We start from the raw sequence: 144,179 nt of genomic DNA, 5'->3' as shown, positions 1-144,179 counted from the left end.
TAAGATGGCCAAATATAAGGAACTATAAAGGCTTCAAGTATTGCAATTTATGATAAAACACAATTAACAAAGGGGTGATTATTCCCATTGCTTTCCCATGCAGCCCAATTTTGCCTTGTTCTTAAAACTGGAAAGAATAAAGACCCAAATATTTGTTTTTCCCAAAGAAACATTTTATTCAATGAATAAAAATTTCATAAGTACATTAGGAATATAGTGATTCTTCCCACCATACTCGCCCTCCCACCCCTATTCCACATCACCTCCTCCTCCCTCTTCTATTGCCAGTCCCATTCTCCATTAAGATTTATTTTCAATTAACTTTATACACAGAATATCAACTCTGTACTAAGTAAAGATTTCAACAATTTGCACACACACACACACACACACACAACTGTTTGAGAAAAAGTTTTTTTTTTGACAGGCAGAGTGGACAGTGAGAGAGAGAGAGACAGGGAGAAAGGTCTTCCTTTGCCTTTGGTTCACCCTCCAATGGCCACCATGGCCAGCACACCACACTGATCTGGCAGGAGCCAGGTGCTTATCCTGATCTCCCATGGGGTTCAGGGTCCAAGCACTTGGACCATCCTCCATTGCACTCCCAGGCCATAGCAGAGAGCTGGCCTGGAAGAGGGGCAACTGGGACAGAATCCAGTGCCCCGACCAGGACTAGAACCTGGAGTGCCAGTGCCACAGGCAGAGGATTAGCCTATTGAGCCATGGTGCCAGCTGAGAACAAGTTTTTTTTTTTTAACTTTTATTTAATGAATATAAATTTCCAAAGTACGATTTATGGATTACAATGGCTTCCCCCACATACCGTCCCTCCCACCCACTACCCTCCCCTTTCCCACTCCCTCTCCCCTTCCATTCACATCAAGATTCATTTTCAATTATCTTAATATACAGAAGATCAGCTTAGTATACATTAAGTAAGGATTTCAACAGTTTGCTCCCACACAGAAACATAAAGTGAAAAATAATAGATGATTTTTTTTAAATGATGGTGAAATCAGATCAGACCTATTGTCATGTTTAATCCCAGTGAGAGTCAAGTCAAGTTGGGAGATGATAATTTCTTTTTTTTTTTTTTTTTTTTTTTTTTTTTTTTTTTTTACAGAGGATCAGTTTAGTATACATTAAGTAAAGATTTCAACAGTTTGCACCCCCATAGAAACACAAAGTGAAATATATTGTTTGAGTACTCGTTATAGCATTAAATCTCAATACACAGCACATTAAGGACAGAGATCCTAAATGAGGAGTACACCGACAGAATGGGAAAAAATATTTGCAAACTATGCAACAGATAAAGGGTTAATAACCAGAATCTACAAAGAGATCAAGAAACTCCACAAAAACAAAACCAACAACCCACTTAAGAGATGGGCCAAGGACCTCAATAGACATTTTTCAAAAGAGGAAATCCAAATGGCCAACAGGCACATGAAAAAATGTTCAAGGTCATTAGCAATCAGGGAAATGCAAATCAAAACCACAATTAGGTTTCACCTCACCCCATTTAGAATGGCTCACATGCAGAAATCTACCAACAACAGATGCTGGCGAGGATGTGGGGAAAAAGGGACACTAGCCCACTGTTGGTGGGAATGCAAACTGGTTAAGCCACTATGGAAGTCAGTCTGGAGATTCCTCAGAAACCTGAAGATAACCCTATCGTTCGACCCAGCCATCCCACTCCTTGGAATTTACCCAAAGGAGTTTAAATTGGCAAACAAAAAAGCGGTCTGCAGCCTAATGTTTATTGCAGCTCAATTCACAATAGCTAAGACCTGGAACTGACCTAAATGCCCATCAACGGTAGACTGGATAAAGAAATTATGGGATATGTACTCTTTAGAATACTATACCGCAGTAAGAAACAATGAAATCCAGTCATTTGCAACAAAATGGAGGAATCTGGAACACATCATGCTGAGTGAAATAAGCCAGTCCCAAAGGGACAAATACCATATGTTCTCCCTGATCGGTGACAACTGACTGAACACCAAAAAGGAAACCTCCTGAAGTGAAATGGACACTATGGGAAACGGTGACTTGATCAGCATAGCCCTGACTGTTAATGAACAACTTAATACATTATCCCTCTTAGTAGTTTTTTTGTCTGTTCTACTTAATATGACTGGTTTAATTCTGTAATTAATACACAGTTATTCTTAAGTGTTAAAAATTAACTGAAATGTGATCCCTGTTAAACATAAGAGTGGGAATAAGAGAGGGAAGAGATGTATAATTTGGGAAATGCTGAAGCTGACTTGCCCCAAATGGTAGAGTTAGAAACATACCAGGGGATTCCAATTCAATCCCATCAAGGTGGCATGTACCAATGCCATCTCACTATTCCAAGTGATCAATTTCAGTTCACAATTGATCATAATGAAAGGACTAAGAGTCAAAGGGAGCACATAAACAAGTCTAGTACCTGCTAACACTAACCGATAGAATAAATAAAGGGGAGAGTGATCCAACATGGGAAGTGAGATACTCAGCAGACTCATAGAATGGCAGATGTCCTAAATAGCACTCTGGCCTCAGAATCAGCCCTAAAGGCATTCGGATCTGGCCGAAAAGCCCATGAGAGTATTTCAGGCATGGAAAGCCAAGACACTCTGGCAAAAGATCTCTGCGAGTGAGATCCCAGTGGAAAGAACAGGTCTTCAAAGAAGGAGGTACCTTTCTCTGAAGGGAGGAGAGAACCTCCACTTTGACTATGACCTTGTCTAAACAAGATAAGAGTCGGAGAACTCAGAGGGCTTCCATAGCCTTGGAAACTCATGACTGGAGCATAGGGAGACTACTGATGCCATAGACAGGAGTGTCAATTGGTAAAGTCAACAACAGGAGTCACTGTGCACTTACTCCTCATGAGAACAAGTTTTACAATTTAATTCTCATAATACAACTCATTGAGGACAGAAGTCCTGCATGGGAAGTTAGTGCACAGTGACTCCTGTTGTTAATTTAACAATTAACACTCATGTATGATATCAGTGATCACCCAAGGCTCTTGGCATGAGCTACCAAGGTTATGGAAGCTTTTGGAATCCAAAATCTCTGTCAGCAGAGACCCAAACTTTAAAAGGAAGCTCTTCTATGAACCAAAGGTGACAAATGCTGTGGCTCACATAACACCAGTTTTGGTTAATGCAGTCATCATCATCCATAGATTTTGTGACAAAATATAATAACTGTGGCAAAGAGACATAATGATTGACCTAATTGTCAGATCAACCTAAAAGCTAATGCTGGAGATCAAATGTCACACACAGATACTTTCATTGACAAAAAATTGGTCACTCTATTAATGAATGCTCAAATTGGCAATATGTTTTAAAGCCTATTTACAACAGAACTCCTCTCATCACACCTCTGGACCAAAATTGTGCGAGATGATTTCTAGAGCCTTGAGCTGCATTGACAGTACCACAAACACCAACACACTTTTCCTGTCCTTGCATGCTCCTAATCACAGGGCTTAACATAAACTGCAAATCAATCTCCCAGTTCCTATGGTGTGATCATTTTAAAATAGCTGCTAAGGCTTTTGGGATAGTCCTTGAACTCTCCCAAAATACACACACTATGCTTCCAGGCCTAAAAAGGAAATCTGGTGGAAGTTGCTACTATCTGTGCCATTTTAACAATTTCTATCATGAGAAGTCAGCTGTCACATGTATGTAAATTGCTGCATTCTCTGAGAATATAAAACTTTCATTGGTTTCTCTCCTCCTTTCTTGGTCTAGCTTTCCATAATGAACACCCAGCCTTAGCCTCTGACCATGATCACCACAAATACACCTTTCTGATATATTATGGACTTAATGTTTATGTCTTGCACACTTCAACACATTTGTGGAGAATTAAACAAAGGATATGTTTACTATGCTGCATAATTTTTAAAAATCTATTCATATTAGGAGGTTTTGATAAGTCTATGGAAATCTATATTATATAAAACTGTAGTTTTAAATTTGCTTGCACCAAAATGGACCTATATTTTATTTTTCTACCATTTTGTATGCTGTTATCATATGTATGTTGAAAAATTTCCCTTATAGTGTTGACATTTTGAGATAAGGTATTTAGAACATACTATTATATGTGGCAATAAGGATGTGGCCATCCTCTTATGATTAATGGAATCTTAGGTATAGGAAAAGAGAACACTGCCCTCTCCCACAGCATGCACATACTGAAGGAAAAATAACTCAGGCAATGGTGAGATGAAATCAATCCACAAAAGAGAGAGAGATAAACAAAACCAAAATCAGCCAACACCATGATTTTATGTTGTTTGACCAACATAGGCTGTAGTATTTTGCTAGGGCAGCCAAAGAAGATAAAGATAGACGGTGGGACTAATATTTGGATACTTTTCTAACAAATACTTATACATGTAAAAGCAGATTTTATGCTTGATAAGAGGGGTGCAGTCTGCAATAGTTTTAATGTACATACAGCAACCATGGATGAAAGTGGGTGATTCTGGTGTGGTTTCAAAGGGAAATGAAGAAAATGCTATAAGAACCTGGAGGAAATGCAATTCAATGTATAAAGAGACTTGGTTCTGGACTTTTGTTAAAGGTCAAACTTGTTAGAAATAAAATTATATATTTAACAGAGGAGATGTCGTATTTTAAAAAAATGAGTTTTATTTATTTGAAATATGGAGTGACAGGGAGGAGAGACAAAGAGTGAAACATATTCTAACTTATGGTTTATTAGCCAAATGGATGCAATGGTTAGGATTGGGCCAGACCAAAGCCAGAAGATTGTCACTCCAACCGAGGTTTCCTGCATGGTAGCAGGGTCTCAAGAACTGGACTATGTTCTTCTTTAGAAGGGACATTAGTAGGGAATTGGATCAGCAGAAGAGCTACCAGGATTTGAATCAGTGTTCCAATAAAATAAGTTGGCATTGCAGGTGGTGGCTCAATCTGATGTGCCATGTCACCAGTTCTGAGATTCCTAAATAAATATTTAAATAATGGTTTGGTTCCTCCTGAATGCTTATAGAAACATGCAAAAATCAATGTATTCATGGAGTTACTGATAGGAAAGCAGAATAAAAACATAAAGCTTTGGGAAACTTTCAGCCTGTCTGTATTCTAAAACATGAAAATGCATGTACATAACAGAACATCATATATATATATATATATATATATGTATTTATGTATATATACAGTTTATTTCTGTTCTGTTGCTCACAGAACTGAACTAGAGACATACATTAGGTGGGGGAAGCATGCACACTGCATCCTGCAACTGTAGGAGTTTGGGTCATAAACCCAGAGCTATGCTCACTCACTTTATAAGATCCAAGAAGGTTCCCCTTATCTTATTGGGAGTAACACAAGTAGCAGACCATAAAAATCCCAGGCTGTCCTGAGGAATTTGCCTCTGCATGCCTTATCTCATGGTGCTGCAGTCCCAGGCATCAACCCCAGCAAAACCCTTGTATACCTTGTGAGAACTGGGTCCAATTTCATCTGTGCCTTGTGAACTGAGATTGTAACTGTTGAGTATTATAATCCTTGGAGTAATTTCCACTCACTTATGGTATTTGGAGTGCTCTATTTCTATCGCTGTGTTTCAGACAGACACCACTATCCCCAGTACTTACCTCACACCATAGGAAATCTAGCTAATGACCCCACTGTACCCTGCAATACCAGGGCTGTAATGATCAGTACTAATTTCTTTAAGCTAATTGGAATCTACCTAGTGGTACTTCTGAAAGAACTGAAATGCATTCTACCTCTCTAGACCCATATCTACCCATACAAAATCCTCATTATACCTTGTAGTCACCCTGCAGGACTGGGGCAGGGTTTAGTTCACATCACCCAGTCCTGGGGTGAGGGGTTTTGGTGATATAAGCCTCTAGTTGCACTCTCCTAGAAAGACCTGGGAAAGGGACTATTCACATCACACAGTCTTAGAGCCAGAGTTATTGGTGCCAAGAACCCCAGAATCGGGCTTGCTAGTGTAACAAGGAAAGTCTCCTTTGTGTCCATCAACAACAAGAACAAGGCTCTGGTGGTCACATTTCCCACAAGAAACTGAAAAAAACTGAAAACAAACTCTCTGGAAACTGAAGAAACACACCCTGGGAAGTCTAAATTCACCTCAAAGTCACACCTCTACCTCTATGAATTGCAACATATACCCCATAAAAAAGGAAATTAAAAACTTTTTTAAAGCATTGATGAAATAAATCATCAAGGACACAAAGGTGGAAAGATATTTCTTGCTCATGGACTGGAGGAATCAAATCATTAAAATATCTAAGCCATCTAAAGCAATCTACAGATTCAATGCTATTCCTATCAAAACACCAATGACATTCTTTATAAAATTAGTGAAAAAACCATAAAATTCATATGGAATCACAAAAAAACAGAATAGCCAGTGATTCTGAGACAAATAAACCAAGTGGGGGTATCACAATACTAGACTTCAATGCTTACTACAAAGTTTTAGTAATTGAAATAGAATAATAATAGCATAAAAACCAACACATGAATAAACAGAACAGAGAGCCCATAGGTTAATCTGCATACATACAGTTAATTGATTTTTGATAAAAGTGCCCAGACTAGACAATAGATTAAAGATAATTTCTTCAATAAATGGTGCTGGATGGGCCTGGCACTGTGGCATAATGGGTGAAGTCACTCCCTGTAGTGCCAGTATCTCATATTGTGCCACTTCGGTATCTCAGCTGCTCCACTTCTGATCTAGCTCTGTACTATGGCCTAGGAAAGCCGTAGAAGATGGCCCAGGTCCTTGGGCCCCTGCACCCATGTGGGAGACTTGGAATAAACTCCTGGATCCTGGCTTTGGATCAGCCAAGCTCCAGCTGTTGCAGCTATTTAGGAAGTGAATGAGTGGATAGAAGACCTCTCTATTTCTCTCTCACTATGCCTCTCTATAACTCTGACTTTCAAATACATAAATAAACATTTTTAAAATGGTGCTGGAAAAACTGGTACATATATGTAGGAGAGTGAAATTAGATCCATAACTTCCACTATATAAAAAATTACCTCACTGTGTAACAAAGACCTAAATTTAAGTTCTGAGATTCTGAAGTCACTGGAAGAAAATGTATAGGAAACACTGCAAAGCCATTGTAGGTGTAGGTGATGAATTCTTAGATGAGACTCACAAAACAAAGAGAACAAATGCAAAACTAAACAAATGGGGTTGCATCAAATTTAGAAGCTTATGTGAGATCTGTACTGTGGTGCAGTGGGCTAAGCCTCCACCTGTGGTGCTGGAATCCCATATGGGTGCTGGTTCAAGTTCCAGCTGCTCCTCTTCTGATCCAGCTCTCTGCTATGGCCTGGGAAAGCACTAGGAGATGCCCCAAGTGTTGGGCCCTTGCACCCTCATGGGAGGCCTGGAAGAAGCTCCTGGCTCCTGGCTTCAGATCAGCTCAGCTCCCATCATTGTGGCCATTTGGTGAGTCAACCAGGGGATGGAAGAACTTTCTCTCTGTCTCTCTTCTTTGTGTATAATTCTACCTCTCAAATAAATAAATACAATTTTTAAAAAAAGCTTCTGTACTTCTTCCAATACCCACAGGAATGCAGGAAAGAGAATTCTGATAAGTGTAGCTACAGTTTGGTTGAAATCATTCAAATACACCATAGTACTGGTTCTTAATATTTTAGAAAACATTTTTGGAACGCTTTCAGGATGGAAGAGACAACTGAATTACTTTTATTGTTAGGATATGAAAGTGGAATGAAAAGAACTGGTGACTTGGCCTGGTTTTGGAATGAGAGCAGGCTTAGGTATAAGACAAACTAAGATAAACTTGAATGGAGGACAGCTCTATGATCCTGGCCTCTTATTAGATCAGGGTATTCAGTCAACATATACATGGCTAGGCTGTTCTGGAAGGGAAATGTAAAAATAAAATAAAGTTGATCATATTAATATCAACTTAATAGAACATTCATCTAGGGAATACCACAAGGAAATAAAAGTTTATGCAACAAGACAAAAAGAAGTTTCAATGAAACAAAAGAAACAACCAATAGAGTGAAAAGACATTCAACAGAATAGTAAAAATAGTTGCAAACCACCTACCCCACAAAGGATTAATATCCACGATGTAAGAGCAACTCACAAACTTCAATGAATCAGTTAAGAAATGGGCAAAATAACTCAGTAGACAGTTCTCAAAAGAAGAAATACAAATGGCCAACAAATATACAAAAAATGTTCAGCATTATGAGCTATCAGGAAAATGCAAATCAAAACCAGAACATGTCACCTCACCCTTTACAGAATGGTTGAATTCCAAAAGACAAAGTTGTAAATGCTAGTGAGGATGTGGATAAAAATGAACTCATATACACTGTTGGGAATGTGAATTACTGTACTCACTATGGAAAAGGATATGGAGATTTCTTTTTAAAAAACTAGAAATAGACTTGCATTGTGATCTCACTGTTATGCACATATCCAAAAGATATGAACACATTCTACCAAGGAAATACCCATAGCATCATTTTTATAGCAGTCTTTTTTTCAGTAACTAAAATATGGCATCAACCATGTGTCTATAATCATATTAATGAATAAAAACATGGACTATTTATAGAAAAGAATATTACTCAGCTACAAAAAGAATGAATTTTAACATTTGCATCAAAATGGGTGCAGCTGGAGAACATACTGGTGAGTGAATTAAGCCTGAAACAGAAAAACATATATCACATATTGTCCCTTGTGTGTGGGGAATAAAATTTAAAAAGAAAACAATAAAGAAATACCTGTATCAATATTGCTGCAAATATGATTTTGTCAAACATTATATCTTTGACAAACCAATGGTTAAAAAGGATATACTACAGTTTCAATGACATGTGATTATTTTAATTTTAATCTATATAATTGAAATGGACATAATTTTCTTTGATTATTGTTAAATACTTTGTTTATATTCCTGATGAACTATAGTGGTTTTATTTTTTATTTGTTATACTCCTTATTTTGTGGAGCATTAAGTCTTTGATTATAATGTAAATTTAAATGTAATATCAATAATTAAAAAGAAAGAAAAAGAAATGGAGGAGGAAGGCAGTGAAGTATTACATTCTTTGAGTTGCATCTGCAAGCTACACTGAATAGTAATCACCATGCATTTGCCACAACTTGAGAATCTAATGTATAAATAAATTCTGCATAAGAAAAACAAAACAACAATTAAAAAATCACACTTTGAGTGCAGACCAATTTGTTCACTGGGCGAGCATTACTTCTTTGCTCGTGAACTACAGATCTTCCCTGGGAAGCAGAATTGGTGCAAGAATTGGAGAAGCAACCTCAAACTTCAGTTTTAGGTCAAAGAAAATAGCCCAAACTAAGCGAAGTGCACATAAGCTTCTGTAGGGAAAACCCTTTCCCCTACAAACAGCTGGCCACTAAAGATGCCAGGAAAAGTGCTCCCTCTTTGGTAGAGCAAATAAGCCTCATTACATACAGGCCCAGATCCTGTCACTTGTGGAGATTTATTATTAACAGAAATCAACCAAGCCTTTCATCTGGAAGCTGACTATCAAAGGTTGATGAGGGAGATCACCCAGATCTCAAGACCAATTTGAAGTTTCAGAATGCAGTCATTGGTGCACTTCAGCAGGCTAGTGAGTCACACTTAGTGGATTTCTTGGAAGATGCTAATTTCTATGCCACTCACACTGACAGTCTTCATCACATTCAGAATCATCCAGTTGGTTCACTGTATGTGGGGAGAGAAAGCTTTAGTGGAGGCAGTTTTTGCAGCATTTTATAGTGGATTCTGTAAAATACTTTTGTTGAACTTGTGACATTTTTGTAAGAAATTTCTCATCACATATTGCATTTTCACTGTAAAGTGTCATTACATCTTTCAGTATGAATATGAAAAATGTTCACAGATCTCAATGATGTGAACCCTGTTGCTCAGGAGTTACATTCCTAATATGCAAAAGAGATGGATGATATTTCTCACTTTCCTGATGCATGTTACTGTGTATTAAAGACTTGTAGTGTAGCTATTAATGTTCTAGAATTGATTAAAAATGTATTCATGGCCTTTGCAATAAAACTGGTTATGGCTTGATCCAAATGTTTAGAAACAAGGGCTATTAAGTCTCACCATACATCATGGTGATAGAACATGGACTTTTACAAGAGTGAAGATCCAACTCACAACTACAGTGTATCTTACAGTTCCCTTCAAGAAAAAAAAGTGAACCTGGCAGCCATAGAATACACTATGTGCATTCATATATTGTAGTGTCAACATTCTAAATTAATCTTCTACATTCACAAGTGGTGGAGAGTCTTGTCATAGGCATGTACCATTTACATCTGGTTTTCTAACTAGACTGCACTTGTCTTCATTGTAGTAAAATGCCTCCTGCAATATATCTTGCATAACTCCTCATTCTACCAAAAGTTAACTAATCATCCAGCTGGTAATGAAAACAGTAACTGGAGGATTCAATTTGTAAGTGTTCTAGAATAAAATAAACGTATTCACACCTAGTTAGTGCAGCTTTTATTGTGTTGTGGTTGATCTCAAAACTGAGATTAATTTCTCTTCTACCAAGAGGAAACAATGCAGATGTTCTTTTCTTCTTGTGGAGTTTATAGTGCAACTCTTAGCATAATCCTGATGTAGAGCAGCAGCAAGCAACACACATCTCCAGTTTATGGAACCTTTGCCAATTGAGATGTTGGCTGGTTAGGTTATATCTGGTTATTGTCCTAGGAAAATCACTTTCCTAGAGATAGTCTTCCAAGTGATTTAAAGACTTACCTTTCTATTGAAGTTTTTAGGTCAATTATGTATGATGACTAAACTTACAAATAATCTTGTTCATCAAAAAATAATGTACTTAACCACAAATATATGTAACAATTTGTCAGTTACACTAAAACATTTAAAAAAACACAAAGATTGGGGTGAGAATTTTGGTACAGGGGTTAAGCCACTGCTTGTGATGCATGTATCTCCAATAGAGCCTCGTTTGAGTTTCTACTTCTCTACACTTTCAATTCATCTTCCTGCTAATGTGCCTGGGAGGCAATGTATAATGGCCAATATGGTTTGATATCACCCTTTAGGATACCTGAAAGGGCTTTCTATATTCTGGATTTAGCATGGCCTAACCTTAAATTTTGTGGGTATTTGAGAACTAAACAGTTGATGAAAGGTATCTCTCTCTGCCCTTCCTTCTTTTTTCTGTCACTATGCCTTTAAAATAAAGAAATATTCTGAAGTCAATGGTTTTAATATGAGCTTCAAATAAATATGATCAAATAATATATTGTATACAGAAGAAGAAAACTTTAACATATAAAGAGCTGAAAATTTAAACGATGAAACAAAGATATACCAAAATGTAACACAGAGAGAGTTATAGTGGCTGGCCACCTCAATAATGAAAAGAAAAATGTCAAAATAAATGGTGTTACTAAAGATAAAGAGGGACATCTTATAGTACTAGAAATATCAAAAAACTTCGATAAGATAGCAAATATAGATATATGTTTCTCCTACAGAAATGCTCAACATTATAGGAAAAAGAGACAGAGATAAGCAAAATCAACAACAGCACTTGGATTTGCCAGTATCCTTCTTTTAGTGATGGGTGGCACAACGATGAAAAAGGCTGAAAAGGATATGGAAGGTTTGAATAAAATAAAGCAACAAAGTTAATTAATACAAACCACACTAATCAAGAGAATATGCCTGGGCCAGCGCTGTAGCACAGTGGGATAATGCCATGGGCTGAAGCACTGGCATTCCATGTGGGCACAGTTCCAGACCTGGCTGCTCCACTGCTGATCAAGCTCTCTGCTATGGCCTGGGAAAGCAGAAGAAGATGCCCCAAGTGTTTGGGCCCCTGCACCCACATGGGAGACCCGGAAGAAGCGCCTGGCTCCTGGCTTCAGATCAGTGCAGCCAGTTGGGGGTGAACCATTGAATGGAGGACCCCCCCATCTCTCCTCTCTCTGTGTAACTCTGTTGTTTTTTTTTTTTTTTTTTGACAGGCAGAGTGGACAATGAGAGAGAGAGACAGAGAGAAAGGTCTTCTTTTTGCCATTGGTTCACCCTCCAATGGCCGCCATGGCCAGCGCACTGCACTGATCTGAAGCCAGGAGCCAGGTGCTTCTCCTGGTCTCCCATGCGGGTGCAGGGCCCAAGCACTTGGGCCATCCTCCACTGCACTCCCTGGCCACAGCAGAGAGCTGGCCTGGAAGAGGGGCAAGGGGACAGAATCCGGTGCCCTGACCGGGACTAGAACCTGGTCTGCCGGCGCTGCAAGGCAGAGGATTAGCCTAGTGAGCCGCGGTGCCGGCCTTCTGTGTAACTCAGAGTTTCAAATAAATCTTAAAAAAACAAATAAATGAAAGAAACTATTTCAAAAAAGAGAAGATGCCTTTCATTCAGTTGCATTGCATGCAGCATTTTCCACAGAAAACAATTTGCTACATTATAACCTCACCTGAATAAACTTTAAAGGACTGAAATAATTTAAGATATTTTCTCTGACCACAATTATGAGTATGTGGTCCAGTGGTTAAGATAATATATGATATATCCAAATCAAAATCAGAACATCTGAGTTCAAATCTTGGCTCTACTCCCATTACAACTTCCAGATAATATGCTTCCCAGAAGGAGGCAAGTGATGCTGGAGTAATTGTATCATTGCCACCCATGTGGAATATTTGGATTGAATTTCTGGATCCATTTTGCTTGGATAAACTCCAGCAGTGGTGAGTATTTAGGAAGCAAACCACAACTGGGCAATCTCTCTCTGTCTCTCTGTCTCTCTCAAAGGTGTTTTTTTTTTTTTTTTCAAAATTCTAAAAGCCAAAATCAGAAGGCTATTTGAGAAGTTGAAAAATAGGTGGAAAATAAGCAGTGCATTTTGGAAAAAACAACTAGTAAGTTATGGACTGGAAAGAATCTCAAGGGAAATTATAAATATTAGGAAATGATTGAAAATGAAAACACAGTATACAAGAACTCATGTGATTAAAAGAGAGGTAGATGGAAATTAACAGATATAAAAAATCTATTTTATGAAGAAGACATATATAAAATCAATAAGGCAGATTTCCCATTAAAAAAAAAATAGGGCCAGTGCCATGGCTCAATAGGTTAATCCTCTGCCTTGTGGCACCAGTACATCAGGTTCTAGTCCCAGTCGGAGCACAGGATTCTGTCCTGGTTGCCCCTCTTCCAGGCCAGCTCTCTGCTATGGCCCAGGAGTGCAGTGGAGGATGACCCAAGTGCTTGCGCTCTGCACCCGCATGGGAGACCAGGAAAAAATACCTGGCTCCTGCCATTGGATCAGTGCGATGCGCCGGCTGCAGTGCGCTGGCTGCAGCGGCCATTGGAGGGTGAACCAATGGCAAAGGAAGACCTTTCTCTCTGTCTCTCTCACTGTCCACTCTGCTTGTCAAAAAAAAAAAATAGAAAAAGCTGAGAAAGCTAAACTCCAAAAAAAGCATCATAATGAAATAGACTACAGTGCAAAAGGACCATTTGTTGTGAGAAATTTGGAGCTGGGTTCATGGCCATGGAACCTGACCCCTCTGTCCATCAGTATGCCCCTAACTATAAACCCAACCACTACTCCCTAGTTCTCTAATGGATTCCATTGAAAACTACAACATCTAATCCTTCCCTTGATAATGGATGCTGCTATAACAGCTATACTGTCCCTCCTGCTAATTTGCTGTCTGCATTGAGCTAATGGGAGTGGCACGCTTGCTATCATCACCCACTTGATCTTGTCTACACTTCTACTAGTCTTGCTGGGCGAGGAAATGTGCAGGGTGTAGACCATGCTGCAGTTGTAAGCAGTGACACTGTTTGGATATCATAGATGTTGGCAGGACATTTGAGATCTGCATCTAAGACAAAGGACCATTCAGCACACAATTTTAACATTAGCCAAATTATCTCCATTTCTTATCAAAAGCCCCAGAGATAACACATGAGGTCCAGAAAGAAGTTGCATGCATCGAGGAGAAGGAACACAAGGAATTCAGAACTCTAGTGATTTCCATGAGCAGATACACAAATACAGCAAACAGCAAATAAATGAACTGCTAGCCACTTTCACTGATGTTCTCTGCACCACCTGGGCTGTCTCAGCACCCAGGATCTGCATCATAGCACAGGCCAGACTCACAGTATGGACAGGATGTATGAGATTTGGGCTATGCCTTTATGCACAATCTAAGCTTCCTGCAATGTGCCCTATCATCCTCAGTTGCTCCATCCTCTTCATCTTATCCCTGTGAGCATACGCACCTCCCTACCTCAGTGGCACCCAAATGCACACTGGCCTCTGTCACCTGGTGGTCCTCTTTGGAAGTGGATTCCCCTGTCTGAAGACTCTATGGGAGGGTTGCACCATGGTGTAGTAGGTTAAGACTCTGTCTGCAGTGTCAGCATCCCATATGGGTACCCATATGGTTCAAGTCCTGGCTGCTCCTTTTCTGATCCAGATGTCTGCATATGGCCTGGGAAAACAGTGAAAGATGACCTAAGTGCTTGGGTCCCTGCACATGCATGGGAGACCCAGAAGAAGCTCCAAGCTTCTGGCTTGGGATTGGCTCAGTTCTGGCTGTTGCAGCCAATTGGGGATTGAAAACCAGCAGATGGAAAACCTCTTTCTCTCTCTCTCTCCCTCTGTAACTCTGCCTACCAAATAAGTCAATCAATCTTAAAAAGAAGACTATGGGCAGTAAGGAGCTACCACATTCCAGCTTCTTTGCTGGAATGATGCTCCAGAATGGGATCAGCAAAAGATTGGCAGGCTTTGCTCTCAGTAGTAGTTGGTTAAGCTGCCATAAAGGCCTCTACATAAAAGATATCTATTTACCACACACATGACACAATAGTTCTAGCAATAAAGTGGTATTACAAGTTAAGTTCCAATTTTCTGGCTGTGCTTTTTTCCCCTTAAGTTTATATTGCAACCAAGGAATACTACAGAAAATGATTGTTCATTCATTCTCTAAGGAATAGGAATCAAATCATGGCAGTTTTCATACCATATAGCATTATCATAAAGCCATGGGTCTCACCTGGCACAGAATAAAGAGAAATAGTGACATCAAGTCAGGCATTTCTGCTCATTTCAACAAAGAAGGGGAGATAACAAGCCATTCCTGAATGATCTCCCATTTGAAGAAGAACAAGCCTGCCAATACTTCTGGGTTATGGAATCAAATAATCCCAGTGATAGAATCAACTAGTCCTTATTGAATAACCCCAGCCTGAATATTTCTAAATCTCTCACTCAGGGCCCTTTCCTATATGGCAGACTCTTCCATTTTTTAAAAAAAGGCATTTGTTTGAAAGGCAGAGTTACACAGAGGGGAGGGAGGCACACAGAGAGGGAGCTAAATTCTATCTACTGGTTCACCCCTGAAATGAGAGTAATGTCCAGAGCTGGGCTGATCTGAAGCCAGGATTGAGGAGCATTTTCCAAATCTCCCACATGGGTGCAGGGGCCCAAGGCTTTATGCCATCTTCTGCTGCTTTCCCAGGCAGATTAGCAGGGAATGGACTGGAAGTGAAGCAGCCAAGGCACCAACCAATGCCCCTGTGAGATGGCACCGCAAGTGCATTGGCTGTAGAACCTTCCACTTTAACCCCTATCCTGACCTAATGATGCCTAGTCAGGCCATGAGAAAGAATCAGCTCTGAAACTCAGTTCCAATTGTGATGGTTGACCCAGGTACACATGCAGCATTGTCAACGTGTGGAAGGGAAGTCTTGAAGACTCTGAAATATCCCTAAATAACTTGACAGTGCATTATATACAATATTATTCCTCAAGAAATCCGACAGGAAATTCCAAAGTTAAAAGATTTAATTTAGAATTTTGGATATGAAAAAAAACCCACAATCTTCTGAAGTTTAAAACATTCCATCCAAATAAGACTCCACATCATTGGAAACATAGTCACTCATTTAACCAGGATGCTTTGATCAAGAACTATAGACCAGATATAGAGTTTTAAGATCACTCATTTTGAAAAATAAGTTGATAATTTTAAGTTTTTAAAAAGAGATTTATGTATTTATTTGAAAGGCAGAGTTACAGAGAGGGAAGGAGAAGAAGAAACAGAGACCTTCCATCCACTGGCTGGGCCAGGCTGAAGCCAGGAGCTCCAAAACATCTTGATGGTCTTCAGTGGGGGTACAGGAGCCCAAGCACTTGGGCCATCTTCCACTGCTTTCTCAGGATCACTTGCAGAGAATGGAGTCATGGAATTTTAGGGAATATGGGATACTGGTGCTGCAGGTAGATTTAACTGTGCTGGCAGCACAGGGCCTGGGATCCCTCTGGTGATATTCCCAAGCTCCCCTATCCTCATGGTCCTCAGCTCCAGCTGGCAGCATGGTGCCTTGCAGTGCAGTGCAAGGCTGGAACCATTGAGCACTGTAGAGGGCCGCCCCTAGCTGGCCACACAGCTTGGAGTTGAGGTGGCCATGAAAGCCACCAGGTTGCTCAGAAATTAGGGGTTCCTGTTGGCCCCAGGTGGCTGCAGCACGGCTCCAGTGTTGCGCTGGTTCCCCAGCAAGGAGAGCTTGTACCTACGGAATGCACATCGATTGCCTGCCCCCCAAGATGTAGCGCATGCACTTCTGCCTACCAGCTCTTGTAGACTCCAGGCATCTGGTGTCACTGAATCCTGCCTCTCTTTAAGGAAACTGTGTACATCCAGACAGTAGCAATAGGTGACATGAGGGCCAAAGATGCACTACCCTGTTGTTCTCCCATCGTCCATCCCCTCTTTCCTGACTCATGCACCCACCTCTACTCCACCAGCCCACTGCTCATCTTTCATCTCCTTTATGCCCCAGGCACACTCAGGAAACTGTCACTACCTACCCCCCAGACTCACCAACCTGTGCCTCCATCACTGGGAAAGCTCTCATCAGCCTGCTGCTTTCCTCCTCCTGGCTGTTGGATTCTCTCTTTCCTCCTTGCCATCTACATTTCAGGGCCAACCCATGCCTTTCTGAACATCTGCCTTGAAAGTCCCAGTCTTCCATCCCCATTCCTTTCCGTGGTCAGCTCTGGTCAGCTCTGGACTAGGAAGGCCTCTGACTCTGTCACTGGGCCCCTCATTTTCCCTCTTCTGCCATTAGCACATAATCCTTGGCTTCAGCTTCACCCTCCACTGCCTCAACCCAGAGCTCAGATTAGGAGAATTAAATAGGGGAGGGCTCCTTCTCTATACCTAGCTGTGCCTCCTTCTCTGGGAGCCCACCCCTGTGTAAGACTAAGGCCCAAGACAAATTTCATTTGCCCTGGAGGGGAGCACTGAGGTCAGAAATGCTGCTGATAGAGTTCATAGCTTTAAGATTCTCCCAGATGACCTGGGGTGGAGGGAGGGCCACAGTGCTCCCTTTTGCTTCAGTCTTCTCCTGACTTCCATCCACCTCTATGCCAACTCTCTGGATGAAGTTAGGAGCCAGGAGTTTCTTCCAGGTTTCCCATGTGGGTGGCAGGGGCTAAACACCTAGGAATTTTTTTTTTTGTATTTTGATTTTTTAACATTTATTTAATAAATATAAATTTCCAAAGTACAACTTTTGGATTATAGTGGCTTCCCTCCCCCCATAACCTCCCTCCCACCACAACCATCCCATCTCCAACATCCTCTCTCATCCCATTCTTCATCAAGATTCATTTTCAATTATCTTTAAGAAGATCAACTTAGTATATGATAAGTAAAGATTTCAACAGTTTGCACCCACACAGATTTAAAGTGTGTTCCCCAGGCCACTAGTGGAATGCTGGATTGGAAGAGGAGCAGCCTGGAGAACTGGAGCCCATATGGGATACCAGCATTGCAGGCTGTGGCTTTCCTTCATAGGCCACAAAGCCAGTCCCTGGGAGGGCTTCTCAGATTTGAGTAAGGACATGACTCTGTCATTTCTTTTCCAATGAAAAGTTGCCAGCAAGCTATAATATAAAATATGCAGACTATGGTGCATCAAAACCATACAATCAATTGAAGAATAGGCTAAATGGGGAAATCCAGAAACAAAGCAGAATACTTCAGTATTGGCAGTGACTTCTGTGGATGATGGCATCATAGGGTTATTTTTCATACTAATGCTTTTCAGCGTTTCCTTTTTCCAAAATGAACAGCATTTTCTTTAGAACAAAGGAACAAAAATCACCCATGAATTTGCTAACTTGATAAAATCTCATTTATTATAGTTTTGACACCTTTTGCTATCCAAGTGTTTTTTGCACAGGTATAATCATAATGTACATACATTGTTTTATCCTCCTTTTAAAGAAGACATGAATTAATTTATATGAGAGGTTTTACATATAGCATTGAATGCACGATCCATAAAAGTATATAATGTAAGCTGTGTTAACTAAAGATGTTCTCTATCTAACATATTATTTAAATAGCAGAAGATAAGCCCCACAAAGGGAGGTAATACTTGTAAAACATATATCCACAAGAATTGCCTGCAAATTTCATGAAGCTTGTGAGATTTAATAAGGTGATAAATCCTCCAACTTAAACCTAAATAAATTGCGTTACATTTACATAGGATATATGCAGATTAGAAATAAATACATACGATATATTGAACTTTAGGGAATTGTGAGATAAAAGAATGAATGTTTCATAAAATTAATGCAAATTAAATGCCAATGAGGTATAAACAATACATATTTATAAAATCTATTTTTTTCTTTTTTTTTTTTCTTTTTGACAGGCAGAGTGGACAGTGAGAGAGAGAGACAGAGATAAAGGTCTTCCTTTTGCCGTTGGTTCACCCTCCAATGCCCGCTGTGGTCAGCACACTGCAGCTGGCGCATCGTGCTGATCCGATGGCAGGAGCCAGGTACTTATCCTGGTCTCCCATGGGGTGCAGGGCCCAAGCACTTGGGCCATCCTCCACTGCACTCCTGGGTCATAGCAGAGAGCTGGCCTGGAAGAGGGGCAACCGGGACAGAATCTGGTGCCCTGACTGGGACTAGAACCCAGTATGCTGGTGCCGCAAGGCGGAGGATTAGCCTAGTGAGCCGCGGCGCTGGCCATATATTTATAAAATATCTTAATAAACAATCATAATGGTGCCAATTGTTTACTAGGATGTAGAGCATTCAAAAATATTATTCATTACTGGTCAAAATGGCTAAATTTTTCACAATATATCTGGATAAGTTATTACAAAGCCTATGATAGTATCATCATACAGTGCAGGAAAGATGTCCTGATAGATTTACCCAGCTAACTTGAAAGCTTAAAACCACAATCTAGGATAAAAACATATGCAGAAGCTTTATTCCTAATGCCTAAAACCTGAATGAAATCACAATGTTCTTTAGTAGATAAACAGAGAGCCAAGCTGTCACAGCAGGTGGAGGCTCTTGAAGGCACATGGGATTAGGAAATATGGGGCATGGACACTGGACATGGGGACACAAGAGAAAAAGGCATGGGCTGGAGTCACAGGGGTTCCAGAGACAAAAGGAGGACATTGGCTTCAGTTAAGTAGCAGGCAGACAGCTGAAGGAAGATGTAGTTGTAAGCAAAGGGCAGAGTGGTACCCACAGGCTTCCATGAACTGGGAGTAAAGGGAGGAAGTCACTGCAGGTCAGGAGAAAGGTCACTCTATACAGAGAAGGACTGGAGACACACAAGTCCTGACAAGTTGTATGGACAAGGGAGGTCAGCACTTAGGGAAAATTAGGGCTACATACAGAGTGGCTGGGGACCCATGAGGACTGGCATGGTGTACAGGCCCAGCAGGAGACTTGCAGAGAGATGTGCTGTACATAAAAGGGATGAGCACTCTCACAGCTGGTGCATACTGCAGACACAAGGAGTAGAAGCTTCAAAGAGCTGGCTTGGATGACACTTTTTAAATGACAAAACTATCAAAATGAACAAGGGTCCCAGATAAAGGAGATGTTGAAATAGCAAATAACATATGGGCTTTAGGAACAGGATTAAATATGCAAAGTGAGCAGACACATGGAACTGGAAACATTAGGAGGCAGATGGGGCATATTATTACAGGATTTGGAAACACAGCAAAAAATACAGGAGATGCAATATAAATTGTCACAGTAGTTGGAGACCTGCTTAGAGAAAATTTAGAGCCTCAAGTGATTGAGAACCAGTCATTATGGCTTCCCTTTTTAAAACTGATTTGTTTATTTATCTGAGAGAGAGAGAGAGAGAGAGAGAGAGAGAATCTTCCATCGATCCACTGGTTCACTCCCCAAATGGTTTTAATGGCCAGAGCTGGGCCAGTCTGAAGCCAGGAGCCAGGAGCTTCTTCTGGATTCCCCACATAAGTGTTGGGGCCAAGCATTTTGGCAATCTCTTGCTGTCTTTTCCAGACCATTAGCAGGAAACTGAACTGCAAATAGAGCAGCCTGGACTCAAACTGGCACCAATATGGAATGCTGGGGTTGCAGGTGGCAGCTTTACCCACTATGCCACAATGCCTGGCCCCTGTAGTTTCTTTCTTAAGAACTAAAATTAACTATAGAATAAACCATACAATAGAGACAAGTAAAAACAGGCAGGCATCAATGAAATACCTGTAGAAAAATGCACAGTAGAAATAAGGAAAAAGAGTTTTTAAAGCATATAACAAAATTAATAAAAACTAGTATAAGTCATTAAGGAAATAAAAGAGAAATACCATACAAACAACCAGCTTCAGCAATCCAAATAGCATCATCTTCAAATTTTTTTTTCTTTTTAAATATTTATTTGAAAGTCAGAGTTACAGGGGAGGCAGCAGAATAAAGAAAAAAAAGAAAAAGAGCTACACACATACACATGAACACACACACACACAGAGAGAGAGAGAGAGAGAGAGATCTTCCATCCTTTGGGTCTCTACTTAAATGGCTACAGTGGCTAGGGAGGCAGAAGCCAGGAGTGAGGAGCCAGGAGCTTCACTTGGGTCTCCTGTGTGGGTTGCAGGGGTTCAAACTCTTGAGCCATCTTCAGTTACTTTCCCAGGCCACTTAGCAGGGTGCTACATCAGAAGGGAAACATGCAGGACTTAAATTGGTGCCTTTATGGGATGCTGGCATCCCAGACAGCAGCATTACCCATTACACCACAAATCCCCCAGCTACCCTCCTCCATTTATAAGCCTTAACAAGAGAGTAAGGATTTTGAGAAATAGTTTGGAGTAAAAATTTTTTAAAGAGATATCAAAAGTCACTGTATTTTGGAAACCAATATACCGTAAGAAAGATATGCATAATGGAGAGAACTTCCATATAAGTTAAATAAGACTAATCAGTATTGGAAAAATCAGATCAATGAATTTGAAAATTCCACAAGCAAAATTTCAGACTCAGAAAATTCTAGACATTCAAGGAAGGTTGTTCCTCATTTTCCCAGATTCATCCAAGTGGCAATAAACAGAGAATATATTTGAATTTCTTTTGAATTCATTGTTTTACATTAGTGACACAGTTAGATCATGTGGAAGGAACTTAACATAAATCTTTAATAAGAGATACAGGTATTTTAAGCAAAATATGAAAACAGAAGAGATCAACAACAAGCAGGATACATTAGAAGATAAAAAGATGATTTAACGTACCAAAATAATCCAAGTAAATAATTCATGTGTAAGAAAAATCTAAGTAAATCACATGATCACTGAGATTAAATGTTGAAAAGCTTTCAATAAAACAGCTTTAACTATAAAAATAACAGAAAAAATAATAGCAATTCCCTAATTGTAATTAAGACTAGCTACAGAGAAGTAATAATAAACGCCATAATTAACACAGAACACTAAACGATTTTTCCCTGGAAATAATCTTGGACAAGGTTTTCTCCTCTTTCTTTCTTCAACATTGTCCTGGATGCATAATTAGGGAAATTAAACAAACAAAAAGAAATGTAAGGTATAGGGTCAGCTTTTAAGAAATAGAACACTTAATATATGTTAATGATACTAGTATATATGTAGATAATCCAACATTAGCCAAAACCAAATATAAGATGATAGATGAATTAAGCAAGATTATTAGGTGCAGGATCAATACAATCAAGTGGGTTACCAGGAACGCATAAAAAGCAAATAGAAAACAATGGTAACAGACAAAGTACAATCCAGAAAATGAATATCTGTATTAGAAATACTCTTCAAATCCATATTTAACAAAATCAAATGACCGAACAGAAAAATAAGCCAAGAACACAAAGAGAAAAAGGCCCAGAATCCGTAATCACCTGAAGATTATGGCAAGCTCCAGTTTCAAGGTCTGAACAGGATCTCAGGAGATGGGATCCTGAGGGCAGGACAGTGCCCCCTGCTGTCGGGAAGGCCAAGTTTCACGCCTGAGGCCAAGCCCCGCCTCTCACTGCCCCCACCCGGCACAACCTTAAGGGTCCGCCCTCAGGCTAGGGACGATGATGATTGGGTGCATCCTCTGTGACATCGTGTCGCCTCTGTGACTGTAGAATCAGGCACCCCAGGGCAGCACTGCAGACCCTGGGGGATCCTCTTTCCGTTGCTGCCAAGGTCAGCTTCCGGTTCTGCTCCCGACAGCCCCGGTTGGCTCAGACACTTCTACCCTGAACTCCCCTCAGCACAGGGCCCTGTGAAGAGGCCCAGAGTCCCTGGACACCGGAAGCAGTGAGTGTGAGTCCCGGGCCCAAAGGAGGTGAGAGGGGTGGGCCGCTGGGGCCCTGGTGTGCTGCCCTGTCTCAGCATGCAGAGACTCTGCCTGAACCTGGCCTCACCTCTCCAGGTTGTGTGGGGAGAAGGAAAATCTGAACCTCACACGTGACCTGATTTCCTTGAGTTGGGCACCAGGGTCTCAGGTCCATAGCTTTCCCTAGGGTCTGAGTCAGCATTTTGTTGCTAATGAAATAACAGCAGCGACTCAGTGGTATATTTACCACACGCTTTTGGAACAAGGACGAGGGGCAGGGTGTGGGGATGGACTTTCTGTTGGTGCAGGCTTGGGATGGCACAGATCCCACGTGGACAAATGGAGTGTGGGGGAGGCCAACCCCAGGTGGTGTGAGCACTTAGTGGAGTACGAGGATTAAGTATCTAACTTCTCATGCTTATGCACTTAGTTTTTGATTTCCCAGCACTTAGAGTGACCTTATTATTTATCCCACCTGGTGTTAACTGACGTTTCTGTTTGGTACCATATTCCTAGTTACTAATGGCCACTGGTTGGGTATTTATACCATTGATATATTTGTACTGATTACAAATGGTGAATTTGTATTTTTGTTTTGAGTTATACAAGTTTTCTCGTAGGTATCTTAATGCTCTGTTTAGGGACACTGGTAGGAAGCCTTGTAATGTCTTCTTGGAGAACTGCCGGTTGTCTCACTGTGTAACCCTTGTAGTAGTCTGACCTAAATTCTGATTAGTCTGAAATGAATGCTGTTTTTCTACATTTCATTGGATTCATATTATAATGGACTATTCTTCTGCATATTTTTATTTTTAGGCAGTTGTGTATATATGTGTCTTAAGTTGATAAGAATGGAATTTGGAAATATTTATGTAATGTAAATGAACAAAGCAAGGCAGTTATCACATCCACTACGTTATATACCTATTTTTCATGATGAGAATACTTAAAAGTCTAAACTCTTATTATTTATTTTTCTGTAGTAGGACACTTTGTTATTAACTATTCTCACCATGTTGCATAACATACCTCTTGAATGTATTCCTACACCAAATGTGATTGGCCAAGATGACTTCAAATCCCCTTCATGTGTCTGTATATTTAAATGGTTTTCCTATAGACAGCATGAAGTTGGGTCTTGGTTTTATTTTTCCCATGTCAATCTCTATCTTTAGTGTATTTAGATAATGTACATTTAAAGTGATTATCCATGTAAGTGGGTTAGTATGTAATATGGTTGCAATTGCTTTCTCTGTTATTTTTTTAAAGTCTTATTTATTGATTTTTGTTTGTTTGAAAGGCAGAGAGACAGAGAGAGGGAGATCTTCCATTGGCTATTTCATCCCCTCCAAAAAAAAAAAAAAAAAACCTACAACAGCTGCAACTCAGCCAGATTGAACACAGGAGCCAGGAAGTCCATCCTGGTCTCACACATGTGTGGCAGGGACCCAATAACTTGAGCCATCACCTACTGCCTCCCAGGGGGTTCATTCACAGGAAATTGAATCACAAGTGGGGTTGCTGAACTCAAAGCTGGCACTCTGATATGGGACATGGTTATCAAAATTGGTGTGTGTTTAGCTGCTGCACCAAATGCCCATGCCGATTCTTGTTTTTAAATATTTTTTGTAATTTTATTTTATATTTTAAAAATTTTTATTCATTTATTTAATTCATTAAAGGCAGAGAAACAGAGTAATCTACCATGTGCTAGTTCACTCCTTAAATTTCTGCAAGATGGGGCCAACACTGTGGCATACCAGGTAGAGCTGCCACCTGTTGGTTTATTAGTTGCTGTTAATAGTCCCAGTGATCTGTTATATATCTGTGATATCAATTATCTCTTTTTTTAAAGAATTTATTTATTTATTTGGGAAGCAGTTACAGACAGAGAGAGAAAGAGAGAGAAAAGAAAGGTCTACATCCACTGCTTCACTCCCTAAATGTCCCCAAGGGCTGGAAGGTGGTCTGATCCAAAGCCAGGAGCCAGGAGCCAGAAGCTTCCTCCAAGTATTCCATATTGGTGCAGTAGCCCAGGGCTTGAGCCATCTTCCACTGCTTTCCTAGGCCATAAACAGAGAGCTGGATTGGAAGTGGAGCAGCCAGGTGACAAATCAGTGTCAATATGAGATGCTCGTGCTGCAGGTGGAGCCTTAGCCCACTGTCCCACAATGCTGGCCGCCAGCCATGGCTTTTAGTTTCTGTGTTTGTCTGATAATTGTGGTGCCTTCTAGGTGGCTGTAGGAAATATAGGCAGAGATAAAAAGTGCATTGCTTTGCTTGGGTGGCCATAACATAATACTGTCAAATATGTGGCTTGAATCACAGCAATATATTTCTTATAGTTCTAGATTAAATATTTGAGAGCAAAATGATAATAGGTTTGGTTGCTCCTGAGACCTCTCTTTGGTTACCACATAGCCACCATCTTTCTGCACCCTTATATGGATTTCCTCTGTCTATGTGCAGCCCTTCTTATAAGAACATTGATTAGTTTGGATCAGGGCTTCATGCTTATGATATCATTTGATGTCAATTATTTGCTTAAAGTCCTGTCTCCAAATAGTGTCACATTGGTTGCCAGCATTTCATGATATAAATTTTAGAGAGATACATTGGTTGTCAGCATTTCATGATATAAATTTTAGAGAGATACATATCAGCCTGTAATACTTAGAAGGGCCCAGGGGTTTGCCCTGTAAGCAGCTGTCTCCAAGGAAGACTTAGTTTCTGAAATGTGTGTTAATGTTTCTCACAGTATTATTTTCAATATTGATGTAAATATTGGTGCATGAATGAACACACATGTGCACAAACCCCTGTGAACATAGATACATTATTGTGAAGATGTTTAATGGTTGCATGGAGATAAAGTAAATATGGTAATCCATATGATGACATAGTGGGGCCAGCAGTGTGGAATAGAAGTTTGAGCCTCTGACTGCAGTGCCAGCACCCCATATATGTGCGGGTTCAAGTCCTGGCTGCTTAACTTCTGATCCAGCCCCCTGCTAATGCACCTGGGAAAGCAGCAGAAGATGGCCCAAGTACTTGGGACTCTGCACCCACGTGGGAGACCTAGAAGAAGCTCCTGGCTCCTAGCTTCAGACTAGTGTAGCCCCAGCTGTTGCTTCCATTTGGGGAGTGATGGATGGATGTTCCATCTCTCTCTATCTCTCCCTCCGTCTCCTTCTCCCTTTCTCCCTCCCCTTCCTTCCCTTCCTCCCCTTCTCTCTGCATCTCTGCCTTTCACATAAATAAAACAGATTTTATTAAAAATGACACAGTAACAAACATTATAACATGATGAAAAATAGAAAATGATAAAACTTAATAAGTGTGTTATCCAATATATAATTTCTAAAACATAAACAGCAAACAGAGGAATGTTTTCTTAACATGTTCAAAATTTTAAATTATAATTACTCTAAACTTAAACTTTTCATTATAGGGACACAATGGCAAGCTACATTACCAAAAGCATAAATCCAATACCACTGTAGTACCTTTTTCATTGTTGTTTCATATTTTTTAAATATTATCTACTTAATTAAATTGTGAATTATGGTGGGCTTTTCTGCTCTTTGAATACCACTTATAGCATTTAAGAAATTTACAAATTTATCATTGAGTGTGTTTTTTCAACACAGGCACTGATATTGCCAGTTCAGTGAACACTGGGGTGACCATTGCAGGATTTAAAATGAAATTTATATTATAATGACATAGGTCTCCCTAAAATCTTCAAAGCCTCCAAAGCACATAAATTATCACATCAGTAATTTATTAGAGATATTTGATTTAGTTTAATTTTTATGGCTAATGTGTCATTACTGTTTGGCAGTTAGAAATATAATTGATAAAGCATGTAAGCATTAAGATTGTATGTTCCCTAGAAAGCATTTTGGCATGACAGTGTGAGCATATGTGTGCCTTCATTTTAGTAGGATATATAAAAATGTTTTAAAAAGATATATTACTTATTCATTTGAAAGGCAGAGTGACAAAGAAAGGGTGGGAGAGTTTACGCCATCAGTTTTCCAAGGATCCAGGCATAGCAAGGCCAAAGCCAGTAGCCCCAAATTCCTTTTGGTTTCCCATATATGTGGCCGGGGCTGAAGCATTTGGACAATTGTTTGTTGTTATTCCAGGTGCATTATCAGGAAACTAGATCAGATTCATAGTATTGAGGACTGGAACTGGTTTTCTAATGCAGATGCCAAGTAGTTCAAGTGGTGGCTCAACCTACTGTGCCACAATGCCAGCCCTGACAAATTTTATTAAAAAAAAAAAAAGGAAAATTCTTGTACCTTACCTAGAAATGGTTCCAAAGACACTTGCAAGTAAAGAAATATTTACTGAAGACATATTTGTTAAAAGCAGAGAGACTCAGTGCTTATGGGTCCAGACCAGTTTCCTACCTTCCCTATCATGACTCAGTGCAATGGAAACTCCACTCCTAAGTGCAACTGAGAACACATGGCCCTCTCTCCTGCTAGCTGCCAGCTTGGGATGACATCCTCATTTTTCTTTCTGTCCTCAGTTGCCTGCTGCCAGAACTATGTACTGGGTGAGTGTAGCTGAGAGGTAGGGCTCAGACCACACTTGAATAATGGAGACTCTGTATTGGGCATTAGGACACTTGGATCTCATCTCCCACAACATGCAATGTCCACTGTAGCCACATCCATAGAAACAGTACATTTGCAGTGACTTTAGGTTGAAAGTATTGGGGATATTTAGGAGGCAGCCTTCTTTTTATTTTTTTTTTTATTTTATAAGCAAAGACAAATAGCAATGAAAGAAAGCTTCCATCTGCTGGGTCTTTCTCCATTCAAAACAAATAAGGGTGAGCTAAGTTAAAATTGGGAGCTGGTAAGACAGGCATGATAACACTGAGAATTAAGTATTTTTTTTTTTTTTTGCAGGTAGAGTGGACAGTGAGAAGAGAGAGAGAGAAAGAGAGAAAGGTCTTCCTTTGCCATTGGTTCACCCTCCAATGGCCGCCGCCATGGCCGGCGTACTGCGGCTGGTGCACCGTGCTGATCTGAAGGCAGGAGCCAGGTGCTTCTCCTGGTCTCCCATGGGGTGCAGGGCCCAAGGACTTGGGCCATCCTCCACTGCACTCCTGGGCCATAGCAGAGAGCTGGCCTGGAAGAGGGGCAACTGGGACAGAATCCAGCGCCCCGACTGGGACTAGAACCCAGTGTGCTGGTGCCGCAAGGCAGAGGATGAGCCTATTGAGCCATGGCGCCGACCGAGAATTAAGTATTAATTGGGATGCTCACTTCCCTTTTCAGAGGGTCAGTTCAGATCCCTGCCACTTTACTTCTAATCCGGCTTCACCTAATATGCCTGGGAAGGCAACACATGTTGGCCCACACCAGTATGGGAGATGAGACGTGCATGGAGTTCCTCAGTCCTAATTTTGTCTTGGCCCAACTTTGGCTATTGTAGGTATTTGGGGAGATCGGGACATAAACCACCAGATGGAAAATCTCTGTCACTCTCTCTTCATTTCAAGTAAATTAATTTTTAAACAGTTATAAATTGGAAACTAGGCACTCAATTTTGGTCACTAATGTAGCTAGTTGTCCCAGCTACTTGAGCCTCTACCTTCTGGGTGATAAAGACCTAGGATGAGCATTAGCAGGAAGCTGGAGCTGAATTAGGATTGAGCTGGGACTCAAACCCAGGCTGTCTGGGATGTGCTGACCCAAGCAGTGTACTAAACACTATACTCAACTTCAACACTTTAAGGAGATAAAAAATATTCTATGATTGTTGATGGTGATGGTTACAACTAAATGAAAACAGTGAATTGTATAGATACTCTTAAGTGGTGAATCTCATGGTAAGTTGCATTTATATCTCAATTATGCTATTTAAGAAAATTATTTGACTTAGAATATATTGTATTATTTCAAACTTTTCATGTAATATATATTTTAGTGTCAAACTCCAATGCACATAAAATGTGACTTTATATTTACATATAAATATAAATATGAATATAAATGTAGGACCAAGTGATGACAGCATATTAACTAGATAAAGAACAGTGATTGATTCAGGTCCAAGGGATATTGGTTAAAAGATGACATTAATCTTTTCTGTATATCTTTTCTGAGAATAAAATTAAGAAATGAATTAACATGAAACAAAACATGGTCAGACACCAGAAACATTGAATATATAATTTACTAGAGATGAATCTGAGAAGACTAACATTTGGGACTGACATTGTGGTGCAGTGGGTTAGGACAGTGCTTGCAATGCTGGCATCTTATATTGGCATGCCATTTTGAGTCCTAGCTACTCTGCTTCTGATCCACATTCCTGTGAGTGTGTTTGGGAAAGCAGTGGAACATGGCCCAAGAACTTGGATCCCTACCGGCCATATAGGAGACCCAGATAGAACTACCTGGTCCTGACTCCTGGCCCCACCCTGGCTGTTGCAGACACTTGGAAAGTGAGCCACAAGAAAGAAGATCCACCTATCTCTTTGTCAGCCTCTCCTGCCTCTCTCCTTATTTCCCTTTCAAATAAATTTTTAAAAAAGAAAAAGATCAACCTCATTTCATAATCCTTGTGGTGGAATCTTAATTACCCAATCTCCTTTCTATTCATCTATCCCTTTATACTACAGGGATTCTTTATTCCCATTCATGCAGTACAAATTACTTACTAGAACTGCTGTCATGACTTGGTGCTCAAAATCATGAACTACAATTGTCATATGATATCTATACTTAAGAAACAGATAAAGAATTTGCGTAAGATTAGCCATCTATTTGTGAGTATGGTCTTCCCACTTTTATTCATATCAGGACTCCTCATTGAATCCAAATATCCAACCCCAGTAGGAACAGCCCCTTTTGACAGAGGTGTGTGATGACCAAGGGAACAATTCCTGGGAATGGGTATGAGAAACCAGTACTCTGTGTTGCTAGGCTAGTTCTTTTATCCATGAAAGTTCATTTTATTTCAAGGAATATGCCATAGAGACCCATTTTTAAGCATGCAATTTCTTCTGTGTCCTGAGATGAGGGTACCTAGGCTATAAATTCAAGACTGAAGTTCCTGCTTTTGCACAATAGTCACTGATGGGCAATGGCAGGATCAGAGAAGGCTTGGGAATTTCAACAGGACAAACCATAGGTGAGGCATAAAGAAAGCCAGGGATAGGCTGTGGGACAAGAGTCAGTACCCTGTCCTACTTCACTCAAGGCCATCTCAATTCTGGCCATCCTCATTTGAGAGTTTTATGAAACCCTCTGTTGACCTTTTTGCCTAGTTTGTAACATAAACCAGTAAGTAGAGGGAAAAGTTCAGATCCATTCCTTAGAACAGTAAGTGAAGATTTGTTAGATATTTAGATGGACAGATGGATTTCAGAAGCTCTTATCTTTTACTTAGAGAAGAAGTCTAAGCACAGGTTCAAACATGGCATGCAGCATTGTAAGATTTGTCTAGAGTGTGAGAAGAATACACAGGGACATTAGGGCTTTATTAAGTGAGAGTGGGCTCAAAAGGGTAAATGGGGATCTTTATACCACTCATTCCAAGGGTTCAGCAGGAGAGAGTGGGAGCAAGCTATAGAACTGAGAAAGTTAGAGAGCAAATACTGAAAAAAAGAGCCCTCATCTTCACTGAAGGGCATAGGCTCATCATATTTTCTGTATCTACTTCCAGCTCATCGTGGACACAGGCCCTGCATGTCCTGAGTCTGGAGTCTCTTCCCAAGTAATCTAATGAATTCATTTCATGAGCTGGAGTATATTCAGTCATGGCTGATTCCTGTGTCCCCAACATGGTCATCATTACTCTCAGAAGTTGTTGAATTCTAAAACATACAAATTTATCAATCTGCATGAGCAAAACTGGAACAAAACAAATTGGAAGTGGAATGTCCTTTAAGATGGAAATAATATATTTTATAGACTCCCGGATAGTGAGTGGTGACAGGCTATCTTTATGCAGATTATAAAATCATTTTGCCTGAGTGTAGCAGTTTTTTAATATCTTTCATAGTACTGTTAAAGTAGAGGTGGTAGATCCCACTAATCACTGTGCATGCCCCTCTTTGTTTTTTTTTAACATATTTTACAAGGCCTGTCAACTGTCCATAACTACCTTCAATAGAATGCCAACAGACATAAGTACTTGCTGTAAAGGTTGGCCTGAAGTGTAAGCCAGATTGCCTAAATCAGTGGCCAGGTTTTTAAAATCAGATTCATTTGGCTCAGTGTGATCATTGAATATTATAATAGAAAAAAATACTAAGGATTTCTTCTGCCAATAACAGCTCCAAGGAAGAATCAAAAGAAGAGGGAGGTACAGCATGTCTGCTGTAAGTGCAGCAGTCTTGATGTTTCAAAAAGAAATGCTTCACTTATTGTAGACATTCCATTGGCTCATAGTAGAAGGCCATAATATCTTTCAAGTGCATCTGGCAAAGACTTAGGATGTAGAAGTTTAATCCTGACAAATGCACCCAGCTTTGGATGCCCTATAATTTCACTGATGTAGGCGTGTTCAGTAGTACCTGGCAGGGTCCCTTCCATTTAGGCTGCAAATGGTCTGAATGTGATCCTTGTTTCCAAGTTTTCAACAAAACTAAATTTCCTGAGGAAATAGGCTACTCATGTGACTTAGAATCTGGCACTGGGAGAACTTTATCACCCTATCAAAGCCTTCTGTACCTGGCCTAAATTGATACTATGTGCTATCTTATCCTGAATCTCTTAATCAAAGAGGGTGTCAGAAGTGAAGAATGGCCTTTGAAACAGCATCTCATATGGACTAAACTTGAAGACAGTCTTGGATGGTATTATCATTCTGAGAAGGGCAATAGGCAATAGTTTCTTCCAATTTTCTGAGGTCCATTGGCAGATCTTACAATTTTCTTAAGATTATGATTAGCTTTTTCAATTTTACCCAACAACTGAGATCTCTAAGAGGCATCGACATGATAAAAAAATTCCTAGAGCAGCAGCTAACTCTTCAGTTATTTTAGATACAAATTAAGGTCCATTGTCACTCTAGAGTGATGGTGGGGGTCCAAAGCATGGCACAATATCCTTCAGAATGGCTTTGGATACCTTTCGTGACTGTTCAAGTTGGAAAAGCTTCTATCCATCCTGTAAAAGTATCAGCTAAAACTAGAAGGTATTTATAATTATTTATTGGAGGCATATTAGTAAAGTCAATCTGCCAATCTTCACCTGAAACATGTTTCTCTTCTTTCACAGGAGTCAGTAAAGAAGGTGGCCTCACATGATCACCAGGGTTATTCTTAAACAAAGTGGACAGGGGCCAGTGCTATAGCACAGCAGGTTAAGCTGCCACCTGCAGTGCCGGCATCCCATATGGGCACCAGTTCAAGATCCAGCTGCTCCACTTCTGATCCAGCTCTCTGCTATGGCCTGGAAAAGCAGTAGATGATGACCCAAGTCGTTGGGCCTCTGCACCCACATGGGAGACTGGGAAGAAGTGCCTGGTTCCTGGTTTTGGATCATCACAGCTTTGGACGTTGTGGCCAACTGGGTATTGAACCAGCAGATGGAAGACCTCTCTCTCTCTCTCTGCCTCTCCTCTCTCTGCCTCTCCTTCTCCCTCTTTGTAACTCTGACATTCAAATAAATAAATAAATCTTAAAAAAAAACACAAAGTGGACAAGAATGAGTTACTTCCCTTATGACAACACTTACTCCTTTCAATCTAACCACTCGAGAGACTATGCACACTAAAGCTCCTCTCCTCTGATGGGTTGAGTCATGTATTTCCTTAATAATTTTCCATTGAGGGCATTGAGAGTATAACCCTATGTTCTAAAGTCCACCTTCTACTAGCATCTGTAACTTTTTTTAACTTTTATTTAATGAATATAGATTTCCAAAGTACAGCTTATGGATTACAATGGCTCCCCCCCATAACTTCCCTCCCACCCTCAACCCTCCCCTTTCCCACTCCTTCTCCCCTTCCATTCACATCAAGATTCATTTTCGATTCTCTTTATATACGGAAGATCAGTTTAGCATACATTAAGTAAAGATTTCAACAGTTTGCTCCCACACAGAAACATAAAGTGAAAAATACTGTTTGAGTACTAGTTATAGCATTAAATCTCAATGTACAGCACACTAAGGACAGAGCTCCTACATGAGGAGTAAGTGCACAGTGACTCCTGTTGTTGACTTAACAAATTGACACTCTTGTTTATGGCCTCAGTAATCACCCTAGGCTCTTGTCATGAGCTGCCAAGGCTATGGAAGCCCCCTGAGTTCACCGACTCTGATCATATTTAGACAAGGCCATGGTCAAAGTGGAAGTTCTCTCCTCCCTTCAGAGAAAGGTACCTCCTTCTTTGATGACCTAGTCCCAGTCAGGGTGCTGCATTCTGTCCCGGTTGCTCCTCTTCCTCTGCTGTGGCCTAGGAGTGCAGTGGATGATGGCCCAAATCCTTGGGCCCTGCACCCACATGGGAGATCAGAAGTACCTGGCTCCTGGCTTTGGATCAGTGCGGTGTGCCGGCCGGATTACACTGGCCACAGCGGCCATTGAGGGGTGAACCAATGGAAAAGGAAGACCTTTCTCTCTTCTCTCTCACTGTCCACTCTGCCTGTCAAAAAAAGAAAAAGAAAAAGAAACCACACTATGCTAAGATAGATATTGCAAACCACTTACCATGCTGCCACTTTTGAAACAAATGTCTAGACATTCATGGTCAACAATATGTTGTTAGCTATATTAACCTAAAAATTAAGAACTTTGGCTTTTGCCTTTTACTTACAGAATTCAAAGCATAGGCTCAAACATGACATGCAGCATAGTAAGATTTGTTTTATTTAGAAAGTGAGAAAATACAAAAGGACATGAGGACATTATTAAGGGAGAGTTTACTAGAAAGGGTAAATGAGGACCTTCATACCAGTCATTCCAGGAGCCCACAAAGAAAGAGAGTGCAGGAGCAATCCAGAGGACCAAGCAAGTGAAAGAGTAAGCAGTAAAAAAAGAATGCCCCTCCCTTTCACCAGATTTCTTACTCACTTCCAAATGGGAGCAGTTACATAATCTGACAGCTAGGAGGATACAGGTGGATCACATGGAGGCAGGTGAGGTGTGGTCTTCAGCTCATGAACATAATCTATATCCCTGACTTGCCCATATCATTTTATTGCAAGAGTGTAAGCAAGGCAGAAACATGGCACAGTGAGTTAAGCTACCACTTGGAACACTCACATTAATATTGCACTGCTGGCTTGTGTCCTGGTAACTCCAATTCCAACTGAGCTTCTGAATAATGCATCCTGGAAAGCAGCCAATGATGGATCAAGTGTATAGGCTTCAGTCACCAACATGGGAGACACAGGTGTAGTTCCTGGCTCTTGGGTTCTTGTTCATGGCTGTGGCCTTGTATAACCCTGATATTTGTGAGAATTGATGGCACAAAGAATCAGATGGGAGATCTCTCTCTGTATCTGTTTTCTCTGTCTTACTCTGCTTTTCAAACAGATAAAAATAAATTACTATTTAAATACAAATTTAAAATATAAAAGGCAAAGTAAAATAATCTTTACTACAGATTTATTTATTTATTTGAAAAGCAAAGATACAGAGAGAAAAGGAGAGAGAGAGAGAGTGAGAGCAAGAGAGATCTTTCATCTGATGGTTCACTCCCCAAATAGCCACAAGAGCCTGAGCTGGGCCAGGCCAAACCTGGGAGCCAAGAGCTTCCTCTAGGTAGCCCAGGTTAGTGAAGGGTCCAAGTACTTGGGCTATTCTCTGGTGCTTTCTCAGTGGAGCAGCTGGTATGCAAACAGGTGCTGATATGTGATGCTGACACTGCAGCAGGAGGTTTAACTTTATATGAGGCAGCACTGACCCCAAATATAATCTTTTGTTTAAAAAGGAACTTAGTTGTAATGGGTGATTAAGAAACTGTAATTTGAAAAGAAATTGGCTCTTTAAAGTATTAATTTTTGTTTTGCTCATATACAAATAATTTGCACATATATACATTTAAGATTAAGGTACAAATAATTCTTAAGATCAAAGCCAGAATGTTTATTTTACAAATGGCCATGATGATATTGCTCATTCATCTGAAACAACCTGAGAGGATTATGAATTGTTTTAATATTCTGTGTTGTTGATTGAACAACTTGAAATGCATTGTACAGATAAGATCATTGCATGAATATAATACTTTTCTAAGATATTTCTGTAATAATATCTACATATCAATACCTGATACATTATAGTGCTATCTAGAAATGTCCTGGATATTTAAATTGAATAAGAACTGTTGTATAATGGAATTCTTAGCCAAGGAATTCATATACTTACCAGTGTAGTTTTTTCAGTGTGAACGGCATTCCTGGTCTTTTGTGTTGGTTCTGATTCTCCTATGTTTTTACCCAATGTCAGAATTACTACCATGCACTACTCAGGAATCCATGTAGTAACATTTTAATTGTTTTCCTTGCCACGCTGCCTCATGAAACCTTGGCCATATCTGCAGCTTTTCTTAAAATTTTTTTTCAAAAATTGTATCTGATGATGTTATTTGCTTGCTTAAAACCAAACCATAGGGGCCAGCACTATGGCACAACAGATTAAGTCACTGCTTGTGATGATGTCATTACATGTCAGAGTACCTGTTCAAGTCACAGTTTTTTTGCTCCCAATCCAGCTCCCTGCTTACGCATATGGAAATGCAATGGATGATGACCCAAGTAGTTGAGGCTGTGTGACCTATGTGGGAGACCCAAAGGAGTTCCAGTCTACTGCCTGTGTTCCAGGTCAGCGCAAGCCACTGAGGTCATTGGGGGAGTGAAAGAGCAGATCAATGAACTCCTTCTCTATTGTCTCTCCCTCACTCTGTCATTCTGCTTTCAAAAAAAATTTAAAAATATCTTTTAGAAATCCAACAATCATTTGTTATTCCTATAACATATGTGTTCAGGGATTTATCTGTTTCTTTGAGATTTTAAGACTTGATAGCAGGCAGTTTTATAGTAGTTTCTTATTATCCTTTGAATATCTGATATATAAGGTATCAACTTTGCATCTCTAATTTTATTTAATTGAATTTTCTCTATTTTCTTTGTATAAAAGTTTATTATCTTCTCTACAAATCAGATTGTGATTTTGTTCATCTTTTGTATCATTTTTCTAGTTTGAAGTCCATTTATTTACACCCTGATGTTATTATTTCTCACCTCCTGCTAATTTTGCATTGATTTTTGTTTTACTAAATCCTTGAGATGCATAAGTCATTCCTTGAGCTCTTTCTGATTTTAACTGTAAAAACATATTGTGATAGAATCTCCTCTTATGTGGATTTTGCTATTCCCTACAGGTTTAATATGTTATTGTCATTTTCCTAAGAACTTTTTTCTTTACTTCCTTCTCAATTCCTCCAATGACTCCAGTCATGCTGTAGCAGGTAGATTAATTTCCATGTATTTCAAATGTTCTATTACTCTTGATAATTTCTACTTTTAATCCTTTGCAGCCTGAGAACTTATATAGTGCAATCTTTTAAAGTTTGCTAAGTCCTGATTTTCTGCCTAATGTATGAATAGTAGAAAATCTTCCATGTACTGATGAGAAGAATGTGCATTCTATAGCTATTGGATAGAGTATTTAAAATGTGCGTTAGGTCCATTCATTCAATAGTATGGTTCAACACTTATGTTTTTTTTTTATTTTTAAGATTTATTTATTTATTTGAAAGTCAGAGTTACATAGAGAGGAGAGAGAGAGAGAGAGAGAGAGAGAGAGAGAGAGAATATTGCCTCTGATGGCTCACTCCCCAATTGGCTGCAATGGCCAGAGCTGCACCGATCCAAAGCCAGAAGCCAGGAGCTTCTGGGTCTCCCATGTGGGTGCAGGGACCCAATACTTGGTCCATCTTCTACTGCTTTCCCAGGCCATAGCAGATAGCTGGATAAGAAATGGAGCAGCCACCTCTTGAACCAGCACCCATATGGGATGCCAGTGCTTCAGGCTATGGCATTAACCCGCTGTGCCACAGAGCCAGCCTCAACTCTTATGTTCCTTTAGTGATTTTCTGTCTGGGTAATCTGTTCATTGATCATAATGTGGCATTGAATTTACCCATTATTAATGTATTGGAGTGTATCTGTCCCTTTAAGTCTAATAATATGCATTATGAATATATTATTTATATGGTGTTGTGTTAGGAGAATATATATTTATGCTTGCTATTCCCTCATACTGAGTGAATCTTTTTAGCAATATATAATGACCCTTTTGTCTGTTTCTACAGTATTTGAATAATTTGACTTTTATTTATGTTGCATTTGTTTAATATGATTTTTTATTTAATACCAGTATAGCTATTGCCATTTATATTTGGTTTCCTTTTCCTGATATATCATTTTCCAGCCCTTCACTTTCAGTTTATGTGTTTCTGTACTGTTGTGAATTTACTGTGGGCAGCATATAGTTGGGTGTTTTTAAAATAATTATTAACTTCCTCTGTTTAAAGTTTTTTTTTTTTTTATTTGAAAGGCAGAGCCACAGAGGGAGAGGGAGACAGACTAAAATACTTGTTGGAGTATGTTTGTTTTTTGCAAGTCTGCTTTGGGTTCTTGAGCCTTCTGAATCTAGATGTCCATGCAATACTTGGAAAGATTTAAAGTATTATTTCTTTTAATAGGTATTACTTTATTGCTTACAGTACATATTCCAATGAACACACCTCTTTTAAAAGTAAGGCACACAAAATCTATCCATGCAAATTCTGTAGTAAAGTAACATTGATGGATACACATATTTTTACTGTAGAAGTAGAAATACTTAGAAAAATACATGATCTGTTTTTCTAAGCAGAATTCCTGACACATTATTGATTTTAACAATAAAATATATGTAGTAGTGCAATTAAAGAGTTTCTAAACCCAATATTTGCATAACAATTTCTTTATAATTGTAGCTTTTACATAATAATGATACTGTTAAAATCAGCTATCCATATATTTACAAACGGGAAACAGTTATTAATTATATAAAATATAGTACTTGGAATTTTTACTGTCTCTTGTGTTCCTATTCAAAAAATAATGGTGTTATATGATTTTTGAATATAATGGAAGGTACTGTCCATAAGACACCTAATCCCTCCCATCCTAATCCATATAGCAGCATTGAAATATATTCATCAATCACTGCAGGACTATGTTGCTCTAGATGAAGTAGCAAGTGCTTTCTGTCCCATCATTGTTAACAATTCAAGTGAGGATATCATGGAATGGATCAGAAAGTCTTTAGCCCAAAGCTAAGAGTACTTGCTTATGATTCTTATTGTCAATCATCCTGAGGTTGTCTCAAACAGAAGCTATTTTGTCAGCTTGTGATGTACTTCAACACACTGGTGAATTCTCTGAAGTTCACCAGTCTCTTGTCAAACATAGTATGATCTAACTGATAGTCACTGGGTTAAATGAAGTCCATATGCCACTGGATACCCCTGAATGAAACTCACTGTGGGCTATCTCCCTCTATCTGTGTTTATCTACAAGAGCTCTGGAAGACTTCCAAAGGATCTTCTTATGGATCAGAAGAATGACAGAGACAAAGGCTCTAGGAGAAGGAGTCATAGGCTGAAGAGAGACTGTGCTGAAGCATCCAGGGTGATGCCACTAATCATCCTTTAAACAAAGCATTTTTTTTAAATTTTACTTTTATTTGTATGTATTTCATAAATTCAACATTATGAACATAGTAATTTTTTCCACCATACCCACCCTACCACCCATACTCCCCCCACTTCTTCTTCACTCTCCTGTTTTGTCTGAGAATGGAAAAGAAAAAGAAAGAAAAAAAGAATAAGGACTGTTCCTCAACAGTCTATACAAGAACTGTTCTATGTTATTTCATCTCTAAGGTGACTTTGCTTTTTTATTTCACCCTTCCCTTTTTCCCTTCCTTCCTCCCACTTCTTTGCTGTTGGAAAATTAATTGTCTTTAAAGAACCCAAGGATGATACATCTGTTGTGAGCTCTTAGACATAACTATAGCTTATGAACTCTTAGACATAAATATAGTTTAATATCCTCCATTTAATGCACTAAGAGGAAGTGACCCTTGAGAACAAGTCTCATGGTACAACTCATTGGGAATAGAGGTCATGTATGAAAAGTTAGTGCACAGTAACTCTTGTTTATTTAACAAATAATATTCATATAAATGACATCAGTGATAACACAAGGCTCTTGCCTTGGCTATGGAAGCATTTTGAATTCACTATCTCAACAAGGCCATAGAAAAGTGGAAGTTATCTCCTCCTTTCAGAGAAAAGTACCTCCTCCTTTGGTAGCTATTCTTTCCACTGGGGTCTCACTCAGAAGGGTCCTTTATGCAAGACATTTTTTATAAGAGTTCCATGGCTTCCCATGACTGAAAATGCCCCCCGCCCCAGCTTTCCAGCCAGACCAGAATGATATAAGGGCTGATTCTGAGGTTGGAGTGCTTCTTAAAGTGATTGTCATGCTATAAGTCTGCTTTATGGACTGCTTCCCATGTTGTAGCCTTCACTCCTTTTTAATTCTATCTATTATTGTTTCCAAACACTTAGTCCTACTTATAAGATTGCTTTATCACTTGGTCCTATATTTATGGTCTCTTTTCCACTTAATCCTATTCAGTTGATCTTTCTAATACTTAAGCTGCTGTTTTCATGAGCCAGGTTAAGAGATTTGGGAGTCCTATGGCAAGTTGTTAAGCTGTACCCTTAGAAGTAAGTCCACTGGAAAGTATGTAGTACTATAATGCTTTGCAGTTAAAAACTTCATACATTTCACAATTGCAGCTTTAGGATCTTCAGAATTATTCCCACTGTGCTTGCCCTCCCACCCACATAATCAACCCTTTCCTCTTCCCTGATTTTCACTGTTATTCTTTACTAAGATCTTTTTCAATTAACTTTATAGATATATGCTTAACTCTAAGTAAGTTATAGAGTTCAATGATTTCTATGAAAGAAAAAAGATAAGAAAATTATTATAAAGAAAAAAAATAAAAAATTCAGAATAAAAAGTGGTTCCTCAACAGTCAAAGGAAAGGAAGTAAAAATCATTGCTTCTCAATGATTTTCATTTCTACATGTTGCCTTTTAGGTGCTGTATTAGTCATCACAGCTCAGGGAGAACATATAGAAGATGTCCCTTTGAGACTGACTTATGTCTCTAAGTATGATGCTCTGCATTTTCATCCATTTTGTTGCAAATTACTAGACTTCATTTTCTTTACTGATGTGTAGTATTCCATGGTGTACATATCCCATAATTTCTTTATCTAGTCTTCTGTTGAAAGAATGCATTTGTGTTGGTTACATATCTTTGCTATTGCAAATTGAGCTGAGATAAACATGGAGGTACAGATAGTTTTTTTCATATGCTGATTTCATTCCCCTTGGGTAAATTCTCAGGAGAGGGATGGCTGAGTCACATGGTAGGTCTATGTTCAGACCACTCAGGCTGGCTCCTTTTCTCTTTGATTTGTTTCTTGTGCTTTAGTGGGACATCTATACTTTCCGTGAGTACCAAGAGGCATGTGCTGGATGTGACCTATGTTCTCTCTTAAGTATTTCAGGATAAAGCAATTACCAAAGGTAAGGCCCCATAGGGCTTTGTAGCTTTCCTCATGTTATCTGGTTGGAAGAGGGTGCTCACTTTTGTTGGTGTGACCTGCTTTTATCCTCATAGTAGCAGGACTCCCCAGTGCTCTTCCCTGCTGTGTTCAGCATTAGTTTGCACTGCTTAATGAACAGCATCTTTTTATCTATGAAGACTTACTGTGAGCATGTTTCCCTCTGTTATGAGCTGCTATAGGTCTATGCTTTGCAAGCTGGTGCTTGGAGCTCCACCTACTGGAAACTGGCTCATTCTCAGTGTTGTGAGCTTCCAATAAGTGTGGCTTCTCCTTGTCATACAGCTTGCATGGTAGGGGATGAAATCCTTCTGAATTGTTGAGGTCTTCATTTTTGGATGGGGACATGAAGTGAGGTGATCCTTGCTGTTGCTGGGCACAAGCACAGAAGGCAAGGATGGCAGCCATCTGCTTGCCTCCTAAAGTACAAAGGAGCAAAATGCTTTTTCCTGGCCAGCTTCTAGTCCCTGCAGGGTGGAGGAAGTGGGGAGGGAGATGCCCAATCTCCCTATTTGTTCCTTTATATTTCTTTTTCCTGCTTGGATCTTCAAAGGCAGTTTGCCAAGCTCTCCTTCCTGCTGCTATCCGCAGCTCTGTGGACCTGTGGATTCACTTCTCACATGGTCTGCCAGGGGCCAGCACTCACAACCCCAGGTTTGAGATTCTGCTTTTTGTTTTCCTTATTTGCTTTCAGTGCAGACCTGGAGCATTTCTGCTGTTCTCACTAGGTTTCCCACTTCAAATTTCCCACAGCTTTATCTCAGCTGTATATCTTCTCTCTTTTTTAAATATTAATATTGTCCTACATGATTCAGATCATCTTGTTGCTATTTTGCCATCTTGGAAACAACTTAAACAACACACTTGTACTAAAGACTTTGGGTGAGTCTGGGCATTTTTTTTTTACTTTCCTTTATATCACAGATAGCATTACATAATCCCAATTTTTTTAAGGTTTACTTATTTTGAAAGTCAGAGTTACACAGACAGAGGAGTGGCAGAGAGAGAGGGAGTTCCATCTGCTGGTTCTCTGCCCAGATGGCTATAATGGCCAGAGCTGTGCTGATCTGAAGCCAGGAGCCAGGAGCTTCATCCGGGTATCCCACATGGCTGCAGGGGCACAAGGACTTGGGTCACCTTCTGTTTTCCCAGACCATAGCAAATAAATGGGTTGGAAGTGGGGCAGCTGGGACTTCAACCGGTGCCTATAGGGGTTGCCAGCACTGCAGGCATTGGCCTTACTGACTACGCTACAGCGCCAGCCCTCATAATCCCAAATTTTGTCTGAGCTTTCCTGGCCTTGAGGTTAGCTGCCCTCCTGGTGATTGTAGAGGTTAGCTGCCTTCCAAGTGAATGCAGAAAGAATATCCTCAGTCCCTTTGCCAAAGCTTCACTTTACAGATTCTAAACTTAAGCCAGCTTTAGAATGAGAACTAAATGTGAGCACTGCATAATTATTATTTTTTTAAAGATTCCAGTTTGGTGTAAGGAAACTTCAAGATTTATGTGGGCAGCAAGTAAGATCTTATGATTGAATTTTATAGTATAGACAAAGGAAAGCAAAATCAATGTGACATGATTCCTTTTGGCTGTCCTTTAAATTGCACATTATAATGTCCACTGGTAAGTTATATTAAGTAATTTTTTAATCACAGAAATCCATGCAATATTTTTCAAACTTTCTTCAGTGCCTAAATAGTTATCATTTATGTGACTTGCCTTCCAATACCATGGATTATGTGCCCTGACTTCTAAAATAAGAGATCTTTATTTCATGCCATATTGAAAACTCACATAATGGACTATATGCCAACTGTGAGGATATGAAATTGCCTCACAAAAAGTCATTACCTTATGATATTACCAGAAATAATGGTCAGGATTATAGATCAATGAAATCTTTTTAAAAACAAAATAGAACAACTTATTCCACTGTGCCTATTGAATACCAATAAAATATTGGCACAGGGGTATTTTATGTTTATAGTCATTTCATAAACATTAGGAAGATTTTTTAGAAAAACTTTAATAAAGTTGCCACACTATCATCAGTATGTTCATGGAGTTTGACTGCCAATAAAAATAAAAAATGTAATTGATGTCAGTGATGAACAACAAGATGATGGTGGTAGTAGACCTACAGGGACTCCTTGTGAACTTGTACCAATTGGACATGTCAAGGAAGCATGGAGACTTAGTTATACAGGATTCTCCCATTATTTATTTTTCTAGGTCTGTCCTAATGTAACAAGAAATGACAATCTAGTTTGGGAGTTCTGTCCTATTGAGTGGCTTAAGCAATATGTTCCTTTTGGTAGAGTATCTGAATTAAAATACTCTGAATGTACTTGGTCTATGGTTCTTAGATATTTTTACTTGTGCAGATAATTTTATTTTCTTGCTGAACACAGGATGTGAGGGAGGGATACTTCATACTATCACAGAGTATTGACATAATTATCTGTGACATTTTTTCATTTATTTCAATAAATGTATTATGTTAGCAGATATGAGTATCTTTTTCCTTTTTTGTTGTTGTTATTGGAATTGTATTGGTACATGTGGTTCAGAGTGTCCTTCTGGAAATCCTGGTGAAAATGTAAGATCTCATTCTTCATTTTGCTTTGAAGTTTCAGTTTTTAATAAGGACTCAAAATGTCAAGAAAAAAAGTTTATGCCTTAATCCGCACTTCATTTTGTCCACCCTTATAACCTCAGGGTTACTGGGATTGTGGAAATGACAGGGAGAGAGAAGGAAATAGGGAGGGAGGGAGGGAGGGAGAGAGGGAGGGAAGGAGGGAGAGAAGGAGGGAGAGAGAAAGTGAGAGAGTGAGAGGGGGAGAGAGAGAGAGAGAGAAGGAAAGAAAGAGAAAGAGAGAAAGAGAGAGAGAGAGAAAGAAAGGAGAGAGAGGGAGAAAGAGAGAGAGAGAGAGGGAGAAAGAGAGAGAGAGAGAGGGAGGGAGGGAGGGAGGAAGGAAGGAAGGAAGAGAAAGAATCTTCCATCTACTGGTTTGCTTCCCATATGGCTGTAATGTCTTGGGTTGGTTCAAGGAATAGCCAGCCCTCAGAATCCATCTAGGTCTCCTATTTGTATGTCTAAGGCCCAAATACTGGCCAGTCTTCTTCTGCTTTCCTCAACACATTCACAGGGAGCTGCATCCAAAGTAGACCAACTAGAAGTCAAACTGGCACTCATTATGATGTTTGCATCATGGGTGGTGGCTTAACCTGCTACACCACGATGTTGGCCCTTTATCCTGCCCTCTTACTAGGTGACAGACATTGTGGTTCTACCAGGCACACTTACAACAGTGGGAACTCAGTTCTCTTTACTTACACTGTCAACATCTATTTCCCAAAGTATCCTTAACAGGGATTAACCTGAAGCATCACAAAGCCTAATGGCAAAAGATATTTTTTTCATTTAAAAATGTTATTTTGATAATATATTAACAAGTAATGACTCCCATATGTAATCCCACTTAGATTTCTTCTCATATTCTAGAATTTTCGGAGTAGGTATTAGTTTTGCGGATAGAATCGCTGAAATGATCTGAAAGAAAAACAATACATTGTTCTATTGGATCTACATCATTGTGACATATTTTCTAAAAGATTTATTTATTTATTCAAAAATCAGAGTTACACAGAGAGAGGGGAGGCAGAAAGAGAGAGAGAGAGAAAGGTCTTCCATCCACTGATTCATTCCCCAATTGGCCACAACAGATTGGTTCTGATCCAAAGCCAGGAGCTTCCTCCAGGTCTCTCATGTGGGCGCAGGGGCCCAAGGACTTGGGCCATCCTCTATTGCTTTCCCAGGCCATAGCAGAGAGCTGGATCAGAAATAGAGCAGCTGGGACTTGAACAGGCACCCATATGGGATGCCAGCACTCCAGGAGGTGGCTTTACTTGCTACGCCACAGGGCTGGCCCCTCTGACAACTTAATTAAATGTAATATTGAAAGAAAAAAACTGGTAGTATGATGCCATTATAGCTGATATTGTTTAACATCACAGAAAACATAATTTTAATGATATTTCTAATCAAAAGCTCAACTGTAGATTTTAATGTTAAGTATATGAATCAGAATAATGTGTAACAATATATTTGCCTTCCTTCTGTCTTTGTGTAGTTGTACCAAAGTTTATGATAAAATTATAGATAGACCATGAATGTGTATATTACACTAAGCCATGTAAATACACTATTGTTCCTTTGTGAGTCATGTTTCATTTCTTCAATCACAATGAAACAATGGTACATAGCATTTTAAGAAGCAGTTACTTAATTCAGTGTCATGTAATCATACAAGATTTCATAGTATTTCTCTATATACATGGGTGGGTTTCTGTGTGTAAATTTTAATATTCATAATATGGTACCCTAGATAATACTAAGATGATTAATATGCATTTTTCTCTTCTGGATAAATTATCAGAAGCTCTACATGTAAAAGGAATTGCATTTACAGAGACTATTAAAGGTTTATTTACTGATTTTAAAGACAAAATCACAGAGAAAGTCAAAGGCAGAAGGGTGGGGGAGAGAGAGAGAGAGAGCAAGTTTCCAACTGCTGGGACACCCCCAGACAGCTGCAACATTCAGGGCTGGGCTAGGTCAAAGCCAGGAGCCTCATTCAAGTCTCCCTCATGGTGTAGGGTCCCATGGACTTAGGACATCTGCTGCTTTCCCAGGCACATTATCAAGTCCCTGCTCAGAATTCGATCAGCCAGGACTTGATGTCAGCACTATGGATAGTGCCTTTACCCACTATACCACAGCACCAGACACAGAATCTAGTTTTAAAAATGTTTGTGATTTTACATATGAACAGTTGAGAGAAGTCATTCATCTGTATCTTATTTTCATCAAGTCTCATTCATTAAAGTTTTCATCTCTTTTCACTTCTCTACATATTTTTCTCCCCTTTGAGGATGAACCTGGAGAAACAGAGATATTGGTGAAGTGGGGTTTTGAGGATCTCATGTATATGGGTATTATACACATAGGCATACAGAAAATTTTCCAAAAATAAAGAACATGCATTTCATTGTATGCATGTGTATTAGGTTCTCAATGTAGGCAATCAACTCATGTTCCTTTCTATGAAAATCTTAAATGTCAGAGGACATTTTCCAGGTGAAAGCTAGTTGCTATTACCTTCTTTCTAGTGGCAACACATGGGTAACCCTCATAGCACCAGAGAATTCTATTATTGCCTAACAGAGATTTCCTCCCAACTGAGAATCAAACTTTCAAACTGAGAAGAAAAATCAGAAATAATAAGTAACCACACCCATTGCTTATAATTAACATTGTCATCTTGATTTTAAACCTTTTAATTTTTTCTTCATTTTCTTGCATGTTTGAACAGTAGTTGAAATAGAGGTAATTGTCTTATTTTAATGACCTGTGACAATGACTTATAGATAGTGTCCTTTTTGGCTGCACCCCAAATTCTACCATTTGCTGAACTTCCTGATTAATATTCCAGGACCTAAAATCTAATAACATGATACACTAAAGCCAATTATACTAAAACTGCTTTCCTCACTCCTTGGTTCAAAAATGAACAAGTTCCTAGTAACAGATTCCATAAGAACTTAGGATTTGTGTCACTTGAACACTCGCTACATCCACTGCTTTGTTATCACATATATGGCTTTGCTAGAACTTTCTCTACTGGATGATACTGAGGCAGGGGAGAAAATGAGAATATGAGTGATAAGCAAAAATTTCCCTTTACCATTACAACTCTGATAGGCACTGCTGCCCTGCAGTATCCAAACTGATCTAGTGTCCCACTTCCTGTATTTCCTAAGGTTCCTAGCATTAAATAAAACCAACCACACTGTTTTACTGTTTAGATTCTGAAAATTGATGATGGTAACTGCCAGGATTTTTTTAATCAATTATTTGTTTATACTATAAGATGACTTATTGGGTCCAACGATTAGTTGTTCTCTTTTCTTTGCTCCTCCATCATCCTGGGAAGTAAATACAAAAGTGTCTTTAAGTCATTTGCAAAGATGCCTTTTTCATTCAATCCAAACTTGACCCTCCAATGTACAGCTGGACTCTGACATACTCCTAGTATATGTTCACAATTGGGAAGGAAGAAAGTCATCCTACCAGCACCTCACAGGTGCACTCTGCAAGCTCAAGGTGACAGCACATAGTTGCTCTGTGGTGATGTGATGCTATTCAGCACTATCAAAATTTCTTGAAGAGGCTGGCACCGCAGCTCAGTAGGCTAATCCTCCACCTGCGGTGCTGGCACACCGGGTTCTAGTCCCAGCTGGGGTGCCAGATTCTGTCCCGGTTGCCCCTCTTCCTGGCCAGCTTTCTGCTATGCCCCAGGAGTGCAGTGTAGGATGGCCAAAGTCCTTGGGTCCTGCACCCCATGGGAGACCAGGAGAGGCACCTGGCTCCTGGCTTCAGATCAGCGCGATGCGCCAGCCACAGAGCAATGGCCGTGGTGGCCATTGAAGGGTGAACCAATGGCAAAGGAAGACCTTTCTCTCTGTCTCTCTCTCTCACTGTCCACTCTGCGTGTCAAAAAAAATTTCTTGAAGAGCATACATGGCTAATTTTCTCATTGTGTTGGGGACACATAATGACATAGGGATTTGCCTCACATGTGATAAAATTGATGTTAACTAATTATTTCAAATGACATACTCAGTGTTCAGTCTATAATCTCATTCCCCATACACTGGAGAAGTGATTCTGCTGTGAGTATTTGCAAGGAAACTATGTATTTGTATTAATTTTATCAGTTTCATTTATGAAATTTTCTGCTCATTTACCAAATAGAGAATAAAGTCTGAGATGTGTATAGCAGGATTTTGACATATTTGATATGATTGTACTCAGACTATAGAATTTATTAAGAAACATTTTAGAAAGGTTTTAATGGGATTTTGAGAGACTTAGAAATACTTAACTAGTCTTGCGGTCAATTGTTTTATCATCATTCATTGAATGCTCACTACCTAGACATAAGGGTAAGTGCCAAATCATACCATTGAATAAAATTTTGCTGCATTTGTTTTGTACTTTTTTATTGTGGTTAGCTGAAAGTTGCATAGAATTAGCTGATTTGTGGGTCAAGAAACCAAGCCATTCTTACATTTCTTGAACTTTTTATTTGGGTGCATATTTAATTTCACCATTTAGTATTTTAAACTATTATAAATTTACAATATTTCTCCTGGAAATTTCTTTTTAAAAATGCCATGGTAAAATCATGCTTCCCATTTACATTCTGATACCAGTATTTAGAAATGAATAAATATAAAATATAATTACTCTTCTTTACAATTGAAGCACAAGATAAAGGGTGGACAGCATGCTTTCCCATAGAACCCTCTCTTGGATTTTCTTCTTATACCTTGACCTCATTGAATTGACTACTGAAGAACTTGACTTTTGCTTATGTTCTTGCTTTGTTCCCCTGGCTACAAACTGTAACATAGTGGTATCAGTTAAGCTTTTGATAATGTCATCAAATCAAAAGCTGTCATTAATATGTGACTTAGTTAAGTCATATTTCCATCTCTAATTTCCATCTCTGCTGATGTTGTTCACTCAGATGCCTTATCTATTTGACCCTAGGGGCTCCAGGCTTTCAAAGGGCTCCTGTTCTTCCAGGCATAAAGAGTCAGTAAGTTCCATCTTTCATAACCCTTTGAGATACTACAGTTTACTTAATAAGGTCTGGAGGGCAATACCTTCAAAATCTATACAATTCACTTGGGAGATGCCTTTAACTTGCTGTGGTTTCAGTAGTCATCTGTGGCTCTTGAAGTCAGACGCTATTTTATACTTCCTTTGAATTATGTTTGATTTTATAAAGCAATATGTAAAGGATAGTGTGCTATCAAAGAAAATCCATTGCTGAATGAGGAGAATCTCTGACCCAAAGCTTCAGTTTAGTAAGCTACACAGTTAAGAAAATAGGCAAACACGGCATAGTAGACTCCCTGACAGGATACAATAGGTTACAGGAAGGCCCCAGTTAAACCAAGCTTAGGAGACAATAAATTGCCTTCTGTATGATTCAAGATGATTAATATGGAACTATTTTACATTGTGTACACATATATATTTGTTGGTATCTTCTGTCTATCTTAGAGAAAAGCTGATATTCAGTCAGTACCCATTGACTAGCCTCTCTTTTGAGTAGCTGAGTTTCTGGTTAGAATGATTGTTACCATACTAGTTATGAAATACATTTCCACTTGGTATACATGCAAAATTACATGCATGCTCAAGTACCCAACATAAAATATCAGAGTTTTTGCAAATAATCTATGCACATTCTTTTACATACTTTAATCTCTAAATATATTATGGTATGGAATACCAAGTACATTCTTTGTAAATACTTTTCAAACTGTATTGTTCATGGCATACTGACAAGATGAAAAACTTATCTACCTATTCAAAACAGATGTAACCATTGTAAGCCTAACTAAATATTACATGTTATTAACAGTGCAACTTAATTTATTTGAATATCTGTTCTTTGTGGATGATTGAAGTAAATGATGGCCTTCATAAATATGTATGTATATATGAACTCTGGGATAATTTATATTTTACACCTAAATAAACTTTATAGATCTCTGTTTCATTTGTATGTTTTTAATTTCAGGTACAGATTAAAGTTCTATGAAGTCACATATGATTGGAAATGGAAAATACTATTTAAAGTTGAAAATGCTACTATAGTGTAATTTTCATGAACTGTTGAAGAAGTTTCAAGATTTGGAAATATTTTGAGCACCAACTTTAAATTTGAGAGTAGTTTACATAAGCACTTTCTGTGAGGTTAGTTTTGAAATTTCTTTCATGTTTTGATGAATTTTAAAAACAGGATAGAAATGTCTCAGAGTTTTCTTCCAAGGACACAAAGGTATTTAACGCTCAAAATGTGAAATCCATTGTGTGGGGAGCAACTGAGACTAGGCTAAGTTACTGGAATTAAGACTTATTCTATGCATCTGCTCTCCCACAATATGGTGCTGGGAGAGGAGTAAACAACTTCTACACAACTGCCTCCAGTTTGACCAATAAACTGCAGGAGCTGCTCCTGATTGGAGGAGAGCAGCGTGCTCGGCGTGTGGGTAGCAGAGTTGGGATTGGTGGAAGAGGACTATAAAGGAGGAGAGAGACAACAGGCACCAGGAACGTACGGATAACATCTGAGCAGCCCCTGAGAGAGCCGGCTGGTGGTGTGCTACTCCCCCACAGAAGTAGGGAAAGTGGCAGGGGGAGCTGCCCTTCCACGGAGGTGGAAGGGTCGGCAGCCAACCCGGGAAGGACCAGCAGCAAACCTGGGAAGGGCCGAGCAGAAAAAAGAACAGCGCAGGGTCCTGTGTCATTCCTCCACGAAGAGGGGGAGCGACACATTGGATCCAAGTTCTAACCTCAAAATATCATTTCAGTTCTAAGTGCTGCCAAATTTTTCAGTTCCATCATAAATCAAGACACTGTGAATCACTAATAAGAATAGAAATTGCTTTATACACATTTTTCCCACAAAATTTCAGGTACATATATTTTTAGCAAAAAATTGAAGAAAAATCTGTTAAATTATATCTGGGTGGTCAAAATTAGCAGAGATAAAAATTAGATATGGAAGTATGGCTTAATTAAGACACAGATCAATTCCAGTTATTGATTTGGTGACAATTTACAAATTTAAGTACCAGTTGTGTTCCAGTCAATAGCTTGGGAATAAAACAAGGATATAAGCATAAGTCAGCTTGCTCAAATCCAAATCAATTAGGTTAAGGCATAAGAAGAAAATTCAGAAGAAAAATTTAAGGAAACAATCTTTCTTTTATTGTGTGCTCCAATGTGGTAGAAGAGTAAATGAATTTGTAACAAAACATTTTTATGTAATTGGAATTTCTAAATGTTGGTTTCACAATTAAATTAGAAAATATAGTATTAACATAAACATCCTTTTTTTTTGCATTCTAACCCTAGCTTCATTCAACACAATTCTTTCGCTATACACAACAAAGAACAACCACAACAGTTACCTAAAATGTTGCAAAGTTAGAAAACTCAAAACAAGAATTTGATAGCACTGACTGTACAATAAAAGCCAACAAGAGCAATACCAAGGTAACCAGCAAGCCCACCATGAGTGGTAGGTGCCAATGGGGGGTTTCCATGATGACCCTGCAGAGCGGCCTCTCAGCTCACTCAACAACGTCAATGAGTGATGGGACCTGGAGAGGGGTGTGAGGAGTATGTGGAGAGACAGAGCCATTCGTGGCCACCCCTCTGGGCCAACAGCAGCTGGTTGTAGGACAGCAGTGCCCAGCAAGGGTGTGAGAAGGCTACAGCCTGGCCCAGGCCACCTGTGGAAGGGTCACTGCACTACCAGGTGGAGCTTCGTTGTATCAGAAGCCTCACTTGTCCCTGATGAAGGGACTCTTGGGAGCCAGGAATGGGTGAGCTTTTTGGCTCTGAAACTGGAGGGCATCTTCCCAGGCACAACCCCACACCCTCAAGGCTCTGCAACCAGAACTCGACCTGTAGAGAAAATGACTCCACTGTGGACACTGAAGCCTGCCTGCGTGAGGAATTCCCTTTCCTACTGATCCTTTTCCAGCCAGAAAAGCGACAGAACTGAGGTGGCTGGGATATAAGTTACAGGGGAACAAATTTCAGTGGGAAGAGTTGGAGCTGGAGGGGCTCCTGTGGTGGAGGCAGCCAGGAGAGCAAGATTGCTGGTGCATGGGAGACCTGGACTCGGGGAGGAGACCTTCTCATCCATGGGGGGTGACCCGTGCCACATAGGAGGTGGCAGAAGCATTCTCCTGGGAGGAATGAATCCCCAAGGGTGTGGCCTGGGCCAGGAGGCCAGCATAGCAGTAGCAGTGATTTCCTGGCCATCATTTTGTGCTCCATCCATGTGCTTCAGTGCCTTCTTGGCCTCCTCAAACCCCACACAGGCATAGCCTTTAGACAGATGGGTGCATCCTGTCGACAGGCATGTCAATCATTTTACTCTTCCCATAGGTGGAAAATATCTCCATGATGTGGTCCTTGGTCACGTTCCTGGTGAGCCTCCAAATGTGCACTTTGGTGGGTTTAGGAGATGTGCTCCATCTTTTCCTCTCCATTTTAGGTGGTTTGGATTTGGAGCACAGGCACCGTTTGTTGTCCTGCCTGTGACAGGAGGCATTCGGGGAGCCAGAGGAGCTACTGGAGCTGGAGCTGTGGAGCGACTGGACACCAAAGAGGAGCTGAGCAGCTGGATGCTGAGGAGGAGCTGGAGCTGGAGCAGCTGGAGACTGAGGAGAAGCTGAAGCTGTGGAGCAGCTGGGGGCTGAGGAAGAGCTGGAGCAGCTGGAGACCAAGGAGAAGCTGAAGCTGTGGAGCAGCCAGGGGCTGAGGAAGAGCTGGAGCTGCAGAGTGGCCAGGGGCTGAGTAAGAGCTGGAGCAGAAGTGGCTGGACACTTAGGAGGAGCTGCAGCTTGAGTGGCTGGATGCTGAGGAGCTAGAGCTGGAGCAGCTGGACCAAGGAGGCGCTGGAGCTGCCGAGTGGCCAGGAGCCAAGGAGCTGGAGATGTGGAGTGGCTGGATGCTGAGGAGGAGCTGGAGCTGGAGCGGCTGGATGCTGAGGAGAAGCTGGAGATGCCAAGTGCCTGGATGCTGAGGAGGAGTTGGAGCTGTGGAGCAGCTGGGGGTTGAGGAGGAGCTAGAGCTGGAGCAGCTGGACTCCAAGGAGTTGGAGCTGTGGAGCAGCTGGATGCCAAGGAAGAGCTGGAGCTGCAGAGCTGCTGGACACCAAGGAGGAGCTGGAGCTCTGGAGGGGCTGAACACCGAGGAGGAGCTGAAGATACTGAGTGGCTAGGAGCCAAGGAGGAGCTGAAACTGCGGAGCAGCTTGGGGCTGAGGAGGAGCTGCAGCTGGAGTGGCTGGACACCAAAAAAGAGGTGGAGCTGCTGAGCGGATGGGAGCCGAGGAGGAGCTGGAGCTGCGGAGGGGCTGGACACTGAGGAGGAAATGGAGATGGAGTGGCTGGACTCTGAGGAGGAGCTGGAGCTGGAGCAGCTAGTTGCTGAAGAGGAGCTGGAGCTGGAATAGCTGGACACTGAGGAGGAGCTGGATCTGCAGAATGGCTGGACGCTGAGGAGGTGCTAGAAGTGGAGTGGCTAGGGCCGTGTAGGAGCTAGAGCTGCAGAGCGACTGGGTCCAAAGAGGAGATAGAGCTGGAAAAGCTGGACACCGAGGAGGTGCTGAAGCTGGAGAGGCTGGGGGCTGAGGATGAGCTGGAGCTGCCGAGCGACTGGTGCCAAAGAGGAGATAGAGCTGGACCAGCTGGACCACGAGGAGGAGCTAGAGCTGCTGAGCATCCAGGATCTGAGGAGGAGCTGGAGCTGCAGAGTGGCTGGATACTTAGGAGGAGCTGGAGCTGTGGAGTTGTCGGGGGCTGAGGAAGAGATGGAGATGCAGAGCAGCTGGACACCGAGGAGGAGCTGGAGCTGGAGCAGCTGAATGCGGAGGTGGAGCTGTACCTGGAGTGGCTAGAGGTCATGGAGGAGCTAGAGCTGAAGCAGCTTGACACCGAGGAGGAGCTGGAGCTGTTGAGTGGCCAGGAGATGAGGGAGAGCTGGAAATGCAGAGCAGCAGGATGCTGAGGAGCAGCTGGAACTGGAATGGCTGGATGATTAGGGGCTGGAGCTGGAGGGGCTGAGGGCTGAGAAGGAGCTAGAGCTGGAGCAGCTGGATGCCAAGGAGGAGCTGTGGCTGCCGAGTGACTGGTGGCCAAGGAGGAGCTAGAGCTGGAGTGGCTGGACAGTGAAGAGGAGCTGGAGCTGATGAATGGGGGGAGCCAAGGAAGAGTTGGAGCTGGAGCACCTGGATGCCAAGGAGATGGAGCTGCCGAGCAGCTGGAGGCCAAGGAGGAGCCGGAGCTGGAGCAGCCGGGAGCCGAGGAGGAGCTGGAGCTGCAGAGTGTCTGGATGCCAAGGAGCAGGTGGAGCTGAGGAGCGACTGGTGGCCAAGGAGGAGCTAGAGTTGGAGTGACTGGACACTGAAGAGGAGCTGGAGCTGCCGAGCAGCTGGGAGCCAAGGAGGAGCTGGAGTTAGAGTGGCTGGATGCCAAGGAGGAGCTGGAGCTGAAGCAGCTGGATGCAAGGAGAAGATGGAGCTGCAGAGTGGCTGGACACCGAGGAGGAGCTGCAGCTGGAGCAGCTGGATGCCAAGGAGAAGCTGGAGCTGCAGAGCAGCCGGGAGCTGAGGAAGAGATGGAGCAGCAGCGCAGTGGGTGCTGAGGATTAGCTGGAGCTGCAGAGTGCCAGGGGCTGAGGAGGAGCTACAGCCACAGAGCAGCTGGACACTGAGGAGGAGCTGGAGCTGCAGCAGCTGGATGCTGAGGTGGAACTGGAGCTGGAGCAACTGGAGGTCATTGAGGAGCTAGAGCTGAAGCGGCTGGATGATGAGGAGGAGTTGGAGCTGGAGTGGCCGGTAGCTAAGGAGGAGTGGAGGTGTGGAGCAGCTGGATGCCAAGGCAGAGCTGGAATTGCCAAGCAGCTGGAGGCCAAGGAGGAGCTGGAGCTGGAGTGGCTGGGAGCTGAGGAGGAGCTGGAGCCACAGAGCGGCCACGGGTTGAAGAGAGCAGGAATTGTGGAGTGGATGGATGCCAAGGAGGAGCTGGAGCTGGGGAGTGACTGGTGCCAAGGAGGAACTAGAGCTGAAGTGGCTGGACACTGAGGAGGAGCTGGACCTGCCAAGTGGCTGGAAGCCAAAAAGGAGCTGGAGTTGGAGTGGCTGGAAGCCAAGGAGGAGCTGGAGCTGGAGCGGCTGGGAGCCTAGGAGGAGCTGGAGCTGCCAAGTGGCCGGGAGCCAAGGAGGAGCTGGAGCTGGAGCGGCTGGACTTCGAGGAGGAGCTGTGGCTGCCGAGTGGCTGGATGCTGAGGAGGAGCTGAGCTGGAGTGGCTGGATGCTGAGGAAGAGCTGGATCTGCAGAGCAGCTGGACACCGAGGAGTAGTTGGAACTGGAGTGGCTGGACACTGAGAAGGAGCTGGAGCTGTAGCAGCTGGGGATTGAGGAGGAGCTAGAACTGGAGCAGCTGGACGCCGAGGAGGAGCTGGGCCTGGAGCACCTGGGGGCCGAACAAGAGCTGGAGCTGTGGAATGGCTAGATGCCAAGGAGGAGCTGGAGCTGGAGTGGCTGGATGCTTAGGAGGAGCTGGAGGTGCGGAGCAGCTGGGGGCTGAGAAGAACTGGAGCTGCAGAGTGGCTGGATGCCGAGGAGGACCTGGAGCTTGAGTGGCTGGATGCCGAGGAGGAGCTGGACCTGCCGAGCTTCTGTGAGCCATGGAGGAGTTGGAGCTGGAGCAGCTGGACACCAAGGAGGAGCTGGAGCTGCAGTGGCTGGATGCTGAGGTGGAGCAGGAGCTGGAGCAGCTGGACACCGAGGAGGAGCTGGAGCTGTGGAGCAACTGGAAGCCAAGCAGAGCTGAAACTGGAGCAGATGGATGTTCAGGAAGAGTTGGAGCTGGAGTGGCTGAATGGCGAGGAGGAGCTGCAGTAGCCAAGCTGCCAGGAGCCAAGGAGGAGCTGCAGCTGGAGTGGCTGGATGCCTAGGAGAAGCTGGAGATGCCAAGCAGCTGGACTTCAAGGAGGAGCTGGGGCTGCCGAGTGGCTGGATGCTGAGGATGAGCTGAGCTGCAGTGGCTGGATGCCGAGGAGGAGCTGGATATGCAGAACAGCTGACACTGAGGAGAAGCTGAAAGTGGAGTGGCTGGACACTAAGGAGGAGCTGTAGCTGTAGCAGCTGGGTGTTGAGGAGGAGCTAGAACTGGAGCAGCCGGGGGTTGAAGAGGAACTGGAGCTGCAGAGCAGCTGGATGCTGAGGAGGAGCTGGAGCTCTGGAGTGGGCCTGAGCTGAGGAGGAGCTTGAGCTGCAGAGCAGCTGGGTGCTGAGGAGGAGCTGGTGCTGGAGTGCCTGGACACCGAGGTGGAGCTTCAGCTGAAGCAGCTGGACGTCGAGGAGGAGCTGGGGCTGCCGAGTGGCTGGACACTGAGGTGGAGCTGGAGCTGAGGAGTGGCCAGGGGCTTGGGAGGAGCTGGAGCTGCTGAGCTTCTGGGAGGCAAGGAGGAGCTGGAGCTTGAGTGGCTGGACACCGAGGAGGAGCTGGAGGTGAGAAGCTGGACACTGAAGAGGAGCTGGAGCTGCTGAGCAGCAGGGTGCCGAGGAGGACCTGGAGCTGGAGCGGCTGGACACTGAGCAGGAGCTAGAGTTGGAGCGGCTGGACACTGACAAGGAGCTGGAGCTGGAGTGGCTGGGGGCTGAGGAAGAGCTGGAGTGGCATAGGCCTGGACGCCAAGGAAGAGCTGGTGCTGCAGAGTGGCTGGACAATGAGGAGGAGCTGGAGTGGTTGGACGCTGAGCAGGAACTGGAGCTGGAGTGGCTGGACTCAGGAGGAACTGGAGCTTGAGTGGTTGGACACCAAGGAGGAGCTGGAGCTGCGGAGCGGCTGGGGGTTGAGGAAGAGCTGGAGAGGTGGAGCAGCTGGACACTGAGGAGGAGCTGGAGGTGGAGTGGCTAGATGCTGAGGTGCAGCTGGAGCTGGAGCAGCTGGAGGTTGAGGAGGAGCTAGAGCTGAAGTGGCTGGATTCCAAGGAGGAGTTGCAGCTGGAGCGGCTGGACTCTGAGGAGGAGCTGGAGCTGCCGAGCACCCAGGATCTGAGGAGGAGCTGGAGCTGCGGAGTGGCTGGATGCCGAGGAGGAACTGGAGGTGGAGTGGCTGGATGCCAAGGAGGAGCTGGAGCTGCAGAGCGGCCGGGGCTGAGGAAGAGCTGGATCCGTGGAATGGCTGGATGCCGAGGAAAAGCTGGAGCTGAGGAGTGCCGGGTGCTGAGGAGGAGCTGGAGTTGCATAGCAGCGGGGTCTGAGGAGGAGTTGGAGCCACAGAGAAGCTCGTCACCAAGGAGGAGCTGGAGCTGCCGAGTGCCTTGAAGCCAAGGAGGAGTTGGAGGTGTGGAGTAGCTGGGGCCAAGGAGGAGCTACAGCTGGAGCAGCTGGACACAGGAGGAGCTGCAGCTGGAGCAGCTGGATGCTGAGGAGGAGCTAGAGCTGGAGAAGCTGGACATTGAGGAGGAGCTGGAGCTGCTGAGGGGCCGGGAGCCAAGGAGCTGGAGCTGCAGAGTGGCTGGACACCAAGGACGAGATGGAGCTAGAGCTGCTGGACACCGAGGAGGAGCTAGAGCTGGAGCAGCTAGACAGCAAGGAGGAGCTGGAGCTGCTGAGCAGCCCTGGAACAAGGAGCAGCTGGAGCTGCTGAGTGGATGGGAGCCGAGGAGGAGCTGGAGCTGCATAGTGGCTTTACGCTGATTAGGAACTGGAGCTGGAGCGGCTGGACACTGAGGAGGACTTGCAGCTGGAGTGGCTGGACACCAAGGAGGAGCTGGAATTGGAGCGGCTGGACGCTGATGAAGAGCTTGAGCTGGAGTGGCTGGTCACTGAGGAGGAGCTGGAGCTGCTGAGCAGCAGGGATCTGAGGAGGAGTTGGAGCTGCAGAGTGGCAGGGTCTTAGGAGGAGCTGGAGCTACAGAGCAGCTGGACACTGAGGAGGAGCTGGAGCTGGAGTGGCTGGATGCCTAGGAGAAGCTGGAGTTGCCAAGCGGATGGGGGCTGAGGAGGAGCTGGAGCTGGAGTGGCTGGATGCCTAGGAGAAGCTGGAGCTGCCAAGCGGATGGGGGCTGAGGAGGAGCTGCAGCTGGAGCACCTGGATGCCAAGCAGGAGCTGAAACTTGCGCAGCTGGACATTGTGGAGGAGCTGGAGCTGGAGCGGCTGGGGGCTGAGGAAGAGCTGGAGATACCGAGTGACTGGGGCCAAGGAGGAGCTAGACTAAAGCAGCAGGGTGCCTAGGAGATAGAGCTGGAGCGGCTGAACATCGAGGAGGAGCTGGAACTGAGTAGCGGCCAGGGGCTTAGGAGGAGCTGGAGCTGTGGAGCAGCTGAATGCTGAGGAGGAGCTGGAGCTGGAGTGCCTAGGCACCGAGGTGGAGCTACAGCAGGAGCAGTTGGACACCGAGGAGGACCTGGGGCTGCTGAGTGACTGGACACTGAGGAGGACCTGGAGCTGGAGTGCCTGGAAACCAAGGAGGAGCTGGAGATGCTGAACGCTGGGGAGGAGCTGGAGCTGTGGAGCAGTGGAGACTGAGGTGGAGCTGGAGCTGCAGAGCAGCCGGGGGCTGAGGAAGAGCTGGAGCTGTGGAGCATCTGGACACCAAGGAGGAGCTGGAGCTGGAGTGGCTGGGGGCCGAGGAAGAGCTACAGCTGGAGCAGCTGGACAATGAAGAGCTAGAGCTGGAGCCGCTGGACTCCAAGTAGGAGCTGGAGCTCGAGCGGCTGGATGCCGAGGATGAGCTGGAGCTGCAGAGTGGCTGGATGCTGAGGAGGAGCTGGAGTGGCTGGATGCTGAGCAGGAACTGAAGCTGGAGCAGCTGGACTCTGAGGAGGAGCTGGAGCTGGACGGGCTGGACAATGAGGAGGACCTGGAGCTGGAGTGACTGGACACCAAGGAGGAGCTGGAGCTGGAGCGGCTGGATGCTGATGAAGAGCTTCAGCTGGAGCGGCTGGTCACTGAGGAGGAGCTGGAGCTGCTGAGCAGCAGGGTTCTGAGGAGGAGCTGGAGCTGTGGAGTGCCTGGAAGCCGAGGAAGAGCTGGAGCTGGAGTGGCTGGATGCTAACGATGAGCTGGAGCTGGAGAAGCTGGTCACTGAGGAGGAGCTGGAGCTGCAGAGTGGCTGGATGCCAAGGGGTAGCTGGAGCTGGAGCTGATGGATGCCAGAGAGGAACTGGAACTGCGTAGTGCCCAGGGGCTGAGGCAGAGCTGGAACTGTGGAATGGCTGGATGCTGAGGAAGAGCTGGAGCTGCAGAGTGGTGGGTGCTGAGGAGGAGCTGGAGCTGGAGAGACTGGACACTAGGAGGAGCTGGAGTTGGAGCAGTTGGATGCCGAGGAGGAGCTGGAGATGTCGAGTGGCCGGGAGCTGAGGAGGAACTGGAGCTGTGGAGTGGCTGGACGTCGAGGAGGTGCTGGGGCTGCTGAGTGGCTGGACGTTGAGGAGGAGCTGGAGCTGTGGAGTGGCAGGGGCTGAGGTGGAGCTGCGGATCAGCCAGCAACTGAGGGCCTAGAGGGGCTGGAGCTGCCGAGACACTGGGGGCAAAGAAGAAGCTAGAGCTGGAACAGCTGGACACCAGGGAGGAGCTGGAGTGGCTGGACACCAAGGAGGAGCTGGAGCTGCCGCGCTGCCCAGAGCTGAGGAGGAGCTGGAGTTTCCAAGCAACTGGACAACGAGGAAGAGCTGGAGCTGGAGCGGCTGGATGATGAGGAGGAGCTGGAGCTGTGGAGCAGCTGAACACCGAACAGGAGCTGGAACTGGAGTAGCTGGATGCTGAGGAGGAGCTGTAGCTGTAGTGCCTAGATACCAAGGAGGAGCTGGAGCTGGAGAGGCTGGGGGCCTAAGAGGAGCTGGAGCTGCCAAGCAACTGGATGCTGAGGAGGAGCTGGAGCAGGGAAGGAGTGGCTGGACACCGTGGAGGAGCTACAGCTTTGGAGCGGCTGAGGGCTGAAGTGGAGCTGGAGCTGCAGAGCAGCCAGAGGCTGAGGAAGAGCTGGAGCAGCTGAACGGCTAGATGCTGAGGAGGAGCTGGAGCTGGAGCATCTGAGGGCTGAGGAGGAGCTGGAGCTGCTGAGCAGCTGGATGCCAAGGAGCTGGAGCTATGGAGTGCCTGGACACTGAGGAGGAGCTGGAGCTGCCAAGTGGCTGGATGCCAAGGAGGAGCTGGAGCGGCTGGATGCTGAGGAGGAGCTGGAGCTGGAGCTCCTTGGGGTTGAGGAGGAGCTGGAGCTGGTGCAGCTGGGAGCTGAGGAGGATCTGGAGCTCCTGAGCAGCTGGGAACTGAGGAGGAGCTGGAGCTGCCGAGCAGCCGGGAGCTGAGGAGGAGCTGGAGCTGCAGAGTGGGTGGATGCTGGTTAACAGCTTGAGCTGGAAGGGCTGGACGAGGAGATGCTGGAGCTCCAGAGCAGCTGGACACCAAGGATGAACTGGTGCTGGAGCGGCTGGATGCATAGGATGTGCTCGAAATGCCTTGTGGCCAGGAGCCTGGGAGGTGCCGGAGCTGCAGAGTGGCTGGACGTCGAGGAGGAGCTGGGGCTGCCAAGTGGCTGGACACCGAGGAGGGGCTGGAGCTGGAGCAGCTGGATGCCAAGGAGGAGTGGCTGGGAGCTGAGGAGTAGCTGGATCTGGAACAGCTTGATGCCGAGAAGAAGCTGGATCTGGAGCTCCTGGGGGCTGAGGAGGAGCTGGAGCTAGTGTGGCTGGGAGCCAAGGTGGAGCTGGAACTGTGGAGTGGCTGGACGCCGAGAAGCTGGAGCTGGTCAGCTAGATGCCAAGGAGGAGCTGGGGGTATGGAGTGACTAGGGGCTGAGGAGGAGCTGGAGCTGCAGAGCAGCTGGACTCCTAGGACGAGCTAGAGCTGGAGCTGCTGGACACTGAGGAGGAGCTGGAGCTGGAGCAGCTGGGAGCCGAGGAGGTGCTGGAGTTTCCAAGTGACTGGGGGCCAAGGAGGAGCTAGAGTTGGAGCAGCTGGACACCAAGGAGGAGCTGATGCTGCCTAGCTGCCAGGATGCGGGGAGGAGCTGGAGCTGCAGAGTGGCTGGATGCTGAGCAAGAACTGGAGCTTGAGCAACTGGACGCTGAGGAGTAGCTGGAGCTGCCAAACACCTGGACACCGAGAGGAGCTGGAGCTGCAGAGCAGCTGGACACCAAGGAGGAGCTGGAGCCACAGAGCGGCTGGATGCCAAGGTGAAGCTGGAGCCACTAAGCAGCTGTATGCTGAGGAGGAACTGGAGCTGCAGAGCAGCTAGACACCAAGGAGGAGCTGGAGCTTTATTGGCTGGACGCTGAGGAGGAGCTGGAGCTGGAGCTGCTGGATGCCGAGGAGGAGCTGAAACTGCAGAGCGGCCGGAGGCTGAGAAGAGCTGGAGCTACGGAGTGGCTGGACACCGAGAGAAGCTGGAGCTGGTCGGTTGGATGCCAAGGAGGAGCTGGGGGTATGGAGCAACCAGGGGCTGAGGAGGAGCTGGAGCTGCAGAGCAGCTGGACTCCTAGGATGAGCTGGAGCCGCTGGACACTGAGGAGGAGCTGGAGCTGGAGTGGCTGGGAGCCGAGTAGGAGCTGGAGCTTCCGAGTGACAGGGGCCAAGGAGGAGCTAGAGCTGGAGCAGCTGGACGCCGAGGAGGAGCTGGAGCTGCCGAGCTGCCAGATGTGGAGGGGAGCTGGAGCTGCAGAGCAGCTGGACACTGAGGAGGAGCTGGAGCTGTCGTGTGGCTGTATGCTGAGGAGGAGATGGAGCTGGAGTGGCTGGGAGCCAAGGAGGAGCTGGAACTGGAGTGGCTGGACACTGAGGAAGAGCTGGAGCTGGAGCGGTTGGACACTGAGGAGGAGCTGGAGCTGTGCAGCAGCTGGACATTGAGGAGTTGCTGGGGCTGCTGAGTGGCTGGACGCTGAGGATTAGCTGGAGCTGGAGAGGCTGGATGCCGAGGAGGAACTGGAGCTGTGGAGTGGCAGGGGCTGAGGTGGAGCTGGAAATGCAGAGCAGCCAGTGGCTGAGGAATGGCTAGAGCAGCGGAGTGGCTGGATGCAGAGGAGGAGCTGGAACTGGAGTGGCTGTGGGCCTAGAGGGGCTGGAGCTGCTGAGTGACTGGACGGCAAAGGAGGTGGCAAAGGAGGAGCTAGAGCTGAAGCAGCTGGACACCGGGGAGGAGCTGGAGATGCAGAGAAGCTGGACACCAAGGAGGAGCTGGAGCTGGAGTGGCTGGACACCAAGGAGGAGCTGGAGCTGCCACGCTGCCAGGACCTGAGGAGGAGCTGGAGTTTTGGAGCAATGGGACAATGAGGAGCTGAAGCTGGAGCATCTAGATGCCGAGGAGGATCTGGAGCTGTGGAGCAGCTGGACACCAAACAGCAGTTGGAACTGGAGTAGCTGGATTCTGAGAAGGAGCTGGAGCTGGAGTGCCTGGACACTGAGGAGGAGCTGGAGCTGGAGAGGCTGAACACCAGGGAGGAGCTGGAGCTGCGGAGTGGCTGGATGTTGAGGAGGAGCTGGAGATGGAGCATCTGGATGCCAAGGAGGAGCTGGAGCTGTGGTGCAGCTGGATGCCAAACAGGAGCTGGAACTGGAATAGCTGGATGCTGAGGAGAAGCTGGAGCTGGAGTGCCTGGACACCGAGGAGGTGCTGGAGCTGTGGAGTGGCTGGACATCGAGGAGGAGCTGGAAATGGAGCAGCTGAATGCCAAGAAGGAACTGAAGCTGTGGAGCAGCAGGGGCTGAGGTGGAGCTGGAACTGCGGAGTGGCCGGGGGCTGAGGAAGAGCTCGAGCTGCGGAGCAGCTGGATGCTGAGGAAGAGCTGGAGCTGGAGCGTCTGAGGGCTGAGGAGGGCCTGGAGCTGGAGTGGCTGGATGCCAAGCAGCAGCTGGAGCTATGGAGCAGCTGGACAATGAGGAGGAGCTGGAACTGGATTGGCTGGACGCTGATGAGGAGCTGGAGCTGGAGCGGCTGGTCACTGAGGAGGAGCTAGAGCTGCCGAGCAGCCGGGATCTGAGGAGCTGGAGCTGTGGAGTCCCTGCTATTCACGTGGGGGACCACATGAAGTTCCTTCCTCCTGACTTTGTTTTGGCCCAGCCTTGGATGTTGTGGCCATCTGGGGAGTCAATAGTGGATGGAAGGCATCCCTCTGTGTCTCCCTCTCTCTCTGTAACTCTGCTTTCAAATAAATGAATGAATCATAAAATAATTTTCCAAATGAATCACTTCTGATGGTTTGTAGTATACAAAGATATAATTTGTGTCATCAATAATATAAACTTTAAAGACTTAATATTATTATAAATGAATTATACAAAGAATTAAAATTTTTGTATGCATATACATTTAATGTAGTATCAATTTAACATGAGTCATTGTAACTTTAGAACAATATGCATGATCCCCATAATAACCACAGAGCCATTTTTATATATTAAAGGGAATGAGAAAGTAATCAGGATGAGTCACTACAAAAAAATCAGTTAAACACAAAGGAAGCCAATGATGTAGGAAACATTAAAAAAGAAAATATAAGACCTAAAGACAACACAGAACATGGAAAACTATGTACTTTGTTGCCAAAATTAATTCATCAGTCCAGGAATAAAATTTCCCAATAAGAAATATATTTTAAAATTTTACTTAAGGTATATATTTCATATACACAGATTTAGTAACATGGTGATACTTCCCACCTTATCCTTTCTATGGCCCATGCTCCCGCATCTCATCCTCCTTTCTCCCCTATTTTCACTCTTAATTTTTACAAAGATCTATTTTCAGTTTACTTTATACTAATTATATTAACCCTGCACTGAGAAAGCAGTTCAACAAATAGTATGAATAAGAAAACACTGTTCCTCAACAGAAAAGACAAGGGCAATAAACAATCATTGAATCTCAAAATGTCAATTTCACTCCAACATATTACATTTCAGGTAATTTATTAATTACCACAGATCAGGGAAAAATTATTTATGCATATACACTTAAGTCAGAATCAACTTGACATGAATCATTACAACTTTAGAACAACATTTATAATCCCCATAGATAAAATAATAATATAATCACACAAAGACATTTTATGTTCAAAAAAGGAATGAGAAGGTGTTCAGAATGTGTCAAAAAGTGAACATAAAGGAAGCCAACAAAGGCCGGTGCCATGGCTCACTTGGCTAATCCTCTGCCTGTGGCACCAGCACCCCGGGTTCTAGTCCCATTTGGGGTGTCTGATTCTGTCCCAGTTGCTCCTCTTCCAGTCCAGCTCTCTGCTGTGGACTGGGAAGGCAGTGGATGGCCCAAGTCCTTGGGCCCTACACCCACATGGGAGACCAGGAGGAAGCACCTGGCTCCTGGCTTCGGATTGGAGCAGTGCACCGGCTGTGGCAGCCATTTGGGGGGTGAACCAATGGAAGGAGACCTTTCTCTCTGTCTCTCTTTCTCTCACTGTCTAATTCTGCCTGTCAAAAAAAGAAAGGAAGCCAACAAAAGTAGGGGTCACTGAAAAAGAAAATATAAGACCTAGAGACAACACAGAACATCATGGCAAAACTAAGTAATCTAGTCCATATTTAATATTTCCCAATGAGAACATAGAATATAATATTTCCCAATGAAAATCAGAGATAGCTTGAATGGATAAAAATCAACAGAGGTTAAACTATATAGTGCCTATAAGAGATTGAAATCAGATATAAACAGATTCTTATTTTGAAACTGAAAAGGATAGAGACAAGTTTTTTCATGAAAATGGTAATCAAAAGAGAGAAGAGGCTGTATTGCTATAAATAAGTAGAATTAGACAAAAATACTACAAGACACAAAGAAAGATAAAACATGACAAAATAGTGACTCCTTAAATAGCTATAACTATTATAAGTCACATTCACAAATATTTCCATGCCTAAAAATTTCTAAAAGCACGGTCTATCAACAGTATGTTATGGGGGAGGCAAGATGATGGAATAGTAGCAGGTAGGTCTGCTCTAGGTTCCATGAAATTGCAGGGACAACTGCAGTGGGAGGTGATGTAAAAGTAGTGGAAATGATCTGGACCTGAGTGGAAGATACAGGCATGCAGCATGGAGCACACAGCATGAAAGCAACAAAGAACCTAGCAGCCCACACTGGCTAGCAAGTTGAGGTAAGACTGCACTGGCCCGTTCCACTGTTGATATGGCTGGAGGGCAGCCTAGTAGACAACACCATGTTTGAGTCTGGCCCAGAACCCTCAGGAGAGATAGGATACTGCTCAAATGGGGAGTGGGGTAAGCGGTGCATCTGTCTCCATTTCTTCCTCCTCCACACCAATGCCCTGTGGCTAACTGTGAAAAGGTTGTGCCATTTCAGACATAAACAGTAGCAGCTGCTCCAGCTCTTCTGTGCACACACAGAAGCTAGAAGGAACTGTCAGCAGAGGCAAATAGACCAGTTTGAGAGCACTGCTGGGGTCTGCCCCCATACAGACACTGGGACAACAACCGTCCACTGTGCTCATCCTGCAATGGGTGTGGAATGGGAGCCAGCACCACAGAAGGAAAGTGCCACCCATGGGAACTCTTGTACCTGCCCAGTACAATTGTGAAGAGTAGGGCTGTGGCTGGTGGGTAATGTGAACTCTTGTGATATATGGATTTTTACCATGGGGAAAATTAGCATCAGCACTGACTCTGAGTTTCATAAAACCAACACAGAAAAATAGTCTTTGTATACACAGACAAGGTAATTGTTGAGAAAGATCAGTTCCATTCACAATAGTTCCAAAATAATAAAATATCTTGGAGTAAATTTAACCAAGGATGTCAAAGATATCTAAGGTGAAAATTACAAAATGCCAAACAAAGAAATAGAAAAGGACATAATAAATTGAAAAATTATCCATGTTCATGGATTGAAAGAATCAATATAATCAAAATGCCCATATTAGTAAAAGTAATTTGAAGATTCAATGTATTTCTAGTGAAAATATTAAAGACATTCTTCACCTGTCCAGAACAAAATGATGCTAAAATTCATATGGAAACAAAAGAGACCCCGAATACCTAAAACAATCTTATGTAATAAAAACAAAGGCAGATGCATCACAATACCTGATTTCAAGTAATACTACAAGGAAGTTATAATCAGAACAGCCTGGTACTGGCCAAAAAATAGACTGGTAGACCAATGAAACAGCATAGAAATTCCAGGAGTGAATCCATGCATACAACTGATTTATCTTTGATCATGAAGCTAAAATCTACCACTGGAGAACTGAGTCTCTTTAACAAATGGCTCTGGGGAAACTAGATCTCCATGTGCAGAAGTATGAGATTAGACTCCTACTCACACTTCACACAAAAATCCACTCAAAAATGTATCAAAGACAAAAATCTATGACCTGATACCATGAAATCTTCAAAGAACAATGGGGAAACTAGGCAAGATTTTGGCATAGGAAAAGAGTTCTTGGAAAAGACTCCAGAAGCACAGGCAATCAAATCCAAATAAGACAAATGGGATTACATAGAGCTGAGAATCTTCTTCACTGCAAAAGAACCAGTCAGCATAAGTAAGAGGTAATGGACAGAATCAAAGAAATTATTTGCAAACTACAAAACTCAACAACAACAGCAACAATAACAGCAAACCAAGTTAAGAAATGGGACAGTAGTTGAACAGGCATTTTTCAAGAAAGGAAATTCAAGTGGCCAACAGACACTTAGAAAATGTTCAGGGTCACTAACCATTAGGGAAATGCAAATCAAAACCACAATGAGGTTTCATCTCACCCCAGTTAGAACAGCCCACATACAGAAATCAACAAATGCTGAAGAGCATGTAGGTAAAATAGTACCCTGGTACACTGTTGGTGGAAATGTAAACTGGTGCAACCACTGTGGAAGACAGAGATCTCAGAGATCTGAATATAGACCTACCATACAGTGTAGCCATCAGACCATCACGCTCCTGGGAATTTACACAAAACAAAACAGTAGATGAGTTACCTGAACCTCCATGTTTACTACAACACAATTGACAATAGCTAAGACAGAATCAATGCTGATGCCCATAAACTGATGACTGGCTAGAGAAATTTTGTTATATTTACACTATGCAATATTACTCAGCTGAGAAAAAGATGAAATCCTGTCTTTTGTAACGAGATGGTCACAACTGAAAGCCATTATACTGAGCGAGATAAGACAATACTGAGATGATAGATACCATATGTGTTCCTGGATCTGGGATAACTAACATAGTATCTAAAATATAATGTAATGGAGTGAAATAGATATCTTGAGATTTAAAAAAGTTATAAAAATTTAAATCAAATTATAATTAATGAGAAAATTAATAAGAGATACACATGAATTAATAATGAAACCCCAGAATGGAGATAAAGCTGAGGACGAATGCATTCATGGATGAATTTAAAAAAAATACAAAATAATTAATAACAATTCTTTCCAAACAGAAAATTAAGGAAGGAAACATTTCTAATTTATTATAAGAGGAAAACAATACCCTAATAAGAATGGCAGGCAAAGCTGCTAGAAAAAGAGGGAGCCCAAGCTGGTGCCATGGCTCAATAGGCTAATCCTCTGCCTGTGGCGCTGGCACCCCAGGTTCTAGTCCTGGTCGGGGTGCTAGATTCTGCCCCGGTTGCTCCTCTTCCAGTTCAGCTCTCCTCTGTGGCCTGGAAGTGCAGTGGAGGATGGCCCAAGTCCTTGGGCCCTGCACCTGCATGGGAGACCAGGAGAAGCACCTGGCTCCTGGCTTCGGATCAGCATGGTGTACCAGCCGCAGTGTGCCAGCCGCAGCGGCCATTGGGGGGTGAACCGACAGAAAAGGAAGACCTTTCTCTTTGTCTCTCTCTCTCTCTCACTGTACATTCTGCCTGTCAAAAAAAAAAAGAAAAAGAAAAAGAGGGATCCCAAAAATTCATACCTATTATGCATTTTGATACAATAAATCTGTACAAAACAATTCCAAAATAAATGCAACTGCTTGTTTAAAAGATTCTACAGAAAGGATTTATTCTTAGAAAGCAAGGTTAGTTCAACTTATGAAAATGAATCATTGTCATAATGCCACATTATCAGAATGAAGGGGAAAATATGACCATTTAAACTGATACAGCAAAAAAAGTCACAACACCTTTTCATGATAAAGAGACTCAAAAAATTAGTACTAGAAAACTATCTCAACATAATAAATAATGAAAGAAAACTTTCACCATTTGTAATCTACATAGCCCTAGGAGACTTAATGAGACTAATTAGGCAAGAATGAAAACACATTCAAACTGAGAAGGAAGATATCTTTATGTATATATGCATGAGCACATATATTTGTATAGAGAAGCATTCCTGTTTATTAATCTGAATTATAACACAGATAACTTGAAATTCTTCAATAATCATCCAATTACTATAGAAGCTGAAAGTTAGAAGTGATTAACATGTGCATTGGAGCGTGCAGAGTGCTTTGGAGCCTATGTGGATGGTATAGGAAGACCTGGGCATAGGTGAGGGTGATATCCTCATGGGCTGTGAAGAGACACATCACCTGACAGTGTGGATGATGTTCTGGGTGGAGGAGTGTGGTGGCATGGAAGAAATCTGAATCTTCATGGGCAGTCTTCAAAGTTAGGTGTGTGAGACCAATCCCCTGGACTTGCTCTACAAGTAGGGCCATATCTGGGAGATGGTACTCAAGGATCTGCATGCCTTGAGACCCTCTTAATGGGCTCCAGGGACCCATCAGATACTGAGGATACAATTTATGGAAGGAATGATTAAGTTTATGGTCCACGTCACCATCAGGTGGAGTTTCTCCGCTTTCCAACATTGGGCTGGTTGACCCCATGGTGGGAGGAATGGTCAGTCTCTAAGATCTGATATCTGAATTGTTGATTTAGGAATTCTTCCATCATGAAGTTAATTTGACCTAAAGAATCAAACTCAAGAAAAGGAGGTGCATGGGCTGGAATTGTGGTTTAGTATGCTAAGTCTCTGCTTGTGGTGTGGGCATCACATATGGGTTCCGGTTTGAGGCCTGCCTGCCCCATTTCCAATGGATTTGTTTTCAAAAAAGTAAACATCAACTTTATTATTATAAGCTATAGTTATCCTACTGTACTATGGAATATTAAAATTTATTAATTCTATGTTTTGACACTCTTTATCCAACCTTTCTCTACCCTGACCCCATAATGCCTAATCTTCAGTAGTTATTATTACAATTTCAGATCTTTTTTTATTAAACTTTCATATAAGTGTGATAACACGTTGTTTTCAACTTTCTTTTGGGAAATATTGGCTGATTTCACTTAATATAATAATTTCCAGTTGGATCCATATTTGGGTAATGTTAGAATTTCATTCTATCCATGGCTCAAAAATATTCTGTTGTCTCTATGTATTGAATTTTCTTCTCCTATTCATGAATCAACTGACATCTACATTGATTCCATACCTCGTTACTGTGTATAAAGCCAGGCATGAGAGCACAGGTTCTCTTTTATGTGTTAATTTCATTTCATTCAAACATATGACTAGATGTGGGATAGCTGCATCATAAATCAGAGCTTTTTTTTAAATTTTGTGTGGAACATCTATACTGGTCTCCAGAGTGGCTGTAGTGAAGTTCATTCTCATTAACAAATTGTAAGTGCTCCTGTTTCTATGCATCCTCACAAGCATTTACTTATTGCCTGAGAATAGTCACTCTGTTGTTTTATTTGGCATAATTGGTTCCTGAAGGTATAGAACTCTTAAACAGACCAATAACCAACAGGGAGTTTAACTCAGAAATAAACAACCTCCAGATAAAGGAAAGCCCAGCACCAGGTGGCTTCACTGCTGAATTCTAGCAAATTTGTAAAGAGGAACTAATTCCAATTCTCAAACTATTCAAAATATTTGAAAAGGAAGTAATCCTCCCAAACTACATCTATGAGGCCAGCATCACCTAAATTCCTAAAGCAGAAAAAGATATAAGAAAGATACTCATAGATGAATATTCCTGATGAACAGATATAAAGACCCCAACAAAATAACAGTTAACTGAATCCAATGACATGTCAGCAAGAGCATTCACCTGGACAAGTTGAATTTATCTCTGGTATGCAAGAATGGTTCAACATATGGAAATAAATAAATATTACACATCACATTAACAAATGTAACAATAAAATTTATAAGATTATCTTAATAGATGCTGAAAAATCATTTGATAAAATATATCATCTAATGATAAAAGTCTTTATTCTTCAACACAATCAAGGCAATATATTACAAACTCATAGCAAGCCTTATACTGAATGTGGAGAAGTTTGCAGCTTTTCCACTAAGATCCAGAACCAGACATGGATGTCCACTCTCATCATTAGTATTCAATATAGTTTTCAAAGATTTATCCAGAGCCATTAGTAAGAAAAAGAAATTAAAGGAAAGGAGAAAGTAGAATAATTATCCTTGTTTGCAGATGGCATGTCCCTATATATAGTGAAACCAAAAGACTCCACCAAGAGACTATTGGAACTCATAACAGTGTTTGGTAAAGTTGCAGAAAATAAAATCAACACACAAAAATTAATAACATTTGTATACAAAGAAAATTCCATGGCTGAGAATGAACTTGTAAGATCAGTATCATTCCCAATATTTGCTAAAAATTTAAATACCTTGTATAAATTTAACCCAGGATGTGAAAAATCTCTATAATAAAAATTAAAAACATTAAAAAAAAGAAATAGAAGAAGACACACAAAAAAATGGAAAACTCTTCCATATCTGTGGATTGGATTGGAAGATTTAATATATGGAAATACCCATCTACAACCAACTAATCTTTCACAAATGAGCTAAAATTAATCTCTTGTAAAAAAAGAGTCTTCAACAAATTATGTCAGAAAATTATATCTACTCATACAGAAGCATGAAACAAGACCCCTACATTACATCTCATACAACAATCAACTCAAAATCTATGTCCTAATCTAAATCTATATCTATCTAAATCTATGTCCTGATGCAATCAAATTACTAGAAGAAGACATTAAGGAAATTGCAAGGCATTGGCATTGGAAATGTGTTCTTGGAAAAGACCACAGAATTACAGGTAATAGAAGCAAATACACAAATGGAATTAACTTAAGCTAAAAGGACCCTAGACTGCATAGGAAACACTCAGCAAAGTGAAGAGGTAATTAATGGAATTGGTTAAATTATTTCCAAATTATGAAATAAAGGATTAATATCCAGAATGTATTAAGAGTTCAAGAAGCTTAACATAAACAAAACAAACAATCCAGTTAATAAATGGGCAAAGGACATGAACAAACATTTTTCAAAGGATGAAATTCAAATGGACAACAATAAAAAAGTTCTCAGAATCACTAGCCACCAGGGAAATGCAAATATATAACACAATGAGAGGCCAGACTGTCCTTGTAGCATGTGAAGCTATCTCCTGCAGCATCGTTGTGAGCAGCAATATGAGTCCCAGTTGTTCCACTTCTGATCCAGCTTCTTGCTAATTCACCTTAGAAAGTTGTGGAAGATGGCCCATGTCCTTGGGCCCCTATACCATGTGGGAGATCCAAATGAAGCCCCTAGCTGATGCTTTTGATCTGGCCCAGAACTGATCATTACAGCTGCTTGGGAAGTGAACTAGTAGATGGAACATTCTCTCTCTGCCTGTGCCTCTCTTTCTCTGTAATTCTTTCAAATAAATAAATAAAGCTTAAAAAATTACAGTGAAGTTTCACCACATTCCAGTTAGAATACCTATCATCCAAAAATAAATAAGTAAATAGATAGATAAATAAATAAATAGATATTGGTGAGGATGAGGGATAAAAGGCACCCTAGTACACTTTTGTTATGACATAAAGTAGTATAACCATTATTGGTGACAGTACCATATTTTCTCTGTAATCTGACAATATATTCACCATATGACCCAGACAACCCACTCCTGGGGATGTACCCACAAGATATAAAATTGGCATATGAAAGAGTGATCTGTACCCCCATGTTTATTGCAGCACAATTCACAATAGCTAAGATGTGAAATCATCCCAGATGGCAATCAACTGATGACTTGATAAAGAAAATGTGATACACACACACACTATGGAATAGTACTCAGCCTTAAAATAATGAATTCCTGCCTTTTGTAATAAAACAAATGGACCTGGAAGCCATTATGATTAATAAAATAAGTCAGTCCCCCAAAATGACAAATATCCTGTATTTTCCCTGATTTGTAGTAACTATGATACAGAGTACAAAACTGTATATTATATGAATGAAATTGACATTTTGAGATTTAACTATTGTTTATAACCCTTGTTTATACTATTGAGGAATAGTTTTTTTTTTTTTGTACTTACTACTTGTTGAATTGTTTGCTCAGTGGAAGGCTAAGTAACATAAACTGAAAGTAAGTCAATGTAACTATGAAAAGAAAAAATAAGAAAAGAAGGCTGTAGAGAGGTTGGTAGCATGGGTAGGAGAGAGGCTAGGGCAGGATGTATCACAATGCTCCTAAATCTGTATATAAGAAACATCAAATTTGTTCACCTTATGTAAATAATTGAAAATAAAAATAATAAAAATGATCTCATTGATTTATAGATTCAAATGATTCCTTATAATACTCCAATAGTTATATTTAAAAATAAAATAAAAAAAAAAAACAGAAAATCCATATGGAATGACAAAGGATCCAAATGCCCAACATATTCTCAAAAATAATATTAATGATGGAAGTCTCACAATCCCTTAATTCAAAAGGAAATGTAATCAAAAATTGTGGAAGTAGCATGAACACAGATGCAAAGATCAAAGTAATGGAATAGAGAAGCTAAGGGTGAGCATTTGGTCTCTCAGTAAAAATGCTGTTTAAGATGCCTGCATCCCTGCCAGTGCTGTGGCTCAATAGGCTAATCCTCTGCCTGCGACACCGGCATACCAGGTTCTAGTCCTGGTTAGGGTGCCAGATTCTGTCCTGATTGCTCCTCTTCCAGTCCAGCTCTCTGCTATGACCCAAGAATGCAGTGGAGGATGGCCCAAGTCCTTGGGCCCTGCACCCTCATGGGAGACCAGGAGGAAGCATCTGGCTCCTGGCTTTGGATCAGTGCAGTTTCGCCAGCTGCAGCAGCATGCCAGTCACAGCAGCCATTGCGGGGTGAACTGATGGAAAAAGGAAGACCTTTCTCTCTGTCTCTCTCTCACTGTCCACTCTGCCTCTTTAAAAAAATAATAAAAAAAAAGATGTCCACATCTCATACTACAGTATTTGGGTTCAATTCTGGCTCCTGACTCAAGTTTCCTGTCAATGTTAAATATGACAAGTCATGATGTGACAAATAATTGGGTCTCTGCTACTTACTTAGGAGGCTAGGATTATAAGTATGGCTTCTGGTTCTGGTTCCAGTTACAGTGTACAGATCTGGTCATCACAGACATCTGGCAAGTGAACCGGGAGTTAGGAGCTGTGTCCATCTCTGCCACTCAAATTAACATACTACTACTACTAATGATAAGCATTAATATATAAGCTATGTTAATAAATGAAAGTAAAGGTTCATTAATCACATTAATCAAGAAAAATTTGACTGAATTCGCCTTATCGTTAAAACCATAAACAAACTATGAATTGAAGAGCATTTCCACAAGAAAGGCACATATAGGAAATCTATAGCAGACTTCAATAAATGGGAATAAGGCACAGATACTGTTAACACTTCTATTCATCAGTTGAGTAGAGGATTCTGCCAAAGAAATCACATAAAGAAAGAAAAAAAAAACTCTACAATGGGCAATTTATTGCCTCAGCAGTTTCTCTCCCAGCTATGCCACTAAAATATTCAAAATCCACATGCACACAAAGGCTCACAGCAGCAATATTCATGAAAGCTAAATGCAAAAGCAACACAAATACCGAAGTATAAGAAAATATGTTATGAAGTACATCTTTCATAATGGTATGCTGTTTGGCAATCATAATTAATTATGAAATGACAGACTACAGATCTAGTGAAATTCACAAGAAAAAAGAAATCAAAAGTAAAACCCCAAATACTGTAAGACTCTATGATTCCAATTTTAGGACACATCCAAAAAAGTTCAATCTCTGTGCTCGCTTCGGCAACACATATACTAAAATTGGAACGATACAGAGAAGATTAGCATGGCCCCTGCGCAAGGATGACACGCAAATTCATGAAGCATTCCATATTTAAAAAAAAAAGTTCAATCTCTGAAAACAGATTTTAAATTAGTAAATTAGTGCCTCTCTGTTGCTGATGGTGAATGAGGATTTATTGTGAATAATACTGATTATTTGAAATTAACAAAATGTGCTTATATTAGACTGTGGTAATCATTATGTAATTCCAAAAATTTTAGAAAGTGTGGAATACTCACTTAAAACATGGGGCAGTTAGGTCTAGGCAGATAGCATCCTGAGTTTGGTCTTCACAGAATAAAGTGAAAATTAACAAATATGAGGGAGTTGGAGCTGGCACTGTGGCACAGCAGGTTAAAGCCCTGGCCTGAAGTGGCAGCATACCCTATGGGCACTGGTTCTAGTCCCAGCTGCTCTACTTCCTATCCAGCTCTCTGCTGTGGCCTGGGATAGCAGTAGAAGATGGCTCAAATCCTGTGCCTCTGCACCTGAGTGGGAGACCTGGAAGAAGCTCCTTGCTCCTGGTTTGAATTGGCACAGGCCTGGCTGTTGCAGCCATCTGGGGAATGAACCAGCAGATGGAAGACCTCTCTCTCTCTCTCTCTCTCTGCCTCTCTATGTAGCTCTGTCTTTCAAATAAATAAAATAAATCTTAAAAAAACAAATAGACTCTCACTGGGATTAAACATGACAATAGGTCTGATCTGATTTCATCATCATTTAAAAAATCATCTATTATTTTTCACTTTATGTTTCTGTGTGGGAACAAACTGTTGAAATCTTTACTTAATGTATGCTAAACTGATCTTCTGTATATAAAGAGAATCGAAAATGAATCCTCATGTGAATGGAAGGGGAGAGGGAATGGGAAAGGGGAGGGTTGTGGGTGGGAGGGACGGTATGGGGGGGAAGCCATTGTAATCCATAAGCCGTACTTTGGAAATTTATATTCATTAAATAAAAGTTAAAAAAAAAGAAAAAAAACAAATATGAGAGAGTTTCACATGCTTTGTAGAATATGAAATTAAAACACCCTCAATTTGGTTAAAAATATATAAAACTATAATATGAGGGAACTTAAATTCATGGACAATGTTTTTGTGTGAAAGAACTATGCATATGATTCTAGAAATTCTTACACCATTTAATTCCTCATTTATTGCTTGAGATTGTTCAATTGCTCTAATTCAAATTAATTCCACTTATGCTTGAGAAATATCTCATTTTTCTTATGTGAAACAATGTAAAAGATGTATTAATCACCAATTTAAGGAAATTTTTGATTCCTAACCAAACCATGTACCATGACAAAATATCAATTCAGTAATTTCCAGATTGTTTCTCTTAATAAACTGCTTGCAAACATCATAATTTTAGCTGTGATACTAATTTAAATATTTTAACACTCCTTAATTTTAAACACTGAGTGAGGTGCTTTTTGAGTTTTTTTTTTTTTGTCTATAGTTATACATATATATGGGCTACAATGTGAAATTTTAATCACTGAAAACAGTGGCTACTGATCAAATCAGGGTAGGCAACATTCTCCCTTCTCTGGAATCGCACTTCATGATCAAGCCTTGGAACACTGTTGTTCTATTTGCTTATAAAGTATAGAATACTTTACAGTGTACTACAGTCACCCCAGCATTCTATGTAAGACTAGGAACTAACAGCCATAATCTAACTCAGATTTGGTGTCAATTATCTAAATAGCTTTTACATACCACATTTCAAGACACACTACACGGTGGTTATAATCAAAACATTCTGGTACTTATACAAAAACAGATGTATAGACTAATGGAACACAATAGGCATGCCAGAAGTCAATCCAAACATCTATAACCAACTTAAATTTGACAAAGGAACTAAAATCAATCCCTGGATCAAATACAGCCTCTTCAACAAATGGTGCTTAGAAAACTGGATTTCCATATGCAAAAGTATGAAGCAGGACCCTCATCTTGCACCTTATACAAAAATCCACTCAAAATGGATTAAAACCTAAATCTATGACCTGATAACATCAACTTATTAGAGAATATTTGGGAAACTCTGCAAGACATTGGCATAAGCAAAGACTTCTTGAAAAAAAAAAAAAACCCAGAGGCACAAGCAATCAAAGCAAAAATTCAAAAGTGGGATTTCATCAAGTTGAAAAGTTCCTGTACTGCAAAAGAAACACTCAGGAAACTGATGAGACAACTAACAGAATGCAATGGAAAAAGGATTAATAACTAGACTATATAAAGAGATCAAGAAACTTAACAACAACAAAACAAACAATCCAGTGAAGAAATGAGCAAAAGACTTACCCAGACATTTTCTAAAGAGGAAATGCAAATGGCCAACAGACACAGGAAAAAAATGCTCAAACACTAGTCATTAGAGAAATGCAAATCAAAACCACCAGGAGGTTTCACCTCACCCCTGTTAGAATGCCATTCATACAGAAATCAACAAACAACAAATGCTGGCAAGGATGTGGGAAAAAAGGTACCCTAATCTACTGTTGCTGGGAATGTAAATTGGCACAGCCACTATGAAAAACAGAATGAAGATACCTCAGAAATCTAAATATAGGTCTACCATATGACCCAGTTATTCTACTTCTTGGAAAGTACCCGAGGAAAATGAAACCATCATATGAAAGAATTATCTGCACACCCGTGTTCATTGCAGCTCAATTCACAATAACTGATACATTGAATCATCCCAAATGCCCATCAACTGAAGACTGGGAAAATAAATTATGGGATATGTACACTATGGAATACTACATAGTGCTAAAAATGAAATTTAGTCATTTCCAACAAAATGGAAGAATCTGGAAAACATTATACTTAGTGTAATGAGCCAGTCCCCAAAAGACAAATACCACATATTCTCCCTAACCTGTGATAACTAGTAGAGCACCTAAAAGCTGATCTGTAGAAGTGAAATTGACACTTTGAGAAGCAGTGACTTGAACAGCTCTTGTCTTGATAGTGGAAGAGCATTTTTTATATTATTTTTTGAACTCTTGTATATAAAGTCAATTGAAAATAGATCTCAGTAAAGAGTGGAAATAAGAGAGGAAGAAGGAAGAGTAGTCTGGAAGTATGGGTGAGAGGATGGGTATGATGGGAAGGATCACCATATACTTAAAGTTGTAATTATGAAGTGTATGAAGTTTCTGGCTGTAAAGCTCCACATACATTCCTACAGTCTTACTTCTAAGGGTACAGGTTAAAAACTTTCCATGAGGTCCCATATCCCTTAAGCTGGGGGTAAAAATACCATCTTAAGTGCTAAAGTTATCATATGAATAGGATTGAGGTTCTGGTAATAATAATAAAGAAATTAAAAGAGGTGAATGCTCCAACATGGGAAGCATTCCACACAGCAGACTCACAAAATAACAAACAATCACTTTAAATAGCACTATGACCTCAGAATCAGCCCTTAAGGTACTCTAGCCTGGTTGAAATACCCATGAGAGCATTTCAGGAATGGACAGCCAAGATATTGTGGCAATAAATGTCTTACATGAAGGAATTTGGCGGGTGAAACCTCAGAGGAAAGAAGTAGTCATCAAAGAATGAGGGAGGAGATAACTTCCACTTTGTTTATGGCTTTGTCTAAATACTGATGGAGTTTGTAGGTTCAAAATGCTTCCATAGCCTAGGCAGCTCACGCCAAGAACTTTGGGTGATCACTGATGTCATACATAAGAGTGTTAATTGTTAAATTAACCAAAAGATTCATTGTGCATTAACTTACCATGCAGGAACTCTGTCCTCAAAGAGTTCTATTATAAACATGTCAAAGTGCTCCCAAAAGGCGTATCATTCTTGGGTGCTTCTTAAAAATTAAGGTTCTAACAAAAAAGTGAAATTAACTTGTAGATGCAATGATTTTGAACAGCCTTTGTCTCGACTGTTGAGGAACAGTTTTTTTTATTGATGTCCAAATTGTTGAACTCTTTGATTAGTATAGAGTTGGTTTTCTGTGTATAACGTTAGTCAAAAATAGGTCTTCATGGTGAATGGAACTGGGGATGTGAAAGGGAGGAGGAGGAGTGAGAGAGTGGGTGTTAGGGCAGGTATGGTGGGAAGAATAGCTATGTTACTAAACATGTACTTATGAAATGCATAAAGTTTGCATTCCTCAAATAAAAGGTTTCATTGAGGGGGGTGAAATTAATTAGTCTTAAAAAAGAGACACACAAAGAGAAAGACAGAAAAAAATACTCTCTTCAACTTGTCACTTCACAAATGCTTAAAAATTCAACAATGATTTAGATATAACACCAAACACAGGTGACAAAAATGAAATAAGGAAATAGGACTGTAAAGAACAACAACAAAAAACTACATGCTAAAGGAAAAGACAAAAACAGAAAGCAAAGAAGGGGAGAAAATATTAGCAAACAGTATGATTAAAGAAAGAATACATAAGACATACAGAAATCAAAAGCAAATATAATAAAAATTGATAAATGACCTAATCAGTTTGGACAAATGATCTGATCTGTTTTTCCAGTGAAGACACACAAACAGCTAATAGGGGCTCAGTATGGATCATCAAGACTAAAATGGTTATCATCTCATATACGTAAAAATGGATATTATCAAAAAGTACAAAAAAAGGTAACAAGTATTGAACCAGGTGTGGAGAAATGGGAACATATAAATTGGTTGTAGGAATGTAAATTGGTACATCCACCATGAAAAACACTATGGAGATGCCTCTAAAAAATGGAACAAATGACAAAACAATCTCATTAATTTATGTGCATCCATAAGAAATAAAATCACTATCTCAAAGGTACACCTGAACATCCATGTTCATGGAAGCATTATTTACAAGAATAAGATATTGAAATAACCACATTGTCAACAGATCAAAAGATAGAGCATGATACTCACAAAAAAATAAATGCTACTCATTTGTGGAATCTAAGAAAGTCAATCATAAGCACAGAATATAACGAGGGTTGCGAGGGGCTAAGGGTGAAAGAAACTGGAAGATGTTAGATGAATGACACATTTGCAGTTAGGAGATAAATTAACATTGAGATGTATAATAGAGCACAGTAATGATATGAATACAGTATTAGATACAACAGGTTAACATCTGAAATATCTTTTAAAAACTATGTAAGGTGATAGATAGTTAATTGTCCTAATCACTTCACAATATATATGTATAAGGGGACACTAAAAGGTTTCTGATAAAGGGCTTAAAATATAATGTGATTATTCCATAAGCTTGTAAAAGTCCCCCACATTGCAAAACATGTTGCAGGCCTTGAATGTATACAAATTTTGTCTGTCAATTATACTTAAATAATCTTTAAAAAATCACCTCTATCAAACTAAAACTTAAAAAAACTAACTTAGGAATCTGGGTTTATATCTTTGAGGTGGAAAGATAATCAAGGACCATAAACAGTTTTTAAAACAGAAATATGACCAGCTAAAATTTGTATTTTGAAAGTTCAGAGACAGATGACAGCCTGTCCATGTAATGAGCAGGGCTAAGATGACATCCAAACATCAATGTACAGTGTCCTCCTGCCCCCCCCACAACCTGTACAAAAACCTGAGTCAAATAAAACTGCTTTGTTTTTAATTTACCTAGTCTAGGACACTGTTATTGTGAGCAGAAAGTGGAGGCAAGATTCTTAGCATGAGCTATGCTGAGGCCCTGCTTCTCACAAAATCAGAAAACAAGGGAATGAAGTCAGTCTTGGAAAAAATAACGGTGCACTCCATGAAGGACAACTCCTCCCTTGCATGAACCCCACACACAGGGTCTGGGTTCTCCCTGGTGTCCATCGCGTGCTCACCGCACAATCTGGGAGGCCGGGGATGCCACCAACACTGGTTCTCAGAAACTGGTCCAGCCGACAACTGGCTGTGAGGAGACAGGACTCCAGGAGTCCCAGCTGCCACCCCAGCCCCGACACCACAGACCAGAGTGGGCCGAGGGAAGGGCCGTGTCAGCAGGGAGATGCGGCCCACAGATTCCCAGAGAGGACCCTGGGGAGGCCCGCCTCAGACCAGCCTTCCCCACAACTTTCCCCAACTCCTCCTTCCCCACGTCTGCATGCCGGGACTCTCACACTCACCATGACAGCTTCCGAGGGGAGCACTGTCCTGACGCTGAGTTACACCAGAATTCAGTAAACACCAGAGGCCCCGCCCTGGACCTCTCTCCGCTGTGACGCTGGAAGACTATTATGGCGTCAAGATCTCGCGTGATTACGTAGCATTCACGCCCCATGCCTGATTGGACAGTGTGGATATCCGTGAGCATGCACGTTACCAAAGTCGCATCAATCAGCATCCTCCACAGTGCTGACAGATAACTTCAGATGTTGCGGGAAGGAAAAATAAGTGGTGAGTCCTGTGTTCCGTTCTGAAATTGTGTCCTACCACGGGGGTTTTCACCTCCCTGGTCCACCGCCAGCTGGGCCCACTCCTGCCTCCAAGGTCTTTCCTACGAGGATCCTACCTGGGTTCGCAGTAACCTGCTTCAGAACAGTAACAATTTAAAGGCTGTTAGGCCGGCGCCATGGCTCACTAGGCTAATCCTCCGCCTTGCAGCACTGGCACACCGGGTTCTGTCCCGGTTGCCCCTCTTCCACGGCAGCTCTCTGCTGAGGCCCGGGAGTGCAGTGGAGGATGGCCCAAGTGCTTGGGCCCTGCACCCACATGGGAGACCAGGAGAAGCACCTGGCTCCTGGCTTCGGATCAGTGCAGCGCGCCGGCCACAGCGGCCATTGCGGGGTGAACCAATGGAAAAGGAAGACCTTTCTCTCTGTCTCTCTCACTCTGACTGTCCACTCTGCCTGTCAAAAAGAAAGAAAAAGGAGAAGAAGAAGAAAAAAAAACAATTTAAAGGCTGTTTATTAGCTCCTGAGCATTTTTCATCGTATGTGTGACGCACTTTACAGTTGTTTTTATATTGCTTTAAAGAACATTTAGAGACAGGTAATTTAATCCGTTTGCTTCCATTTCTCTTGCAGATTTTTTCAAGTGTCTCTGTTGTCCTTTAGTATTATTTTTATTTGTTTCATACTGATTCTTAGTAATGACTGGATTTTATGATCTTTCTAGTAATCTCATTTATCAGTTTTTTTTAAAAGATTTTCATCAATTATCTGTATATAAGCATAATCCAAAATATTCACGTTGTATTACATAGGAATTGATCTCTACAACTTATGCTTGATTTTTGCTGCTTATTTCCCTGACCACTCTTGCAGTAGAAAGTTGAAGAGAGAAAGTGCAGGCATTGTCTAAGTTTACTTCCAGGGAAAATACTTTCAATGATCCTGTATTAGCTGTGTAGTTTTTTATAGGTTCCTTTTGCTCTTGATCATATAAGGAGATCACTGACTTTTCTCTTGTTCTCTTAGCAGTTTTATTTTGTACTAGATGCTGAACTTTATCCAATGCTTTTCAACACGTAATCTACATGATCGTGTGATTTCCCTTTACTGTTTACTTCCTGGATGCCTGGTCTGGAAATCGTAACCACTATTGCATTTTTCATTACTTCTTGCTTGCTATGGATATGTTACATTTTTATGAAATGAGTTCATTTATTATATTGATATTTTGCTTAAGATACTTGTAGCTGTGTTTATTGAAGGGGTACTTTAAAAAAAGTAAGTTCTGGTCCATTTGCATCATCTTTAATGTAATGTTGATTTTCCAAAAGAAATTTAAAAATTTTTTTCTTATTATTTCCACTTGAGTATGTATGGGAAATGTAGATTTGCATTTTCCTCTTTGAAAGTCTGAGGTATTCTTTAAATCTGTATCTGAAATCTAGATTTGTGAGACTTTTTTCATTATTGATTTGTTGGAATTTTTAAAATGTGATTCAACTTACTTGGTTTATATGAGTTTTTTCTAATTTGTATTTTTGTTTTGGAAACTGATTTTCAAAATACAATGAATTTTGAACTCTGTAGTCATATTTTTACCTCTAAGGTTTTCACAGCTTTCTCCTTATATCTTGGAAAAGGCTTATAATCTCTAGAAAATAATGATCTTGTTTAACTTATGGAGACAGTTGTTTGTGTTACTGTCCCATTTGTTTCCTTAAATGCTTTTTTTTAATGGCTTGTTAACATTGTTAACATTTTTATTAAAAAAAATTATATCCTTGTTTTTTTGTGGTACTTTATATGATATTTCATAGATGTCTGTCGTTATCTTTTTCTCTTGCTTTTATTAAATATTCTCTCAATATTTTTTATTCTTGACAAAGTTTTCAAAGTGTTAGAGCTGAGGTAATCTTTGATTACAAAAAATCTTTGATTACAAAAAAAAATCTTTGATTACAAAAAAAAATCTTTGATTTTCAGTATTTTATTTTAACATCATAATTTAAAGCTGTACATTATCTCCAGGCACTGATTTATCTGCATTCTCTTTATTCTTTCTTGTGTTTCCAAACGCTGTATATGCAGGCCCTGTCTGTCTATCAATGTTTCAACCCCCATGGGCCTGCAGCCAACACAGGCTAAATGTGTCTCAATGTCTGCAACCCATATGTTCTGATTGGTAACAGAATCATTGCACTCCTTTTCTTTACTGTTGTATGCCTAGTAATCTCAGCACGTCAACTACCATTTCCATGTCTGGAAAAGAACTATGAGCCCTCAAAACCTATCACATCCTCATAGAGCCATGTCTCTCCTGATTTATTTTAGAGAAGCAACTAAAATTTCCCAGATATCTTAGGTAGACATTCCCTTATTTACTACTGACAACATCTGAATCATCTGATCTGTACTCATCATCAGTTTTTATTTTTTTCTTTATGGGGATGTTATTTAATTGCCAAATTTTATTGATGCTAATGAGATTCATATAACTGATTTTTCTATTTACTGGAGTGTCCTGAATGGCAAAACTCCACCCTCACAGAGCATATATGAAGATGGTTTTACAAATTATATATGTAAAAATAGTTAAGTTTTTAAAGTGCTCTGGAGAAAAAATAAAATAATTGATAGGTCCTAATGCAGAGGACAAAGATTACCTCAGCTCTAACACTTTGAAAAACTCAACTATGGGCAATTATTTGAGTTTAACACATAATGACAGGGGCTGGCACTATTTCATAACAGGTACAGCCACTGCCTGCAGTGCTGGCATCTCATACGGCATCAGTTCGAGTCCCAGCTGTTCCACTTCTGATCCAGCTCTCTTCTATGGCCTGAAAAATCAGTGGAAGATGGCCCGAGTCTTTGGGCCCCTGCACCTACATGGGAGACCTGGAAGAAGCTCCTGGTACCTGGCTTCAATCTGTGCAGCAATTGCCATTGTGGCCATCTGGGGAGTGAACCAGCAGATGGAAGACCTCTTTCTCTGTTTCTGCCTCTCCTTCTCTCTTTGTGTAACCCTGACTTTCAAACAAATAAATAAATATTTTATAAAACATAATGACAGAGAGTAACTTTCAGTATGAAGGCTAGAAAGATTGCCTTTAAGTTGAAGCAAACACATATTTAATCATCTTTATGAGGGAAAGAAAAATATGGAAGTATTGACCTCGAAGCTAAAGAAAAAAGTGAATTCTGGTGATTATAGTCAATGCAAAGTAATTTAATCTCCAAAATTACTGAGAAAATAGATTGAAAATGTTCTACCCCTGAAAAATGTACAAGTTTATATGTACGCTAATTCTCTTTATTAAGCCATTACACAATACATACATATTTCAAAACAATATGTATAATGATACTGTAAAATTTCACATAAAGTGGAATTAAATGATTTATATTAAGAAAAACTTAAAATAGATTTTCAATGTGTTTTTAAAGATCCTTTATATAAATGGATTACAAATTTTCTTGCACAAAAGTAAATTTGTCTTTGAATTTCATACTCCTCAAATATTTTGAAATACTCATTATATGTAATATGTGACTATAAACTGTGTATATTTTAGCTTTTATTAAGATCACTAGCCATCAGGGAAATGCAAATCAAAACCACAATGAGGTTTCACCTCACCCCAGTTAGAATGGCTCACATTCAGAAATCTACCAACAATAGATGCTGGAGAGGATGTGGGGGAAAAGGGACACTAACCCACTGTTGGTGGGAATGCAAACTTGTTAAGCCACTATGGAAGTCAATCAGGGATTCCTCAGAAACCTGAATATAACCCTACCATACAACCCAGCCATCCCACTCCTTGGAATTTACCCAAAGGAAATAAAATTGGCAAACAAAAAAGCTGTCTGCATATTAATGTTTATTGCTGCTCAATTCACAATAGCTAAGACCTGGAACCAACCCAAATGCCCCTCAACAGTAGACTGGATAAAGAAATTAAGGGAATGTACTCTGTGGAATACTATACAGCAGTCAAAAACAATGAAACCCGGTCATTTGCAACAAGATGGAGGAATCTCCAACATGGGAAGTGAGATACACAGCAGACTCATAGAATGGCGGATGTCCTAAACAGCACTCTGGCCTCAGAATCAGCCCTTTAAGGCATTCGCATCTGGCTGAAAAGCCCATGAGAGTATTTCAGGCATGGAAAGCCAAGATGCTCTGGCAAAAAAAAAAATGACCTAAATGAAAGATCTCTGTGAGTGAGATCCCAGTGGAAAGAACAGGTCTTCAAAGAAGGAGGTACCTTTCTCTGAAGGGAGGAGAGAACTTCCACTCTGACTACGACCTTGTCTAAATATGACTAGAGTCAGTGAAGACAAAAGGCTTCCATAGCCTTGGCAACTCATGACAAGAGCCTAGGGAGACTACTGATGCCATAAACAAGATTGTCAATTCGTTAAGTCAACAACAGGAGTCACTGTGCACTTACTCCTCATGTAGGCTCTCTGTCCTTAATGTGCTGTACATTGTGATTTAATGCTATAACTAGTACTCAAACAGTATTTTTCACTTTGTGTTGCTATGTGGGTGCAAACTGTTGAAATATTTCCTTAATATATACTAAACTGATCTTCTGTATATAAAGAGAATTGAAAATGAATCTTGATGTGAATGGAAGGGGAGAGGGAGCAGGAAAGGGGAGGTTTGCGGGTGGGAGGGAAGTTATGGGGGAGGGAAGCCATTGTACTCCATAAGCTGTACTTTGGAAATTTATATTCATTAAATAAAAGTTAAAAAAAAAAAGGTTCCCAGCTGGGCACCTTCTGTATCAGTTTGTTAAGATGCTTGTTTGGGAAGAAATGAATGCTGATCATCAGACAGCCTGTGCTGGCCTGAGGGAGGCTCATAAATCCCCAGAGGCAGTTAAAACGAAGGTGGAGTCTTCAGGTGTGGTGGCAACCCCTAAAGGCCTAGTGCTGCCTCAACCCACCGAGCCTCCAATTCTGCCCATGTGGCCACCCCTTTATGGTTATTCCCCTCTCTTAGATTCCCTGTCGCCATCTTGTAAACAGCGTGCTTACCCAACCCCGTGGCCAGTCCTGCTAGGCCCTGGTGTGCACAGTCTTCCCTGTAAATGGGTGACCATGGCCTTTCTCTGCACTCTCTTCCAGTCAACATGGCCTGATGCACCCATGCAGGCATGGCCAGATATCTCTAGGTAGAGTACTCCCTAGGGCTGTTTTTTTTTTTTTCTCTCCATTGACAATTCAATACCTCTCGTCACTGGGAGGGAAAGTGCCTCTGGCTACTACTGGCCTTACCTAAACCTCTGCCTTCCACATGTGTGGTCGCAACTTCACTATCTCAGCTCACTATATATCCCCCTTGTGCCTAGGAATTCGGACTTTATCTTAGAACCAGGCCTGTTCCAAAGCCTGCTCTCCTCGTCTTAATGGTTGTCTCCATGATTTCCAATTGGTCTTTTGTCCCTCTCTTGTTTCAGTTTTACCATAAGAATAGCAAGGGAGTGGTAATCCCATCCTTGGGCTCCCTGCTTATTGAGAAACAAATTAGGTATCTCACCCTTCTGATGGCTCTTTTGTCTTTATCTTGAGCAAGGCAGACAGGAAAATCTAGAGTGGGAACTGTGTCAGCTGCCTAAACCTTTGTTTCAAAAGCAGCCCCACATGGCTGGTAGACTATGATGTCGTGGGGCCTGAGACTATGATGTCATGGGGCCTGAGATATTCTTTTAAAAAAAGAGGGAGGGCAACTAATTTTTCTTTGAATCTAGGATGTTCACTAGCCTTAAAAATATTGCTTTGTGACTTGCTGAAATTATTTTGCAATTTATTTTAACAGATTTCTGGGTAATCAGTGCTCAATGAAACAGCAATGGGTAATTAGTACTTGTGTTGGATAAATGCAATTTTAATTTTTACATATGATAATTTTTTTAACTTTTATTTAATGAATATAAATTTCCAAAGTATGACTTATGGATTACAATGGCTTCCCCCCATAACATCCCTCCCACCTGCAACCCTCCCCTTTCCCACTCCCTCTCCCCTTCCATTCACATCAAGATTCATTTTCAATTATCTTAATATACAGAAGATCAGCTTAGTATACATTAAGTAAAGATTTCAACAGTTTGCTCCCACACAGAAACATAAAGTGAAAAATGATAGATGATTTTTTAAATGATGATGAAATCAGATCAGACCTATTGTCATGTTTAATCCCAGTGAGAGTCAAGTTGGGAATTGGTAATTTCTTTTTTTTTTTTTTAACACAAGATCAGTTTAGTATGCATTAAGTAAAGATTTCAACAGTTTGCACCCCCATAGAAACACAAAGTGAAATATATTGTTTGAGTACTCGTTATGGAATTAACTCTCAATGTACAGCACATTAAGGACAGAGAGCCTACATTAGGAGTAAGTGCACAGTGACTCCTTTTGTTGACTTTACCAATTGACACTCCTGTCTATGGCATCAGTAGTCTCCCTATGCTCCAGTCATGAGTTTCCAAGGCTATGGAAGCCCTCTGAGTTCTCCAACTCTTATGTTGTTTAGACAAGGTCATAGTCAAAGTGGAGGTTCTCTCCTCCCTTCAGAGAAAGGTACCTCCTTCTTTGAAGACCTGTTCTTTCCACTGGGATCTCACTCACAGAGATCTTTTTGCCAGAGTGTCTTGGCTTTCCATGCCTGAAATACTCTCATGGGCTTTTCAGCCAGATCCGAATGCCTTTAGGGCTGATTCTGAGGCCAGAGTGCTTTTTAGGACATCTGCCATTCTATGAGTCTGCTGAGTATCTCACTTCCCATGTTGGATCACTCTCCCCTTTATTTATTCTATCGGTTAGTGTTAGCAGGTAGTAGACTTGTTTATGTGCTCCCTTTGACTCTTAGTCCTTTCATTATGATCAATTGTGAACTGAAATTGATCACTTGGAATAGTGAGATGGCATTGGTTCATGCCACCTTGATGGGATCGAATTGGAATCCCCTGGTATGTTTCTAACTCTACCATTTGGGGCAAGTCAGCTTGAGCATGTCCCAAATTATACATCTCTTCCCTCTCTTATTCCCACTCTTATGTTTAACAGGGATCACATTTCAGTTAATTTTCAACACTTAAGAATAACTGTGTATTAATTACAGAATTAAACCAGTCATATTAAGTAGAACAGACAAAAAAACTACTAAGAGGGATAATGTATTAAGTTGTTCATTAACAGTCAGGGCTATGCTGATCAAGTCACCATTTCTCATAGTGTCCATTTCACTTCAACAGGTTTCCTATTTGTTGTTCAGTCAGTTGTCACCGATCAGGGAGAACATCTGGTATTTGTCCATTTGGGACTGGCTTACTTCACTCAGCATAATGTGTTCCAGATTCCTCCATTTTGTTGCAAATGACTGGATTTCATTGTTTCTTACTGTGGTATAGTATTCTAAAGAATACATATCCCATAATTTCTTTATCCAGTCTACCGTTGATGGGCATTTAGGTTGGTTCCAGGTCTTGGCTATTGTGAATTGTGCTGCGATAAACATTAGGGTGCAGACCGCTTTTTTGTTTGCCAATTTAAATTCCTTTGGGTAAATTCCAAGGAGTGGGATGGCTGGGTCGAACGGTAGGGTTATCTTCAGGTTTCTGAGGAATCTCCAGACTGACATCCATAGTGGCTTCACCAGTTTGCATTCCCACCAACAGTGGGTTAGTGTCCCTTTTTCACCACCTCCTCTCCAGCATCTATTGTTGGTAGATTTCTGTATGTGAGCCATTCTAACCGGGGTGAGGTGAAACCTCATTGTGGTTTTGATTTGCATTTCCCTGATTGCTAGTGACCTTGAACATTTTTTCATGTGCCTGTTGGCCATTTGGATTTCCTCTTTTGAAAAATGTCTATTGAGGTCGTTGGACCACCTCTTAAGTGGGTTGTTTGTTTTGATGTTGTGGAGTTTCTTGATCTCTTTGTAGATTCTGGTTATTAACCCTTTATCTGTTGCATAGTTTGCAAATATTTTTTCCCATTCTGTCGGTTGTCTCTTCACTCTCCTGACTGTTTCTTTTGCAGTACAGAAACTTCTCAATTTGATGCAATCCCAATAGTTGATTTTGGCTTTGACTGCCTGTGCCTCCTGGGTCTTTTCCAGAAACTCTTTGCCTGTGCCAATATCTTGAAGGGTTTCTCCAATGTTCTCTAATAACTTGATGGTGTCAGGACGTAGATTTAGGTCTTTAATCCACATTGAGTGGATTTTTGTTTAAGGTGTAAGGTAGGGGTCTTGCTTCATGCTTCTACACGTGGAAATCCAGTTTTCCCAGCACCATTTATTGAATAGACTGTCCTTGCTCCAGGAATTGGTTTTAGATCCTTGATCAAATATAAGTCGGCTGTAGATGTTTGGGTTGATTTCTGGTGTTTCAATTCTGTTCCATTGGTCTATCCATCTGTTTCTGTACCAGTACCATGCTGTTTTGATTACAACTGCTCTGTAGTATGTCCTGAAATCTGGTATTGTGATGCCTCTGGCTTTGTTTTTGTTGTACAAGATTGCTTTAGCTATTCGAGGTCTCTTGTGCCTCCATATGACTTTCAGCATCATTTTTTCCAGATCTGAGAAGAATGTCTTTGGTATCTTGATTGGTATTGCATTGAATCTATAAATTGCTTTTGGGAGAATGGACATTTTGATGATATTGATTCTTCCAATCCATGATCATGGAAGATTTTTCCATCTTTTGGTATCCTCTTCTATTTCTTTCTTTAAGATTTTGTAATTCTCATCGTAGAGATCTTTAACGTCCTTGGTTAAGTTTATTCCAAGGTATTTGATTGTTTTTGTAGCTATTGTGAATGGGATTGATCTTAGCAGTTCTTTCTCAGCCGGGGCATTGCTTGTATATACAAAGGCTGTTGATTTTTGTGCATTGATTTTATATCCTGCCACTTAGCCAAACTCCTCTATGAGTTCCAATAGTCTCTTAGTAGAGTTCTTTGGATGCTCTAAGTACAGAATCATATTGTCTGCAAAGAGGGATAGTTTGACTTCTTCCTTCTCTATTTGTATTCCTTTGATTTCTTTTTCTTGTCTGATGGCTCTGGCTAAAACTTCCAGAACTATGTTAAATAGCAGTGGTGAGAGTGGGCATCCCTGCCTGGTGCCAGATCTCAGTGGAAATGCTTCCAACTTTTCCCCATTCAATTGGATGCTGGCCGTGGGTTTTTCATAAATTGCTTTGATTATATTGAGGAATGTTCCTTCTATACCCAATTTGCTTAGAGTTTTCATCATGAAAAGGTGTTGGATCTTATCAAATGCTTTCTCTGCATCAATTGAGATAATCATATGGTTTTTCTTCTGCAGTCTGTTAATGTGGTGAATCACATTGATTGATTTGCGAATGTTGAACCATCCCTGCATACCAGGGATGAATCCCACTTGGTCTGGGTGGATGATTTTCCTGATGTCTTGTTGTACTCTATTGGCCAGAATTTTACTGAGGATTTTTGCGTCTATGTTCATCAGGGATATAGGTCTGTAATTCTCTTTCAGTGCTGCATCTTTCTCTGGCTTAGGGATTAAGGTGATGCTGGCTTCATAGAAAGAATTTGGGAGGATTCCCTCTTCTTCGAGTGTTCTGAATAGTTTGAGAAGAAATGGGATTAGTTCTTTAAATGTCTGGTAGAATTCAGCAGTGAATCCATCTGGTCCTGGGCTTTTCTTTGTTGGGAGGGCCTTTATTACTGTTTCAATTTCTGTTTCAGTTATGGGTCTATTTAGGTTTTCTATGTCTTCATGGTTCAATTTTGGTAGATTGCATGTGTCCAGGAATCTATCCATTTCTGATAGATTTTCCTGTTTGCTGGCATACAGGTCCTTGTAGTAATTTCTGATGATTCTTTTTATTTCTGTAGTGTCTGTTGTTACGTTTCCTTTTTCATCTCTGATTTTATTGATTTGGGTCTTTTCTCTTCTTTTTTGAGTTAGTTGGGCCAATGGGGTGTCAATTTTGTTTATTTTTTCAAAAAACCAGCTTCTCGCTTGGCTGATTTTTTGTAGTGTTTTTTGGATTCAATCCTGTTAATTTCTTCTCTGGTTTTAATTATTTCTCTTCTCCTACTAGATTTGGGTTTGGTTTGCTGCAGTTTTTCTAGGTCCTTGAGATGCACTGAAAGCTCATTTATTTGGTAGCTTTCCAATTTCTTGATATAGGCACCTATTGCTATAAATTTGCCTCTCAATACTGCTTTTGCTGTATCCCACAAGTTTTGATATGTTGTGTTGTTATCTTCATTTACTTCCAGAAAGTTTTTGATTTCTCTTTTGATTTCTTGAATGACCCAGTGTTCATTCAGGAGCATGTTGTTCAGTCTCCATGTGTTTGCATACTTTCTGGGGTTTCCTGAGTTGCTAATTTCCAGCTTCATTCCGCTGTGGTCTGAGAAGCTGCATGGTATGATTCTAATTCTTTTAAATTTGCTGAGACTTGCTTTATGGCCTAGTATGTGATCAATCCTAGAGAAGGTTCCATGCGCTGCTGAGAAGAATGTGAAGTCTGTAGACGTAGGATTGAAAGTTCTGTAGATATCTGTGAGATCCATTTGGGCAATAGTGTCAATTAAATCTGCTGTTTCCTTGTTGATCTTCTGTCTGGGTGATCTGTCTATTTCTGAGAGTGGAGTATTGAAGTCCCCCAGTACTATTGTATTGGAATCTAAATCTCCCTTTAAGTCCCTTAACATATCTTTTAAATAGACCGGTGCCCTGTAATTAGGTGCATATACATTTATAAGTTACATCTTCCTGTTGAATTGAACCCTTAATCATTATATAGTGTCCCTCTTTGTCTCTCTTAACAGTGTTTGTATTAAAGTTTATTTTGTCTGATATTAATATGGCTACACCTGCTTTTTTTGGTTTCTGTTGGCATGGAATATCTTTTTCCAACCTTTCACTTTCAGTCTGCATGCCTCTTTGTTAGAGAGATGTGTTTCTTGTAGGCAACAAATAGTTGGGTTGTGTTCTTTGAGCCAATCAGCCAAACGGTGTCTTTTAACTGAAGAATTCAGACCATTAATGTTTAATGTGACTATTGATACGTAGTGACTTTGCCCTGCCATTTTCCCGGAGATATTTTCTAGTATATACTTTGAGCTTCCCATGCTCTTTTACTGGTAGGTGTTCTTCCTTTAACTTCTATCATATTGATGACTGTGTTTCTGTGTTTCTGAGTGTAGCACATCTTTAAGTATCTTTTGCAGGGCCGGACGAGTGGCCACAAAGTCTTTCAATTTCTGTTTGCTATGAAAGGTCTTTATTTCACCTTCATTCACAAATGAGAGCTTGGCAGGATATAATATTCTGGGCTGGCAATTTTTCTCTCTTAGCACCTGTGCTATGTCTCACCATTCCCTCCTAGCCTGTAGTGTTTCTGATGAGAAGTCTGCTGTGAGTCTGATTGGAGATCCTCTGAGAGTAATCTGACGTTTCTCTCTTGCACATTTTAGGATCTTTTCTTTATGTTTCAGTGTGGTAAGTTTAATTACCACGTGTCGTGGTGAGGATCTCTTTTGGTCATGTTTATTGGGGGTTCTATGAGCTTCCTGTACTAGGATGTCTCTGTCCTTCTCCAAACCTGGAAAGTTCTCTGCTAGTATCTCACTTAAAAGGCCTTCTAATCCTTTCTCTCTCTCCATGCCTTCAGGAACTCCTAGAACTCGAATGTTGGTTTTTTTAATAGTATCCTGTAGATTCCCAACAATATTTTTTAGATTTCTAATTTCCTCTTCTTTTCTTTGGTTTGACTGTATGCTTTCCTGTGCTCTCTCTTCTAAGTCCGATATTCTCTCTTCTGCTTCACCCATTCTGTTTTTAAGGCTTTCTAATGTGTTGTCATTTGATCTATTGAGCTCTTCATTTCATTTTGATTTCTCTTCACTATCATACTTTCCTGTTCTACTAGTTTCTGCGTTTCATTTTGATTCTTCCTTAAAATTTCATTTTCATGAGAGAGATTTTCAATCCTGTCCAATAAGGATTTCTGTAGTTCAAGGATTTGCTTTTGAAAACTTCTAAATGTTCTTTTTATTTATTTATTTATTTTTATTTTTTTATATTTTGACAGGCAGAGTGGACAGTGAGAGAGAGAGAGAGAGAGAAAGGTCTTCCTTTTGCCATTGGTTCACCCTGCAATGGCCACCGCGGCCGGCGCACCGCGCTGATCCGATGGCAGGAGTCAGGAGCCAGGTGCTTTTCCTGGTCTCCCATGGGGTGCAGGACCCAAGCACCTGGGCCATCCTCCACTGCACTCCCTGGCCACAGCATAGAGCTGGCCTGGAAGAGGGGTAACTGGGACAGAATCTGGTGCCCCAACCGGTACTAGAACCCGGTGTGCCGGCGCTGCTAGGCAGAGGATTAGCCTAGTGAGCCGTGGCGCCGGCCTCTAAATGTTCTTATCGTAAATTTTTTGAAATCCGTATCTTGCATTTCTTCTATCTCTTCATCTTCTTAATCTTGACTTGGGGTGTTTTGTTTATTTGGAGGCATCATAGTGTCATCGTTGATCTTGTTCCCTTGATTTCTGTGTTTGTTGTTTGGCATAGTTAATTCTTCTTTTGTCACTGAGTGTTTGTTTTTTTTTTATTTTTTTTATTTTATACTATGTGTTAAGTGGACTGCCTGCTGTTGGAGGAGCCTTGGAGGCTTGAGATGGGTGTGGCCTGAGAGCTCTGCTTGGTTCTTCCGGGTTACGGGTGTGCAAAGGTGACACCCTCAGGTTATGCGTGGTAAATCTCTCTCTATTTATTTATTTATTTTATTTTATTTATTTATTTATTTGGGAGGTAAGTAATACCGCACCGCACAGCTTTGCAGAATTGATGGTCTTTAGCTTCCGATCTCTGGCTTCTACCCAAAGAGTCTGTGCAGGCTCTGTTTCTCCTCTGGACTCCCACTGGGTTGCCTAGGCTACTGAACTGTAGTGACTCAGTTCCTTAGCTCTCCCCTGTTGTTATGTAAATCCAGAGTGGGGGCCTGCTCTTTGTCTCTTGCAAACCTTGCAGACTCTTGCAAACTCTTGCAAACCTTGCAACCTTGCAACCTTTGCAAGGTTGGTGGAGAGAGAAACCCCCCACCTTTTTTCCTCTCTCCTGGGGTCAATCTGGTGAACTTTCCCGCTCCCCTCTAGATTCTGACCGCCGTTTCCCCGCCAATGTCTCGGGTTACTGAACTCACCTCCCCTTCCAGCGCCGATGTGTGGACGAGGAGCCCTGGGCGTCCAAACTCTCCCCTCTGGTGTCTGTGTGACATCTACTCCCCTTCCTGCACTGGCGCGCAGACCCTGTGCCTCCCGCAGCTCGGCTTCCACCCGGTGGGCGACCTTGTTCTCCCAGTAGGTCCTCCGAGTCATAGCTACTAGATCCAGAAGAGTTTCCTCTGCAATTTTTTCCTGATCCTTTTTCTGAGGCTACCGTAACTCCATTTTTATTAAACTAAATTTTCTGGACTATTGGTGCATGCCCTCACTATTCCTCCATCTTGGCTCCACCCCCTTTTATGAGGTTTTGACATACTTAAATAATTTTTCAAGCAGTTGCTTACTTTATGATCTTTAAAATCTTTTTTATTTTAAAGATACCATATGGGACACCTGTATCCCTTATCAGAGTGCCTGGGTTCTAGTCCCAACTCTGCTCCCGAGTCTAGATTTCTGCTAATTCATAACCTTGGAGCAAGTGGTACTGGCTCAAGTTGTTGAGTCCCTGCCACCCACATGGGGGACCTGGATTGAGATCCTAGATCTTGATTTCAGTCTGTCATCCTGGCCATTGCAGGCTTTTGAGGAAGTGAATCTGTGAGTGAGAACTTATCTCTTTGTCATCTCTGCCTACCAAATAGATACTCTTTTTAAAAGTTCATGAAAAGTTCCTATTAAGAAGAAACTATGTGTGTATTTTTCCATGAATTTTTTTTTTTTCGGAATATGTGTGTCCTCACATATTATTTCACAGGTCTGTCCACTAGAGGGTCCAGGACCAATGTCACCTGCTAGCAAGGGCATATCTAGTACCCTGGGCTTGTCAGTACTCTCCTCCCATGAAAGGGATCAGAGCTCTTTGGAGAAATGGCAGGGCTGTGGCAGGGAGGTGCGAGATGAGTTTGGAGCATGTTGAACCAGTGCCTATATGGGATGCCAGCCCTGCAGGCAGCAGCTTTACCCGCTACACCACAGCACCAGCCCCCTAAGTGGTATCTTAACTGCTATGCTTAACCATTGTGTCCACCATACTATTATTGGCCACATTTTACAAATTAGGACAAAGTTATAATTTTGGGAAATAAATTCATATGTCCTACTGTATAGTAAGGTGCAAGGATGATGGACTATATATTTCAAAAGAACTATCAGAGGGTCTGGCACTGTGACGTACATGGGAAAAGCCGCTGCCTGCAATTTCAGCATCCCATATGGGTTCCAGTCGGAGACCCAGCTGCTCCCCTTCTGATCCAGCTCTCTGCTATAGCCTGAGAAAGCAGTGGAAGATGGCCCAAGTGCTCGGGCCCATGCACCCACATGGGAGACTTAAAAGAAGCTTCTGGCTCCTGGCTTTGTATCAGCACAGCTCCAGTCATTGTGGCCATTTGGGGAGTGAACCAGTAGATAGCAAAACCTCTCTCTTTCTCTCTCTCTCTTCCTCTGCCTTTCAAAGAAATAAATAATTTTTTTTAAAAAAAAAGAGCTATCAGAAAGAAATGATAATGGTTTGAGGAGATGGACATGCATTCTGCAATTTGAAGATGACTATATGTGTGTGTGTGTGTGTGTGTGTGTATACATCAAACATCACATTGTTCTTTATAAATACGTATCATGTTCATGTGTAAATTTAAAGAATACAAATTCGGTAAATGAGGCACAGAGAAGGTAAGCAATTATTCCAAAAATCACAGAGTGCACATGTAGTGGAAGGGGGAAATCAAAATACAGACAGCCATACTGCAATTCCTAAGGAGTGGAAGTAACTTCTTCACATACACATGTCAGCAGAAAGCCACCAGCCTGAGAGTCCAGTATGGACTTTTTCTTGGGAATAAGCAGCAGTCCTAGTAATAGCCACAAAGGAAGCATCATGTACGCGTTGCCTGCCTGGGCATTAAGTAGCCACTGGAGCTCCAAAAGTCCTGTGAGGGAGACATTACTGCCCTCAGATTAGACATCGGGGAATCAAAGATCAAGGAGGCTAAGTGATGTGTCCAAGACAACATAGCTAAGCCACAGAGCCAATAGTTGACCTCACACGTATCTGGATATAAAGCCCATGCTTATACTACATATCCATGTTTCCTAAAATGTATTTTCTGTGGAATATAACTTAGCTTTTTTTCACTTTAATAGTTACATGTTTATTTTAATTGCATGTTAGAAATAAACCTAAGCATACTTCAAACTCATTTCAGATATAATACTGCATACAGTGATGGTGTTTTGTAAAATGAATTTAGATAAAAAGTATGAAGTATATAATAATAGAAGTAGAAAAAATTCATAAAAGCAGCCCATGAGTGTTTGAGGATTAGGAGATGTAATACTCTAGGATTGTGCAGATTCCTTCTCAGGCATGCCCAGGAAATTAGAGTCACCTATGGCCGCATAAAAAAACAATAGAATAAGGATGTTGGACCTAGATGGGTTTTAACTCTAGATGTGTCATTATTACCTTTATAACTTAGGATATTTCATTTGATCTCTCTGGGCTTCCATTTCTGAAATAAAATAGAGAGAAACAGAGCAATTTAATTAAGACAGCTCTTTTGAAAGCAATTTGATAATAGTTTCAAGAAACACAAAACTGTACCCCTTTTTATTTATTTATTTTTATTTATTTTTTTGTTTCTTTGAAAGGCAGAGTGTGAGAGAGAAATAGAGAGAGATCATCCATCTGCTGTTTCACTTCCCAAATGGCCATAAAAACCAGAGCTGATCCAGGATGAAGCCAGAAGACCTGAGTTTCATCCACTGCTTTCCCAGGCACATTAGCAGCAAACTGGATTGTAAGTGGAGCAGCTCAGACTAAAACTGGCACCCATGTGGAATTTTGATATCCCAGGTGGCTGCTTAGCCCACTATACCACAATGCTGGCCCCACAAAACTGTTCTTTGATTGGTAATTCTACTTTGGGAGCTCTCTCCCAAGAAAATGGAAAACATTTATTTATAAGAACACAGATATTCATGAATATTGTGCCTCAAAATAAAACAATCTAAATATTCAAAGGAGAACACAAAGAAGATGGAACGCATATACTTGGAAGGAGTGTTATGCAATCACTAAAAATGCTATGGAGGTGGGCATTTGGTGCAGCAGTTAAGTCACCACTAGATACCTGCATCCCAAATTGGAGTGTCAGCTCGAGTCTCAACTCTTCTACTTCTAATATAACTTCCTGCTAATGTACTCCCAAGGAAGAAGCAGATGATACCTTAAATACTTGAGTCCCTGACACCCAGATAGTAGATGGTGATTGAGTTTTGGGTTGCTCTTTTTTGCTGGGCTCAGCTCTGGCTATTGCAAGCATTTGGGGAAGGAACAAGCAGATGGAGGATCTATCTCTATATCTCTCTTTCAAAAAAATGAAAATAAATTAAGAAACTAAAAATTTTTAATTGTATGAAATGACAGCAACATACTCATGAAGTGGGGAAACAAAAGAAATCTGTTCATGGGCCAGCTCTGGAAATAATTATTCTTACCAACTATTGGTATTTTGGCATATTTGTTACCTGCATGTTTTTCTCTATATGGTGATTACTATAATATGTAACATATATAGCTATATATTAATATACTATATATAATTATATACTATAATAATATATAGTATATTACTATACATAGTATAGTAATATGTAATATATAATATGTAGTATATAATATGTAATATATATAACTATATACTAATATACTATATAATTATATAGTATATTACTATACATAGTATATTAGCAATATAGAGTATATTAGTTATATATATATTACTATATATATTAGATTATATATAGATTACTGTAGGAATGAATATACTCTATGTAGTATATGGTGTTAAAACCGCCTTCTGCAGTGCCTTCATCCATATGGGCACCGTTCAAGTTCCATCTGCCCTACTTCTGATCCAGCTCTCTGCTGAAGCCAGGGAAAGAAGTAGAAGATGACCCAAGACTTTGGGGCCATGCACCCATATGGGAGACCCGGGAGCAGCTCCTGGCTCCTGGTTTCAGATTGGCCCAGTTCCAGCCATTACAGCCATTTGGAAAGTGAACCAGCAAATGGAAGATGTTCTCTCCCTCCCTCTCTCTCTCTCTCTGTAACTCTGCCTTGCAAATCAATCAATGATTCTTTGTTTTTAAAAAATAATCTGTTCACATACTATAGTAACCACCATATAGAGAAAAACATGGAGGTAACAAATATGCAAAATACCAATAGTTGGTAAGAATAATTATTTACTTGTATTTTCAAAATTTTCTCCAATATTCTGAGATTATATTTAGGAAGGAGAAAAGTATCAGTTAAGGGATTCAGCTGTGTAACCACAAAAATTCCTTTTGGCTTTAATATTCTGTGGCTTTTTTCTGGAAATGGGAGTGGAGGTCAAGCAAGAACAAACTGTTAGAAAAGTTTAGTGGCAGAGACTCACCTGTTTAAATTATTTAATGGCACTGTAAACAACACATGAGAACATCTGAACTTGCAGAGAACGTGCAAGGCCTCCATCTGAGTGGCAGAAAGGGCATGAGTCTGGGAAATAGGTGACTTAAATTGAACCAGATGATCTTGAGGGCCCTCTCCAAGCAACTCAATCACTTGCACATCCACTTACTGAATAAACATCCACCAAATGCCTAGAACATGCCAGGAGCCATGAGGTTGAATGATCATTGAACCATTCCTTCAGAGTCTAGTGAGAAAGAAAGATCTGATTTTCATTTCATTTAACATAACGAAATACCACAGTCTGGTGGCTTAAACAAAAGGGACTCGTTCTTCACAGTCCTGGAAGCTGAAAACTCAAGAACAAGGTGTCTTCAGGTTTGGTTTCTTCTCCCCTCCAAGTATGAACCAGGCACAACTTTGATGGGTCCTGAGACCAGACAAGAACAGGTATGTTGAATGTGACATGGTCAGACTGGACTGGTGTCATCTAAGTCCTCTCTCCTTGACTTGCAGATGACCACTGTCTTGGTATGGCACTGATACAACAAAGTAGCACAGACCAGGCTTTTATAAACAGCAGAAGTACATTTCCCACAGTTCTGGAGATGGGGTGTCCAAGACCAAGAATACCAGCATGACTGCACTGTGGTCAGGTGGTGACCTCTATGCTGTTTCAGACACCTGCCTTCTCCTGTGTCTTATATGCCAGAAAGACCATGATAGAGCTCTCTGGGTCCCTTTCACCAGGGCACTAATCTCATGCACAAGGGCACCACCCTTTGGCACAATTAGGACCCATCTCCTAATGCTGTCACATTAGGGGTTAGGTTTCAACATGCAACTTTTAGGGGGACACATTCAGTCCAGAATAGTAGCTTTCTTCCTATATCCCAGCCTGGTTGTACCTCTGCCTACACACACCTCTGGGGTCTTTTTTGTGTGTCTCTTCTTATATGGACACCAGTTAGAATGGATTAGGGCTCACCACAATCCTAAGGATTCTCTTCCAATATTGTTTTAGCTTCATGTTGATCCAAATAATTCAGAAGATCACCACATAATCTCCAATTTCACAATTCTAACTTTTTTATCTGCTTCCAAATCTTTTGAATGAAGTCACTACTCTGGATATCTGATGGCCTTATTGAAGTCCAGATTCTTAGACAATTGTATTTTGTTCATATGGTTAATAGGTTTTCATTTTATCGGGGTTCATTTTGAAGATTTCCAAAGTGATTACCTACTTGCTACCTACATACTAACTTGCTACATTCTCACAATTCTGCAATTAAAATAAATCCAGCTGTAGAGTAAATGAAATGAGTCTATATGAGTCAATTATTAAGTAGGAACTATTAGCATGAGAAAGAAACTATAGTTTAACTATAGTTTAAAACTATAAAACTAGTTTTAAACTATAGTTTAAAATTTTAAATTAAATCAATTTATGAATGAATGATTCATGGGGATGTGGTTTAGGTTTTGCATTTTATACATAATTTTAAAAGAATTTTTAGCTACATGTTTATCTATAATACAGGTAGTGGCAGAAAGTTATCTTTTTTTTTAAGAGATAAAGTTTATTTTCCATGAACTTTTTTTTATTTAATGAGCATAAATTTCCAGAAAGTTATTGTTTTAATATTCTGCTTTTGTGTAGACTGATGTAACCATTTTAATGGAAAATAGGAAAGTCAAAAGTAACCATTAGGGGCCAGTGCTATTGCACAGTGGGTTAAAGTCCCAGCCTGCAGTGCTGGCATCCCTTATGGGTAGCATTTCAAGTCCTAGCTGCTCCACTTCCAATCCAACTCCCTGCTAATTTTTCTGGGAAATCAATGGAGAATGATTTTGGAATTTTCCTATTGGAGGAGAGGGATCAGGTAAGGAAGTAAATGTGACATCACTTCCTTAGTGATAGAGTGAGAAGTCACCATTCAGCTAACTTGGTCAGAGACAATTTTAAAAATAAGATATTCTCATGCTCAGTCCATACTTACAGAGGTTATGGACTCAGGAGACCATGGGTTCAGAACTATCTTTAGATATTAGTTTAGACCACCATCCCTCTCATGCTGGTTTCCATCTTGTAGTGGGATGACATAGCTGACAGGAGGAGCTATGCTAGAAATGAGAATGAGCCAGCTCAGTCTCATGATGACAGAGTTGTGTCATGCCACAGCAGAGTGAGCAGAGGGGACTGAAGAATTGAATTTACAGTTACGACAGGGTGAAAATACTGGGAATTATAATGGGAAACAAACTATGCTCTTCTTTTGTTACTTTGTAATTATTCATTTGTTAAATTTATATACAGATCTGATGTCATTATTAAATGTGACTTCATTTTTTAAAAAATTATTAAAATTTTAATGAAATTCCCAGCTGAATCTAATGTTCACACCAAATAAACTTAAGAAATATCAGTGTCTTATATAGTGTCTCAATAAAAATAAAGCAGAAATACTGTGTGCCTTTATAATCATAAAACATCAATCCTTAAGAATAACTCAAAGCAAAGCATTTATATTACAATTTATAAAATTACTAATTTATTAAATTCATATTTAATTGAAATTTTTGTAAATACCTCTTTATATGTCTTTAAGTACATAAAATGACATTCTAGCATACATTTTGATAGTCATTTATCTGAATAGAAATTAGTTATAACATTATTTCTACCATTATGATTAAATATTGCATTATGAAATGTTAGTGTATTTTCTATTCTTTGAGAGAACTCTAATGAATTTTCTAATTAATTATCAAAGCAGGTTGGTCTTTCAAAAAGATGTATATTTGGCAAGAAAATGTTGTAGTATCTTTTTACCCAGAATGCCAACATTCAAAATTGCACTAAAAACATTTCAACTCCATTTCTTCACAGAGACCTATAAAGCACTTCAGAGGATATTTTAAACAAATCTTAATTCATCTGTTTCATTTCATCTTTACTGTTTTTCAAAGAAAGTTCCTGTCATTGTGTTTATTCTCAATAGGCTTGCTGTTTTCTAAATGGTGACAGGAAACATTTTCAAACTACATTTATCTAATTTGTAGGTCTTCAATATCAAGTTTTGTAGTGAAATGTCTCTTTCCTACCTCCTACCTTTCTTACTGGACAGTTTTTTAAACAGTTCCCTAATTGATTTTTTCTTATCTTGCTGTCCCACATTAGATATTTTCTCTAAATTTAATGATTCCAGATGAAAACTTATCTTTCTGACTTGTGAAAGAGTTGAAAGGAGGAGCTGCCAAAACATTCTATTTTGAGCTGTGAGTTAATTCTGTGGGAACAGGAAGCCTGTGTGCTGGGACGTTGAGGCCAGGGCTTCCCATGCTGGGAAAAGCCACTAGAAGGATCAGCCGTGAAGGAGGTCTTACCTCCCCATTGAAGGGGGTGCATGTCTCTTGAGCTCCTCCGCTGGATGAGAGATGGCGAATGGGATAAAATCACAGCCCAGGTACCTCTTCCTGACAAGGATAAGGCTGCCAGCGTGAGTGAGGACGTCTGAGGGCAGCAGCTCCGCTGCTCAGGAACAGTGGCCGAGGCCGCCCTCCTGTGACCAGAAACACTGGGTGCCCAGCTCCCGCAGGCCCTCCTCCCCTGAGAGGGAGAAGCACCCAGGCCGCCTTTCAGAGCAGCAGAAGCAAAGCCTAAACCTCAGTCGGTGTCCAAGTTCATCATAATCCCCTCTATAGTACACTTCACTGGCAGGTGATAAGTGATTGAACAAAATTGATTGTTTCCCGTAGTTGATTTTTAATGTCCGCATTTCATTTTATACACTGTATACATTATGGGGAATTCATGTGGAGAGAAATAACTTATGGTTCAGACTAAAGTATCCACAACTTAGGGTCCAGCACTTGTTTCTGAGTAAAGATTCAGGGAAGAACAGACAAAAATTAAAATGCTTAAATAAAATGAAAAATTAAAAACGTGAAAATAAAATTTAAAATGGGTAGGGTAAAGCTAAAAATTAAAATGGGTAAAATATTCTCTTATATAGAATATCTGTGTTTGTAATGCAAATTGTAATTTGATTTTTTTCCTAGTGATAGTTTCTATGTAACTTATATATTATACATGGGGATTAAATTGGAAACAGAATGAATAATATTAAGGGACAAAGAAAATCATGCCGCTCATACTAACTCAATATATAATCAAATTTACATTAAGCTTTCTGTCAAAGCAAAAGGAAAAAGAAAGTTACTCATTGTGTTTGATAGAAATAAACCAAGTTTAATATTTTTTAAATTCATTTTCTATTCGTAAGGCAGAGAAAGAGAGACCAAGATATATCATCCACCCACTTGTGCACTACTCAAATGCCTGCAACATCCGGTTATGAACTAGGCCAATGTCAGAACCCAAGAGCTCAATCTGAGTTCTCCACAGCAGTGGCAGGGATCCAAGTACTTGGACCACAATCTGTCATTCAGGAAACAGAAAACAGAAGTGGACCCAGGACTTGAACCCAGGTGCTCCAATATGGGATACAAGAATACTAAGTGGTGTCTTAGCCACTAAGCCAAATGCCCACCCTTAAAGATATTTTCAATAAAGACAAGCATCTCTGGGTACTGAAAACTATTTGTTAAATATTTAATTTCATTGCAGGACATCCCATGAAATGATTATTATTAAGCAGTATGAATTTGTTAAATTCACTTTAATTACAATAACAAAATTCTATGACTTGCATAACATATTTTGTATCTTATAAAGGATGGCCAACTGACTTCCCTAGACAAACACATTATAAAGTCAAAGTGATATATTGCAAGAGAGTAAGGTAGGGGTGAGGTGTGGCACAGTGAAATAAGCCATCACTTGTTATTCCCATGATAGTATTTGAGTGCTGACACATGTCCTGGAAACCTGCCTTCCAATCTGACTTTCGGCCAGCCCACCATGAAAAGCAGTAGATGATGGATCATTTGGGTTTCTGCCTACCCACATGAGTCACAGATGGAGCTTCTAGCTCATGGGCCCTTGCTCCTGGCTGTAGTTTGTCCAGCCCTGACAGTTCTTGTAATTTAGAGAGTATAACAGCAGCAAGATTTGTCTATTTCTTTTCTTTTTCTTGCTCTGCTTTTCAAGTAGATGAAAAAAAAAACAAGTATTCTTTTTCAAAACAACAAAAATGCATATTTAAAATATAAAAGGAAAAATGAAAAAATTGTCTTGCAAATGGATTTAGTGTGAAAGTGTGATTAAACATCACTTGACAATCAATAGGTTCTATTAACAAGTACTTACGGATTTCCTCATAAAAATAATTAGTACTTCTCTACATTTAAGAATATGGTACAAGTATTTTTAAAATTACAACTAGTATAATTTTTACAGATGGCCATGCTATCACTCAGTCACCTGAAACAACACGAGAGGATTTTGAGTGGCCTTATTCTAAAACTTTCAATATTGCTAATTGAACAACATGGAATTCATTGTAAACATAAGACCAATGCAAGAATATAAGAAATTTTTATGGGGCCAGCACTGTGGCACACTAGTTTAATCCTCTGCCTGTGGCACTGGCATCCCATATGGGCACTGGGTTCTAGTCCCGGTTGCTCGACTTCCAGTCCAGATCCCTGCTGTGGCCTGGGATAGCAGTGGAGGATGGACCAAATGCTTGGGTCCCTGTGCCTGCATGGGGGAATGGGAGGAAACACCTGGCTCCTGGCTTAGGATCAGTGCAGATCTGGCCGTTGCAGCCATTTGGGGAGCAAACCAATGGAAGGAAGACCTTTCTCTCTCTCTCTCTCTCTCTCTCTCTCTCTCTCTCTCTCTGTAACTCTACCTGTCAAATAAATAATTTGTTTTAAAAATACTTATAAAAGAAATATTTACATATGCTGTAATTCTAAGAATATCTGCATTGCACATCAAGCACTGATATGTCATAGTGCTGTCTATCTCAGAAATATCTTTATATTTAAATTGAATAAAAATGTTGTATAAGGTAACTCTCAGCCAAGGAGTTAATATAATTCCCAGGGTACTTTCCTCAGTGAGAGTGACATTTCTAGTCTTTGTTGATTCTGCTTCTCCCATGTCTTTACCCAAGTTCGGGTTACTACTATGTACCCGAGGATTACTGCAGTAATCTTTGAACTGTGTTCCTTTCAACCCTGCCTCCTGAAACCTTGTTCAGACTTTCAGATATTCTTTTGTATTTTCAAAAATTTAGACCTAATGATGTTACCCCCTGGGTAAAAAACCAACTATGAGGGCCATCATGTGGCTCAGCAGATTAAGCTACTGCTTGTGATGCTGACACTTCATACTAGAGTGCCTGTTTACATCACCATTATTCTGCTTCCAACACAGCTCCCTGCTTATGTACCTGAAAAGGCAGAGAATGATGGACCAAGTAGCTGGGCCCCTACCATCCATTAGGAGACTCAGATGGATTCCCAGGCTAATGGCTTTTGCAGAACTCAGCCTTGGCAATTGAGGTCCTTTGGAGAAAGAACAATCAGACTGATGATCACTTCGTTGTCTGTCTCTCACTTTGTCATTCTACCTTCCAAAAAATAAAATTAAAAACCTGTAAAAAACCTTGTAATTGCTATAATATATGTAACTAGGAATTTATCGCTTTATTTGAGATTTTAAAATTTGTTACTATGTACTTATACATAGTAATTTTATGATTTTTTATTTCTGTGGTATCACCTATAATATCTCCTTCTACATTTGTAATTTTATGATTTTTTTTTATTTTTTAATTTTCATTTAGTAAATATAAATTTCCAAAGTACAGTTTATGGATTACAATGGCTTTCCCCCCACCATAACTTTCCTCCCACTCACACCCCTCCTATAACCAGCTCCCTCTCCCATTCAATTCACATCAAGATTCATTTTCAATTCTCTTTATATACAGAAGATCAGTTTAGTATATATTAAGGAAATATTTCAACAGTTTTCACCCACATAGAAACACAAAGTGAAAAATACTATTTGACTACTAGTTATAACATTAAATCACAATGTACAGCACATGAAGGACAGAGATCCCACATGAGGAGTAAGTGCACAGTGACTCCTGTTGTTGACTTAACAAACTGACACTCTTCTTTATGGCCTCAATAATCTCCCTAGGCTCTAGTCATGAGTTGCCAAGGCTATGGAAGCCTTTTGAGTTCGCTGACTTCAATCTTATTCCAACAGAGTCATAGTCAATGTGGAAGTTCTCTTCTCCCTTCAGCAAAAGGTATCTCCTTCTTTGATGGCCCCATTCTTTCCACTGGGATCTCACTTGCAGAGATCTTTCATTTATTTTTATTTATTTATTTTTTTTGCCAGAGTGTCTTGGCTTTCCATGCCTAAAATACTCTCAAGGACTCTTCAGCTAGATCCGAATGCCTTAAGGGCTGATTCTGAGGCCAGAGTGCTGTTTAGGCCATCTGCCATTCTATGAGTCTGCTGTGTATCCCGCTTCCCATGTTGGATCGTTCTCTCCCTTTTTGATTCTATCAGTTAGTATTAGCAGACACTAGTGTTGTTTGTGTGATCCCTTTGACTCTTAGACCTATCAGTGTGATCAATTGTGAACTGAAGTTGATCACTTGGACTAGTGAGATGGCATTGGTACCTGCAACCTTGATGGGATTGTATTGGAATCCCCTGGCACATTTCTAACTCCACCATTTGGGGCAAGTCTGATTGAGCATGTCCCAAATTGTACATCTCCCCCCTTTCTTATTCCCACTCTTATATTTAACAGGGATCACTTTTCAGTTAAATTTAAACACCTAAGAATAATTGTGTGTTAATTACAGAGTTCAACCAATAGTACAAGAACAAAAAAAATACTAATAGGGATAACGTATTACATTATACATCAACAGTGAGGACAAGAGCTGATCAAGTCACTGTTTCTCATAGTGTCCATTTCACTTCAACAGGTTTCCCCTTTGGTGCTCAGTTACTTGTTGCCGATCAGGGAGAACATATGATATTTGTCCCGTTGAGACTGGCTTAATTCACTCAGCATAATGTTTTCCAGATTCCTCCATTTTTTTGCAAATGACCGGTTTAAATTATTTTTGACTGCTGTATAGTATTCTATAGAATACATGTCCCATAATTTCTTTATCCAGTCTACTGTTGATGGGCATTTGGGTTGGTTCCAGGTCTTAGCTATTGTGAATTGAGCTGCAATAAACATTAATGTGCAGACAGCTTTTGTGTTTGCAAATTTAATTTCCTTTGGGTAAATTCCAAGGAGTGGTATGGCTGGGTTTTATGGGAGGGTTATATTCAGGTTTCTGAGGAATCTCCAGACTGACTTCCATAGTGGTTTAACCAGTTTGCATTCCCACCAACAGTGGGTTAGTGTCCCTTTTTCACCACCTCCTCTCCAGCATCTATTGTTGGTAGATTTCTGTATGTGAGCCATTCTAACCGGGGTGAGGTGAAACCTCATTGTGGTTTTGATTTGCATTTCCCTGATTGCTAGTGATCTTGAACATTTTTTCATGTGCCTGTTGGCCATTTGGATTTCCTCTTTTGAAAAATGTCTATTGAGGTCGTTGGACCATCTCTTAAGTGGGTTGTTTGTTTTGTTTTTGTGGAGTTTCTTGATCTCTTTGTAGATTCTGGTTATTAACCCTTTATTTGTTGCATAGTTCGAAAATATTTTTTCCCATTCTGTTGGTTGCCTCTTCACTTTCCTGACTGTTTCTTCTGTGGTACAGAAACTTCTCAATTTGATGCAATCCAAAATGTTAATTTTGGCTTTGACTGCCTGTGCTTCTGGGGTCTTTTCCAGGAAGTCTTTTCCTGTGCATATATCTTGCATGGTTTCTCCAATGCTCTCTAAAATTTGATGTTGTCGGGTCATAGATTTAAGTCTTTAATCCATGTTGAGTGAATTTTTGTGTAAGGTGTAAGGTAGGGGTTTTTCTTCATGCTTCTGCACGTGGAAATCCAGTTTACCCAGCACCATTTATTGAATAGACTGTCCTTGCTCCAGGAATTGGTTTTGGATCTTTGATCAAATATAAGTTGGCTGTAGATGTTTGGATTGATTTCTGGTGTTTCTATTCTGTTCCATTGGTCTATCCATCTGTTTCTATACCAGTACCATGCTGTTTTGATTAAAACTGCTCTGTAGTATGTCCTGAAAACTGGTATTGAGATGCCTCCGGCTTTGTTTTTGTTGTACAGGATTGCTTTAGCTATTCAAGGTCTCCTGTGTTTCCATATGAATTTCAGCATCATTTTTTCCAGATCTGAGAAGAAGGTCTTCTGTATCTTCATTGGTATTGCATTGAATGTATAAATGGCTTTTGAGTGAATGGACATTTTGATGATATTGATTCTTCCAATCCATGAGCATGGAAGATTTTCCATTTTTTGGTATCCTCTTCTATTTCTTTCTTTAAGGTTTTGTAATTTTCATCGTAGATATATTTAACATCCTTGGTTAAGTTTATTCCAAGGTATTTGATTGTTTTTGTAGCTATTGTGAATGGGATTGATCTTAGCAGTTCTTCCTCAGCCATGGCATTGCCTGTGTATACAAAGGCTGTTGAAGTTAACGAGTTACCAAACCCAATGTGTTCACCATGATACCATCATAACTGCAATATTTGCATTATCATAATACTGCTGAACTACAGAAACATGAATCAACTATACACATATTTAACAGGTCCTCAGATATTAACTATATAAAATCTAGTACTGTGTTCTGTTTCATTAAAGGTAAGATATTTGGCATCAGTGTTTCCTGCATAGTTGTGTGGCTAATCACAGAAGGCTGATGTTATATGATTCTGAGGACCATGTGAAGGTACTGCTGATTACACACCTGAATCCTACCATCCTGATACATATGGCAGTGTCTGAATATATCCATCAGCCATTTCAGGACAATGCAGCATTTGATGAAGTCACAATGCTATCTGACCCTGCCAATGTCTGGTTAATCATTCAACTGAGAATGTCATGGAACATGTCAGAGAGCCTATAGCCCAAACCTCAAGTGCTTCTTTGTGCTGTTTGTTGTTGATCATCCAGAGGTATTTTTGATGTACTGCCACACACTGGTGAACTCCCTACAATTCCATGACAGTGCTCTTTGTCAAACATGGATATGAACAACCTGTCTCCACTCTAATTTTTTTTTACTAAATTTAGTCAAAACTGGAGAAATCAGAGAAATATTTTTAAGTTTTTATAAATATCTCATTTATTGAAAATCAGAGAAATAGAGTGAGTGGAAAGAAGAGGGAGAGGGAGAGAAGGACAGAAGAGAGAGAAAAGAGAGAGAGCACAAGTGAGCACACATTTCCATCTACTGGTTTACAGCCCAAGTTGCTGCAATGGCCTGGGTTGCACCAGAACAAAGCCAGAAGCCTGGAAATCCACCCATGTCTCCAACATTGATGGAGGGCCCCTAACATTGGGCCATATTTGGCTGTTTTCCTAAGTACATTCTCAGATAGCTGGATCAGCAGTAGAGCAGCTGAAACTCAAACCACCATTCATAGGGGATGCTCACACCATGGTGCTGGCCCTGTCTCCTGCCATTCTCCTGAGCAACAGCCGCTGTGGCCATGCCAGGCAGCCTTACCACAATGGGAATCAGTTCTTACCCTTTCAACATCTGTTTTCCAAATTATGTTTAGTGGGGATAAATCTGATGAGCCACAAAGCCTGCCAGCAATGGACTTTTTTTCCTTTCATTTGAAATGATCTTTATATTGATAATATTACATTAACAAGCAATGTCTCTCCTCCGTAATCCCATTTAAATTTCTCCTTGAGATTCCAGAAGTATCATCATTGCTATCACCCTTGCTAATGGAACAACTGAATGATCTGAAAGCAAAAAATACATTGTTCTATTGGCAACACATTACTGTGACATCTTAACTAAACATAATTTCTAAAATATGTTAATATGGCCTTTATGGCTTAACAATATTAACAAAGTAATTTGCTCAGTTATATTTTCAGTGAAAGACTCCACTGTAAGATTTTAGTGCTGTGGGAGAGTGCTGGGGCATGGAGGGTAAAGCCTCCTCCTGCAGTGCTTGTATCCCATATGGGTACCAGTTCAAATCCTGATTGTTCTGTTTCTGAACCAGCTCTCTGCTATGGCCTGGGAAAGCAGTGGGAGATGGCCCCAGTCCTTGGGCCCCTGTACCCATGTGAGAAATCTGGAAGAAAATCCTGATTCCTGGATTTGGATCGGCACAGACCTGGCCATTGTGGCCATCTGGGGAGTGAACCATTGGATGAAAGACCTCCCTCCCTCCTTCTCTCTCTCTCTCTCTGCCTCTACCTCTCTATAACTTTGCCTTTCAAATAAATAAACCTTAAAAATAAATAAATAAATAAATAAATATTTTAATGTGATGAAATTGTTGTTATGGAGTAGTGTGTACAATGGATTTGCTTTTCTACATTCTTTGCATAATTTTACTAAAGCTTATGATAAAATTATGAATAGGACATTAATGTCTATGTCACACTAAGCCATATAAATACAATATTGTTCCTTTGTGAGTCATGGTATTTAGACAAATTACATTAAACTGTATAAAAATATCTTACAGTTTTTTAAATTACAAGGCAACAATGACACAGCAATTTAGATAACTACTTAATTTGGTGTCATGTGCTTATACAGAATTTCATAGTATATATGTGTTTTATATGCATATGTTTCTGTGTCTGAACTTTGATGTTCAAAATATGGTGCCTTATATAATAATAGGATGCTTTATATGTATTTTTTCTTCTAGATAAATTAATGAAAGGTCTGAAAAATGGTTTGTAAAAGGAATTGTTATCAAAAACAGAACCTAATTTTTAAAATAGGGTTTCAAGTATTACATATGAATTTCTAAAGAAAATATTCATCTGTAGTTTATTTTTCAAGTCACAGACATTGAATTTTTCATCTCTCTTCACTCCTCTACTCCTTGTTTATTTTCCCCTAGAGGATAAGTCTGGAGAAATAGAAATGGAGATGAAGTGGAATTTTTCATGACCTCAGATACATTGGCACTTACCCACATAAGACTTACAGAAAACTTCCAAAGAACGTGCATTTCATTGTATGTATGTGCATTAGACAGTAAATGCAAGACAACCAACTCAAGTTCCCTCTGTCAAAATACAGAATGTCAGAGGACATTTTCCAGACTGAAATCATTCACTATTACCTTCTTTGCAGTGGCACCACATGAGTAAACCTATCACCAAGAATTGTATAATAACCTAGAAGTGATGCACTCCCAACTGAGTAAACTCATAAACTGAAAAAAATTCAAAAAATAAGCAACCATCTTTATTGTTTGTAATTCACATTTCAATCATGCCTATTTTATACTTTTTAATAATTTTATTGTATATTTTCTTGAATGCTTGAAACAACAGTTGAAATAAAATTTGTTGTCTTATTTTTATCAGTTGGGACCATAACTTGTGGATAAGGTCCTAACTGGCTGCTCCCTAAACTTTACCATTGGCTGAAATGCCTAATTAATGCTGCAGGCCCTAAAATCTGATGACATGATGCATTTAGTGCCAGGTCTCCCAACACAGTTGCTTTGCTGCATGGCTGAAAACCAAACAAGTCTCTGGCAACTGACTCCATCAGAATTAAGGAATCAGACCACTAGAACATTCTCTGTTCCCACCTCTCTGTTATTACTTATGCTTTTTTGCTAGAACTTTGTCTAGGGGATAAAAACAATGGGAAAAATAGAAAGTGATAAACAAAATTTCCCTATATCATCCTACTTTGATGGTTACTCCTCCCAACAACCTTCAAATACATCAAACCTCCTCCTTATTGCATTTCTTAGTGCTTCTACCATTGAAATACAACCAACCATACTATATTACTCTCTATTTACATTCTGAAAATTGATGAGGTTTACTTCCAAGATTTTTTAAGCAAATGGATGTTGATATTGTAAGATAATGTGTCAAGCTCCAAGGATTAGTTTCAAATATAATATGAATCCTTCTCTCCCTGCTCTCTTGTTTACTGCAAAAGATGCACTTCAATCATTAGCACAAATAAACTTTTCAACCAGTCCAAGCTTGAACTTCCAGTGTCCTGTTGGCCTCTGACATACTCACAGCATAGGGCCTCCATGGGGAGAAAGGCACCCTGCCAGTAACTCACAGATGCACTCTGCAAGCTCAGGGAAGCAGCATATACTTGCACTGTAATGATGTAATGATATTCCTGTTATGACAACCAGCATGTGTTGAAGAACATATGTGGTTCATTTTATTATTGTGTTCAGAACACATGATGGCATAGGAATTTGTTTCAAATATGATAATATAATAAAACTAACATTAAATAATTATTTGAAATATATGGCTCAGTGATTCCTCTACACTCTCAACCCCCAACAGACTGAAGAAATTATTTCTCTGCAAAAAAGTGGTAAAGGAATTATTGCTTTGAATTTATTATATAATTTTAAATTATGGTTTCCTGCATCTTAACTTAGCAAATAGTGAATAAAGCCTATAATATTCAAAGCAGGCTTTTGACATCTTTGATATGAATCTGCTAGGACAAGAGAAATTCCTTAAGAAAGGTTTTAGTTAGCTTCTGAAAGAGTTAGAAATATTAACCAGTTTTGCATTCAATTTTGAATCATTATTTATTGATTGCTCACTATCCAGATATAAGGGTAAGTGAAAAGCATATGGTGATGAATAATAATGGTAAATAATTGATAATTATTAATACCTTCAGTCTACACCAAGTTTTTGGTGGCAGTCATAATTGAATGCAGAACCAAATATATGAAATAAAAAAATAATTGTCACTGGGTTTTTGCGTATTTAAAGAGTGCATGTAGAGCTTCAAGCATCATTTAAAGAGTCATATAGATGGATTATATTTTTCTGTAGTTATATTCTGTTTTTATTTTTTGTGCTTAGTTGGAAATTGCATAGAATTAATTAATTCTGAGACAAGAAACCAAGTCATTCTTATATTTCTTGAACTTATTGTTCTGGTGAATATTTCACTTTAGTGTTTATTTTTAAAAAATAATTATTTATTTGAAGGAGTTACAGGGAGAGAGGGAAAAAAGAAGAGGGAGAGAGACAGAGAGAGAGACAGAAAGACAGATCAAGACATTGAAAGATATCTTCTATGCATTGATTCACTCCCCAGATGGCTATTGCTAGCTATGGTCCAGGCCAAAACTAGGAGCCAGGAACTTCTTCCAGCTCTGCCACATGGAGAGCAGGGGCAAAGCACTTGGGCCATCTTCTTCTGATCTTCCCAGGACATTAGTGGGGAGTTAGATTGGATGTTGAGTAAGCTGGTTCAAGAACTGGTGCCCATATGGAATGCTGGCATCTCAGGCAGCAGCCTTACCCATGACACCATAATGCCAGCCCTTCGTTTCACCACTTTGTATTTTAAATAATTACAAATCTAATAAATCGATCTTCTGTATATAAAGATAATTGAAAATGAATCTTGATGTGAATGGAATGAGAGAGGGAGTGGGAGATGGGAGAGGTGTGGGTGGGAAGGAAGATATGGGGGGAAAAGCCATTGTAATCCATAAACTGTACTTTGGAAATTTATATTTACTAAATAAAAGTTAAATATATATATATATATATATATATATATATATATATATAAATCTATAAGACTTCTCCTGGAAATGTGCTTTTAAAATGTCATGATAATGCCACCCTTCTCATGTATATTCTGATATACATATATATAAAGTCAAATAACATAAAATACCCTGGCTTGCTATAAATACATCTACTTCTCTATCACAACTGTCTATGTCTGATATGCTTTAAATAGGGCTTTATAAAGCTACAATTTTTTGTAATAGTCTATTATGATCTTCCTTAGAAATATTAGAAATGAGAATTTAAACTAAATGCCTTTCATCATATGTGTCTCATGACAATTACCAACAAAAATATCTCTATGGATTTCTCATGTTTCTCTTCCTTCTGTTTGTTCACCCCCCAAATGGTTACCATGGCCAGTGCACTGCACCAATCTGAAGCCAGGAGCCAGGTGCTTCCTCCTGGTCTCCCATGCTGTGGTGCTGGCCAATATATATTTGCTTTTTAATTCACCAAAACATGAAATAAGTCTCAAAAATAATATCACAAAAAGCGCTTACATAAACTACTTTCAAGTTTTCAGTTTTTGCTCAAAGTATTTCCAAATCTTGAAACTTTTTCAAAAGTGTACAGAATAATATTAGGATTTTCAGATTTAAATAGCATTTTCAACTTACAATATTATGACTTCTCAAACATTTGCAGCTTCATGGAAATTTAATGTACAGTTTAGTGAATTCTATTACTCTGTGTTTCACAGCAACTAGCAAGAACTGTTGGCAGGGGCAACCACAGCACTTTAAGTAAATTGGTGGTTACTGTCTCCACCTTGTCATCAGGTAAACACCAGCTCCTCCATGCTCAACCTGCAATAGGCTTGGAGGAGAATCTATTGCAACCAAAGGGAAATGTTGCCAGTTGGGACACTTGTACACAGCCAGCACAACTGTGAAAGGAGTGGGGCTGTGGCTGGCAGGTATTGCACATGCATGTCACCCAAAGATTTTGCCAGAGGGAAAAATTCACATTCCCTACTGACTTTCAGTTTGGCTGAGAGGCTCCATCTGCCAGGGTAGAATACATGGGCTGTGGCTCCAGGAACTCCTCAGTCTGGGCAGAACAGGCTAGTGGGGCAGAGTGTACCCTCTGGCAGTCCTTGAACATGGGAGCCCTGGGTGCTGAGACTGTGAAAGCACTGTGACTGCCTGGGAGGAGGCAAGGTGTAGCCTGGGTCTGGGCAAGCTCTGGATGCAGAGTCACACTCTCAGAACTCTTTGGTTGCCAGGGCAGATCTCTGTAGCAGGAATCATGCTCATAGAGAGGACTATGCAGATCATTTGTGTGGTTCATACAGAAGTGCAGATGAGTGTTGAAGACACTGGGGACAAACACCTGGGCATTACTCAGCTTGGAGGAAAGGAGATGAGAGGCTGATCACACCAACATGTGACCATCTTCTGCCCTAGAGATCTTTTCTAGGATGAAAGCATAGCTGTACTCTGTGCTCAACCACTATGATGAGATGAAGGGACTGTATCAGATTTGGAAGAATTTGGAAGGTTGTGTCCCTTAGGTGAGACCATTAACAGAGCTGGGCCAGGAGAATTGGGAAAGGAGGCATTTGGCAAGGCCTTTACTTGTGTGGCAAACTTCATTGATTATTTAATAGACCATGGATAAGCAGGTTAATTAGCAAGATTTTAATTAACAAGTTCCAGGATTATTTTCCAACTTCCCGAGGGGAACTGATCTCTTCCTATTTATTCCCAGAGGCTTCCTAACCTGCTTAAATGAACCACACCAGATGAATTGAAATTCAATCTTCTATTATAACTGGAAAAACAGCAAGAAAATGCAGAAACACAGTGCTACTCCTTATGATAACAGCAAATATTCTTTGAGCTCCTTCTTGGTGTCAGCATTCTGGGTGCCCTGAAGGTAATTATTTATTTATTCTTTAAAACAGCTTTAGGAGTAAGATGCTATGTATCTCCATTTACAATTGAGGAAACAGAGCTACAGGGTTGTTAAGCAAAGCTCCCTTCATCTCACAAGCAAGAAGTAGATATATATCTCCTCTGAAAACTTAATTATGTATATATGATAAAATAAATATGTATATAAGTGTATATATCTATATAATATATATACACACCTATATAATATTTTCCAAGAAAATTTGCATGCTTTATTATCATTCTGTCATTTAAAAAGTCAGTGTAAATCAGTGTATTTACTTTCTTTTTCTTCTGGAACAGTAAAAACACCCAAAGATTATTTTTAATTAATTAGCACTAAGTTCTTAAAATTAGCTGAGAATTTGGAAATTCCAACTTGGTTATCACTGAGTTGTCATGATTCATAGCATTGCATTTCATGAAATTACAGCCTTTGAAAGATCTCCATTATTATCATTCCATTAGTTGAATACAATTGTATAGATATCCTTTAAATTTCATTTAATAATTTTATTTAATTAATGTATTTGAGATACAAAGACAGAGCGATCATCCACTTACTAGTTCACTTTTCAAATTCCCACAAGACCCAGGCTGAAGTCAGGAGGTTGACACTCAATCCAGGTGGCAGGGACTCAGGGGCTTGAGACATTACAGGCTCCCTCCCTAGGTGTGCATTAACAGGAAGATGGAGTTGGGAGAGGAGTTATACTCCAACACAGGTATTCTGATAAGGGATTGAGACATCTCAGGTGTCATCTTAACCACTTTACTGAGGGCGTCCACCTTCTTTTCTTTTTTTTAACTTCTGTTTCTTTCATGGCTACAATGATGCCTAGGAAACAGCGTACCCTCAATGTTACTTACTTTAAATTTTGCTTTTAGATAAATTTATCTGGACTGTATTCCCAAAGTATATTCATGACAACAAATGAATTTTTCACATATTGATCTTTAAAAGTTCATGAGAAAGAAAAAGAAAAGAAGTGGACAGAAGAAAAAATTAAGAGGGAGTCAGCTACAATCAAATTTACAGTTATCACTGTAAAAGGCTACTTAAGTTTCTTTTGCAAAAAGAATGTTAACATGTAGAAATACAGATTTTGAAACATATGCACCCACAAGGGAGTGGAAAATAGCTGCTTTTGACATTACATGGATCTTTGTCAACTCTATCAAGTTATAATTAAATAGCTAGCTAGTATTTATTAAACCCCAAATATGTAAACTGAAGAGGTTATATCTTCTACATTAAACAAAATGATCTCTCTTAAACAAGATAGTCCACTGAAGAAGTTTCCTCTGAATTTTTAAAAAAGATTTATTTATTTATTTGAAAGAGTTACAGAGAGGCAGAGGCAGAGAGAGAGAGAGAGAGGTCTTCCATCTGCTGGTTCACTGCCCAGATGGCCACAATGGCTGGAGATGTGCCGATCCTAAGCCAGGAGCCAAGGGCTTCTTTCAGCTCTCCCACATGGGTGCAGGGTCTCAAAGACTTGGGTCATCTTTTACTGCTTTCCCAGGCCATAGCAGAGAGCTGGATCAGAAGTGGAGCAGCCAGGACTTGAACTGGTGCCCATATAGGATGCTGGCACTGCAAGTGGCAACCTTACCTGCCAGGCCACAGTGCTTTATTTATTCAAAGTACCTCTTTTGGAGATGTCCAAAGGTCTCTCAAAATGACCATTGCAATTTTAAGTTGTCCCTGGTGAAACTGCGCCAGAGGATAGATGCACACATTACCGTGGTGGTGGGAAACATGAAGGAAGCAGGTGTTTAGGGTGGAAAACATGTGTTGCTAGCCTGAAAAAGCCCCATGGGAAGTAAAAAATCTGTAAAGATGGTGAACTATCTTCACAGTTCGACCAAAGGGAAAACATCTGGCCAGGAGTAAGCCAAAGCCCTCTGAGTCTGGGTAGATTAAGTGGAAGAAAGAGGTCTCAGGGACACAAGGACAGTATTCAGAAGTCAGGACACTGGTCTTAGTAGACCTTATAAACTTATCTATCCCCTGGAGGTAGCTCAGGGAGAAGGTTATTGAACCCATTCCTATCCAAGCCCAACAGATTTTTCCTCTTATAAACAAACATAAAAACATTAGATGAGCAGAAAAACCATAGGAATATGTGTTAGAGTGTTAGAAATCCATTTCTCCAAGAAGCAAACAAATCTGATCAGATCAATGAAATACCTTCCTAGAAAACCAAACCCAGACTGATGGGCTTTAGTGAAATATCAGAATTCAGTTCCAAGCTACTAGTAGGGAGCTGGATCAGAAGTGGAACAATCAGGACTCAAAATGGCACCCAAATGATAGCTGGTGACAAAACCACTAAGCCACAATGATGGCCCCATTAAGGCAAATCTTCATGTCAACTAACGAAAAAAATCATTTTATTATCCAGTTTCCCTTGGACAAACACAATCACTGTTAATCCCATACTACATGAGTTAGGGATGCTACAGCCATTTCATATATGAATAAACAGGCTTCAGCAGCTCACTGCTAGCACTTAAAGAGTTATAATTCAAATACTACTCTTCTAAGCCCAACTCACATTGTTCTCCCTTCTATCCAAGGATATTGTATCAGAAGATCACAAAGGAATGTGCTAAATGTGCTAAATCATGTACTATGGACATTTAGACAACAAATACATCAGAGAAGGGAGTTAGAGAAATTGTTTTTAGGTACAAGATTCCCTGGCTTGCTTCCTGAAAATGCAGGAACACCCACTCTGCCTCTCAAATGGGTTTTAAGAACAAATAAGACAAAAAGTAGGGGGAAGGCAACATTTGGGTGTACAGTTAAAATACTGTTCTTAACCTAATCACAATAAAAATCCCAAAGCATATTCTATTTAAATTTATATAGATTAAAAAATTGCACAGGTTTAAAAATTAACCTCAAATAATAATAATTATTGCCAAGAGAATCCTGAAAGGGAAAAAAAGGTGGGAGTTTTCTAACTGTAACAAATTTTAAAATACTGTCCATTTAAAATTTTAATATTTTATTTCCTTTCATGTTATTTTAATTGCAGAGAGTGACAGAGACAGAGAGTCAGATCATCCTGTCACTGGTCCATTCCCAAAATGACAGCAACAACTGGGAATGGGCCAGGAAAAATAGGAACCTAGACTTGATCCAAGCACCGAGGCAGTCCTATGTGGGATGTGGACATCCCACGTGGTATCCTAACCAATGTTCTAAACACTCACACCAACATCCTGCATACTTCAGAGGTGAGTGAGTTAAGGTGCACTGATAATCTGGGTGTCACCTTTTCTGGGGCAGGCTGAGCAGGCTGCACCACCTGAGCATGTGCTCAGGCTGTCCATGGGCCACTTGCCCTGTGCTCTGCTTTCCTGGCCAGTGGCCTTGGGTACCAAGAACCAGGTCCAAGATGAGTGGATTTCTCACTAGGAGAGCTGTGCTGGCTCTTCTGCTGTCTTCCCTGATGAACCACAGTGCCACCAAAATAGCTTTCCTGAAGCCGGAGCCTACCTACACATGGTGCTTGCTCCCTAGCAGCAAAGCCCCAGGGTGCCTGCTCAGAAGGCTGCTGTGGCCCTGGCCTCTACCACCAGTAGTCATTGAGGCCCAGACCTGGCTCCTGGTGCTTGCACAAACTGCACATCAGCAAATGCGTGACTGACAGTACCAGCAGCACTCGACCAGTCACAACTGGCAGGGTTGCATGTCCATGCACTGCGTGCCCTGCAGCCTCTACTAGCTGTTCTCCAACAGTAATGCAGAGGAACTGAGTTGGATGTGCAGCTTTTCTGATGGCTTCATCTCGCATATCAGGTACATCTAGGGATACTCAGGCTACAACTTGAGCCCAGGACAATCCTCCAAGAAGAACCTCCATGCAGACATAGCATGGCAGGCTCTGTGAACTGGGTCTGGTCCTGAGAACTTTATCCAGTGTGGGTGTCTATCTACTGGGACTGTGCCCATGGTAGACTTGGCCTGGTGGTACCAGAGCACAGCAGTCATCCTCTGTTCCTCTCAAGTGTTCAGTCTACAGCAGGCTTTTCCAGATTCCAGAAACACTTCCTGCTTCTATGCATTCCCCAACATTGACAAGCTATCTGAAGTCTCCTCTCCCTTGTGGGTCAGTCACAGTGGGGAGGAGGAGGTCATCAGCTTCTTTCATAGCCTGATCATGTAGGGGTTTTGTCCCCGAGCTGTGGAGTCCCTCTGGAGTATCGGACATGTAATACACATAAAATTGCTGCATTACTTGTATTGACTGGGGCAAAGGATTTGGAGATTCTTTGGTTTGATTTCTGTTTCCTCAAACTTAAAAATACTGTAAATGCCTCAGATCATTCTACAACTGGATTGTAATTGATTGATGACTTATGGACTGTTGCTTAGATGGGGCACAGTGGTTGGTGATGGAATAAAATGTTCATGGATTAGAAGAAAAAAAAGAGAGAAGCAGACCGCTTAATAGAACACAATGTAAAAGCCAGAAACAAAAAAGGCATACTTAGATATTTCAGGTTAAAAATGGCATTGTAACATACCATCAAAACATGAAGTGTTTGGGATAAGTGAACAGCCACTTTACAAAAATTTGTAAACACCACATGATGCTCCAAATTCAAGTATGGATTCACTAAAGATTCAGTTAAGGGAAATAATAGCAAAAACTCAAATGGGCAAAATGAGAGGTGTAAGAGGCACAACGAACGGTGGTTTCATTACTTCTGGAAAATCTGTGTTGATTTCTTGTCCCAAGTTCACACTTGTTGACACATATGGTCACAGTTTCTGAAATCATGCAAAATGATTTTGTTTTACCATCTGTTAAAAAGTCCCATTGAAACCAACTAGGACTCAAAGGGATGTGGAGGGGGAATAAAGAGCAATAAGGGTATTTAGAGAGAAGGATTTTAAAAGTTTACTTAGATGAGGCCTTTGGCATCCTGAAATTGCACTCCACTGTAGTCCTGGTCCAGTGCAGACTGCTTTCCCACAGGCACGAGTGTTACTTTCCTACAGTGACCTCAACACTCAGTCAAATCCCACTGACATTTGGAAGCAACAAAATCCATCCTGTTTGAGAGATAGAAACTTTGCAAGTGCACATGGAGCACCCATTGCCTCCAAACTTCTGTGCGCATGCTCAGCCATTGACCGCTAGAGGGTGTATGTGCACCTGTGTTCTGGAGCGTTGCTTGGTTACAGAGATTGTGCACTCAGAGGTTGGAAACACCCTGTTGGGAGGTCGACTGGAAACCAGTCGTTCATCTACAGGGTTATCCTTAGTCTTGAGAGGCGGTGAGGGTGGCCAGAAGTCTCAACAATGAAGGTTTTACCTTCCCATTTCAGAAGGGTGAGTTTTTCTTCAGCTCCTCCATCAGGTGTGAAAATGACAAATAGGATTATTTTATTTATTTATTTATTTATTTATTTATTTATTTGACAGGCAGAGTGGACAGTGAGAGAGAGACAGAGAGAAAGGTCTTCCTTTTGCCGTTGGTTCACCCTCCAATGGCCGCCGCGGCTGGTGCGCGGCGGCTGGCACATCGCGCTGATCTGAAGCCAGGAGCCAGGTGCTTTTCCTGGTCTCCCATGGGGTGCAGGGCCCAAGCACTTGGGCCATCCTCCACTGCACTCCCTGGCCACAGCAGAGAGCTGGCCTGGAAGAGGGGCAACCGGGACAAGAACCCGGTGTGCTGGCACTGGAGGCGGAGGATTAGCCTATTGAGCCGCGGCGCCAGCCAACAAATAGGATTAAATCACTGGTTACCACAAAGGTGCCAAGGCTGGTGAAGCAGACCAAGGGCAGTCGCTCCTGTTTGCTTGGTGAAAGTGGTGTAGCGGCTGGAGACAAGAACAGGCAACAGGGACTACAAATTTAGGTGTGAGGGGCGGGCCACTGAAGGCTGGGGCTGATCAGAGTGCTTGCTTTCTGGGACTCGCAAGCTGCAGGGCTTGCAGTAACCTGGGATGCTGGGCTTCTTGCCCTCTGCAGCTCCTCGGCACCTAATTGACTTTTTTCCTCAGGATCACTTTTTCTATCCTATGACTATGGTTCTATATGAATTTTAGCATTGTTTCTTCTAATTAATTCTTCTAATTCTAATATCGTTATTTTGATAGGGATTGCATTGAACCTGTAAATTGATTTGGAGACTATGGACTTTTAATGACATTAATTCTTCCAATTCATTTTGTGATTTTGATGATTTCTTTCATCAATAATTCATATTTTCCATTGTGTAACTCTTTCAATTATTTAGTTGTTTATTCCTGAGTATATAACTCTTGTAGCTATTATGAATACGATTTCTTTCTTGATTTTTCTTTCATTAAGATCATTACTGGTGTATAAATATACTTCTCCTTTCATATGTTGATTTTGTGTCTTATGCCTTTATAAAAGTTTATACAAAACTTTTCCTTATGCTATTAGAAAAACTACAGTGGGTAGATCCAAATATGATATCCATTTCTTTCTGATACTATTCCTAGAAAGACTTATTTTATAATTTTTGTTCTTGTTTTCTCAGTTATTTATTTGAATTGAGAGAGAGAGAGAGATCTCATTTCTATCTGCTGGTTAACTCCCCAGATGCCTCCAACAGCTGAGTTTGAGTCACATTGAAGTCAAAACCTCAAACTCTATCCAGGTCTCCCACATGGATGGCAGGAACTCAAGTACTTAAATCATTACCTAATTCATTGCCAGTTACATTATCAAGAAGCTGGGTTGGAAACAGAATTTCTAGGACTCAAAATGACACTCTGAGATGGGAAGTAGTTGTCTCTAGTGGTGGATTAACCTGCTGCACCATAATGCCTGCCCCAACTTATCCTTCTTTAACTGCTTCAAACATCTGTAATTCTTTCTTGCTATTGCTTTTAGTTGCTGAATATTCATGAGCATGTATTTAATTCATCAATGTGTATGTATTTAACATGAACAGTACACATTTTTTCATGAATGATTAACTACATTTTATAGACATGATATCTGCATTAGGATTAGGAGAAGAAGATAATCACCTGGGAATTCTGAGAACTGTCCATTGCTACTTACATCTTTCAGCATAATTTTTACTGATGTTAAAATGTGAAACATACTTCTTTCATTTTTTAAAAGATTATTTTAGATTGGTGAGATAGAGGAAGAGAGATGTCCCATCTAACAGTTATTTCCCAAAATGACTTCATTGGCCAATGCTGTCCCAGGATACAGCCAGGAGCCAGTAGACCAGTCTTGGTCTGCCATATATGCAGCAAGGAATCAGCCACCTCAGAATCACCTGCTCACTCCCAGAGAGCACAATAACAAGAATTTGCCATCAGGAGCCCCTTGCAGGAATCAAATCCAGGTTTTCTGATTTGGGATGAAGCCATTCTAACTGGTTTCTTAACTATTGGCCAGATGCCCACAAATATGATTCTTAGACTTGACTTATTCATCTCCATATATGGCCATAGGACTTTTGTAAATTTATAATGATCAATCTATGATTAGTAATGTAATTATGTGCTAACTGCATTGCTTCTGCATAGTAAAATTTTACTAATATGCAAGATTCATTTATTTAAGTCAGTGTAGTATAGCATAAAATATTTCCTAAGGCTTAGAGTGAAATCATCATTTGGGTTCTAAAACAAAGTGTATCTAAAACCCAAAGATTGGGACTGGCACTGTCACCACCAATGCCAACAGCCCATGTGGGCACTGTTTCATGTCTCAGCTACTCCACTTCCAATCCATGTCCCTGCCTATGGCCCAGGAAAGCAACAGAAAATGGCTAAGTGTTTAAGCTCCTCCTAACCATGTTTGAAACGAAGAAGTTCCTGACTCCTGGCTTCAGGCCTGGCTTACCTGTGGCTATTGTGACCATCTAGAGAGTGAACCAGCTGGTGAAAGATCTTTCTCTCTAAAGCTCCCTCCATCACTGTATCTCTGACTTTCAAAGAAATAAAATCTAATTAAAAACCCAAATATTATTTCAATTCATCATATGGCAAAATATTATCTTATATTATAAATGGATGTATATATGTATGTAAATGTCTTGATGACAATTAAAGAAAAATATGTTGAATTGTATTTTTTACAGCTTGGAACTGAGACATAATAATATGATTCTATTTGGGTTGTCAAGTATACATCTATAGGAAATAATTCAGGATGAAGAAAAGTATAGGAATTATAATTATATGGGATAATAACAATAAAGGTTTGATTTAATAGTGTTTTAATCAGCAGAAGTGATTTTTAAAAAAGTATGACTGTCTTTGTGGTATCAATGTTTTTATAAATACATGTATAAATTATTGATTTACTTTACAGTTAGTTACACATTTGGAAAGAAATATGGAAGAGCAGATTTCTTAGACCTTAGGAGTTGCTACCTTTCCTCATCCTGAATTGCTGCTTATAGATGTGTACATGACAACCCAAATAGAATCATAATATTGTGTCTCAGGTACTATGTTTCCACTGAGATGGTACACAGGTTCATCGACCAGCGTATCCCAGAGCATATCCCTCTGCTCATATAGGCCGAATTTTATGACATGGGTTTCTGACCAAGAAAAAGGCCATCCCACTGCCTGCTGCTGTGTTACATGAAGACACATCCAGGTCCTGCAAAGGTGGTTACTGGCATGGGCTGCAAGGGGAGGGCTGGAAAAGGCACCACAGGCTAAGAGATTGTGTATTTCTTCAGGATCTTCCTTTGAAGTTGGGAACATTCACACCTTTTGAAAGGGCAAAGGGGAGGGGAGCCCTGAGACCATCTCATGTTGGCTGCTTACATTATTTCTTCTTCAAGTCCTATTCCTAGAAGTCTGGATTTAAACTTGAGCATGACTGTGAACTAAGGCAGTGTAGCTGAGTCTCATGTAGTTCTGTCTCCTTCTTGTACCAGGGCCCTGCCTGGAATGTGTGCAAGTGGGAAGCCAGATAGCACTTGGTCCTGGGGACATTTGTTTAGTCCTGGGAGATCCAGGGGGAAAGCACATTTTCCCACCCAAGTGAGCTTTCATTTGGATTGTAAGCCTGAGTCATATTCGAGTCAAAGGAGAAAAATCGGGTTTGAGTGTTCTGATCTATTTATATTCTGTCATATCCTCCGGCATCAAAGTCAGAAAGTCTACTGAGGTTGATATAGTTAAGGATCAAGATTCATTAAGGGGCGGAGCCAAGATGGCAGAATAGTGAGGGCGTGCACTGATAGTCCGGGAAAATTTAGTTTAATAAAAGGGGAGTTACGGTAGCCTCAGAAAAAAGAACCAGGAAAATATTGCAGAGGAAACTCTTCTGGATCGAGTGGCTGTGAATCGGAGGACCTAATGGGAGAACAAGGTCGCCCACTGGGCGGAAGCCAAGCCACGGGAGCCGCAGGTGTCGCGGGAGTTGCAGGGTCTGCGCGCCAGTGCAGGAAGGGGACTGCATGTCACACAGACACCAGCGGGGAGAATTGGGACATCCAGGGCTCCGAGTCCACACATCGGCGCTGGAAGGGGAGGTGAGCTCAATAACCCGAGACATTGGCAGGGAAACGGGTGTCAGAATCTAGAGGGGGCCGGAAAGTGCAGCAGACTCACTACCAGAAAGAAGGAAAAAAAAAAAGCTTGGGGGTTTCTCTCTCCCCCAACCTTGCAAAGGTTGCAAAGCTGCAAGGCTTGAAGAATTCACAAGAGACAAAGAGCAGGCCCCCTCTCTGGATTTACATATCAACAGGGGAGAGCTAAGGAACTGAGTCACTACAATTCAGTAGCCTAGGCAACCCAGTGGGAGTCCAGAGGAGCCTACACAGACTCTTTGGGTAGAAGCCAGAGACTGGAAGCTCAATACCATCAATTCTGCACAGCCGTGCCGTGTGGTATTACTTACCCCCCAAATAAATAAAATAAATAAATAAATAAAATAGAGAGAGATTTACCATGCATAACCTGAGGGTGTCACCTTTGCACACCCGTAACCAGGAAGAACCAAGCAGAGCTCTCAGGCCACACCCATCTCAAACCTCCAAGGCTACTCCAACAGCAGGCAGTCCACTTAACCCAGACATAGTATAAAATAAAAAAAAAATTAAAAAAAAAGGCACCGTGACAAAAGAAGAATTAACTATGCCAAGCAACAAACACAGAAATCGAGGGAACAAGATCAATGATGACACTATGATGCCTCCAAATAAACAAAACACCCCAAAACAAGATTATGAAGATGATGAGATAGAACAAATTCAAGATACGGATTTCAAAAAATTTATGATAAGAACATTTAGAAGTTTTCAAAAGCAAATCCTTGAACTACAGAAATCCTTATTGGACAGGATTGAAAATCTCTCTCATGAAAATGAAATTTTAAGGAAGAATCAAAATGAAACGCAGAAACTAGTAGAACAGGAAAGTATGATAGTGAAGAGAAATCAAAATGAAATGAAGAGCTCAATAGATCAAATGACAACACATTAGAAAGCCTTAAAAACAGAATGGGTGAAGCAGAAGAGAGAATATCGGACTTAGAAGAGAGAGCACAGGAAAACATACAGTCAAACCAAAGAAAAGAAGAGGAAATTACAAATCTAAAAAATATTGTTGGGAATCTACAGGATACTATTAAAAAAAAACCAACATTCGAGTTCTAGGAGTTCCTGAAGGCATGGAGAGAGAGAAAGGATTAGAAGGCCTTTTAAGTGAGATACTAGCAGAGAACTTTCAAGGTTTGGAGAAGGACAGAGACATCCTAGTACAGGAAGCTCATAGAACCCCCAATAAACATGACCAAAAGAGATCCTCACCACGACACGTGGTAATTAAACTTACCACACTGAAACATAAAGAAAAGATCCTAAAATGTGCAAGAGAGAAACGTCAGATTACTCTCAGAGGATCTCCAATCAGACTCACAGCAGACTTCTCATCAGAAACACTACAGGCTAGGAGGGAATGGTGAGACATAGCACAGGTGCTAAGAGAGAAAAATTGCCAGCCCAGAATATTATATCCTGCCAAGCTCTCATTTGTGAATGAAGGTGAAATAAAGACCTTTCATAGCAAACAGAAATTGAAAGACTTTGTGGCCACTCGTCCGGCCCTGCAAAAGATACTTAAAGATGTGCTACACTCAGAAACACAGAAACACGGCCATCAATATGAAAGAAGTTAAAGGAAGAACACCTACCAGTAAAAGAGCATGGGAAGCTCAAAGCATATACTAGAAAATATTTCCGGGAAAATGGCAGGGCAAAGTCACTACGTATCAATAGTCACATTAACCATTAATGGTCTGAATTCTTCAGTTAAAAGACACCGTTTGGCTGATTGGCTCAAAGAACACAACCCAACTATTTGTTGCCTACAAGAAACACATCTCTCTAACAAAGAGGCATGCAGACTGAAAGTGAAAGGTTGGAAAAAGATATTCCATGCCAACAGAAACCAAAAAAAGCAGGTGTAGCCATATTAATATCAGACAAAATAAACTTTAATACAAAAACTGTTAAGAGAGACAAAGAGGGACACTATATAATGATTAAGGGTTCAATTCAACAGGAAGATGAAACTTATAAATGTATATGAACCTAATTACAGGGCACCGGTCTATTTAAAAGATATGTTAAGGGACTTAAAGGGAGATTTAGATTCCAATACAATAGTACTGGGGGACTTCAATACTCCACTCTCAGAAATAGACAGATCATCCGGACAGAAGATCAACAAGGAAACAGCAGATTTAATTGACACTATTGCCCAAATGGATCTAACAGATATTTACAGAACTTTCAATCCTACGTCTACAGACTTCACATTGTTCTCAGCAGTGCATGGAACCTTCTCTAGGATTGATCACATACTAGGCCATAAAGCAAGTCTCAGCAAATTTAAAAGAATTAGAATCATACCATGCAGCTTCTCAGACCACAGCGGAATGAAGCTGGAAATTAGCAACTCAGGAAACCCCAGAAAGTATGCAAACACATGGAGACTGAACAACATGCTCCTGAATGAACACTGGGTCATTCAAGAAATCAAAAGAGAAATCAAAAACTTTCTGGAAGTAAATGAAGATAACAACACAACATATCAAAACTTGTGGGATACAGCAAAAGCAGTATTGAGAGGCAAATTTATAGCAATAGGTGCCTATATCAAGAAATTGGAAAGCTACCAAATAAATGAGCTTTCAGTGCATCTCAAGGACCTAGAAAAACTGCAGCAAACCAAACCCAAATCTAGTAGGAGAAGAGAAATAATTAAAACCAGAGAAGAAATTAACAGGATTGAATCCAAAAAACACTACAAAAAATCAGCCAAGCGAGAAGCTGGTTTTTTGAAAAAATAAACAAAATTGACACCCCATTGGCCCAACTAACTCAAAAAAGAAGAGAAAAGACCCAAATCAATAAAATCAGAGATGAAAAAGGAAACGTAACAACAGACACTACAGAAATAAAAAGAATCATCAGAAATTACTACAAGGACCTGTATGCCAGCAAACAGGAAAATCTATCAGAAATGGATAGATTCCTGGACACATGCAATCTACCAAAATTGAACCATGAAGACATAGAAAACCTAAATAGACCCATAACTGAAACAGAAATTGAAACAGTAATAAAGGCCCTCCCAACAAAGAAAAGCCCAGGACCAGATGGATTCACTGCTGAATTCTACCAGACATTTAAAGAACTAATCCCATTTCTTCTCAAACTATTCAGAACACTCGAAGAAGAGGGAATCCTCCCAAATTCTTTCTATGAAGCCAGCATCACCTTAATCCCTAAGCCAGAGAAAGATGCAGCACTGAAAGAGAATTACAGACCAATATCCCTGATGAACATAGACGCAAAAATCCTAATAAAATTCTGGCCAATAGAGTACAACAAGACATCAGGAAAATCATCCACCCAGACCAAGTGGGATTCATCCCTGGTATGCAGGGATGGTTCAACATTCGCAAATCAATCAATGTGATTCACCACATTAACAGACTGCAGAAGAAAAACCATATGATTATCTCAATTGATGCAGAGAAAGCATTTGATAAAATTCAACACCCTTTCATGATGAAAACTCTAAGCAAATTGGGTATAGAAGGAACATTCCTCAATATAATCAAAGCAATTTATGAAAAACCCACGGCCAGCATCCAATTGAATGGGGAAAAGTTGGAAGCATTTCCACTGAGATCTGGCACCAGGCAGGGATGCCCACTCTCACCACTGCTATTTAACATAGTTCTGGAAGTTTTAGCCAGAGCCATCAGACAAGAAAAAGAAATCAAAGGAATACAAATCAAGAAGGAAGAAGTCAAACTATCCCTCTTTGCAGACAATATGATTCTGTACTTAGAGCATCCAAAGAACTCTACTAAGTGACTATTGGAACTCATAGAGGAGTTTGGCTAAGTGGCAGGATATAAAATCAATGCACAAAAATCAACAGCCTTTGTATATACAAGCAATGCCCCGGCTGAGAAAGAACTGCTAAGATCAATCCCATTCACAATAGCTACAAAAACAATCAAATACCTTGGAATAAACTTAACCAAGGACGTTAAAGTTCTCTACAATGAGAATTACAAAATCTTAAAGAAAGAAATAGAAGAGGATACCAAAAGATGGAAAAATCTTCCATGATCATGGATTGGAAGAATCAACATCATCAAAATGTCCATTCTCCCAAAAGCAATTTATAGATTCAATGCAATCCCAATCAAGATACCAAAGACATTCTTCTCAGATCTGGAAACAATGATGCTGAAATTCATATGGAGGCACAAGAGACCTCGAATAGCTAAAGCAATCTTGTACAACAAAAACAAAGCCAGAGGCATCACAATACCAGATTTCAGGACATACTACAGGGCAGTTGTAATCAAAACAGCATGGTACTGGTACAGAAACAGATGGATAGACCAATGGAACAGAATTGAAACACCAGGAATCAACCAAAACATCTACAGCCAACTTATATTTGATCAAGGATCTAAAACCAATTCCTGGAGCAAGGACAGTCTATTTAATAAATGGTGCTGGGAAAACTGGATTTCCACGTGCAGAAGCATGAAGCAAGACCCCTACCTTACACCTTACACAAAAATCCACTCAACGTGGATTAAAGACCTAAATCTACGTCCTGACACCATCAAGTTATTAGAGAACATTGGAGAAACCCTTCAAGATATTGGCACAGGAAAAGAGTTTCTGGAAAAGACCCGGGAGGCACAGGCAGTCAAAGCCAAAATTAACTATTGGGATTGCATCAAATTGAGAAGTTTCTGTACTGCAAAAGAAACAGGAGAGTGAAGAGACAACCGACAGAATGGGAAAAAATATTTGCAAACTATGCAACAGATAAAGGGTTAATAACCAGAATCTACAAAGAGATCAAGAAACTCCACAACATCAAAACAAACAACCCACTTAAGAGGTGGTCCAACGACCTCAATAGACATTTTTCAAAAGAGGAAATCCAAATGGCCAACAGGCACATGAAAAAATGTTCAAGGTCACTAGCAATCAGGGAAATACAAATCAAAACCACAATGAGGTTTCACCTCACCCCTTTTAGAATGGCTCACATACAGAAATCTACCAACAACAGATGCTGGCGAGGATGTGGGGAAAAAGGGACGCTAACCCACTGTTGGTGGGAATGCAAACTGGTGAAGCCACTATGGAAGTCAGTCTGGAGATTCCTCAGAAACCTGAAGATAACCCTACCGTTCGACCCAGCCATCCCACTCCTTGGAATTTACCCAAAGGAGTTTAAATTGGCAAACAAAAAAGCGGTCTGCACCCTAATGTTTATCACAGCACAATTCACAATAGCCAAGACCTGGAACCAACCTAAATGCCCATCAACGGTAGACTGGATAAAGAAATTATGGGATATGTATTCTTTAGAATACTATACCACAGTAAGAAACAATGAAATCCAGTCATTTGCAACAAAATGGAGGAATCTGGAACACATTATGCTGAGTGAAGTAAGCCAGTCCCAAATGGAACAATACCATATATTCTCCCTGATCGGTGACAACTGACTGAACAACAAATAGGAAACCTGTTGAAGTGAAATGGACACTATGGGAAACGGTGACTTGATCAGCATAGCCCTGACTGTTAATGAACAACTTAATACATTATCCCTCTTAGTAGTTTTTTTGTCTGTTCTACTTAATATGACTGGTTTAATTCTGTAATTAATACACAGTTATTCTTAAGTGTTGAAAATTAACTGAAATGTGATCCCTGTTAAACATAAGAGTGGGAATAAGAGAGGGAAGAGATGTATAATTTGGGACATGCTCAAGCTGACTTGCCCCAAATGGTAGAGTTAGAAACATACCAGGGGATTCCAATTCGATCCCATCAAGGTGGCATGAACCAATGCCATCTCACTATTCCAAGTGATCAATTTCAGTTCACAATTGATCATAATGAAAGGACTAAGAGTCAAAGGGAGCACATAAACAAGTCTAGTACCTGCTAACACTAACCGATAGAATAAATAAAGGGGAGAGTGATCCAACATGGGAAGTGAGATACTCAGCAGACTCATAGAATGGCAGATGTCCTAAATAGCACTCTGGCCTCAGAATCAGCCCTAAAGGCATTCGGATCTGGCTGAAAAGCTCATGAGAGTATTTCAGGCATGGAAAGCCAAGACACTCTGGCAAAAAGATCTCTGTGAGTGAGATCCCAGTGGAAAGAACAGGTCTTCAAAGAAGGAGGTACCTTTCTCTGAAGGGAGGAGAGAACCTCCACTTTGACTATGACCTTGTCTAAACAAGATAAGAGTCGGAGAACTCAGAGGGCTTCCATAGCCTTGGAAACTCATGACTGGAGCATAGGGAGATTACTGATGCCATAAACAGGAGTGTCAATTTGTAAAGTCAACAATAGGAGTCACTGTGCACTTACTCCTCATGTAGGATCTCTGTCCTTAATATGCTGTACATTGAGATTTAATGCTATAACGAGTACTCAAACAATATATTTCACTTTGTGTTTCTATGGGGGTGCAAACTGTTGAAATCTTTACTTAATGCATACTAAACTGATGTTCTGTAAAAGAAAAAAAAAAGAAAAAAGAAATTATCAATTCCCAACTTGACTCTCACTGGGATTAAACATGACAATAGGTCTGATCTGATTTCATCATCATTTAAAAAAATCATCTATTATTTTTCACTTTATGTTTCTGTGTGGGAGCAAACTGTTGAAATCCTTACTTAATGTATGCTAAGCTGATCTTCTGTATATAAAGAGCATCGAAAATGAATCTTGATGTGAATGGAAGGGGAGAGGGAGTGGGAAAGGGGAGGGTTGTGGGTGGGAGGGACAGTATGGGGGGAAGCCATTGTAATCCATAAGTCGTACTTTGGAAATTTATATTCATTATATAAAAGTTAAAAAAAAATCAATACATAGGAATTAGACTGTATTACCTAGAGGTGAATGAAAGTGTGTGTGTGTGTGTGTGTGTGTGTGTGTGAGTGAGAGAGAGAGAGAGGTGAAAAAGGAGAATGAAAACAAGGAGGAAAGAAAATAAGATTAAAGAAAAAAATTTATAAAGTAAAGATGAAGAGAAAATAAAAAACAAAGTTTAGAGGATATGAAAGAATGAGAAAATAGAAAAAATAAAAGGACAAGAGGGGAAAGGAACACAGAAAGTAAAGAACAACAACAAAAAAGAAATAGAAAATAATAACAATAGATAAAAAATGAGAAAGAACATTTTAAAGCATTTTTCCTATCCATGTCAATAATGTTCCTCTTCAAATCTGACCTTTTCTTCTTAAACTTCCTTCCATTGGGTTCAACTGCTTCTTCCATTTTTATTCATCTAGTAAGAACACTAAAAAAAATTTGTTTCTGTATAATTACAAAGAAGAGTAGCAGACTTAGAAAAAAGAAACTTGGGATTATACCTAATTTCTGCCACTTATTGTATCCAGATAAATCATTATGTGCTTTAAATTTTGGGTGCTTAATTTGAACAACCACTTGAATCATATGTTAAATGCAGATGGAAATAATAAATGCTGTTTCATTAGTCTGCAAGATTGATTAAAATCTTAAAATTCAATGTGATCTTATTCTGTCTATAGAAAAATGGGGAATATTAACTGGAAGATATGAAAAAATATAGTAGAACACAAATAACAAGAAAACCAGTAAAGAAAGTTTTAAAAATTAGGAAAAGATAATAGAAAGTTACGCAAGAATGAAAAGGCACCAGGAGAGAATAATTTAAGACAGAAAGACAAGATAGTGTCTGTAAGGGCAAACTAGAAAGTCAGTGAAGTAGATAAATCAATTAGAATTATCATCTAAATATATAAATACATGCTAAAATAATGAACATAGTCTATGTATAAATGTCCTTCACTTACAACACAAATTAATTAATAACCCAAAATATAACCCAAATATATCAGCAATTTAACAACAAAAGAAAACCAATCTAGCTGAGAAGTAGTTAAAGGACATCAATGGACAGTTCTCAAAATAAGAAATATCAATGGCTGACAAATGTATAAAAAAGGCTTAACATCACTAGCCATCAGGAAATTTCAAATCAAAACCACAATGATATATCACCTCACTCTTCTTAGAATGGCTAAAAACAGAGACTAATAAATGCTGGTGAGGATGTGGACAAAAGGAAATATTAAACATAGTTGGTGGGAATGTAAATTAGTGAAGCCACTGAGGAAAACAGTGTGGAAATACTAGAAATAAACTTGACAAATGATCCAGCAATCCAACTATTGGGTATACACCCAAAAGTCTTGAACACAATGTATAAAAGAGATACCTGAACCACCATGTTAATTGCAAGACTGTTCACAGTAACCAAAATTTGGAACCAACCAAGTTGTCCATCATCAGATGAGTGGATAAAGAAAATGTGGTATGTATACACAATGGAATATTAACTATAAAAAATGAAATTCTACCATTTGTAACAAAATGGATGCAACTGGAAGACATCATGTTGAGGGAAATAAGCTGGACCCAGAAAGAAAAATACACAGGTTCTACCTTACATGTGGGAGTGAAAATTTTAAAAACAAATGGAAAAGAAGAAGTGTCTGTGTGTATCAGTATCACTGCAAATATAATTGGGTAAAACTGTTTTATACATTTATAAAACCAGTGGTTAAGAATATTGTGCTACTGTAGTTTGAATGATCTATGATTACTTAAACATTTACTATATTTGAGTGAAATGGCCATTTTTTTCCATTCAATAATTGTTCATAGCCATTATTTATATTCCCATTAATCTAGGGACATTTAGCTTTTTACTTGTTAAACTTCTTACTCAGTTATGCATTAACCCTTTTTACTGTAATGTAAATTTAAAATATGTTGTCTCAAAAACTGAAAAAAAAAGAAGGAAGGAGGGTGACAAAGAGGGAAGAAGGTTATATTATTGTGTTGTTAGATGTGCAAGTATATCATATTGAATCTGTTAAATATTACATAAATTTAAAACTGCATTTCAAAAGAAAAAAATATAGAAAGAAGGAGAGATCTTTTTTCTCCTCAACAGTCTGTAACATCAAGGACTGACCCTGGTTGAAGCCAGGCATTGGGACATCCATTTAGGTCTCACACATGGGTGGCAGGGTTTCAAGTACTTGAGTTATCACTCAGTACTTCCCAAGGTGCATTTAGAGGAACCTTGACTGGAAGCAGAGGTGAAACTAAATTGCAGGCATTCCATATATTGGATGCAGACACCACAAGCAGTGGTTTAAATTGCTATGCCAAAACGCCTGCCCCCAGAACTTCTATTTTCCAATATCATTTCTCACGGTCAGTACTGTGGTATAGCAGATTAAGCCTCTCCCTACAGCACCATCATCCTTAATAGGTGCCTTTTTGAGTCCTAGATGCTCTGCTTCTGATCCAGCTCCCTTCTAATGACATAGGAGAACAGTGGAGGATGGCCCAAGTGCTTGGGCCTCTGCAACCACATGGGAGACCCAGAAGCAGCTCCTGGATCCTGGCTTTGACCTCGCCCAGCCCTGGCCATTGTGGCCATTTGGGAAGTGAATCAGCAGATGGAAGTCTCTCTCTCTCTCTCTCTCTCTCTCTCTCTCTGCCTTTCAAATAAATAAAAAGATTTATCAATATCATTCTCAACAGTAACATTTTCTAGTAACAGTAATATTTTTCAAATTGTTCTACAAATATTTTCTTCTTTTGCAAAAATCACTGGGCCACAAGCAAGTTACATGATGAGGTCAAAGCTTAGCAACTTCTTGGATTAATATCAATAATTCAACAATGTTTTGTGAGTCTTAAGTTTTTAAAAATGTCTTACATTTTAAAATTTTAAAAATGTCATTCCATTTACATGGAAGCAGACTTTTAGAAGTTTGTTGAGATGTGCATAACCCATGTAAAGCACCACTTCCAATTCCAACATCCTGCTAAATGCACACTTTGGGATTCAGCAGATGATGGTTTATGTAGGTAGATCTTGCCACTAATTTGGGAGTTGTTCATGGCTCCCAGCTTCAGCCTGGCCCAACCTGGCTGCTGTTGACATTGGAGTAGTGAACATGTTGATGGGTGCTCTCTATCTGCATGCTTTTTCCTCTTCCTCTTTTCTCTCTCTCTCTCTCTCTCTCCCGCCACCTCCCTCCCTCCCTCTCATCTGTGTGTGTGTGTGTGTGTGTGTGTTCTCTGTGTCTCTCAAAATACATAAAATTTTACAAATGCCTTGTCCAGGATTATTAGTTCCAGTATATATGTATCTGAATGACTTATTGAAGTATCTGCAGGCTGGTGCTGTGGCTTGCTAGGCTAATCCTCCACCTGTGGCTCCAGCACCCCAGGTTCTAGTCCCAGTTGGGGCACTGGTTCTGTCCAGGTTGCTCCTCTTGCAGTGCAGCTCTCTGCTGTGGCCCGGAAATGCAGTGGAGGATGGCCCAAGTGCTTGGTCCCTGCACCCGCATGGGAGACCAGGAGGAAGCACCTGGCTCCTGGTTTTGGATCAGCACAGCACACTGGCCATAGTGGCCATTTGAGGGGTGAACCAATGGAAGGAAGACCTTTGTCTCTGTCTCTCTCACTAACTCTGCCTGTCAAAAAATAAAAAAAGAAGTATCTGCACATGTATTTAAAGATACAGAAGACCTGGTGTAAATGTGAGCATCTGGCTCTAAACCAAGAACCTCCAAGTTTGTAGCAAGCATGAAGAAAGCCTTTTCTATTTTATGCAAGACAACTCATCTTTCCCATTAAATCATCTTATCATCAAGGAAATAAAGACAAGATTGTTGGTGATAAATCATTCTCAAAGCATTTAACAACATTTTAAAAATGAGAGTTGAGGAAAGTAGAATCTGTCTGTGTTTACAAAAGAAGAAATTATGGTCTTGGCCAAGTGTTAATACTTCTAATTGGAAATCAAATGACAGAAAATTTTCCATTCATAAATATGACCTAAATTTGCATTATTTAGGTAATCTCATTTAAAAAAATCTTAAATGGACCACTCTAATACAATAAGGGAACAACGTTCTATTATTTTACTGCATTTTACAATATTGCATCAGTACAGAAAGAAACTATACCAACTATCCATCATTCTCTATTTCTCCCTCCCACTAACTCCTGGAAACCATGAATGCATTTGAATGTATTAGTCTATCCTAGGTATGGTATATAAATTAAATCATCTAATATGTGATCTTTCATCAATGGATGGATCACTCAACAGCTTGTGATGGATGAGCACTAACTTGCTCTTTGTTGCCAATTTCCACTGCATCAGCTCATCAGCTGATTCACATTTGGCTTGTTTTCCACTTTTGGCTCCTGAGAATCACACATCCAGGAATGTCTGTATAAAAATGTTTGCCATTCTTTTGAGTATATACTAAGGAGTTGGATGACATGATTGCATGACAATTCTGTTTGGATTTTGAAGAACGATCTAATTCTGTGTTTGAATTTTGAAGAATAATCTGAAAAATTATTTTCCACAGTGGCTGTGCTATTCTACATTACTACCAGCAATATATAAACATCAGATTTCTCCATGATTTTTGCCAATGATTTTTAATTTTTATTGTAGTAATTTATATGGAGGTGAATTCACAAGTAGACTTGTGATGAATGATTCTGAGCATCTTTTCAAGTACTTGTTTGCAACCTGTGAATGTTTTTTGGCGAAAAGTTTATTCTGAACCTGTCTCCATTTTAAATTCAGGGTTTTTGTTGTTGTTGGGTGGTGATTGTTCTTTTTATATACTAGGTACTAATTCCTTATCAGTATATAATTTCCAGGTAAGACAGTACTTTAAAATGTGTGGGAGATGGAATTAAAAGGTGGATTTATTTTGGTACAAAACATGTTTTTTGAAATCCACACACATTATTCTTATAATACACATCCTCTCCATGAACTTAAGTATCCCTGTGTACTCTTACATTCTGTGAACTGTGTTTCTGGTTTGTTTATAGAATCACTTGTTACACAAAATTTTAATTTTACTTAAGTGCAACATATGTTTTTCTGTTCTCCCCTGTATTTTCCAATGCACAGGGTGTTTTCTCAGGCAGAGGCCAGCTCACAAAATATGGTAAACACAGATCAGAAAGGGGCAATGAAACAAGGAGCAATGAGGCAGGGCAGAGAAGTGAGTATGAATACACAAGGAATCTGGGGGTCTTGAGGCTGAGACACAGAGGCTTCAATGTGAGGGCAGGTGAGGGCCCCTAACATGCACTTTCTGGCAAGAGACAGCCTCCACCATGGAGTTTGTGAGTACTCAAAAATAAAATACAAGAGCAGACCACATCTGTTTGGTTGCTGGTCTCCCTGCACCCCCATGGCTAGACCAAGTTTTTCCATCCTATTGAAAGCATTGACAAGCAATTCTGGTCAACAGCCCATCTTTCAAAAGAAAGATGAAGAAAAGAGGAAGGACAAATACCAGCTCACCCTGCCCCTACACAGGATTATGAGGAGGCAAGGCTCCTAGGGCCAGAATGAGGCCACAGTTTCCATATTCCAACTCTTAGCCATCCTGCCTGGGTGCCTCTCCTACTCTACTCCAGAGCACTAAGGGAGGAGAGGCTGGAGAGGCAGGGAAGTGTGGGTGTGACAGATGTGGCAGCAGCATCCAGGAGATACAGTGTTGCCAGTGGACTGCAGTGGAGGTCTTGGCTGGAGTGGAATTCTGAAGGTGGGCCAGGTGTCTCTGGTTCCATGACCACAGTGGGTTTTGGGGTTCAAGTGCTGCCCTGAAATACACAGGTTCCTGCCCTTTCCATGCAGCTTGCACAAAACAGAAACATCAGTTGGTAAACACCAATAGTACTTTCCAGTTGTCTTGTTCTATTTATTATTGTTGTCATTGTTACTGTTATCTGACTACAAAGACAGTGTGAGATTTCACAGTTAGACTAGCTTTCCTGATAGAAGGGCTTGGGTACAGAGAGCAGGGTTTGTGGATTTTTTTGCATTATTTTTTAAAGCAGAAACAAAAAGGTTGATTGGAGTGGGGTGGAGGGATTTGCTAGAAGTTTCTATCTAAAAAAATCAGCCCATCAAAAAATAAAAACGAAACAAGAAATACCTGTGTGTATCAGTATTGATGGAAATATAATTTTATAAAATGTTGCTTTTTAGCTTTGCCAAACCAGTGGTTAGGACTATTATACTACTATAGTTTCATGATCTGTGATTGCTTTAAAATGCACTTTACATGAGTGAAATGGTCACTTCTTTCCATTCAACTACTGTGTATAGCCATTGCTTATATTCCTGCCAAACTAGGTTGCTTTTTACTTGTTAAACTTCTCATTTGGTGAATAAATAAGCCTTTTATTGTTATGTAAATTTAAAATATGTTATCTTCAAGTGTAAGATGAGAAAGCAAGCAAGAAAGGGAGAGAGAAGGATGGTGGGATGGAGAGGGGGAGGGAGGTGGACAGGGAGAGAAGAAGGGAATATCATTTTATTCTCATAATTTTATCTATAAACTATATTGAATCTGTTAAAAATTAACTAAAATTTTAAATTGAAAATACAAAAGAAATATTCCCCTCCCCAAAGAACCCTTGAAAACAAATTTTTAAAAATCCTGAAAACAGTATAACTCCAAATAAACAAACAACAAACTGTCATGTACACAAAGAGTGAATTAAGTCCATTTATTAATAGCAGCTAAAATTTATTTATGTGTGACTTCAATCCAAATTAAGGGAGCTAATGTAGGCTTGTCACTTAAACAGGAATAATTCATTTTCAAAATCACCCTGATAAATATTTCTTCTCCATTTTGCTCCAAGCCAGAGAAATATTACTGCACACCTATGTAACTCATTATTTCCTATTTTTAAAATAAGTAAATCAATGTCTGAAAATATTTCAATACAAAGAAATTACAGAATTTCAGGAGTCATCACATTTTTGAGGTACGACATAAGTAGCAGGTGGACACCTGGATGTAACATTGAAATATTGATACAGGCTGAGAGCTCTGCAAGAATATTAGTGACTGAGGTGCAAATTTCACAGCCTAAGGCTGACTCTTGCTGTCACATGAGTATTACATACTTTTCCATATTATGCAAATTGTAAGAGACTGGATGGTGAAAACTTACAAGTGGAAGGAAAGTTTTCCTTCTTTCTGCACAAACATTGCTGAATACTGAGCTATCTGGGAGAAGGCACTCTCCTAATGTACAAGTATACAATATTTCAAGACTACTCCAGAAAGTAATTATTGAACCCTAAATATTACCTCAGGTCCCTCAAAAGTAGCCTTGGTACTAGAAATGTTATTTTCATAATGTTTATTCACATTTCCCCATTGAAGATTTTATCTACATACTCACCTTTAATCCAGGAAAATATGAAATAATTTAGGAGAGTTTTCTGCCTTATCTCTTTAAATTATAGTCCAGCTGACCTCACAGAAGATATGAGGAGTCTTGAATGAACTAATGTAGGAGAAAATAAACAACAAATACAAAGAGAAGAAACAGTCAAAAGGAAGGAGCAATAGAAGATTTAGATTTATCAGCCAAAGTCCTACTGAGTTAAAGATGAATTGCTGATTCTACTGAAACAAAATAGATTCACTTTCAGAGGTGGGATTCACATTAACTAATAGATCCAAATACACTAATTTCTCAGAAGTGAAGAAAAATCATTTGCTGGGCCTTTGTTTAAAAAAGTTCAGATATGGAGCTCAAAGTTGAAACAAAATTAAGGATGTGAAAAATGTGGATGGCTATATACTTTCATTAAAAGAAATAAAAAGTTCTAAAGATAGTTCTTTGTTTCACTTTTACAACAGCCTTCAATGTTATAAAATATGACTGTGCAAAAGTATAGGTGTGTTATGACAGTTGTGTAGAGAGAGAAATGAAGCAGCCAAGGTAGCCAGGTTTCTAATCGTTGGCCTAATTCAAGGAAACAATAGCAGATATGGAGTAACTCAGTTAGAATTTGTAAGCTGTTATATATAGATATATCTTGCTGCCTGAACTTTAACAAAAGTTGAACATGAGACATTTTACTACCATGGTCTCTAGTCCAGTCCTATGTTAATAAAAGAAAGTTTATATACTTATGTGGGTGAATGACTAAATGTCTGTTCTTTTATAAAAGTAAAGGAACCAGTTGCAACTACTGATTGAGTGTCCAGTTACCCTACTTCTGAAGAGGAAGGCTGGAGATGTTTTTTTAGAATGAATTTTTTTAGTTATTCCATTGTAGTTGTTCTTTCATATTGGAAAACTGCATTTTGGCATTTTCTGCCTGCTTATTTGTTTCCAAAATCGAGACCATGCTTCTGTTTCAAATAGAATTTCATTGGGCACAGATTTTTTTTTTATGAACACTAAACTACAAATTGACAGGTCATTGTTTCTTTCATTTATTTTCTGAAAATGTTATCTGAATTTGACCTGATCTATTCCCAAATATCAGCTGTAAGCACACTTTATCAATTTCTTATTATCTAATATCTTGTCTTATCACTTCTAGAGATTGCTTTTTCCAATGTATACTCTCTCCTATCACTGGGTTCCATCTTCAAGCACTTTAATATTTCTCCCTCCAATATAAAGCAAAAACCTATGACAACAGTAGCTATTAGAGATGAAAACAAACTTTAACCTACAATAGAACACCAATAGAATCATAGCATTCATAAATTAGTGCAAGGTGAATAAATACAATAATAATGTAAATAGAATGCATTGATTTCTTAATAACAATATTGAAAAGTAGTTCCGAGGCAGGTGCCGTGGCTCACTAGGCTAATCCTCCACCTGTGGTGCCAGCACCCTGGGTTCTAATCCAGGTTGGGGTGCCAGATTCTGTGTCAGTTGCTCCTCTTCCAGTCCAGCTCTCTGCTGTGGCCTGGGAAGGCAGTGGAGGGTAGCCCAAGTGCTTGGGCCCTGCACCTGGCTCCTGGCTTCGGATTGGCATAGCTCTGGCTGTAGCAGCCATTTGGAGTATGAACCAATGGAAGGAAGACCTTTCTCTCTGTCTCTCTCTCTCTCATTGTCTAACTCTGCCTGTCAAAAAAAAAAAAAGTAGTTTCTAGTAAATATATTTTATCACACTAAGATATTTACTTGTGTTTTTGTCTAATGTAAGATGTATTTTGGCCATTCAAGAATCAGGTTAGTAAACTATTTTATCTATTTTATCTGACTTTTCAAAGTCAAATATTGTATTATCATATGTCCCAATATTCCTTGACAATTTTGGATAAACCTTATTGAATTATAAAGGTGTCATTTTGATTTCTACATGCTGTTATTTCATCAAGGATTTTAAATATGTACTTCCTAATTTATATTTAGTATATATTAAGATTTACCTGTAGTCATGTACTTTTCAAAAAATTTTAAGTCTCCCTTTGTTGACTACTTTTAAATTTTGCTTTATTTTTCTTATATCTGAAACTCTAAAATAGTCCATGAAATCTGTGACATTTAAGAAATCAAAAATACGTTCATGCCTTCCAGGTTAAGACAATGAAAATCTAAACTGTAGTTACTATTGAGGCAAATGGTTTCTAGGTGATGGAGCCCACTTTTGCCTGAGGGACTAGATGGAGTAGCTACTTTCTTGTTTGTGCCAGATGTGCATTGTACGCAAACAGAAAGTTCCTTTGGAATTCACTAAGATGTGGGAAATGTTTGCTGCTACAGCATATTTTAGTCCAACTTAACTCATAGTGAAACATTTGTATGTTCCCTCAGAGTCACTGCAGCATGGTCCTGTTCTTTATTAAATTCTAATGATTAATTTTTCAATACATTTTATAGACTCATTTCTTTTATTTATTTGGATATCAGAAAAAAATAGAGAATGACCTCAAATACCACTGGTTTACTCCCACAAATGACCACAACAGCAAGGGCTGTGCCAGGATGAAGCCAGGAGCCTGGAACCTCTCCAGATCTTACAAATGGGTGACAGCTACTCAAATACTCCAGCCATTATCTGCAGCCTCCCAGGGAGCACACAATCAGGAAGCTGGATCTAAAGCAGAGTAGCCAACAGTCATAACCATATGGATTCTTACATCACAAGCAGCACATTAACTGCCATCTCCATATGCTATACTTCCCTTTTTAAATTGAGATGTGAACTGACATGTTCTTCTGAAGATTACAGTATCCACAGTGAGGACCACTTGCCCATGGACTTGGAGACAAAGGTGGACTGATGTTCTCTCCCTGGAGGAGGGAATGTTGTAAGGTTGCTCCTGACCCAGGGCAAATTTAGCACAGTCCTAGTACTGCTGGGGACAAACTCACAAGTCCTGAAGTGGGGTGGGGGAGACAACTTTAGGAGCTCCTGAAGCCCCGAGGACAAGGATGCTTTTAGCCCCTTACCAGATATATATGTAATTCCATAGCATCCTTTCCTAACAGCATAGCCAATGCAGTCAGCTAGGACAAGCAGCATTCCATTACGCTATAGATATAGCTATGGCTGGGGTTTGGTCTTGGAATAGGGGCCCCTAGAGAATCAGGGGACTTTTGAATCAAAGCTTGGGTCCAAAGATATGAAACTACAAGTTGCTACAAGATGGTATCAGGAAGTTCAGCTGCGGAGAGACAGTTATTGAGGCTTCTGGAACAAAATGAGAGGTCCCTGGGGTGGGATTTCTGGTTCTATCTGGAGGACTAGCAAGTTTAGGGTCTATGGTGCTGTGGGCTGAAGGAGGGTGTCTACAGGTTAGTGTACTTGCTGCTGCTGTCAGTACACAAAAACATGTTAGCCAGCGGCTAACCTAAGCCCAATCAGTTGATGAGTAACGATCGTCCTGGCTATGGATCTGTACTCAGATCCCCACCACAAATGGAGTCTTCTCTGCAGAGAGGAGTCTTTGGGACCTCAGGGTCAATGTTAGGTCTCTTGCCCAGTCCAGCTGAGATCTTGCACTGCAACTCCTTCCAGAACTGGGATGAGTCAGCTCTGCCTTTCACAGAAAATGAGGTAACTTTAGGGGCCTTTCTCTGGCTCCTCCTTTAGTGTTCTTCCTATAGGCCTTTAAATCACATCTGTACTTCCCCACACTCACACATGTGCCGCACATTCATGTCATCCACACAGGCAGACATTTGTTTGTTGCACATTCAGTCCTGTGGGGGCTCTGGGCCCGTGGGACCTGCAAGACTCTTCTCTGGAAAACACAGGACACAGAAAACTCTTAGAGAGACTGCAAATTCCAAAAGCTTTTTTTCTTAGCATGCCTAATATAGTGCAAAACAGCATAGCCAGCTGGCCATGGCTCACTAGGCTAATCCCCTGCCTGTGGCGCAGACACCCTGGGTTCTAGTCCCAATCGGGGCACCAGATTCTGTCCTGGTTGCTCCTCTTCCAGTCCAGCTCTCTGCTGTGGCCTGGGAAGGCAGTGGAGGATGGCCCAAGTGCTTGGACCCTGTACCTGCATGGGAGACCAGGAGGAAGCACCTGGCTCCTGGTTTCAGAACGGCGCAGTGCGCCAGCTGCAGTGCACCGGCCACAGTGGCCATTTGGGGGTGAACCAATGGAAAAGGAAGACCTTTATCTCTGTCTCTCTCTAACTCTGCCTGTCAAAAAATAATAAATAAATAAATAAAATAAACAGCATAGCCAGCAGATTAAAGAAACAAGCAAAGTCCAATGCCTGCACGCTTACTAGTAGGGTCTGTCTCTAGGGGACTTAACAGTCAAGGCCCAGCCTCCTCGTCTTGCACCACAAACAGATGGAGGTCTGCTGCTACAGAGGTAAATGTCTTTGATGACTGTTGCACTCAGGGCCTTAAAGTCCTTCACTGGACCTTCTCCTGTGTGAACAGTCAGTCCCTGGATGTAATCTCCTGCATGTCCAAGCTCCAGCTCATTGTCAATGCCATCCTTGGGATTGGTAAGCAGCTCTTCCCCAGGGTTAAATGCCCCATTGGGTTAAAATCAGGGAGTTTGCATGCAGACAGGATGACTTCCCTCTTGTCAAGGTAAGCATGCTAGCAGGAACACCTCCATTCTTAGTCTCTTTCCTCAATGCTCACACCCATATCTCAATGCCCCAACTCCAACCTCCACAAAAGCACATGAAGTTGGACACTCTTGGGTGTCTGTCACTCCAACTCTTTCACTCTCATGAAAGCCCAGGGCACAATCTCACAGGCAGGTGTTTCTTATGAGATTGAAGTAAAAGTAAATGGGATATGACTGACCAGCAGGTGAGGCTATGAGCACTTTCAAGAGGCATGGCTTGGGCTGGTGCTGTAGCACAGTGGGGTTGGTCCTCTGCCTGCGGCACCAGCATTCCATGTGGGTGCTGGTTCTTGTCCCGACTGCTCCACTTCCAGACCAGCTCTCTGCTATGACCTGGTAAAGCAGTGGAAGATGGCCCAAGTCGTTGGACCCCTGTACCCACGTGGGAGACCAGGAAGAAATCCCTGGCTCCTGGCTTCTGGCTTTGGATCGGTGCAGCTCTGGCCTTTGCAGCCATCTGGGAAGTGGACCAACTGATAGAAGACCCTTATCTCTGTTTCTCTCTCTCTCTCACTGTCTGTAACTCTAACTCTCAAATAAAATAAATAAAATTGTAAAAAGAGAGAGAGAGAGAGAGAGAGAGAGAGAGAGAGAGAGACATGGCTCTTCTGCATCAAAGCAACTCCTATAGTAAATTCCAAGTTCCAGGAGCAGAGTAACCATAGACCGACCCCTAGACCTAGGGCCAGCCTTCTTCACTGCCCATGCTGAGATGCTTGATTACCTAAAAGGAGTCAGGGAAGAGATGCTAAGGGCAACCACTTCCTGGGCTAAACAGAATGACACTTTCAGGGTACAGAGGGATTCAGAAAGAGGAGAGCGAAGTTCTCTGACTAAGGGGGAACAAGAGCTGGCAAGGCCAGGCTTGGTGGCTCCCTAGGCTTCATGGGAAAGGAGGCCAGCTCACCACAATGAGTTTCACAGAACAGCCAGATTAGTGCACTCCTACAACAGGTACTCCAGGGAGTGGCCAATGCATGCAAGAGAGTTGCTACATTAAAGGTAGGAGTAGGTGGCCGGTGCCACAGCTCACTACGCTAATCCTCCACCTAGCGGTGCCAGCACACAGGGTTCTAGTCCCAGTCGAGGTGCCGGATTCTGTCCCGGTTGCCCCTCTTCCAGGCCAGCTCTCTGCTGTAGCCAGGGAATGCAGTGGAGGATGGCCCAAGTCCTTGGGCCCTGCACCCCATGGGAGACCAGAATAAGTACCTGGCTCCTGCCATCAGATCAGCGTGGTGCGCCGGCCGCAGCACACCTGCTGCGGCGGCCATTGGAGGGTGAACCAACGGCAAAGGAAGACCTTTCTCTCTGTCTCTCTCTCTCACTGTCCACTCTGCCTGTCAAAAAAATAAAAAAATAAAAAAAAATTAAAAAAATGTAGGAGTAGGTGTGAAGCCAAAAGGTACAAGGTGCTGACAGGGCAGGTAGAAAGGCAACCAGCTCCATAGGGTCTGAGCACAGCAGCACAGGCCTGGCCCAGTGTCAAGCTATGAGCATGAAATTCGAGTGCCACATCAGGTTTGTGTTGCCCAGCATGTTGATGAGGATTAGAGCCAGTGGCTTTTGTGTTTCTTAAGAGCTTCTATGGCTAAAGTCTCAATAAGCACATGTTCTCTCAGCCATCTGGTAGGGGATGAAAGCCAGAAATCCCAGTACTCTACATCTTTCAGCTTTTGGGCAGGGCCAAAATACTCAGGCCCATAATGTGGCCAAGTCCATGCAGTGGCT

General features: G+C 40.7%; 1 protein-coding gene, 1 long non-coding RNA gene and 1 other non-coding gene across 4 annotated transcripts; 2 read left to right on the top strand and 1 right to left on the bottom strand.

Moving 5' to 3' along the window:
* Positions 1-48,907: 48,907 nt before the first annotated feature.
* On the bottom strand, positions 48,908-52,993 carry LOC127490040 (uncharacterized). The gene is made up of 2 exons (XM_070069512.1): positions 52,855-52,993; positions 48,908-52,450 (listed from the first exon to the last, which is right to left on the bottom strand). Exons 1-2 carry the CDS (start codon positions 52,991-52,993, stop codon positions 51,414-51,416), a joined length of 1,176 nt encoding a protein of 391 aa, XP_069925613.1. The 3' UTR covers positions 48,908-51,413.
* Positions 52,994-73,193: 20,200 nt separating this feature from the next.
* On the top strand, positions 73,194-73,300 carry LOC127486666 (U6 spliceosomal RNA). Its single transcript, XR_007913287.1, has one exon. It is a non-coding gene; the product is annotated as a U6 spliceosomal RNA (small nuclear RNA).
* Positions 73,301-78,714: 5,414 nt separating this feature from the next.
* LOC138848798 (uncharacterized) lies at positions 78,715-138,256 on the top strand. 2 transcript variants are annotated; one of them, XR_011386893.1, is made up of 3 exons: positions 78,715-79,634; positions 113,721-113,888; positions 137,841-138,256. It is a non-coding gene; the product is annotated as an uncharacterized lncRNA (long non-coding RNA). The 2 variants fall into 2 exon arrangements; XR_011386894.1 differs by lacking the exon at positions 137,841-138,256 and adding an exon at positions 116,953-117,324.
* Positions 138,257-144,179: the final 5,923 nt, after the last annotated feature.

The sequence above is a fragment of the Oryctolagus cuniculus genome, chromosome 2 (genome assembly GCF_964237555.1).
Source record: "Oryctolagus cuniculus chromosome 2, mOryCun1.1, whole genome shotgun sequence".
Classification (NCBI taxonomy): Eukaryota; Metazoa; Chordata; class Mammalia; order Lagomorpha; family Leporidae; genus Oryctolagus; species Oryctolagus cuniculus.
The sequence above is the reverse complement of the archived record's forward strand: the minus strand, read 5'-3'. Positions and strand labels throughout refer to the sequence as shown.

What these genes read in the sequence shown, in the direction of transcription:
- LOC127490040 (XM_070069512.1), bottom strand. Translation starts at nt 52,993, where the DNA reads ATGACCTCTAGCCACTCCAGGTACAGCTCCACCTCCGCATTCAGCTGC. An exon ending in ACAGCTCCAGCTCCTCCTAA is followed by an intron (nt 52,451 to 52,854) that starts GTATCCAGCCAC and finishes TTTCCTCCTCAG; the next exon opens with TGTCCAGCCCCTCCGCAGCT.